Here is a 133631-nt window from a genome sequence, read left to right on the forward strand (position 1 = left end):
TGCGGTGGACATGTGCTCTCACAGGTCACCAGAGGATGGGGCCTCCTCTCCTTGAGTCCTGGGACAACACTCATCCCTCAGTCACAAAGGTCCCCAGCGCAGGAGACAATGCTCGTTCTCGAAGCCTCCACTCTCCTGCTCCTCGTGACCGGCTGTGCTTTTCCAGCGCCACACTCTTCGATTTTGACCTATCCAGCCCGTGCCAGTCAAAACCAAGCCTCTAACTATCCCCATCCCAATTTTCCAGCGCTTGGTCCACAGCTTTGGCCTCGCAAGTGGGTATCGAAACGACATGAGCACTTCCACCGTAACTATCCCAGCAGAGAGTGACTTTTCAGATTCCTACTACCCTGAGTGACTTTCTACATCATCATGTCCCCTCCAAACCTCCTGCCCCTTGACCTTCAATCCACAAATCCATCCCTTCCCTACCCCTGCCACTGTTCCCTCCCTCAAGGGGAATATGCTTCTCCCTGTCCTACACCCCTCAACAGCTTGATCGAACAAGCATCACAAAGTCATATTATTCTGGATCCGGTACTGCGGATCGTGGCACACAGGACATTGTCTCAGAGACAGGCAGGTGAATGCTAGGCGCTACACAAAAGCAGAACGAGCCAGCATCGCGTCATCTTCTGAAAATAAAACGGAGTTTGCAACTTGAGGTCACACGCCACCTACCCCCACCCCCACCCTCCCCCCTGCCATCGTTGAAACAGCTCAGAATCTTCAAAACCAATACCCCCCTGCCCCCCTCTTCATCCTTGGGACTTTCCCTTTCTCATCATCTTGTGATATGATGATTCATCCCAACCCAGTTCCACAACCCAGTTCCACAACCCAATTCAGTGACTTCAGCTCAGACACGTCATGGCTGTAGCCCTCACTCTCCAGAGGAGGAAGCACTGCCATCTCAAACAGCTGGAAGTCAGAGTTAGGAGGTGTTAGGATTCCGACATTGTTGAAACAGGCCAGTTGGTCTAACAAGGCCACACGGACCCTCAGAAGAGTGTTCCCACACCAACCCATTCTCCGACTCCAGTACTCGGCATTTCCCCTGACTAATGCATCTAACCTGCACATCCCTGGACACTATGGGACAATTAAGCATGAGCCCTTCTTCAGGAACGTCGATTCTCCTGATTCTTGGATGCTGCCTGACCTGCTGCGCTTTTCCAGCAACACATTTTCAGCTCTGATCTCCAGCATCTGCAGTCCTCACTTGCTCCTAGACAATTTCCCATGGCCAATCCACCCTAACCTGCACATCCCTGGACACTATGGGACAATTTCCCATGGCCAATCCACCCTAACCTGCACATCCCTGCACACGATGGGACAATTTCCCATGGCCAATCCACCCTAACCTGCACATCCCTGCACACGATGGGACAATTTCCCATAGCCAATCCACCCTAACCTGCACATCCCTGGACACTATGGGACAATTCCCCATGGCCAATCCACCCTAACCTGCACATCCCTGGGCACTATGGGACAATTTCCCACGGCCAATCCACCCTAACCTGCACATCCCTGCACACGATGGGACAATTCCCCATGGCCAATCCACCCTAACCTGCACATCCCTGGACACTATGGGACAATTCCCCATGGCCAACCCACCCTAACCTGCACATCCCTGGACACTATGGGACAATTCCCCATGGCCAATCCACCCTAACCTGCACATCCCTGCACACGATGGGACAATTCCCCATGGCCAATCCACCCTAACCTGCACATCCCTGCACACGATGGGACAATTCCCCATGGCCAATCCACCCTAACCTGCACATCCCTGCACACGATGGGACAATTCCCCATGGCCAATCCACCCTAACCTGCACATCCCTGGACACGATGGGACAATTCCCCATGGCCAACCCACCCTAACCTGCACATCCCTGGACACTATGGGACAATTTCCCATGGCCAATCCACCCTAACCTGCACATCCCTGCACACGATGGGACAATTCCTCATGGCCAATCCACCCTAACCTGCACATCCCTGCACACGATGGGACAATTCCCCATGGCCAATCCACCCTAACCTGCACATCCCTGCACACGATGGGACAATTCCCCATGGCCAATCCACCCTAACCTGCACATCCCTGGATACTATGGGACAATTTCCCATGGCCAATCCACCCTAACCTATACATCCCTGGATACTATGGGACAATTTCCCATGGCCAATCCCCCCTAACCTGCACATCCCTGGACACTATGGGACAATTCCTCATGGCCAATCCACCCTAACCTGCACATCCCTGGACACTATGGGACAATTCCTCATGGCCAATCCACCCTAACCTGCACATCCCTGGACACTATGGGACAATTTCCCATGGCCAATCCACCCTAACCTGCACATCCCTGGACACTATGGGACAATTTCCCATGGCCAATCCACCCTAACCTGCACATCCCTGGGCATTATGGGACAATTTCCCATGGCCAATCCACCCTAACCTACACATCCCTGGGCACTATGGGACAATTTCCCATGGCCAATCCACCCTAACCTGCACATCCCTGGGCATTATGGGACAATTTAGCATGGCCAATCCACCCTGACCTGCACACCTTTGGACTGTGGGAGTTAACCGGAGCACCCGGAGGAAACCCACACAGACACGGGGAGAATGTGCAAACTCCACACAGACAGTCACCTGAGGGTGGGATCGAACCCAGGTCCCTGGTGCTGGGAGTCAGCAGTGCTAACCCACTGAGCGACCGATATACTGTGAACCATAATTCAAATTATTTCTGAATCTTATCCAACTGAATAAGAAGAACGGGGAGGTGAAATTGTTATGTCTTAGCAGATCATAGAGCTTTATTTATTTATTCATTTGTGGGATGTGGGTGTCACTGGCTGGGCCCAGTATTTATCACCCCATCCCCAGTTGCCCCCCTTGAGAAGGTGGGGGTGAGCTGCCTCCCTGACCCACTGCAGTCCATGTGCTGTAGGGTAGACCCACAATGTCCCTGAGGGAGGGAGTTCCAGGATTCTGACCCAGGAAGGAACGGCTGATATATTTCCAAGTCGGGAAGAGGAGGGGCTCAGAGGGGAACTTGCAGGGGGGTGGTGTTCCCATGTATCTGCTGCCCCTTGTCCTTCTAGATGGAAGTGGCCGAGGGTTTGGAAGGTGCTGCCTGAGGGTCTTTGGTGAGTTTCTGCAGGGCATCTTGTAGCTGGTACACACTGCAGTTACTGAGGGTCGGTGGGGGGGGAGGGAGGGAGGGGATGGTACACACTGCAGTTACTGAGGGTTGGTGGGGGGAGGGAGGGGATGGTACACACTGCAGTTACTGAGGGTCGGTGGGGGAGGGAGGGGATGGTACACACTGCAGTTACTGAGGGTCGGTGGGGGTGGGAGGGGATGGTACACACTGCAGTTACTGAGGGTCGGTGGGGGGAGGGAGGGGATGGTACACACTGCAGTTACTGAGGGTCGGTGGGGGGGAGGGAGGGGATGGTACACACTGCTGTTACTGAGTGTCTGTGGGGGGAGGGAGGGGATGGTACACACTGCTGTTACTGAGTGTCTGTGGGGGGAGGGAGGGGATGGTACACACTGCTGTTACTGAGCGTCGGTGGGGGGAGGGAGGGGATGGTACACACTGCTGTTACTGAGCGTCGGTGGGGGGAGGGAGGGGATGGTACACACTACTGTTACTGAGCGTCGGTGGGGGCGAGGGAGGGGATGTTTGTGGGTGTGGGGCCACTACGGCGAGGACTGCTTTGTCCCTGGATGGTGTCGAGATTCTCGAGTGTTGTTGGAGCTGCCCCCATTCAGGGGCAAGTGGGGAGTATTCCCTCACCCTCCTGCCTTGGGCCTTGTCGATGGTGGGACAGGCTTTGGGGGGAGTCAGGAGGGGAGTTACTCTTTGCAGGATTCTGAGGTTCTCTCTCATTTGAGAGAGAGGCAACTGCTGCTGGTTTTAACCTGTGGGTCACTACATCTATGACAAGGCGAGAGAATAGAATACAATAGAATGGGTTAACGATTTATTGTCTCAGGTACGTATGGAAATACAGGAAAATGGAGAATAAGGCCCCACAATTTGGTGCCACTTCAATGACAGAAATTTAAAAACGGAATAATTCGGACACAGTTAGGGGAATGTTAATCCAGAAATGAAGGGAATGTTCTGGTGAGACCGGGGTTAAAATCCCAGCACAGCAGACAAAAAAAAGTGTATTTAATCCACACCAGTCATAAAGATTCTAAAGAGGAGAGCGATCCCATTGTCAGGGAAACCCAACTCGGTCACAAATATCGATCAGGGAAGGAAACTGCCCTCCGTTCCTGGTCTGGTCCTACACATGACTCCAGAACAATAGCAAGGTGGTTAACTCTTAACTGCCCACTTGTACCACAGCTGTACATCCATCTAACCACCCTCCTGTCCCACAGCTGTAGACCCATCTAACCACCTTACTGTCCCACAGCTGTAGATCCATCTAACCACCTTCCTGTCCCACAGCTGTAGATCCATCTAACCACCTTCCTGTCCCACAGCTGTAGATCCATCTAACCACCCTCCTGTACCAAAGCTGTACATCCATCTAACCACCTTCCTGTCCCCCAGCTGTAGATCCATCTAACCACCTTCCTGTCCCACAGCTGTAGATCCATCTAACCACCTTCCTGTCCCACAGCTGTAGATCCATCTAACCACCCTCCTGTCCCACAGCTGTACATCCATCTAACCACCTTCCTGTATCACAGCTGTAGATCCATCTAACCACCCTCCTGTATCACAGCTGTACATCCATCTAACCACCTTCCTGTACCACAGCTGTACATCCATCTAACCACCCTCCTGTCCCACAGCTGTACATCCATCTAACCACCCTCCTGTCCCACAGCTGTACATCCATCTAACCACCTTCCTGTCCCACAGCTGTACATCCATCTAACCACCCTCCTGTCCCACAGCTGTACATCCATCTAACCACCTTCCTGTCCCACAGCTGTAGATCCATCTAACCACCCTCCTGTCCCACAGCTGTACATCCATCTAACCACCTTCCTGTCCCACAGCTGTAGACCCATCTAACCACCTTCCTGTCCCACAGCTGTAGACCCATCTAACCACCTTCCTGTCCCACAGCTGTAGATCCATCTAACCACGTTCCTGTCCCACAGCTGCCTATCCATCTAACCACCTTCCTGTCCCACAGCTGTAGATCCATCTAACCACCTTCCTGTCCCACAGCTGTAGACCCATCTAACCACCTTCCTGTCCCACAGCTGTAGACCCATCTAACCACCTTCCGGTCCCACAGCTGTAGATCCATCTAACCACCTTCCTGTCCCACAGCTGCCTATCCACCTAACCACCTTCCTGTCCCACAGCTGTAGACCCATCTAACCACCTTCCTGTCCCACAGCTGTAGATCCATCTAACCACCTTCCTGTCCCACAGCTGTAGATCCATCTAACCACCTTCCTGTCCCACAGCTGCCTATCCATCTAACCACCTTCCTGTCCCCCAGCTGTAGATCCATCTAACCACCTTCCTGTCCCACAGCTGTAGATCCATCTAACCACCTTCCTGTACCACAGCTGTAGATCCATCTAACCACATTCCTGTCCCACAGCTGTAGATCCATCTAACCACCTTCCTGTCCCCCAGCTGTAGATCCATCTAACCACCTTCCTGTCCCACAGCTGTAGATCCATCTAACCACCTTCCTGTCCCACAGCTGTAGATCCATCTAACCACCTTCCTGTCCCACAGCTGTAGATCCATCTAACCACCTTCCTGTACCACAGCTGTAGATCCATCTAACCACCTTCCTGTCCCACAGCTGTAGATCCATCTAACCACCTTCCTGTCCCACAGCTGTAGATCCATCTAACCACCTTCCTGTCCCACAGCTGTAGATCCATCTAACCACCTTCCTGTATCACAGCTGTAGATCCATCTAACCACCTTCCTGTCCCACAGCTGTAGATCAATCTAACCACCTTCCTGTCCCACAGCTGAAGATCCATCTAACCACCTTCCTGTCCCACAGCCGTACATCCATCTAACCACCTTCCTGTCCCACAGCTGCCTATCCATCTAACCACCTTCCTGTCCCACAGCTGTAGATCCATCTAACCACCTTCCTGTCCCACAGCTGTAGATCCATCTAACCACCTTCTTGTACCACAGCTGTAGATCCATCTAACCACCTTCCTGTATCACAGCTGTAGATCCATCTAACCACCTTCCTGTCCCACAGCTGTAGATCCATCTAACCACCTTCCTGTCCCACAGCTGTAGACCCATCTAACCACCTTCCTGTCCCACAGCTGTAGATCCATCTAACCACCTTCCTGTCCCACAGCTGTAGATCCGTCTAACCACCTTCCTGTACCACAGCTGTACATCCATCTAACCACCTTCCTGTACCATAGCTGCAGATCCATCTAACCACCTTCCTGTCCCACAGCTGTAGATCCATCTAACCACCTTCCTGTACCACAGCTGTACATCCATCTAACCACCTTCCTGTACCATAGCTGCAGATCCATCTAACCACCTTCCTGTCCCACAGCTGTAGATCCATCTAACCACCTTCCTGTACCACAGCTGTAGATCCATCTAACCACCTTCCTGTCCCACAGCTGTAGATCCATCTAACCACCTTCCTGTCTCACAGCTGTAGATCCATCTAACCACCTTCCTGTCCCACAGCTGTACATCCATCTAACCACCTTCCTGTCCCACAGCTGTAGATCCATCTAACCACCTTCCTGTCCCACAGCTGTAGATCCATCTAACCACCTTCCTGTCCCACAGCTGTACATCCATCTAACCACCTTCCTGTCCCACAGCTGTAGATCCATCTAACCACCTTCCTGTCCCCCAGCTGTAGATCCATCTAACCACCTTCCTGTACCACAGCTGTACATCCATCTAACCACCTTCCTGTATCACAGCTGTAGATCCATCTAACCACCTTCCTGTCCCCCAGCTGTAGATCCATCTAACCACCTTCCTGTCCCACAGCTGTAGATCCATCTAACCACCTTCCTGTCCCACAGCTGTAGATCCATCTAACCACCTTCCTGTACCACAGCTGTAGATCCATCTAACCACCTTCCTGTCCCACAGCTGTAGATCCATCTAACCACCTTCCTGTCCCACAGCTGTAGATCCATCTAACCACCTTCCTGTCCCACAGCTGTAGATCCATCTAACCACCTTCCTGTCCCCCAGCTGTAGATCCATCTAACCACCTTCCTGTCCCACAGCTGTAGATCCATCAAACCACCTTCCTGTCCCACAGCTGCCTACCCATCTAACCACCTTCCTGTCCCACAGCTGTAGATCCATCTAACCACCTTCCTGTACCACAGCTGTAGATCCATCTAACCACCTTCCTGTCCCACAGCTGTAGATCCATCTAACCACCTTCCTGTCCCACAGCTGTAGATCCATCTAACCACCTTCCTGTCCCACAGCTGTAGATCCATCTAACCACCTTCCTGTCCCACAGCTGTAGATCCATCTAACCACCTTCCTGTACCACAGCTGTAGATCCATCTAACCACCTTCCTGTCCCACAGCTGTAGATCCATCAAACCACCTTCCTGTCCCACAGCTGCCTACCCATCTAACCACCTTCCTCTCCCACAGCTGTAGATCCATCTAACCACCTTCCTGTACCACAGCTGTAGATCCATCTAACCACCTTCCTGTCCCACAGCTGTAGATCCATCTAACCACCTTCCTGTCCCACAGCTGTAGATCCATCTAACCACCTTCCTGACCCACAGCTGTACATCCATCTAACCACCTTCCTGTCCCACAGCTGTAGATCCATCTAACCACCTTCCTGTCCCACAGCTGTAGATCCATCTAACCACCTTCCTGTATCACAGCTGTAGATCCATCTAACCACCTTCCTGTATCACAGCTGTAGATCCATCTAACCACCTTCCTGTACCACAGCTGTAGATCCATCTAACCACCTTCCTGTCCCACAGCTGTAGATCCATCTAACCACCTTCCTGTCCCCCAGCTGTAGATCCATCTAACCACCTTCCTGTCCCCCAGCTGTAGATCCATCTAACCACCTTCCTGTATCACAGCTGTACCTCCATCAAACCACCCTCCTGTATCACAGCTGTAGATCCATCAAACCACCTTCCTGTATCACAGCTGTAGATCCATCTAACCACCTTCCTGTCCCACAGCTGTAGATCCATCTAACCATCTTCCTGTACCACAGCTGTAGATCCATCTAACCACCTTCCTGTCCCACAGCTGTAGATCCATCTAACCACCTTCCTGTACCACAGCTGTAGATCCATCTAACCACCTTCCTGTCCCACAGCTGTAGATCCATCTAACCACCTTCCTGTCCCACAGCTGTAGATCCATCTAACCACCTTCCTGTATCACAGCTGTACATCCATCTAACCACCTTCCTGTCCCACAGCTGTAGATCCATCTAACCACCTTCCTGTCCCCCAGCTGTAGATCCATCAAACCACCTTCCTGTATCACAGCTGTAGATCCATCTAACCACCTTCCTGTCCCCCAGCTGTAGATCCATCTAACCACCTTCCTGTATCACAGCTGTAGATCCATCTAACCACCTTCCTGTCCCACAGCTGTAGATCCATCTAACCACCTTCCTGTATCACAGCTGTACATCCATCTAACCACCTTCCTGTCCCACAGCTGTAGATCCATCTAACCACCTTCCTGTCCCACAGCTGTAGATCCATCTAACCACCTTCCTGTCCCACAGCTGTAGATCCATCAAACCACCTTCCTGTATCACAGCTGTAGATCCATCTAACCACCTTCCTGTCCCACAGCTGTAGATCCATCTAACCACCTTCCTGTACCACAGCTGTAGATCCATCTAACCACCTTCCTGTCCCACAGCTGTAGATCCATCTAACCACCTTCCTGTCCCACAGCTGTACATCCATCTAACCACCTTCCTGTATCACAGCTGTAGGTCCATCTAACCACTTTCCTGTATCACAGCTGTAGATCCATCTAACCACCTTCCTGTCCCACAGCTGTAGATCCATCTAACCACCTTCCTGTCCCACAGCTGTAGATCCATCTAACCACCTTCCTGTCCCACAGCTGTAGATCCATCTAACCACCTTCCTGTCCCACAGCTGTAGACCCATCTAACCACCTTCCTGTCCCACAGCTGTAGATCCATCTAACCACCTTCCTGTCCCACAGCTGTACATCCATCTAACCACCTTCCTGTCCCCCAGCTGTAGATCCATCTAACCACCTTCCTGTCCCACACCTCTAGATCCATCTAACCACCTTCCTGTCCCACACCTCTAGATCCATCTAACCACCTTCCTGTCCCACAGCTGTAGACCCATCTAACCACCTTCCTGTCCCACAGCTGTAGATCCATCTAACCACCTTCCTGTCCCACAGCTGTAGACCCATCTAACCACCTTCCTGTACCACAGCTGTAGATCCATCTAACCACCTTCCTGTCCCACAGCTGTAAACCCATCTAACCACCTTCCTGTACCACAGCTGTAGATCCATCTAACCACCTTCCTGTCCCACAGCTGTAGATTCATCTAACCACCTTCCTGTCCCACAGCTGTAGATCCATCTAACCACCTTCCTGTCCCACAGCTGTAGATCCATCTAAACACCTTCCTGTCCCACAGCTGTAGATCCATCTAACCACCTTCCTGTCCCACAGCTGCCTATCCATCTAACCACCTTCCTGTACCACAGCTGTAGATCCATCTAACCACCTTCCTGTCCCACAGCTGTAGATCCATCTAACCACCTTCCTGTACCACAGCTGTAGACCCATCTAACCACATTCCTGTATCACAGCTGTAGATCCATCTAACCACCTTCCTGTACCACAGCTGTAGATCCATATAACCACCTTCCTGTCCCACAGCTGTAGATCCATCTAACCACCTTGCTGTCCCACAGCTGTAGATCCATCTAACCACCTTCCTGTATCACAGCTGTAGATCCATCTAACCACCTTCCTGTCCCACAGCTGCCTATCCATCTAACCACCTTCCTGTATCACAGCTGTAGATCCATCTAACCACCTTCCTGTCCCAGAGCTGTAGATCCATCTAACCACCTTCCTGTCCCACAGCTGTAGATCCATCTAACCACCTTCCTGTATCACACCTGTAGATCCATCTAACCACCTTCCTGTCCCACAGCTGCCGATCCATCTAACCACCTTCCTGTATCACAGCTGTAGATCCATCTAACCACCTTCCTGTACCACAGCTGTAGATCCATCTAACCACCTTCCTGTCCCACAGCTGTAGATCCATCTAACCACCTTCCTGTCCCACAGCTGTAGATCCATCTAACCACCTTCCTGTCCCACAGCTGCCTATCCATCTAACCACCTTCCTGTCCCACAGCTGTACATCCATCTATCCGCCTTCCTGTCCCACAGCTGTAGATCCATCTAACCACCTTCCTGTCCAACAGCTGTAGATCCATCTAACCACCTTCCTGTCCCACAGCTGTAGATCCATCTAACCACCTTCCTGTCCCACAGCTGTAGATCCATCTAACCACCTTCCTGTCCCACAGCTGTAGATCCATCTAACCACCTTCCTGTCCCACAGCTGTAGATCCATCTAACCACCTTCCTGTCCCACAGCTGTAGATCCATCTAACCACCTTCCTGTCCCACAGCTGTAGATCCATCTAACCACCTTCCTGTCCCACAGCTGTAGATCCATCTAACCACCTTCCTGTATCACAGCTGTAGATCCATCTAACCACCTTCCTGTCACACAGCTGCCTATCCATCTAACCACCTTCCTGTCCCACAGCTGTAGATCCATCTAACCACCTTCCTGTCCCACAGCTGTAGATCCATCTAACCACCTTCCTGTCCCACAGCTGTAGATCCATCTAACCACCTTCCTGTCCCACAGCTGTAGATCCATCTAACCACCTTCCTGTCCCACAGCTGTAGATCCATCTAACCACCTTCCTGTACCACAGCTGTAGATCCATCTAACCACCTTCCTGTCCCACAGCTGTACATCCATCTAACCACCTTCCTGTCCCCCAGCTGTAGATCCATCTAACCACCTTCCTGTCCCTCAGCTGCCTATCCATCTAACCACCTTCCTGTCCCACAGCTGTAGATCCATCTAACCGCCTTCCTGTCCCACAGCTGTAGATCCATCTAACCACCTTCCTGTCCCACAGCTGTAGATCCATCTAACCACCTTCCTGTCCCACAGCTGTAGATCCATCTAACCACCTTCCTGTCCCACAGCTGTAGATCCATCTAACCACCTTCCTGTATCACAGCTGTAGATCCATCTAACCGCCTTCCTGTCCCACAGCTGTAGATCCATCTAACCACCTTCCTGTCCCACAGCTGTAGATCCATCTAACCACCTTCCTGTACCACAGCTGTAGATCCATCTAACCACCTTCCTGTCCCACAGCTGTAGATCCATCTAACCACCTTCCTGTACCACAGCTGTAGATCCATCTAACCACCTTCCTGTACCACAGCTGTAGATCCATCTAACCACCTTCCTGTCCCACAGCTGTAGATCCATCTAACCACCTTCCTGTCCCACAGCTGTAGATCCATCTAACCACCTTCCTGTCCCCCAGCTGTAGATCCATCTAACCACCTTCCTGTACCACAGCTGTAGATCCATCTAACCACCTTCCTGTCCCACAGCTGTAGATCCATCTAACCACCTTCCTGTCCCACAGCTGTAGATCCATCTAACCACCTTCCTGTCCCACAGCTGTAGATCCATCTAACCACCTTCCTGTACCACAGCTGTAGATCCATCTAACCACTCTCCTTTCCCACAGCTGTAGATCCATCTAACCACCTTCCTGTCCCACAGCTGTAGATCCATCTAACCACCTTCCTATCCCACAGCTGTAGATCCATCTAACCACCTTCCTGTATCACAGCTGTAGATCCATCTAACCACCTTCCTGTCCCACAGCTGTAGATCCATCTAACCACCTTCCTGTCCCACAGCTGTACATCCATCTAACCACCTTCCTGTCCCACAGCTGTACATCCATCTAACCACCTTCCTGTCCCACAGCTGTAGATCCATCTAACCACCTTCCTGTCCCACAGCTGTAGATCCATCAAACCACCTTCCTGTCCCACAGCTGTAGATCCATCTAACCACCTTCCTGTCCCACAGCTGTACATCCATCTAACCACCTTCCTGTCCCACAGCTGTAGATCCATCTAACCACCTTCCTGTCCCACAGCTGTAGATCCATCTAACCACCTTCCTGTCCCACAGCTGTACATCCATCTAATCACCTTCCTGTCCCACAGCTGTAGATCCATCTAACCACCTTCCTGTCCCACAGCTGTACATCCATCTAACCACCTTCCTGTCCCACAGCTGTACATCCATCTAACCACCTTCCTGTCCCACAGCTGTAGATCCATCTAACCACCCTCCTGTCCCACAGCTGTAGATCCATCTAACCACCTTCCTGTCAACCAGCTGTAGATCCATCTAACCACCATCCTGTCCCACAGCTGTAGATCCATCTAACCACCTTCCTGTCCCACAGCTGTAGATCCATCTAACCACCTTCCTGTCCCCCAGCTGTAGATCCACCTAACCACCTTCCTGTATCACAGCTGTAGATCCATCTAACCACCTTCCTGTCCCCCAGCTGTAGACCCATCTAACCACCTTCCTGTCCCCCAGCTGTAGATCCATCTAACCACCTTCCTGTATCACAGCTGTAGATCCATCTAACCACCTTCCTGTATCACAGCTGTAGATCCATCTAACCACCTTCCTGTATCACAGCTGTAGACCCATCTAACCACCTTCCTGTCCCCCAGCTGTAGATCCATCTAACCACCTTCCTGTCCCACAGCTGTAGATCCATCTAACCACTTCCTGTCCCACAGCTGTAGATCCATCAAACCACCTTCCTGTCCCACAGCTGTAGATCCATCTAACAACCTTCCTGTCCCACAGCTGTAGATCCATCTAACCACCTTCCTGTCCCACACCTCTAGATCCATCTAACCACCTTCCTGTCCCACAGCTGTAGATCCATCTAACCACCTTCCTGTCCCACAGCAGTAGATCCATCTAACCACCTTCCTGTCCCACAGCTGTACATCCATCTAACCACCTTCCTGTACCACAGCTGTAGATCCATCTAACCACCTTCCTGTACCACAGCTGTAGATCCATCTAACCACCTTCCTGTCCCACAGCTGTACATCCATCTAACCACCTTCCTGTCCCACAGCTGCCTATCCATCTAACCACCTTCCTGTCCCACAGCTGAAGATCCATCTAACCACCTTCCTGTCCCACAGCTGTAGATCCATCTAACCACCTTCCTGTCCCACAGCTGTAGATCCATCTAACCACCTTCCTGTCCCACAGCTGTAGATCCATCTAACCACCTTCCTGTACCACAGCTGTAGATCCATCTAACCACCTTCCTGTCCCACAGCTGCCTATCCATCTAACCACCTTCCTGTCCCACAGCTGTAGATCCATCTAACCGCCTTCCTGTCCCACAGCTGTAGATCCATCTAACCACCTTCCTGTCCCACAGCTGTAGATCCATCTAACCACCTTCCTGTCCCACAGCTGTAGATCCATCTAACCACCTTCCTGTATCACAGCTGTAGATCCATCTAACCACCTTCCTGTATCACAGCTGTAGATCAATCTAACCACCTTCCTGTATCACAGCTGTAGATCCATCTAACCACCTTCCTGTCCCACAGCTGTAGATCCATCTAACCACCTTCCTGTCAACCAGCTGTAGATCCATCTAACCACCATCCTGTCCCACAGCTGTAGATCCATCTAACCACCTTCCTGTCCCACAGCTGTAGATCCATCTAACCACCTTCCTGTCCCCCAGCTGTAGATCCATCTAACCACCTTCCTGTATCACAGCTGTAGATCCATCTAACCACCTTCCTGTCCCCCAGCTGTAGACCCATCTAACCACCTTCCTGTCCCCCAGCTGTAGATCCAATAACCACCTTCCTGTATCACAGCTGTAGATCCATCTAACCACCTTCCTGTATCACAGCTGTAGATCCATCTAACCACCTTCCTGTATCACAGCTGTAGACCCATCTAACCACCATCCTGTCCCCCAGCTGTAGATCCATCTAACCACCTTCCTGTCCCACAGCTGTAGATCCATCTAACCACTTCCTGTCCCACAGCTGTAGATCCATCAAACCACCTTCCTGTCCCACAGCTGTAGATCCATCTAACCACCTTCCTGTCCCACAGCTGTAGATCCATCTAACCACCTTCCTGTCCCACAGCTGTAGATCCATCTAACCACCTTCCTGTCCCACAGCTGTACATCCATCTAACCACCTTCCTGTCCCACAGCAGTAGATCCATCTAACCACCTTCCTGTCCCACAGCTGTACATCCATCTAACCACCTTCCTGTACCACAGCTGTAGATCCATCTAACCACCTTCCTGTACCACAGCTGTAGATCCATCTAACCACCTTCCTGTCCCACAGCTGTACATCCATCTAACCACCTTCCTGTCCCACAGCTGTAGATCCATCTAACCACCTTCCTGTACCACAGCTGTAGATCCATCTAACCACCTTCCTGTCCCACAGCTGTAGATCCATCTAACCACCTTCCTGTCCCACAGCTGCCTATCCATCTAACCACCTTCCTGTCCCACAGCTGTAGATCCATCTAACCAACCTCCTGTCCCACAGCTGTAGATCCATCTAACCACCTTCCTGTCCCACAGCTGTAGATCCATCTAACCACCTTCCTGTATCACAGCTGTAGATCCATCTAACCACCTTCCTGTCCCACAGCTGCCTATCCATCTAACCACCTTCCTGTCCCACAGCTGTAGATCCATCTAACCACCTTCCTGTCCCACAGCTGTAGATCCATCTAACCACCTTCCTGTCCCACAGCTGTAGATCCATCTAACCACCTTCCTGTCCCACAGCTGTAGATCCATCTAACCACCTTCCTGTCCCACAGCTGTAGATCCATCTAACCACCTTTCTGTCCCACAGCTGTAGATCCATCTAACCACCTTCCTGTCCCACAGCTGTAGATCCATCTAACCACCTTCCTGTATCACAGCTGTAGATCCATCTAACCACCTTCCTGTCCCCCAGCTGTAGATCCATCTAACCACCTTCCTGTCCCACAGCTGTAGATCCATCTAACCACCTTCCTGTCCCCCAGCTGTAGATCCATCTAACCACCTTCCTGTCCCACAGCTGTAGATCCATCTAACCACCTTCCTGTCCCACAGCTGTAGATCCATCTAACCACCCTCCTGTCCCCCAGCTGTAGATCCATCTAACCACCTTCCTGTCCCACAGCTGTAGATCCATCTAACCACCTTCCTGTCCCCCAGCTGTAGATCCATCTAACCACCTTCCTGTCGCACAGCTGTAGATCCATCTAACCACCTTCCTGTCCAACAGCTGTAGATCCATCTAACCACCTTCCTGTCCCACAGCTGTAGATCCATCTAACCACCTTCCTGTCGCACAGCTGTAGATCCATCTAACCACCTTCCTGTCCCACAGCTGTAGATCCATCTAACCACCTTCCTGTCCCACAGCTGTACATCCATCTAACCACCTTCCTGTCCCACAGCTGTAGATCCATCTAACCACCTTCCTGTCCCACAGCTGTACATCCATCTAACCACCTTCCTGTCCCACAGCTGTAGATCCATCTAACCACCTTCCTGTCCCACAGCTGTAGATCCATCTAACCACCTTCCTGTCCCACAGCTGTAGATCCATCTAACCACCTTCCTGTATCACAGCTGTAGATCCATCTAACCACCTTCCTGTCCCACAGCTGTACATCCATCTAACCACCTTCCTGTCCCACAGCTGTAGATCCATCTAACCACCTTCCTGTCCCACAGCTGTAGATCCATCTAACCACCTTCCTGTCCCACAGCTGTAGACCCATCTAACCACCTTCCTGTCCCACAGCTGTAGATCCATCTAACCACCTTTCTGTCCCACAGCTGTAGATCCATCTAACCACCTTCCTGTCCCACAGCTGTAGATCCATCTAACCACCTTCCTGTATCACAGCTGTAGATCCATCTAACCACCTTCCTGTCCCACAGCTGTAGATCCATCTAACCACCTTCCTGTCCCACAGCTGTAGATCCATCTAACCACCTTCCTGTCCCACAGCTGTAGATCCATCTAACCACCTTCCTGTCCCACAGCTACAGATCCATCTAACCACCTTCCTGTCCCACAGCTGTAGATCCATCTAACCACCTTCCTGTCCCAAAGCTGTAGATCCATCTAACCACCTTCCTGTCCCACAGCTGTAGATCCATCTAACCACCTTCCTGTCCCACAGCTGCAGATCCATCTAACCACCTTCCTGTCCCACAGCTGTAGACACTTCGTTATAAGAGCGAATTGAAGAAACAAAATCACCCTGAACATAGGCAGATTGGGGAGGCCAAGAGAACGTAATAGCACGGCCACCCGAACATTTGCTCCCTGCCACATCTCTTCAAGGTAACCTCAGTCAACAGCTCAGTGTTTCTCACTGCTGCTTCACAGTGCCAGGGAGCCGGGTTCAAATCCAGCCTCGGGCGACTGTCTCCGTGGAGTTTGTATTTTCTCCCCGTGTCTCCGTGGGTTTCCTCCAGGTGCTCCACTTTCCTCCCACAATCCATAAATGTGTAGAGTAGGGTGGATTGACCATGAGAAATTGCCCCATAGTGTCCAGGGATGTGCAGGTTAGGGTGGATTGGCCATGGGAAATTGTCCCATAGTGCCCAGGGATGTGCAGGTTCGGGTGGATTGGCCATGGGAAATTGTCCCATAGTGCCCAGGGATGTGCAGGTTAGGGTGGATTGGGCATGGGAAATTGTCCCATAGTGCCCAGGGATGTGCAGGTTAAGGTGGATTGGGCATGGGAAATTGTCCCATAGTGTCCAGGGATGTGCAGGTTAAGGTGGATTGGGCATGGGAAATTGTCCCATAGTACCCGGTGGCACAGTGGTTAGCACTGCTGCCTCACAGCACCAGAGACCCGGGTTCCATTCCCACCTCAGGCGACTGACTGTGTGGAGTTTGCACGTTCTCCCCGTGTCTGCGTGGGTTTCCTCCGGGTGCTCCGGTTTCTTCCCACAGTCCAAAGATGTGCAGGCCAGGTGAATTGGCCATGAGAAATTGCCCGTAGTGTTAGGTAAGGGGTAGATGTAGATGTAGGGGTATGGGTGGGTTACGCTTCGGTGGGGCAGTGTGGACTTGTTGGGCCGAAGGGCCTGTTTCCACACTGTAAGTAATCTAATCTAAAGTACCCAGGGATGTGCAGGTAAGGGTGGATTGGCCATGGGAAATTGTCCCATAGTGTCCAGGGATGTGCAGGTTAGGGTGGATTGACCATGGGAAATTGTCCGATAGTGCCCAGGGATGTGCAGGTTCAGGTGGATTAGCCATGGGAAATTGTCCCATAGTGTCCAGGGATGTGCAGGTTAGGGTGGATTAGCCATGGGAAATTGTCCCATAGTGTCCAGGGATGTGCAGGTTAGGGTGGATTAGCCATGGGAAATTGTCCCATAGTGTCCAGGGATGTGCAGGTTAGGGTGGATTAGTGAAGGGAAATGTAGTGTTCTGAGCTGTGACTGGGATGCTGTTTGGAGGCTTGTTGTGGACACGATGGGCTGAATGGCCTACTTTCACATTGTCGGGAATCTTGAAACAACTGAACCCACTTGCAATTCAGGCAATGGAGGCTAACTGACCCCCTCGATTGGAACGTAACCACATCTGAAGGAAAAGTTCATTATTCTTTGATCTTTGTCTGACAAAATTATCGTTTGCTTTATTCATTCAGGGGATGAGGGTATCTCCAGCTGGGCCTGTATTTATTGCCCATCCCTAATTGCCCAGGGGGCAGTTCAGAGTCAACCACATTGCTGTGGGTCTAGAGTCACGTGTAGGCCGAGACCAGGTATGAAAGGCAGTTTCCTTCCCTGAAGGACATTGCCGACCCCGATGGCGTTTCTTGACTGTCAGCAATGGATTCAAGATCATTAAACTTTTAATTCCCGCTTTTTATTGAATTCAGCTTCCACCATCTGCCGCGGCAGGATTCGAACCTGGGTCCCGGAACATTACCTATGTCTCACCCCGGCTGGAAAGGACTTTCAGACGCAGCCACAAAAGGCTCTAGAGAAATGCAATGGTCCCTTTCGCTGACTGATGAGTGAATTGAAATGCGACCAAAGAGGACTACAGGCAGTCGGAACGTAAGAACGAGACAGGATCAAGTGGTTACACACAGTGTTTAAAATCTGTTACAGCAATGTAAGAATCCAGTTCCAGAATGTTTGGAGTCATTGTGAGCGTGTTTTCGTATTTTAATTGGACCCAGTTACTGAGCAGTTACAGTAATGAATCAGACCCAGCATTTAGCTTCTGATCCGCAAAGGAAGACTGCCTCTAATTAACATGAACATCTGCATCTACTGTTGCTCCAGTTTCATCCACGTCAGTCTTTGAAGAGTTAGCGCCATCGAGCACGTTCAGGTTGAGAGTTGCAAACACTGTGATGTGGCTCCGCTGTTGGTGGGATAGGATCAAGTTTGAATTGATTCACCTTGGGATGCAGACAGACTCTAACCCCACACCTTTAATGGCATTGTCTGAGCTGAGATATCACCCTTTTCTTAAAAAAAAAACCTTCAAATATCCTGGGGCTGTGACTTGAAAGAAATTCTGGGAGTTACATATTCATAAATCGAAACCTGTGACCCATTTTAAGTGATTAGAGACTGAATCTCGGTTTGTTCAATACGCCACACCAGTTGTATGACACTTTGATCTTTTACGATAAATTCAATGTCTGATGATACCTGATCCTTTAGTCCTGATGAAGGGCTTTTGCCCGAAACGTCGATTTTCCTGCTCCTCGGATGCTGCCTGACCTGCTGTGCTTTTCCAGCACCACTCTGATCTAAACTCTGGTTTCCAGCATCTGCCGTCCTCACTTTTGCCTAGTCTTATGATACCGCCCCACTAGCCACTTGGTGAAGGAGCAGCGCTCCGAAAACTAATGCTTCCAAATAAACCTGTTGGACTATAACCTGGTGTTGTGTGATTTTTAACTTAGTGACACTTAATGGACACTTGCCAAACAAAGAGATCTTGGAGTGCAGGTTCATAGCTCCTTGAAAGTGGAGTCACAGGTAGATAGGATAGTGAAGGCAGCGTTTGGTATGCTTTCCTTTATTGGTCAGAGTATTGAGTACAGGAGTTGGGAGGTCATGTTGCGGCTGTACAGGACATTGGTTAGGCCACTGTTGGAATATTGTGTGCAATTCTGGTCTCCTTCCTATCGGAAAGATGTTGTGAAACTTGAAAGGGTTCAGAAAAGATTTACAAGGATGTTGCCAGGGTTGGAGGATCTGAGCTACAGGGAGAGGCTGAACAGGCTGGGGCTGTTTTCCCTGGAGCATCGGAGGCTGAGGGGTGACCTTATAGAGGTTTATAAAATCATGAGGGGCATGGATAGGATAAATAGACAAGGTCTTTTTCCCAGCATAAAGGAGTCCAGAACTAGAGGGGCATGGGTGAGAGGGGAAATATTTAAAAGGGACCTGAGGGGCAACCTTTTAACGCAGGGAGTGGTACGTGTATGGAATGAGCTGCCAGAGGAAATGGTGGAGGCTGGTACAATGACAACATTTAAAAGGTATCTGGATGGGTATAGGAATAGGAAGGGTTTGGAGGGATATGGGTCAAGTGCTGGCAAATGGAACTAGATTAGGTTAGGATATCTGATTGGCATGGCAAAAAGGATGTTGGAGATCAGAGTGGTGCTGGAAAAGCACAGCAGGTCCTTCCTGATGAAGGGCTTTTGCCTGAAACGTCGATTTTCCTGCTTCTCGGATGCTGCCTGACCTGTCTGATCGGCATAGACTGGTTTGTGGATTAGTGGTGCTGGAAGAGCACAGCAGTTCAGGCAGCATCCAAGGAGCTTCGAAATCGACTTTTCGGGCAAAAGCCCTTCATCAGGAATCTGGTTTCCAGCATCTGCAGCCATTGTTTTTACCTCATAGACTGGTTTGGCCGAAGGGTCTGTTTCCATGTCACCTCTCAGAAGATGGAACTTGAACCCAAGTCCCCTGTCTCGGAGGGTAGGGTTGCTACTCACTGCACCACTAGACCATCATGGCTTAGTGCGCAACCGAGGTCGAACTGCGTTCCATCCTTGGCTAACAAGTCAGTTGGGCAAAGTGATATTTTCAATCTCATTTCCCACTTTTCCCAGGCAATGCTAACTCCTCCAGAGATTCCAGCTTTGAAATAGTGAAGGGCTGAGGGGAGACATTATGAGGCATGTACGTTACCTCGCTGATGATCGTGACTCACCTTTCTGGTAAAAGGCTGGGCATCAGACTTGCCGTCTGTGTGAACAAAGACAATGGAAGAGAGTGAGAAACGGTTCCTCCGCTTCGACAGTGGATATTCACCTGAACCTCAGCGTCCAAGCTCAAACCAACTGTGTACTGTACGCCAACTGATCTGAAACTAATGGGAAATGGACCGCGCCTTTGTCCTGATTTCCCGACACGCTTTTGGAAGGAGGAGGCCATTCAGCCCCAGAAATCCGCTCCACCTTTAGGTAAGGTCGTGGCCTCTCAACTCTACTTTTCCGCCTCCCCGCCCCACTCTCTGAGTCCCCGGTTGAGCCAAAGTTGGCCTGATGCGCGTGTGCTGTTCTTCAGAAAGGGAATTCCAAGCCCATTTGAGAGCAGAAACTCCCCCCTCGCCTCCGCCTTCAATTGAACACCCCCTTATTCTGAAACCGTTCCCCCGGTTCTAGACTCCCCCAGGAGGGAGGGAATTATCCGCAGAGTCCAGTCTGTTAAGTCAGCTCAGTATCTTATGGGTTTCGCCCCCTCATTCATTGTAAACTCTGACGATATCAGACTTATAAGGGCTAGGAACAGGAGCCCCTCGAGCCAGCTCTACCATTCAACAGGATCATGGCTGATCTGACACATCTATCACGTCCACTGTCCTCCCTTGCCCCGTGAATCCTAACTGATCAAGGATCTATCTACCGCATCCTTAAACATACACAAGGACTCTGCCCCGCGGCCCTCTGTGGTAGGGGGCTCCAAAGACTCACAACCCTTTGAGGAAGAAATTCCTCCTCAGCTCAGTCTGAAATTGGTGCCCCTTTGTTCTGAGATGGTGCCCTGTCCTCCTAGACTCTCCCGGGGGGGGGGAGGGCCTCCCTTTCAGCATTGACCCTGCCCAGCCCCTTCAGAATCTGATATGTTTCAATGAGATCACCGCTCATTCTAAACACCAGCGAGTAGAGTCCCAACCTGTGTAACCTTTACTCATAAGACACTCCCTCTATATTGGGATCATCCAAATGAGCCTTATCTGTCCAATTTCTCCCCCCAAGACAAACCCATCGTCCCAGGCTCACACTAGTGAACCTTCTTTAAGGCTGTTTCCAATGCTGACCAAGCTCTATATTCCCCAGAGTGGGAGATGTTAAAAGAATCCATGAGAATATTAAACTGCTTACCCTCTATTGTCTTCTGTTTCTTCACAATCACAATGGCGCATGAGACAATTATGATCAAGATCCCTATGATGGTCCCTGTGACAATGAACACGATGGTGGATCCATAAAACTTGCCTATAAAGTTCCACACGGAGAAGAAGTCATTAATTTTCTTCCATAAACAGCTCATGAACAAAATTATCCCATTGCGAGCCTTGTTTATTCCAGACGTTACTCTGAGTGGCTCAGTGTTAGCAAATATGCCTCACAGCATCAAGGACCCAGATTCGATTCCACCCTCAGGCAACTCTCTGTGTGGAGTTTGCACATTCTCCCAGTGTCTGCGTGGGTTTCCTCCGGGTGCTCCGGTTTCCTCCCACAGTCCAAAGGTGTGCAGGTTAGGGTGGATTGGCCATGCTAAATTGTCCCATAGTGTCCAGGGATGAGCAGGTCAGGCTGGATTGGCCATGGGAAATTGTCCCATAGTGCCCAGGGATGTGCATGTTAAGGTGGATTGGCCATGGGAAATTGTCCCATAGTGTCCAGGGATGTGCAGGTTAGGGTGGATTGGCCATGGGAAATTGTCCCATAGTGTCCAGGGATGAGCAGGTCAGGCTGGATTGGCCATGGGAAATTGTCCCATAGTGCCCAGGGATGTGCATGTTAAGGTGGATTGGCCATGCTAAATTGTCCCATAATGTCCAGGGATGAGCAGGTTAGGGTGGATTGGCCATGGGAAATTGTCCCATAGTGCCCAGGGATGTGCAGGTTAGGGTGGATTGGCCACGGGAAATTGTCCCATAGTGTCCAGGGATGTGCAGGTTAGGGTGGATTGGCCATGGGAAATTGTCCCATAGTGTCCAGGGATGTGCAGGTTAGGGTGGATTGGCCATGGGAAAATGTCCCATAGTGCCCAGTGATGTGCAGGTTAGGGTGGATTGGCCACGGGAAATTGTCCCATAGTGCCCAGGGATGTGCAGGTTAGGGTGGATTGGCCACGGGAAATTGTCCCATAGTGTCCAGGGATGTGCAGGTTAGGGTGGATTGGCCATGGGAAATTGTCCCATAGTGTCCAGGGATGTGCAGGTTAGGGTGGATTGGCCATGGGAAAATGTCCCATAGTGCCCAGTGATGTGCAGGTTAGGGTGGATTGGCCACGGGAAATTGTCCCATAGTGTCCAGGGATGTGCAGGTTAGGGTGGATTGGCCATGGGAAATTGTCCCATAGTGCCCAGGGATGTGCAGGTTAGGGTGGATTGGCCATGGGAAATTGTCCCATAGTGCCCAGGGATGTGCAGGTTAGGGTGGATTGGCCATGGGAAATTGTCCCATAGTGCCCAGGGATATGCAGGTTAGGGTGGATTGGCCATGGGAAATTGTCCCATAGTGTCCAGAGATGTGCAGGTTAGGGTGGATTGGCCATGGGAAATTGTCCCATACTGCCCAGGGATGGGCAGGTTAGGGTGGATTGACCATGGGAAATTGTCCCATAGTGCCCAGGGATGTGCAGGTTAGGGTGGATTGGCCATGGGAAATTGTCCCATAGTGTCCAGGGATGTGTTGGTGAGGTGGTTGAGCCATGGGAAATGTGGGGATTACATTGGTAGGTTGGGGGTTGGGTTGGGATGCTCTTTGGCGAGTTGGTGCAGCCTCAATGGGCTGAAAGGCCTCCATCTGCACTCTGTGGATTCCACGATCGTCACATGCATCTGGCATTAGTTAAGACAAAAAGAAATCTTCCCACCCCCAAAAGCCCTTTAATTTTATAGTTGAAGATTACCTGCACGGAGCGAGTCTGGTTCTCTCACAACAATTACAATTCCTCCTTTCCCCTTTCCAAGTTCATTTGTAGCTTCACAAATCCATGTTCCGTTCACAGAATAATCCACTCGGTCAATGATCAGCTGATTCCCCGCTATGCGGGCACGTTCAGGCACAACCCCTGAGCTCCTGGGAATAACACACCCAACTCTCAGTTATCTCTGCTCTGGTGAGGCGTGGTCGGTGTCCTTCAACACTACATTAAGATCGATTTCACTCTGATCTCGATAGCTATCCCCTTCCTGAACAGAATGCAAGACTGATTCTGGGAAGGGATACAGAAGGAGAGCGATAAGTTGGGAGTTGGATTGGAGGCCAGCATTGGTCAGATGGACGTAAAGCCATTTGGCCAAGCCAGCCTGTATGAGGATTTATTGCCTCCAATCTTCCACCAGCCTTCTCCATCGGGATTGATCACCCTAATGTCCCAGTCACATCTCTCTCCCATTCTTGTCTGGTTGTCCCGAGCGGACATTGTTCTCGTTAGGTCCTACTCTCTCCAAAATCTGGTGGGCTCCACAATCATATCGAGTCATACAGCATGGAGAGAGTTCACACCGAACACAGTCCCAAACTAAACTAGTCCCTCCTGGCCCATCTCCCTCCAACTCTTTCCTGTCCATGTCCTTATCAAAATGTCTTTTAAACGTTGGATCTATCCCCCCCCCCCACTTCCTTAGGAAGGTCATTCTACACATCGAACCACCCTCTGGGTAAAATAATTGCCCCCTCCCCTGCCGTGTCTTTTTAAAATCTCTCTCCTTAAAAATGTGCTACCTAAATAGATTAGATTCCCTACAGTGTGGAAACAGGCCCTTCGGCCCAACAAGTCCACACTGCCCCACCGAAGCGTAACCCACCCATACCCCTACATCTACATCTACCCCTTAACTAACACTACGGGCAATTTAGCATGGCCAATCCACCCTGACCTGCACATCTTTGGACTGTGGGAGGAAACCGGAGCACCCGGAGGAAACCCACGCAGACACGGGGAGAATGTGCAAACTCCACACAGTCAGTCACCCGAGGGTGGGATCGAACCCGGTGTCCCTGGCGCCATGAGGCAGCAGTGCGAACCATTGAGCCACCATGCCAACCACTTGATGTTCCCTAACCTTAATGTTGCCCATCTAAGGGAAGGGAGAACTACCAATAACTCCAACCATACCCCTCACTATTTTATAAGCTTCTATAGGGTCACCTTTTGGGGAAGTGATAGATTAATGGTGTTAGCACTGGACTGTTAATCCGGAGACCCCGATTATGTTCTGGGGACCCGGGTTCGAATCCCACCACGGCAGATGGTGGAATCTGAATTCAATAAACATCTGGCATTAAGAGTCTAATGATGACCATGAATCCATTGTCGGAAAAAACCTCATCTGGGTCACTAATGTCCTTCCGGGAAGGAAACTGCCATCCTCACCTGGTCTGGGCCTATACGTGACTCCAGACCCCACACCGATGCAGTTCACTCTTAACTGCCCTCTGGGCAATTAGGGCTGTGCAAAAAAAGGTGACTCCCTGATTGAATAAATGCATTAAAAAAAATTCTCTCAGCCTCCGACGCTCCGGGGAAAACAGCCCCAGCCTCTCCAGCCTTTCTGAATAACTCCAACCCTCCCATTCCCGGCAACATCCCGGGAAATCTCTCCGGAACCCTCTCCAGTTTAATAATATCCTTCCTATAACAGGGCGACTGGACAGAGTACTCTCCCGGAAGGAAAAATTTGAACTTTACGGTAACGCAGCCCTTAACTTTTTTTCTTACAATTCACCTTAACGAGTGAATAAATACGTGGAAGCTAACTTTTCTGGTGATTACAAACATTGGTAAGGAGGCAAGTTGTGAGGGTGAGGTGAATGGCCTACAGAGGGATATTAATAAGAGGAACGAGTGGGTAAAAATTAAGCGAATGCTGTATAAAATGAGACAATGTGAACTTTACACTTTACACACGAGGGAAGTTGAACATTACTTCAAGAGAGAAAGTTAGCAATGGTGCAGAGGGGTCCAGGTAACCTGATACATAGAACCTTACAGGACAGTGGAGGCCATTTGACTACTTGAGTCTCTCCTGCCAAAAAATACCCTGCTACCTCCACAGGTCCCACTATCTAGCACCAGACCTTCAATATGGTGCTATGTCAAGTGTTCTTTGAAGGACGTTTGGAAAGGTTGTGAGGTTTCCTGCCTCAGCTCGCCTCCCAGGCAGCGCATTCCAGTCCCGAAACCTTCCAGAAAAGACAAAATATTCAGGAAGGAGCTGAGGGGGAACTTCCTCACACAGAGCATGGTTGAGGCAGGTACACCAGTAACATCCAAAAAGCATTTGGATAGGTACATGCACAGTGAGGTTTCAGAGGGATATGGACCAAATGCCGGCAACTGGAACCAGCAGAGTGGACGTTATGGTCAGCATGGACCAGTTTGGGCAAAAGGGCCTGTTTCCACGCGGTATGACTCTGACTCCATAATCGAAGAGATTTTTCTCAAATTCCCTCTAAACCTTGTGCCTGTCAAGTCAAATTGATGTCCTCTTATTGTTAACCCTTTGACTAAGGGGAGCAACTGCTTCCTACCCACCCTGTCCATGCCCCTCATAATCTTATATCCCACTATCACGTCACCCTTAACCCTCTCTGCTCCAGGGCAACTTCCTGGTGAATCTCCCTCTGTATTCACTTCCAGTGTAATCCCATCCTTCCTGGAGAGGGAAGAGTTAGAGAGAGAGAGCAATTGAATTGTTTTTATGGGAGAATGTTCAGTATTTTTATGAAATATTAGAACTAATGTGGGAGGCAGCACAGTGGCTCAGTGGTTAACACAGTGCTTCCCAGCAGCAGGGACCTGGGTTCGATTCCACCTTCAGGACAGTGGCTCAGTGGTTAACACAGTGCTTCCCAGCAGCAGGGACCTGGGTTCGATTCCACCTTCAGGACAGTGGCTCAGTGGTTAACACAGTGCTTCCCAGCAGCAGGGACCTGGGTTCGATTCCACCTTCAGGACTGTGGCTCAGTGGTTAACACAGTGCTTCCCAGCAGCAGGGACCTGGGTTCGATTCCACCTTCAGGACAGTGGCTCAGTGGTTAACACAGTGCTTCCCAGCAGCAGGGACCTGGGTTCGATTCCACCTTCAGGACAGTGGCTCAGTGGTTAACACAGTGCTTCCCAGCAGCAGGGACCTGGGTTCGATTCCACCTTCAGGACTGTCTGTGTGGAGTTTGTACATTCTCACCGTATCTGCGTGAGTTTCCTCCAGGTGCTCTGGTTTCCTCCCATAGTCTAAAGATGTATAGGTTTGGGTAGATTGGCCACGGGAAATTGACCCATAGTGCCCAGGGATGTGCAGGTTAGGGTGGATTGGCCAGGGGGAATTGTCCCATCGTGCCCAGGGATGTGCAGGTTAGGGTGGGTTGGCCATGGAAAATTGTCCCATAGTGTCCAGGGATGTGCAGGTTAGGGGTGGATTGACCATGGGAAATTGTCCCATAGTGTCCAGGGATGTGCAGGCTAGGGTGGATTGGCCATGAGAAATTGTCCCATAGTGTCCAGGGATGTGCAGGTTAGGGTGGATTGGCCATGGGAAATTGTCCCATAGTGTCCAGGGATCTGCAGGTTAGGGTGGATTGGCCATGCTAAATTGTCCCATAGTGCCCAGGGATGTGCAGGTTAGGGTGGATTGGCCATGCTAAATTGTCCCATAGTGTCCAGGGATGTGCAGGTTTGGGTGGATTGGCCATGGGAAATTGTCCCATCGTGTCCAGGAATGTGCAGATTAGGGTGAATTGGTCATGCTAAATTGTCCCAAAGTGTCCAGGGATATGCAGATTAGGGTGGATTGGCCATGCTAAATTGTCCCATAGTGTCCAGGGATGTGCAGGTTAGGGTGGATTGGCCATGGGAAATTGTCCCATAGTGTCCAGGGATGTGCAGACTCGGGTGGATTAGCGAAGGGAAGTACAACGATAAGGTGGGAAGCCCTTCGGAGGGTCATTGCAGATTCGATGGCCTGAATGGCCTTTCTGCACTTGTGGGGATTCGGTGATTCCAAAGAGTTGCTGGATTTTAAGCATGCCGTCTATCCCAGATCAGGTTGACCTAATAATGCTTGATTAGCCAAAGTGACGTACATTGTCCAGCGGTAACTTGTTGCTGGTGGGTTTGCCTCAGCAAGACAACTGAGGCTAACGTTGTGTTGATTTACTTGCCAGTTGCCGTCGTACCCAATAATTCTCACTTCCGGAGAGTCTAACCGGAGAAAGAAAACAAAATATCAAAGCAGAAATAGAAAATCAGTCAGCACTTTCTCATCGTTTACAAATGGGGTCTTTCACACAGGAGAAATCTGAACAAGTGCAAGAGAATACGATTCAAAATAGATTGCATCGATCTACTTGAGTTCCCAACTCGTTAGTTCGGGTGCATGTGTGTAGTATTTGTGCGTGTGGATCAGGAACCCTGTTTCAAATCCCACTTCATCACCGTATGTTCACAATGGGAACAAACTCATTGCTGACTTGTTCTTCCTCCTGACAGACACCCATGGTCAGACACCAGGAGTGAAGAGGTTCCTGCCTGGCTATGTCCAGGAGGACCAGTCCCACCACCGAACACACCAGATGGCCTCCTTCTTTAAAGACCGCAATCTCCCCTCCCATGTGGGTTGATGATGCCCTCCAACGCATCTCGTCCACATCCCGCGCCTCCGCCCTCATTCCCCACCACTCCAACCGCAACAAGGACAGAACCCCCCCCCCCCCCCCCCCCCCAGTCCTCACCTTCCACCCCACCAACGTCTGTCAACATTGCATCATCCTCTGCCATTTCCAAACGGGTCCCAGAGATATATTTCCCTGTCCAGCCCTATCTGCAATCCGTAAAGACCGTTCCCTCCGTGACTCTCTCGTCAGGTCCACGCCCGCCCCCCCCTACAACCCACCTTCCCGCCCTGGCACCTTCCCCTGCCACCGCAGGAATTGCAAAACCTGTGCCCACACCTCCTCCCTCACCTCCATCCAAGGCCCTAAAGGAGCCTTCCACATCCATCAAAGTTTCACCTGCACTTTCACACATGTCATTTACTGCATCCGTTGCTCCCGATGCGGTCTCCTTGATATTGGGGAGACTGGATGCCTACTTGCAGAGCGCTTCAGAGAACATCTCTGGGACACCCGCACCAATCAATCCCACGGCCCTGTGGCCAAACACTTTAACTCTCCCTCCCACTCTGCCGAGGACATGGAGGTCCTGGGCCTCCTTCACCGCCGCTCCCTCACCACCAGACGCCTGGAGGAAGAACGCCTCATCTTCCACCTCGGGACCCTCCAACCCCAGGGCATCAATGTGGACTTCAACAGTTTTCCCCCCACCTTACCCAAGTTCCAACCTTCCAGCTCAGCACTGTCCCCATGACCTGTCCTACCTGCCAATCTCCCTTCCCAGCAATCCACTCCACCCTCCCCTCTGACCTATCACCTTTACCCCCACCTCCATCCACCTATCCCACTCTCAACCACCTGCTCCCCATCCCCACCCCCCCCTCCCATTTATCTCTCCACCTGAGGCTCCCAGCATCGTTCCTGAGGAAGGGCTTTTGCCCAAAACGTCGATTCTCCTGCTCCTCGGACGCTGCCTGACCTGCTGTGCTTTTCCAGCACCACACTCTTGGCAATGTCTCGGTAAAAGCACAGCAGCCTTGACCATACCTCCAGGGTTACAATGAAAGAAGCAAGTGAGGGTGCCCCAAATATAGCATGGAACATGAGAGCAGGGTTATTGAACTTTCACTGTTAGGCCTTCTTCATTGCATTGTCTTGTATTGTACCCATGATTTAGTTAGTGATACTCAGCGATGGAGCAGTGAATGTGTGTCTAGAGCAGCGAGGGCTATCCAAAGCATGGCAGATACAGACATAGTAGACCTCCCAAAAGTGACTTCCCAACCCACGACCTGCTCTCCATCAAGCAGGTAAAGGGGGCACCCGCACTTGCTCTACATTGGGAACCCCCCCCCCCCCCCCCCCCCCCCCCCCTCCGCCCCTGCAAGTTTCCCTCCGAGCCCCTCACCGTCCTGACTTGGAAATATATTGGCCGTTTCTACAGTGTGTTTGAGTGGCCATTCAGCCTCCCTTACAGCATTGTGGGTCTACCCCCAGCACATGGACTGCAGCAGTTGAAGGGAATACTCAGCTCCTGAGGGTGGGTGTGTCCAGAACCGGGGAGTGGGGGGCAGGGGGGTGGGGTGAGTGGTCACTGTCTGAGGATTCTGGGTGGGCCATTTAGGACAGCGATGAGGAGACATTTGTGGGGAGCCTGTGGGATTCATTCCCACAGGAAGGAGCTGATGCCAAAACAGTGAACATATTCAAGAGGCAGTTGGATATTGCACTTGGGTGGGGGTGGGGGTGGCGCGGAGGGGCGATTGAGGTCAAAGGTCACGGGGAGAAAGCAGCATGAGGCTATTGAGTTGGATGATCAGCCGTGATGATGATGGATGGGGGAGTAGGCTGGAAGGGCCAAATGGCCTCCTCTGCACTGTGGGGATCTGGAGAAGCCCTTCAGCCCATGTTACTGTTCCCAAATACAAGATGTTAACATTCGAAGCTAGGGCCAAGTGTTGGAAAGTGGGAACTCATGTAGATTTAGGGGGTAGTTTTCTTTGTCAGTGAGGAATCAATGGGCCGAAGGGCCCCTGAGAATCCTTACAGCTCAGACAAGGTGAGTTGGCCCATTGTGCTCTTTGATGTTTCTATGTAATCAGTGATGCCACCAAAATCGGAGGTGTAGTGAACAGCAAAGAAGCTTACCTCAGATTATAACGGGCTCTTCATCAGACGGGCCAATGGGCTGAGAAGTGGCAGATGGAGTTTAATTTAAATAAATGCGAGGTGCTGCATTTTGGGAAAGCAAATCTTAGCAGACTTATACTTTTAATGGTTAGGTCCTAGGGAGTGTTGCTGAACAAAGAGACCTTGGAGTGCAGGTTCATAGCTCCTTGAAAGTGGAGTCGCAGGTCGATAGGATCGTGAAGGCAGCATTTGGTATGCTTTCCTTTATTGGTCAGAGTATTGAGTACAGGAATTGGGAGGTTATGTTGCGGCTGTACAGGATATTGGTTAGGCCACTGTTGGAATATTGTGTGCAATTCTGGTCTCCTTCCTATCGGAAAGATGTTGGGAAACTTGAAAGGGTTCGGAAAAGATTTACAAGGATGTTGCCAGGGTTGGAGGGTTTGAGCTACAGGGAGAGGCTAAACAGGCTGGGGCTGTTTTCCCTGGAACGTCGGAGGCTGAGGGGTGACCTTATAGAGGTTTATAAAATCATGAGGGACATGGATAGGGTAAATAGACAAGGTCTTTTCCCTGGGGTGGGGGAGTCCAGAACTAGAGGGGCATAGGTTTAGGGTGAGAGGGGAAAGATATAAAAGAGACCTAAGGGGCAACGTTTTCACCCAGAGGGTGGTACGTGTATGGAATGAGCTGCCAGAGGAAGTGGTGGAGGCTGGTACAATGACAACATTTAAAAGGAATTTGGATGGGGATATGAATAGGAAGGGGTTTGGAGGGATAGGGGCCGGGTGCTGGTAGGTGGGACTAGATTGGGTTGGGATATCTGGGTCAGCATGGACGGGTTGGACCGAAGGGTCTGTTTCCATGCTGTACATCTCTATGACTCTGCGACCATAAATGTTGGCCTTATCAGTGATCTCCATGAATTAATTTTAATCGAGTTGAGCCACTGTTGGTTAATAATGCCCCCCAATGTCATACTTACAGAGGACTGATAACGTCACTGGTAAGCTCACCGGAGCCGTTAATGCATCATGGGATACCACACATGTCACGTTCTGTCCATTGGCCTTTCTGCTGGGAATTATTCTGTACTGACTGAAGACAGTCACTGTCCCGTCCGGATTTTCCCTCCGAGTTGACGTCACCCTCCCCTGGAGTTTGGCAATCCACGTGACGTCGGCTGGGGGCTTCCCATTGGCTGCTGTGCAGTTGGCGACCAGCGCCTCGGACCACCCGATCTCCGTTGGCATGGCAATGACGCGACTGATGGGCCTGACTGGGGTAGGGGGGTGGGGGGAAAGATGGGTCGGCAGGGTGAGTGCGCACTTGGAAGGCCCGGCGTGCGGTTTTGAAGATTAACTTCAACGCGAAACGAGAAAAGAGATGTCATGGGGGCGAGGAGTAGGCCATTCGGGCCTTCGAGCCTGCACCGCGGGTTGACAAGATCACGGCCGATCGGATCAGAAACTGGAGGCAGCGGCAAATTCGCCGGAACTGTTAGTCCAGAGACAGTGAGGAGTGCAGATGCTGGAGATGCTGGAGTCGAAAGGCGTGGTGCTGGAAAACCACAGCAGGTCAGGAAGAATTCCTGATGCCCGGAACATCGAATCTCCTGCTCCTCAGATGCTGCGTGGCCTGCTCTGCTGTTCCAGTGCCAAACTTTCCAAATGTCGATCCAGAGATCCTAGTAATGTTCTGGGGACCCGGATTTGAACCCCACCACTGCAAATGTTGGAATTTGAATTCAGTAAATGTCTGGAATTAAGAGCCCAATGCTGACCGTGAATCCATTGTTGGGGGGAAGCTCCATCTGGTTCACTAATGTCCTTTAGGGAAGGAAACTGCCATCTTCACCTGGTCTGAGTCAATCCACCCTAACCTGTACATCCCTGGGCACTATGGGACAATTTCCCATGGCCAATCCACCCTAACCTGCACATCCCTGGACACAATGGGATAATTTCCCATGGCCAATCCACCCTAACCTGCACACCCCTGGGCACTATGGGGCAATTTCCCAAGGCCAATCCACCCTAACCTGCTCATCCCTGGACACTATGGGACAATTTCCCATGGCCTATCCACCCTAATCTGCACATCCCTGGACACGATGGGATAATTTCCCATGGCCAATCCACCCTAACCTGCACATCCCTGGACACTATGGGGCAATTTCCCATGGCCAATCCACCCTAACCTGCAGATCCCTGGGCACTATGGGACAATTTCCCATGGCCAATCCACCCTAACCTGCAGATCCCTGGGCACTATGGGACAATTTCCCATGGCCAATCCACCCTAACCTGCACATCCCTGGGCACTATGGGACAATTTCCCATGGCCAATCCACCCTAACCTGCAGATCCCTGGGCACTATGGGACAATTCCCCACGGCCAACCCACCCTAACCTGCACATTCCTGGACACTATGGCACAATTTCCCATGGCCAATCCACCCTAACCTGCACATCCCTGGACACTATGGGACAATTTCCCATGGCCAATCCGCCCTAACCTGCACATCCCTGGGCACTATGGGACAATTTCCCATGGTCAATCCGCCCTAACCTGTACATCCCTGGACACTATGGGACAATTTCCCATGGCCAATCCACCCTAACCTACACATCCCTGGACACTATGGGACAATTTCCCATGGCCAATCCACCCTAACCTGCACATCCCTGGACACTATGGGACAATTTCCCATGGCCAATCCACCCTAACCTGCACATCCCTGGACACTATGGGACAATTTCCCATGGCCAATCCGCCCTAACCTGCACATCCCTGGGCACTATGGGACAATTTCCCATGGTCAATCCGCCCTAACCTGTACATCCCTGGACACTATGGGACAATTTCCCATGGCCAATCCACCCTAACCTACACATCCCTGGACACTATGGGACAATTTCCCATGGCCAATCCACCCTAACCTGCACATCCCTGGACACTATGGGACAATTTCCCATGGCCAATCCACCCTAACCTGCACATCCCTGGGCACTATGGGGCAATTTCCCATGGCCAATCCACCCTAATCTACACATCCCTGGGCACGATGGGACAATTTCCCATGGCCAATCCATCCTAACCTGCACATCCCTGGGCACTATGGGACAATTTCCCATGGCCAATCCACCCTAATCTACACATCCCTGGGCACGATGGGACAATTTCCCATGGCCAATCCACCCTAATCTACACATCCCTGGGCACTATGGGACAATTTCCCATGGCCAATCCACCCTAACCTGCACATCCCTGGGCACGATGGGACAATTTCCCATGGCCAATCCACCCTAACCTACGCATATTTGGACTGTGGGAGGAAACCCACGCAGACACTGGGAGAAGGTATATGGGGTGTGTTAAGAGGAGGGTCACGCGATTGATTCCAGGAATGGAACATTTAAGATATGAGGAATATTTGAGGTCTTTGCGTCTATACTCGATGGAGTTTCGAGGGATGAGGGGGGGATCTAATTGAAACTTACAGTGTGGCCTGGACACAGTGCACACTGGGAAGATGTTTCCATTGGTAGGACAGACTAGGACCCGAGGGCACAGTCTTAGAGTAACCTAACCCTAAACCTAATCCTAACCCTGACCCTAATCCTGGCTCTAACCCATCCCTCGCCCTATCGTGGGAAGACCTTTTAGAATGGAGGTAAGGAGAGACTTCTTCAGCCAGAGGGTGGGGAATCTGTGGGATTCACTCCCACAGAAGGTTGTGGGGGCTAAGTCACTGAGTATATTTAACACAGAGATAGATAGGCTCTTGGTACGTAAGGGGAATCAAGGATTATGGGGAGAAAGTGGGAGAATGGGGTTGAGAAACTTATCAACCATGATTGAATGATGGAGTAGACCCGATGGGCCGAATGGCCTAATTTCTGCTCGGTGTTCTTAAAACCACCCTCCCAACCCCTCCATCCCCAAAGCCTGTGAAAGCAGCTCAGACAGGTCTGGATCACCTCGCTGCCTGTGGGATCCTGCTGTGCAGAGAGCACCCCCTCTGCCCCGCAGGGGGCGCAGCGCCCTCACCCCGTTTCACGCCTGCTGGGCGTGATGCGGGGGTAATCCCCTCTTCGGCTGGATTCGCCGTTCCCTCGCACGAATCCCTCGCACAGCAGCATCCCGGTGGGGGAGGGGTGGGGGGAGGGGGGGGGGAGGGGGTGGGGGGAGGGGGGGGGAGGGGGTGGGGGGAGGAAGCACGGATCGTGGCCTCACAGGACAGAGGGTGGGAGTCGGCGCGCCCGGCTCACCTAGAACCGTCAGCTCGGTCCTGGATTCGAACTTGCCCGACGGGAAAAACGTTGACTTCGCAACTGTATACGCCTTGGTCCCCCAGTTCCAGGGGGTGGATGGTCAGGGTGCAGTTGCCAGACGTGGCGTTGTGGAAGAGAACCCTCCCAGACATGGTGGGGTAACTCATCCCCAACTGCGGGTTGTACACAGCGATGTTCTCATCCGTCCCCTCTCTCCGCTTTAGCCAAGTGGCCTGGACGACCCGGAGGCTGGTCTCATCGTGGATAAAAAGGCAGGGCAGGTCAATCGCTCCCCCGCGATCCCTGTCACGGAGTCTGCAACGACAATTCTCTGAGCGATGGCGACTGTGGGATAGAGAGAAGGCAGCGAGTCAGACTCTCCCCCAGTCATCACCGCGGGCTTTATGTACATGGCAACAGTAACGCTGCTGCTTTCGGCAGTGTCCCTGGTTTCTTCCAGAGAGAGAGAGAGAGAGAGAGAGAGAGTGGGGCTGAAAGGACAGGTCAGTCTAAGAAAGGACAGACAACCTATGAGGTAAAAACAATGACTGTAGATGCTGGAAACCAGATTCTGGATTAGTGGTGCTGGAAGAGCACAGCAGTTCAGGCAGCATCCAAGGAGCAGCGAAATCGACGTTCCTCTCCTGATGAAGGGCTTTTGCCCGAAACGTCGATTTTGCTGCTCCTCGGATGCTGCCTGAACTGCTGTGCTCTTCCAGCACCACTAATCCAGACAACGTATGAGGCCTTGGGCTTTCTTTCTTAACATTGGAACAATAGAAGCAGCCTGAGCGAGTGTGGCCAGCTCTCTCACAGAACCAGGATGTTTCGGTTAGCGTATGGTAGTTGCTGTTGGGGTCTGGAAGAAGGCATTTGGCACACTCCCCTTCATTGCTCAGGCCTTTGAGTGTAGGAGTTGGGAAGGTCATGTTGAGGTTGTACAGGATATTGGTGAGGCCCCTTCTGGAATACTGTGTCCAGTTCCGGTCGCCCTGTTATAGGAAGGATATTATTAAACTGGAGAGGGTTCCGGAGAGATTTCCCAGGATGTTGCTGGGAATGGGAGGGTTGGAGTTATAAAGAAAGGCTGGATAGGCTGGGGCTGTTTTCCCCGGAACGTCGGAGGCTGAGGATAGAAATTGATAAAATAATGAGGGGTATGGATAAAGTTAGTGGAGGTGTCTGTTCCCTCAGGTGGGGGCTTGTCACGACTAGGGGGCACATTTTTAAGGTGAGGGAGAGGGATTTAAAAAGACATGAGGGGCAAGTTTTTTACACAGAGGGTGGTTCGTGTGTGGAATGACCTTCCTGTGGAAGTGGGGGGTGTGGGGACAGTTACAATGTTTAAAAGACATTTGGGCATGGACAGGAAAGATTTGGAGGAGATGGGTCAGGAGCAGGCAGGGGGGCCTAGTTTAGTTTGGTCAGCATGGACTGAGTGGGCCGAAGGGTCTGTTTCTGTGTTGCATGACTTTATGACTTCACATTGAAAGAAAAATAGCTCGCGACTGCAGTTGAATATTAAAACCTGCCTTCCCTGCTTGCTTTATGAATAGTGGGTTTTGAGTTGAAACGTAGTGGAGGGAGGTTCAGTTGAGGCATTCAGGAGGAATTTTGGATGACTATTCAGATAGAAAGGGTGTGCATTGATGTCTGGAAAAGACGGGAGATTGGCGGTGGATAGGTGCAGGCATGATGGGCCAACAGGACTCCAGAATAATCCTGCCATAATAATTGGAAATGAGGATGTCGCTGAATTATTTCGCTGTTCTCAATCCCGAAGGAATTTGGGGGCGGTTATCGAAACAATCTTGCTCAGCACTCCCGCAGTAGGAAGCCAATGTTCACTTCCAAGGTAAAGGCAGTGAGGTAATGGTTTGCTTTTCGCAATTCTCTGCTTCCTCTATTAGCAACAACAAAATGAGTCAACATGTGCACACAAATATGGTTATTCTCAGAGTTACATTTTCTCCTCAATGTCTGTGCTGTTGAGCATACGTTTCTGGATCAGATGTAATTAAATTAAACCTCACAAGTTTCTAGGTTGGCACACCGAATTGTATAGTGCCCCAGTTCTCGAAGGATAACAATCCTGTGAAAAAACACTGCAATTGGCGTGTGCAAATGTGTTCACAAAATGCAGTCTCAGCTCCCCCAGGATCTCTGTGACCCGCGATGGGTCAGTGACACTCAGAATCAAATCAGGACGTGCTGCTGAGGTTCTACAGGCTTTGAATTGAAGCTAAAAAGTTAACATGTTCGTGTCACACGGGAAACAGGGGAAATAGCAGCAGGAGTAGGCCATTCGGCCCTTCGGCCCTTCGAGTCTGCTATTCCATTCAATACAATCACGGCTGATCCTCCAACTCACTCCCCTGCTCCTGCTTTCTCCCCCATGTCTTTCGACCCCTTTCGCCCTCAGAACTGTATCTAACTCCTTCTTGAACACATTCAATGCTTTGGCCTCAGCTGCTTTCTGTAGCGGGGAATCCCACAGTTTCCCCACTCTCTGGGTGCAGACATCTCAGTGAGACCCCGTCCCCTTTAGACTGAGAGCCCTCTGGTTCTGAACTCCACCCCCCCCCCCCAGGGTCATCGGGAATATCCTTCCTGCGTTTACCTTGTTCAGTCCTGTCAGAAGTTTAAAAGTGATAATGAGATCTAAAGGTTTTCTCATGCACTCTCAATCTTATTTCACATTTCACAAGTTGCTTTAAGCACAGACTACCCATTCCCTCTGACCCTTAGCTCTCATTCCCACTTATTCTTCTCCTGGCTAATATCGTTAATCCCTTTGTATGCCTACCCCCTCTATCTCTCTCTCTCAGTCTCTCTAGGCTCTGTCTCTCTGTCTGTCTCTCTCCCTCCTCTAGGCTCTGTCTCTCTGTCTCTATCTCTCTTTCTCTCTGTTTCTCTCTCTCTCTCCATCTCGATCTGTCTCTCTGTCCCTCTCTGTCTCTTTGTCTCTCTGTCTCTCTGTCTCTGTCTCTCTCTCTCTCTCTGTCTCTCTCTGTCTCTCTATCTCTCTCTGTCTCTCTCTTGGCTCTGGCTTTTTCTTTCTCTGTCTGTCTCTCTCTCTGTCTCTCTCTCTCTCTCAGCTCTGTCTCTCTCTCTCTCTCTCTTTCACGGCTATGTCTCTCTGTCTCTCGGTCTCTCTGTCTCTTGGTCTCTCTCTCTCTCTCCGTCTCTATCTCTCTCTCTGTCTCTCTCTCTCTCTCTCTATCTCTCTCTCTCTCCGTTTCTCTCTCTCTATATCTCTCTGTGTATCTCTCTCTCTCTGTCTCTATCTCTCTCACTCTCTCTCTGTTTCTCTATCTCTCATTCTGTCTCTCTCTCTTTCTCTTTCTTGGCTGTCTCTCTCTCTCTCCGTCTCTATCTCTCTCTCTGTCTCTCTCTATCTCTCTCTCTATATATCTCTCTCTCTGTCTGTCTCTCTCTCTCTCTCTGTCTCTCTCTCTCTCTCTCTCTTTCTCGGCTCTGTCTCTCTCTCTCTCTCTCTCTCGGCTCTGTCTGACTCACTCTCTCTCCGTCTCTATCTCTGTCTCTGTCTCTCTGTCTCTGTCTCTGTCTCTGTCTCTATCTCTCTCTTTGTCTCTTTTTCTCTCTGTCTCTCTCTCTCTATCTCTCTGTCTCTCTCTGTCTCTCTGTCTCTCTGTCTCTTTCTCTCTCTCCATCTCTCTCTCTCTCTCTCTGTCTCTCTCTCTCTCTGTCTCTCTCTCTCCATCTCTATCTCTCTCTCTGTCTCTCTCTACCTCTCTCTCTCTATATCGCTCTCTCTGTCTCTTTCTCTCTCTCTCTCTCTCTGTCTCTCTCTCTCGGCTCTGTCTGTCTGTCTGTCTGTCTCTCTCTCGACTCTCTCTCTCTCTCTCTCTGTCTCTCTCTCTCTCTCTCTCTTTCTCTCTGTCTCTCTCTCTCTCTGTCTCTCTCTCTCTCTGTCTCTATCTCTCTCTCTGTCTCTCTCTACCTCTCTCTCTCTATATCACTCTCTCTGTCTCTTTCTCTCTCTCTCTCTCTCTCTGTGTCTCTCTGTCTCTCTCTCTCTCTTTCTCGGCTCTGCCTCTCTCTCTCGGCTCTGTCTGTCTGTCTCTCTCTCTCTCGGCTCTCTCTCTCTCTCCGTCTCTATCTCTCTCTCTGTCTCTCTGTCTCTCTCTCTCGGCTCTGTCTGTCTGTCTCTCTCTCTCTCTCTCTCTCTCTCTCTGTCTCTCTCTCTCTCTGTCTCTCTCTCTCTCTGTCTCTATCTCTCTCTCTGTCTCTCTCTACCTCTCTCTCTCTATATCACTCTCTCTGTCTCTTTCTCTCTCTCTCTCTCTCTCTGTGTCTCTCTGTCTCTCTCTCTCTCTTTCTCGGCTCTGCCTCTCTCTCTCGGCTCTGTCTGTCTGTCTCTCTCTCTCTCGGCTCTCTCTCTCTCTCCGTCTCTATCTCTCTCTCTGTCTCTCTGTCTCTGTCTCTCTCTCTGTCTCTATCTTTCTCTCTGTCTCTCTCTGTCTCTGTCTCTCTCTCTCTCAGCTCTGTCTCTCTCTCTCGGCTCTGTCTGTCTGTCTCTCTCTCTCTCTCGGCTCTCTCTCTTTCTCTCTCCGTCTCTTTCTCTCTCTCTCTCTCTCTCTCTGTCTCTCTGTCTCTCTCTCTCTCTTTCTCGGCTCTGCCTCTCTCTCTCGGCTCTGTCTGTCTGTCTCTCTCTCTCTCGGCTCTCTCTCTCTCTCCGTCTCTATCTCTCTCTCTGTCTCTCTGTCTCTGTCTCTCTCTCTGTCTCTATCTTTCTCTCTGTCTCTCTCTGTCTCTGTCTCTCTCTCTCTCGGCTCTGTCTCTCTCTTGGCTCTGTCTCTCTGTCTCTCTCTGTGTCTCTCTCTCTCTCTCTCGGCTCTGTCTCTCTCTCGGCTCTGTCTCTACTTATCCACCCACCTATCCCACACTCCTGAATTCGCAAGTACGGCACTTTCCCAGCTAATATGAATAGTGGACTTAAATATTTACTCAATTTCTCTCTCCACCCATAATGCCAGACCCATTGAGTTTCTCAAGCAATTCCTGCTTTTTTTTTCCAAAACAAATCACTTAACTTCTCCCTTCAAGCTTCTCTGGACAATGATGTGGAAAAGACGGGGTTGGACGGGGGTGGGTAACATCAGACGCACTTCACCTGACGAAGGGCAGCGCTCCGAGAGCTTGTGATAAGCCTGTTGGACTGGAAGCTGGTGTGCGATTTCTGACTTTGCCCCCCCGGACAACGACCGCATTTTTGTACACTTGGCACGTTATTCAGATGTCAATTCTGACTCTTCAAAACAAGGGCTGGAAGGACCAAAGATTATTATTGGGAGGATGGAGGAAGAATGTTATTAGACCGCAAAAATAATTTGCAAAGGAGCTAGTGAGACTGGAGGGCTTGGCTTATAGGGAGAGGCGGAACAGGCTGGGGCTGTTTTCCCTGGAGCGTCGGAGGCTGAGGGGTGACCTTATTGAGGTTTATAAAATCATGAGGGACATGGATAGGGTAAATAGGCAAAGTCTTTTCCCTGGGGGTGGGGGAGTCCAGAACTAGAGGGGCATAGGTTTAGGGTGAGAGGGGAAAGATATAAAAGGGACCTAAGGGGCAACTTTTTCACCCAGAGGGTGGTACGTGTATGGAATGAGCTGCCAGAGGAAGTGGTGGAGGCTGGTACAATGACAGCATTTAAAAGGCATCTGGATGGGGACATGAAGAGGAAGGGGTTTGGAGGGGGGAGAGAAAAAGAAAATGGTTGCTGGAAATCAGAAGCAAAAGCAGGAATTGCTGGAGAACTTGAGCAGTTCCGCGGAGAGAGAGCAGAGTTAACATTTGGGGTCCGGTGACCCTTCCTCAGCATCAATTTCGAGGGATAGGGTCCAAACAGGATGAGTTAGGGTTAGGACAACTGGCTAGCATGGACGGGAGGGGCCAAAGGGCCTGTTTCCGTGTTGTGTGACTCTATGCTGCTCCTTTTGGGAATGGTTCAATCCCCCCACGGGTTATGGGAACCAGTTCAGTGCGAGCGAAGGAGTGAGGGAGTTGACCTACCTGTAGATATAGCCAGCTGGATAAACAGGACCTGACATATTAGACTCATCGCCAGTGCTTCATTTGCGGTAGCCCAGAACCTATTCTTGAAGGTGCAGAAGGTGGATAGTGTTTTTTGCCCAGCGCTCTGACATCTGCTGGTTTTCACTTCTGTGAGACGCAGCCAGCATCGGGAAGCGAAAATGACTCAGAACGGCGCGGGGTCAACCTGCTGCAGGGACGAAACTCTCGTCCAGATTTGATTCGGAACCCTCGCTAATGTACCGGCCAGCCAGGGTCCACTGGGAATGCCTGGCCCAGCTGCATTGAAGTAGCGCCTGACGTTCCTGGCCTGTCCCTTCAGGTTCGCTTAAAGAAGCATCCGAGCGCCCTTCGAGATTTGGATCAGTCTGCGGGAGGCGTGGGTTACAGTGCAAACCCTCCCCTCTGCCTTGAGCCACGGAAATGATTCAGGAAGTGGTAGAGAGAGGGGAAGGGGGCAGCGGGGGGTGGTTGCCGGGGGGATGGGAATTGCTTTAATCTGACTGACTCAGACGGGGCAGCAACTGACAAGGGAGCTGACGATGTTCCTGCATTTCTATAGCCGCCGATAGATCCGTGTCGACTGGGGATTGGCACTGAGATTCGGATTTGTTTCCTCTCCCATTCGTTCACGGGCATAGCTTTTATTTATTTATTGGGCATCCCAGTAGGGCCCGATAAGGGTCAGCCACTCGTTGCTGAGGGACTGGAGTCATGTGTCAGCCAAATGCCTGGATAGGAAAGGTTTAGAAGGATAGGGGTCAGGCGCAGGGAAATGGGGAATAGTGTGGACAGACACTTTGGCTGGCATGGACCAGTTTGAGACGAAGAGGATGTCTCCGTGCTGTGGGACTTTAGGACCAGGTCAGGGCGACAATTACCCTCCCTAAAAGACATCAGTGAACCAGGTGGGCTTCCCTCCCCACCCCCACCCCCCAACAATGAATTGGCCGTGCTAAATTGCTCGTAGTGTTAGGTGAAGGGGTAAATGTAGGAGAATGGGTCTGGGTGGGTGTGCTTCGGAGGGTCGGTGTGGACTTGTTGGGCCGAAGGGCCTGTCTCCACGCTTTTAAGTAATCTAAGTTAAAAAAAATCTAATCTAAGCAACAATGGCTCTTAATCCCACATTTTTATTGAAATCAAATTCCTTAATCCACCATAGCAGGATTTGAACCTGGGTCCCCAGTATGTTACCAGAGTCTCTGGATTAACAAGCCAGTGAGAATTGCACAAGCCATCACTTTACAAGGAAGTGCGCATGCTGTACTTGACCAGGGATCATTGTAGGAGAAAGTGGGGACTGCAGACGCTGGAAATCAGAGCTGATAACGTGTTGCTGGAAAAGCGCAGCAGGTCAGGCAGCATCCACGGAGCAGGAGAATTGACGTTTCGGGCATCAGCCCTTCTTCAGGAATGAGGAAAGTGTGTCCAGCAGGCTAAGATAAAAGGTAGGGAGGAGGGACTTGGGGGAGGGGCGTTGGGAATGCGATAGGTGGAAGGAGGTCAAGGTGAGGGTGATAGGCCGGAGTGGGGGTGAGCCTATCACCCTCACCTTGACCTCCTTCCACCTATCGCATTCCCAACGCCCCTCCCCCAAGTCCCTCCTCCCTACCTTTTTACCCCACTCCAGCCTATCACGCTCACCTTGACCTCCTTCCACCTATCGCATTTCCAACGCCCCTCCCTCAAGTCCCTCCTCCCTACCTTTTACCAACCACCCCAACCACCCCATGGCTCAAACCCGGACCAACCAACCCAACCACCCCGTGGCTCAACACTTCAACTCCCCCTCCCACTCCACCAAGGACATGCAGGTCCTTGGACTCCTCCATCGCCAGACCATAGCAACACGACGGTTGGAGGAAGAACGCCTCATCTTCCGCCTAGGAACCCTCCAACCACAAGGGATGAACTCAGATTTCTCCAGTTTCATTTCCCTCCCCCCACCTTGTCTCAGTCCCAACCCTTGAACTCAGCACCGCCTTCCTAACCTGCAATCTTCTTCCTGACCTCTCCGCCCCCACCCCACTCCGGCCTATCACCCTCACCTTGACCTCCTTCCATCTATCGCATTCCCAACGCCCCTCCCCCAAGTCCCTCCTCCCTACCTTTTATCTTAGCCTGCTGGACACACTTTCTTCATTCCTGAAGAAGGGCTGATGCCCGAAATGTCGATTCTCCTGCTCCTTGGATACTGCCTGATGTGCTGCGCTTTTCCAGCAACACGTTATCAGCAGGAATCATTGTACCTCTGCCTACGTAGGGGTATTGAGTGGCAGCAATCTCAAACCTGGGAGTTGGTTCCTGTGTGTATTAGCTTTGAGTTATTGACAACCAGAGAGGGGTGCCAATCAGCCCATCTTTCCCTCCCATTTAATTAACTAAATGCAGATAAGCTACCTATTACCAAATAGTGATTTACCCCAGACAAAGGAGACCAGGTCGAGGTGATCTATTAGGATTTCCAGGAGGTCTTTGACCAGGAGCTGCACAGGAGGCTGTTAATGAAGATAAGAGCCCGTGGTGTTCGGGGAAAGGTCCTGGCCTGGATAGAGGGTTGGCAGGAGGCAGAGAGTGGGGACAAAGGGCTCGTTCTCAGGATGGCAACTGGTGACTAGTGGAGATCCGCAGGGGTCAGTGTTGGGACCGCAACGATTCACGTTACACATTAATGATCTGGACACAGGAACCGAGGACATTGTTGCTAAGTTTGTCGATGACACAAAGATAGGGTGGAGGGAGGGTGGTACTGAGGGAGCAGGGAGGGCGCAGAAGGAATTGGACAGGTTCGGGAGTGGGCAAAGAAGTGGCAGGTGGAGTACAGTGTGGGAAAGTGTGAGGTCATGACCTTTGGTTAGGGTGGATTGGCCATGCTAAATTGCCCCATAGTGTCCAGGGATGTGCAGGTTAGGGTGGATTGGCCATGGGAAATTGTCCCATAGTGTCCAGGGATGTGCAGGTTAGGGTGGATTGGCCATGGGAAATTGTCCCATAGTGTCCAGGGATAGAACATAGAACATAGAACATTGAACATAGAACATAGAACATAGAAAAATACAGTGCAGTACAGGCCCTTCGGCCCTCGATGTTGCACCGACCCAAGCCCACCTAACCTACACTAGCCCAATAACCTCCATATGCCTATCCAATGCCCGCTTAAATGCCCATAAAGAGGGAGAGTCCACCACTGCTACTGGCAGGGCATTCCATGAACTCACGACTCGCTGAGTAAAGAATCTACCCCTAACATCTGTCCTATACCTACCCCCCCTTAATTTAAAGCTATGCCCCCTCGTAACAGCTGACTCCATACGCGGAAAAAGATTCTCACTGTCAACCCTATCTAAACCCCTAATCATCTTGTACACCTCTATCAAGTCACCCCTAAACCTTCTTTTCTCCAATGAGAACAGCCCCAAGTGCCTCAGCCTTTCCTCATACAATCTTCCTACCATACCAGGCAACATCCTGGTAAACCTCCTCTGCACCCGTTCCAGTGCCTCCACATCCTTCCTATAGTATGGCGACCAAGACTGCACACAATACTCCAGATGCAGCCGCACCAGAGTCTTATACAACTGCAACATGACCTCAGGACTCCGGAACTCAATTCCTCTACCAATAAAGCCCAGTACGCCATATGCCTTCTTCACTGCACTATTTACCTGGGTGGCAACTTTCAGAGATCTGTGTACATGGACACCAAGATCCCTCTGCTCATCCACACTACCAAGTAGTCTACAATTAGCCCAGTAATCCATCTTCTTGTTACTCATACCAAAGTGAATCACCTCACACTTATCCACATTGAATTCCATTTGCCACCTTACTGCCCAGCTCTACAACTTATCTATACCGCGCTGTAACCTGCCACATCCTTCTTCGCTGTCCACAACTCCACCGACTTTCGTGTCATCAGCAAACTTGCTCACCCAACCTTCTAGCCCCTCCTCCAGGTCATTTATAAAAATGACAAACAGCAATGGTCCCAAAACAGATCCTTGTGGAACACCGCTAGTAACTGCACTCCAAGATGAACCTATACCATCAACTACTACCCTCTGTCTCCTTCCAGCCAGCCAATTCCTAATCCAAACCTCGAATGCACCCTCAATGCCATACCTCCGTAGTTTTTGCATTAGCCTGCCATGGGGAACCTTATCAAACGCCTTGCTAAAATCCATTTACACCACATCTACTGCTTTACCCTCGTCCACCTCCTTGGTCACCTTCTCAAAGAATTCAATAATGTTTGTGAGGCACGATCTGCCCTTCACAAAACCATGCTGACTATCCTTGATCACATTATTCCTATCCAGATGTTCATAAATCCTATCCCTTACAATTCTCTCTAAGACTTTGCCCACAACAGAAGTGAGACTCACTGGCCTATAGTTTCTAGGGTTATCCCTGCTCCCCTTCTTGAACAAGTGAACCACATTTGCTATCCTCCAGTCTTCTGGCACTATTCCCGTAGACAACGACGACATAAAAATCAAGGCCAATGGCTCCGCTATCTCCTCCCTAGCTTCCCAGAGGATCCTAGGATAAACGCCATCAGGCCCAGGGGATTTATCTATTTTCATCCTTTCCAGTATTCCCCAGACCTCTTCCCTACATACCTCAAGGCCATCCATTCTAATTAATTGTGACTCAGTATTCACATCGGCAACGATGTCCTGTTCCTGAGTGAATACTGACAAAAAGTATTGATTTAGTGTCTCACCAATCTCCTCTGCCTCCACACACAACTTCCCACTACCATCCTTGACTGGACCGATACCTACCCTAGTCATCCTTTTATTCCTAATATACCTATAGAAAGCCTTTGGGTTTTCCCTAATCCTACCAACTAAGGACTTTTCATGTCCCCTTCTCGCTGCTCTTAGCTCTCTCTTTAGATCCTTCCTGGCTACCTTATAACTCTCAATCGTCCCAATTGAACCTTCACGCCTCATCTTTACATAGGCCGCCCTCTTCCCTTTCACAAGGGATCCCAATTCCTTATTAAACCACGGCTCCCTCACAAGACCCTTTACTCCCTGCCTGACTGGTACATACTTATCAAGGACACCCATTAGCTGTTCCATGAACAATCTCCACATATCATTTGCGCCCTTCCCTTGAAGCCTATTTTTCCAATCCACACATCCTAAGTCATGCCTCACCGCATCATAATTTCCCTGCCCCCAGCTATAACTCTTGCCCTGCAGTTCACACTTATCCCTCTCCATCACTAGAGTAAAAGTCACCAAATTGTGGTCACTGCCCCCGAAGTGTTAACCTACCTCCAAGTCTAACACCTGGCCTGGTTCATTACCCAGAACCAAATCCAGTATAGCCTCACCTCTTGTTGGCCTGTCTACATATTGTGTCAGGAAACCCTCCTGCACACATTGGACAAACACCGACCCATCTAACGAACTCGAGCTATAGCTTTCCCAGTCAATATCAGGAAAGTTAAAGTCCCCCATAACAACCACCCTATTACTTTCACTCCTCCTGAATCATCCTCGCAATCCTTTCTTCTCCGTCTCTCAGACAATTAGGAGGCCTGTAGAAAACTCCTAACAGGATGACCTCACCTTTCCTATTTCTAACCTCAGCCCAAACTACCTCAGATGGCGAGTCTTCATCCATCACCCTTTCCACCGCTGTAATACTATCTTTGACAAGCAATGCCACACCTCCCCCTCTTTTACCCCCATCTCTGACCCTACTAAAACATTTAAACCCTGGAACCTGCAACAGCCAATCCTGTCCCTGTTCTACCCACGTTTCTGTAATAACCACAACATCGAAATCCCAGGTACCAACCCATGCTGCAAGCTCACCTACCTTATTTCTTATACTTCTGGCATTGAAGTATACACACTTCAAGCCACCTTCCTGTTTACAGGCACCTTCCTTCGAAATCGATACCTTGTTCCTAACCTCCCTACACTCAAGGTCCTGTACCCTAAAGCTACACTCCAGGTTCCCATGCCCCTTAGTTTAAACCCTCCCAAAGAGCAGTAGCAAAACTCCCCCCAAGGATACTGGTGCCCCTCAGGTTCACGTGTAGACCATCCGGTTTATAGAGGACCCACCTTCCCCAGAACGAACCCCAATTATCCAAATACCGGAATCCCTCCCTCCTGCACCATCCCTGTAGGGTGTGTAGGTTAGGGTGGGTTGGCCATGCTAAATTGCCCCATAATGTCCAGGGATGTGCAGGTTAGGGTGGATTGGCCATGGGAAATTGTCCCATAGTGTCCAGGGATGTGCAGGTTAGGGTGGGTTGGCCATGGGAAATTGTCCCATAGTGTCCAGGGATGTGCAGGTTAGGGTGGATTGGCCTTGGGGAATTGTCCCATAGTGTCCAGGGATGTGCAGGTTAGGTGCATTGATCAGGTGTAAATGTAGACAATAGGGTAGGGGACTGGGTCTGGGTGGTTTCCTCTTCAGAGGGTCAGTGTAATGGTCCTGTTGAAGGGCTTACACCTGAAACGTCGACTCTCCTGCTCCTCGGATGCTGCCTGACCTGCTGCGTTTTTCCAGCGCCACTCTCTCGACTCTGATCTCCAGCATCTGCAGCCCTCACTTTCTCCTGGCGGGTCGCTGTGGGCTTGATGGGCCAAATGGCCTGTTGCCACACTGAGGGGGATTCTATTCCACCCAAAACACTGGACGACAAGGTCCACTGGACTCAAAACGTTCATTCCGCTTTCTCTCCCCGCAGACCTGCTGAGTTCCTCCAGCGTTGGCTGCCTTTTGGTTTCTGAGTTCCACAGTTCTCGTCATTATTCTGGTGAGGTGCATTCCTCAGGCGAGGTGCCTCAAGCATTCCTTTGCACTGACACTGACACACATCTCTGAAGCTGTTCAATGATTTTCCTGTCCGCACGTTCTGATGAGACACACAAACAATGGGAAAGGGAAGTTTGTCTCCGAATGAGGCAGAATTTACAAAGAGTGAAACTCTGCTGCTGGCAGACACAATCGCCCACAAGCAGAAGTGACTTCAGCGTGGGACTAAGATTCCCTGTGCGGCAGCAAGGACAGGAGGAAGGCTTTCAATAGTTTTTCCCTCGTCGGAGATTTTTAAAAAGGACACAGGGTGGTCGGTCTTTTTGAGAGCGTCCAGGAAAGGGGGAAGGAGAAACGATCCTGTCCTCTAACCCTCCTCTGTTGTGGTCAGAGCCGTACAGCACGGAACAGACCCTTCGGCCCAACCAGTCCATGCTGACCCAGATATCCTAAACTAATCGAGTCATATTTGCCCATATCACTCCAAACCCTTCCTATTCATGTCCCCATCCAGATGCCTATTAAATGTTGCAATTGTACCACCCTCCACCACTTCCTCTGGCAGCTCATTCCATACACGTACCACCCTCGGGGTGAAAAAGTTGCCCCTTAGGTCCCTTTTATATCTTTCCCGTCTCACTCTAAACCCATGCCCCTCTAGTTCTGGACTCCCCCACCCCAGGGGGAAAATACTTTGTCTATTTACCCTATCCATGCCCCTCATGATTTTATAAACCTCTATAAGGTCACCCCTCAGCCTCCGACGCTCCAGGGAAAACAGCCCCAGCCTGTTCAGCCTCTCCCTGCAGCTCAAACCCTCCAATCCTGGCAACATCCTTGTAAATCTTTTCTGAACCCTTTCAAGTTTAACAACTTTCTTTCTATAGCAGTGAGACCAGAATTGCACACAATATTCCAACAGTGGCCTAACCAATATCCTGTACATCTGCATCATGACCTCCCAACTCCTGTACTCAATACCCCAACCAATAAAGGAAAGCATATCAAACACCTTCTTCACTATCCTATCTACCTGCAACTCCACTTTCAACCCCCACCAACCCTCAGTAACAGCAGTGTGTACCATCCCCTCCCTCCCCCCACCGACCCTCAGTAACAGCAGTGTGTACCATCCCCTCCCTCCCCCCACCGACCCTCAGTAACAGCAGTGTGTACCATCCCCTCGCTCCCCCACCGACCCTCAGTAACAGCAGTGTGTACCATCCCCTCCCTGCCTCCAACGACGCTCAGTAACAGCAGTGTGTACCATCCCCTCCCTCCCCCACCGACCCTCAGTAACAGCAGTGTGTACCATCCCCCCCTCCCCCCACCGACGCTCAGTAACAGCAGTGTGTACCATCCCCTCCCTCCCCCCACCGACCCTCAGTAACAGCAGTGTGTACCATCCCCCCCTCCCCCCACCGACGCTCAGTAACTGCAGTGTGTACCATCCCCTCCCTCCCCCCACCGACCGTCAGTAACAGCAGTGTGTACCATCCCCTCCCTCCCCCCACCGACCCTCAGTAACAGCAGTGTGTACCATCCCCTCCCTCCCCCACCGACCCTCAGTAACAGCAGTGTGTACCATCCCCTCCCACCCCCCCACCGACGCTCAGTAACAGCAGTGTGTACCATCCCCTCCCTCCCCCACCGACACTTAGTAACAGCAGTGTGTACCATCCCCCCCTCCCCCCACCGACGCTCAGTAACTGCAGTGTGTACCATCCCCTCCCTCCCCCCACCGACCCTCAGTAACAGCAGTGTGTACCATCCCCTCCCTCCCCCCACCGACGCTCAGTAACAGCAGTGTGTACCATCCCCTCCCTCCCCCCACCGACCCTCAGTAACTGCAGTGTGTACCATCCCCTCCCTCCCCCCCACCGACCCTCAGTAACAGCAGTGTGTACCATCCCCTCCCTCCCCCCACCGACCCTCAGTAACAGCAGTGTGTACCATCCCCTCCCTCCCCCCACCGACCCTCAGTAACTGCAGTGTGTACCATCCCCTCCCTCCCCCCACCGACGCTCAGTAACTGCAGTGTGTACCATCCCCTCCCTCCCCCCACCGACCCTCAGTAACAGCAGTGTGTACCATCCCCTCCCACCCCCCCCCCACCGACCCTCAGTAACAGCAGTGTGTACCATCCCCTCCCTCCCCCCACCGACCCTCAGTAACTGCAGTGTGTACCATCCCCTCCCCCCCCCACCGACCCTCAGTAACTGCAGTGTGTACCATCTACAAGATGCCCTGCAGAAACTCACCAAAGACCCTCAGGCAGCACCTTCCAAACCCACGGCCACTTTCATCGAGAAGGACAAGGGGCAGCAGGTACATGGGAACCCCCCCCCCCGTGCAAGTTCCCCTCCACTCCCCATCCCGACTTGGAAATATATCGGCCGTTCCTTCCTGGGTCAGAATCCTGGGATTCCCTCCCTCAGGGACATTGTGGGTCTACCCTACAGCACATGGACTGCAGCGGGTCAGGGAGACAGCTCACCCCCACCTTCCCAAGGGGGGCAACTAGGGATGGGCTATCAACGCTGGCCAGTCAGTGACTCCAAAGTCCCAGAAATGAATTTTAAAAAGCAGCATGGGTTCACTTTCTGTGAGTACTGACAAATCCTCCTTCTCAGTGTGTCCCCTCCTCTGAGGTGTGTGGATCCCTCCATGACACCACCAACAGTTATTTCCCTGTGTAATGAGAGAGCATCTCCAACCATCCGTTAAGATCACAGCTGAGCTGACTTTAATGTCCCTGCACCTTCACTCCCCCCACCCCGAATAAACTTCCAACCCCTTGGTCATCAAGAATCTATTCCTGCCTTGAATATGTTTGAAGATTCTCTCCTCTGAGGAAAGGAATTCAGCAACTCCAAATCTCCCAACTGAGAGAAAAGTTGCATCTGTGTTTGAAATGAGTGACCCCTTCATTTTGAAACAATAACCCCTCTCTAGTTCTAGATTCTCCAATCTCAGTAACAGCAGTGTGTACCATCCCCTCCCTCCCCCCACCGACCCTCAGTAACAGCAGTGTGTACCATCCCCTCCCTCCCCCCACCGACCCTCAGTAACAGCAGTGTGTACCATCCCCTCCCTCCCCCCACCGACCCTCAGTAACAGCAGTGTGTACCATCCCCTCCATCCCCCCACCAACGCTCAGTAACAGCAGTGTGTATCATCCCCTCCCTCCCCCCACCGACCCTCAGTAACAGCAGTGTGTACCATCCCCTCCCTCCCCCCACCGACGCTCAGTAACAGCAGTGTGTACCATCCCCTCCCTCCCCCCCCACCACCGACCCTCAGTAACAGCAGTGTGTACCATCCCCTCCCTCCCCCCACCGACCCTCAGTAACAGCAGTGTGTACCATCCCCTCCCTCCCCCACCGACCCTCAGTAACAGCAGTGTGTACCATCCCCTCCTTCCCCCACCGACCCTCAGTAACAGCAGTGAAACATCCTTCCCACATCCAGGTCCACCTCAGGAACATACCTGTTCCAATAAAGTTACCTCTGACCCCTCTAAACTCCAGGGGATACAGTCCCAGTCTGTCCGGCCTTTCCCCATTAGGCTACCCACTCATCCCAGCCCATTAAACCTTCCCTGAGCTGCATCCAGTGCATTAATGCCCTGCTGTCAGTGCACTGTCCAGTCTTGTATACTGTACTCCACACACACTCTCACCAATGCCCTGTCTCACTGTCGTGTGACCTCCCTGCAATCCCCCTCATGATAAACCATCACGTTTAACCAACTTTCCCGATTACACACGATACCTGCATCATGACCTTCTGCAATTCATGGATTTGGACACCCAGATCCCTCTGCATCTTAGAGTTCTCTCACCAGTTAGATAGTATACTTCCACATTGGCTGGCCCCCAAAGACAGAGGCTAGTGGTAGATGGAAAGTATTCAGCCTGGAGCTCGGTGACCAGTGGTGTTCCGCAGGGATCGGTTCTGGGACCTCTGCTCTTTGTGATTTGTATAAATGACTTGGATGAGGAAGTGGAAGGGTGGGTTAGTAAGTTTGCCGATGACACAAAGGTTGGTGGAGTCGTGGATAGTGTGGAGGGCTGTTGTAGTTTGCAACGGGACATTGGCAGGATGCAGAGCTGGGCTGAGATGTGGCAGATGAAGTTCAACCTGGAAAAGTGGGAAGTGATTCATTTTGGAAGGTGGAATTTGAATGCAGATTACAGAGTTGAGACAGGGTTCTTGGCAGGGTGGAAGAATAGAGGGATTTTGGGGTCCATGTTGAGAGATCCTTCAAAGTTGCCACCCAGTTTGATACAGTTTTTAAGAAGGCGTGTTGGCTTTCGTTAGCGGGGGATTGAGTTTAAGAGCCGTGAGGTTATGCTGCAGCTCGATAGAGCCCTGGTTAGACCACACTTGGAATATTGTGCTCTGTTCTGGTCACCTCATTATATGGAAAGATGTGGAAGCTTTAGAGAGGGTGCAGAGGAGATTTCCCAGGATGCTGCTGGGACTGGAGGGAATGCCTTATGAGGAAAGGTTGGGGGAGCTAGGACTTTTCCCATTGGAGTGAAGAAGGATGAGAGGTGACTTGGGAGAGGTGTACAAGATGACGAGAGGCAGAGACAGAGTGGGTAGCCAGAGACTTTTCCCCAGGGCGGAAATGGCTATCACGAAGGGGGCAGATTCATGATGAAGCGCTTATACCCAAAACATCGACTCTCCTGGTCCTCGGACGCTGCCTGACCTGCTGCGCTTTCCCAGCACCACACTCTCGACTCTGATCCCCAACATCCTCAGACCTCACTTTCTCCAGTCACGAGGGACCAAAATTTCAAGGTGATTGGCGGAAGTTTTAGGGGAGATATCAGAGGTAGGTGCTTTACTCAGAGAGTGGTGGGTGTGTGGAATGCACTGCCCGCGGTGGGAGTCGAGTCAGAGACATTGGAGATATTCAAGCGGCTCTTGGATTGCCACATGGATGATGAACATTGGTATGTTGGTTAGTCTGATCTTCAAGGGGGATAGAAGGTCAGTACAACATCAAGGGCTGAAGGGCCTGTACTGTTCAATGTTCCTTTGTCACTCTTCATGTCAAAATGGACAATTTCCCACTCTCCCACTCCATTTGCCAGACCTTTCCAGAACCTATTAATCCCTTGGGATGCTCCCAATGTGGTTCTCACGTTCTGACTTAGCTTTGTGTCATCAGTGAACATCGTGGCCATTCCCTTCATCCACACCTTTGTATCCTCGCTGGTCATTGGACAGGTCCCAGAGGACAGGCAACTAGCTAAGGCTGTTCCTCTGTTCAAGAAGGGAAATAGGGATAATCCCGGATGCTATACACCGGTGAGTTGGCTGGGAAGCTATTGGAGTTATTGTGCTGAGGAAGGGTCACTTGCCCTGAAATGTGAACTCTGATTTCTCTCGACAGACCTGCTGAGCTTTTCCAGCAATCCCTGTTTTTGTTTCATTGTCAATGGCTTCTGGAATACCGCGTCCAGTTCCGGTCACCCTGATATAGGAAGGTTTTTATTAAACTGGAGAGGATTCCGGACAGATTTCCCAGGATATTGTCGGGAACGGGAGGGTTGGAGTTATAAAGAAAGGCTGGATCGGCTGGGAGGTTTGTCACTGGAGCGTAGGGGTGACCTCATAGAGGTTTATAAAATCATGAGGGGGATAAGACAAGATTAATGGTGGGTACCTTTTCCCTAGGGTCGGGGGATTTCAAGACTAGGGGCATATTTTTAAGGTGAGGGAGGAAAGATTTAAAAAAGACACGAGGGGCAACGTTTTCCCCCAGAGGGTGGTCCATGTGTGGTCCACTGCCTGAGGAAGTGGGGGTGGGGGAACAGTTACAACATTTAAAAGAGATTTGGATAAGGACATGGACAGGAAAGGGTTGGAGAGAGATGGGCCAGGAGCAGGCAGGGGGGACTAGTTGAGTTTGGGGATTAGGGTCGGAACGGAGCAGATGGGCCGAAGGGTCTGTTTCCGTGCTGTGGGACTCTATGACTCCCCGTGTGTAAATAAAGGATGACTTGGTGACGGGATAACTAAGCTCTGTGGAGTTATTTCAAACATTTCTAAGCCTGGATTTAAAACAAAAGCTTTGCGACAAATGAATGGAACTAATGGTATTATCAGCAGAATAATAATCCAGAGAGCCAGGTAATTTCCCAGGGATCTGAGATCAATCATATTCTGGCAGATTGGTGGAATTTGAATTCAATACAAAGTCTGGAATGAAGAATCTTTTGATGGTGAAGGTAAAACAGAGGAATCTTGGAATGTTTGCCCACAGATCCCTGTAGGTGACAGTACAGGTACATACGCTGGTTAAGAAGGCTTCAGGGATACTTGCCTTTATCAATCCAGTTTCTAAGCGAGGGAGGGGATGTTGGAGCTGTACAGGGCATTGGTGAGACCACAGCTGGAGTATTGTGTGCAGTTCTGCTCCCTGAGCCACATGGAGGATGGGATTGCACAGGAGGGGGGGGGGGGGGGGGGGGGGGGGGGAGGGGTACAGAGGAAGATTCACCAGGTTGTTGTCCTGGGATGGAGCAGTTCAGCAACGGAGAGAGGCTGGATAAGCTTGGGTTGGAGTATAACATTATGAGGGGCATGGGCAGGGTGGGTAGGAAGCAGCTGTTCCCCTTAGTCAAAGCGTCAGTAACAAAGGAGGGGGCATAACATTAAGTGAAGGTCAGGATTTTTAGAGGGAATTTGAGGAAATGTTTTCACCCAGAAAGTGGCGGGGTGTCTGAGATGTAGTACCTGGGATGGGAGTTGAAATGGGAAACCTGAGAACCTTCGGAAAGCACTTGGAAAGGCACAACATTCAAGGTTCTGGGACAGGTGAGGGAGAGTAGGATGATTGCAGATAGTCAGGCATGTTTGACAGTACAGATTAGATGGGCCAAACAGTCCATGCTTCTGTGATGTCCTGATCACGAAATTACCATCAACTGTCGGAAAGCCTCATCTGGTTGACCAATGTCCTTCAGGGAAGGGAATCTGCCATCTTTGCCTAGTCTGGCCTGTATGTCACTCGGGAGAGAGATCGGGGTAATTGGAGCGGGACTCTCAATGTTGATCTTCTCCTGAATGTCACATCCCATGAATAAATGCTTTAAAAATGCTCTTTTTGCCAGGGACCACTATAGACACAGAATGCACAAGGGAATTTCAACATCTCATTGTATGAGCTGGACAAAGCCCATTGTGTTTCTCTGAGCTTGTGTTCAACCTGAAAGCAAGGCTAACAGCATGAGGACCACCTCTCAGTATCCGATAGGAGTGACAGTGAGGTGATCTCCTTGGGAACGAGGAGCTGGTTGGGAGCTGGACTGTCAGACTCTGCTCTTTCTGCACCTGCTGAAGCTCTGAAACCTTCCGATCACACGGGGGCCTGGTGTAGAGACTGGGGAGGATGCTCACTGCACCACATTGAAAGTTCATTAACAAACACACTCACATACTCACACACACACTCACTCACACACATGCACACACACACACACGCGCACACACACACGCACACACTCACTCACACACACACATGCACAGACACACACGCACACACACACTCACACACACTCACTCACACACATGCACACACACACACGCATGCACACACACACACACACACATACACTCACACACACACTCACTCACACACACACACTTTCACACACACACATACACACACACATACACACACTCCCACACACACATACACACACTCACACTCACACATACACACACTCACACTCATACACACACACACCCACACACACATACACACACACACACACACACACACACTCACACACAAACAGTCACACACACTCACACACACACTCACAGACAGTCACACACGCACACTCACACGCACACACACTCACACACATATACACACACTCACACACACATTCACAGTCACACACACACACACTCACACATACACTCGCACACACACTCTCACTCACACTCACATACACACACTCTCTCTCTCACACACACACTCACACACACACTCACCCTCACACACATACACACTCACACACAACACTCACAGACACACAAGCACACACATATGCACTCACACACTCACACACACTCTCACTCACATACACACTCACACACTCCCACTCACACACACACTCACACACTCCCACACACAGAGTCTCTGTCTCTCTCACTCACACTCTCACTCACATACACACTCACACACTCCCACTCACACACACACTCATACACTCTCACACACACACACACTCACACACACACAGTCTCTGTCTCTCTCTCACTGGAACGTGATCATTTCCCATCAGTTGAAGACTCATTCTTTCATTTCTGGTTTGTGGTGAGGCATTCAGGAAGGTCATACATCCTGGAGTATTCGTTGTGTTCTCATTACTCTGCAGGATGCTGAGAAATCATTAAGAAGCAGAACGAGGTGATTGTAATTGACTGGAGATTTATATCAGTTGGAAGTAACTGTGACCCCTTGTGTCTGGGTGATGAGTTACAGGTTACCATTCTACACACATTCACACCAGCTTTGGAGAGAGTCGGTGGACATTTCCAATGGATCTGACAAACACACTGTCTTGCTGTTCTATGAAACGTGGCTTGGCTTTAATGGAGTGAAGGAATTGCTTTTAGAAGCACAATTGTAAAGTTTGTATTGTCTTCAGAGCAGGGTTTCACACAGAAATGGTGCAATAGCAACACCTGGTGTCTCACTATTAAATTACAAAGACAGTCCGACAGCACAGAAACAGACCCTTCAATCCATGCCAAACATAATCCCCAAACTAACCCAGTCCCCCCCCCCGCCTGCTCCTGGCCCATCTCCCTCCAACCCTTTCCTGTCCATGTCCTTATCCAAATCCCTTTTAAATGTTGTAACTGTCCCCCCCCCACTTCCTCAGGAAGGTCATTCCACACACGGACCACCCTCTGGGGAAAACAGTTGTCCCTCGTGTCTTTTTTAAATCTCTCTCCTCTCCCCTTAAACATGTGCCCCCCCCCGGTCTTCAAATCCCCCCCACCCTGGGGGAATAGACACCCACCATTCACCCTCTCTGTCCCCCTCATGGTTTTATAAACCTCTATAAGGTCACCCCTCAGCCTCCTACGCTCCAGGGAAAAAACTCCCAGCCTATCCAGCCTTTCGGTATAACTCCAACCCTCCCATTCCCGGCAACATCCTGGGAAATCTCTCCGGAACCCTCTCCAGTTTAATAATATCCTTCCTATAACAGGGTGACCAGAACTGGACGCAGTATTCCAGAAGGGGCCTCCCCAATGTCCTGTACAACCTCAACATGACCTTCCCAACTCCTACACTCAAAGGGCTGAGCAATGAAGGGGAGTGTGTGAAACCCCTTCGTAACCCCCCTGTCTGTATGTGACACAAACTCCAAAGGATTATGTCCCTGAACTCCTCAGTCCTTCAGTTCGACAACACTATGCAAGGCCCCCTTTTTGATTAGATTAGATTCCCTACAGTGTGGAAACAGGCCCTTCGGCCCAACAAGTCCACACCGACCCTCCGAAGAGCAACCCACCCAAACCCATTCCCCTACCCTATATTTACTCCTGACTAACGCACCTAACACTGTGGGCAATTTAGCATGGCCAATTCCCAGAGGAAACCCAAGCAGACACAGGGAGAATACGCAAACTCCACACAGCCAGTCGCCTGAGGCGGGAATCGAACCCAGACCCCTAGTGCTGTGAGGCAGCAGTGCTAACCACTGAGCCACTGTGCCGCCCTGTGAATCGCATCAGTCCTGTTCTTGTCTGTTTTACTGAAACACAATGTCTCACATTCCTGTTTTCCTTGTTAATATCTTGAAGATTTTGATCACCTCACACATTAACCTTTTAAACTCGAGAGAAAACATGCCTTGTTGGTGTAATCTCGCCTCATAACTAAGGAAGAAGCGTTTGGAGAAAGGTTAGATAATGGCATCATGGGAGCCCACAAACCTACCACCACATTGAAACAGCTCCTGATTAACCTAAAGGACCCTGTACCAACAACCACCAGAACAAACATCATTTTACAAAATACCCTGCAAGGATTGGAACAAGCACTACATTGGATGGATGGGCAGGAAACTAGCCACCAGGATACACGAATACCTACTCACCACCAAAAGACATGACCAGCTATGACTAGTAACCTTACATACAGACAAAGAAGGACACCAGTTCAACAACACATCCACCCTGGGACAGGCTAAACAGAGACACGCACAGGAATTCATCGAAGCGTGGCATTCCAACGGGAACTCTATCAATAAACACTTCGATTTGGACCCCATTTACCACCCTCCGAGAGAAAGAACAGAAAACTCTCTCACCCACTGGAACACACCCAGACACAGTAACAGGAAGTGGGTCAATCACACCAGCGCTTCACCAGAGGCTCACTGATGAGCACGGTGACGAAACGTCTGAGAACGAACCTTCCAGCTCCGCGAGCTAACCTACAAGCTAAAGATGGATGCGCTTTGTTTGTTTTTGCTTGGGGGGGATGGTGGGTGGGTGAAGTACCTGGCAGAGGTGTGTCAGACTATGAGGGGCATGGATAAGGTGGAGCTTAATAACAATGTGGTTGGGGTGGGGGGGGGAGGGTTGGGGGGGGCATAACTTTAACATCAAAGGCAGGAGGTGCAGAGGAGATTTAAGGAAAGTGTGTTTCACCCAGACTTTTTTTGGGGGGGGGGGAGGTCTGGAATGCGTGGGAGGGGTGTCACAGAAAGAACCCTCACAACCTTCACAAAGCACTTGCATGTGCACTTGAGCATGTCACGATATTCATTGCTATGGGTCTGGAAGGTGGGACTGGTGTGCAATGTCAGACAAAGCAGATCTACCGCAGCTTTCGAAGACAACCCAAAGGGCCAAAGGCCATCTTCTGTCCTGTGTGACTCGATCATTCCATTACAAAGTACTTTTGGGTCAGCTTTCAAAGCGTTATAACATTCAGGGCTGACACAGAAGGGTGGGGACGGACTCGCAATCTTCGATCGGTTGCCCTTGGCATTGCTCAGTGAGCGTTGACTTCAGTTGCTGCTTGCGCGTTCCTGAATTTTGCCAGCGCCTGCTGGAGGGGTGGAGACATTGCGCTGCTGATTGAGATGCGCTGTTTCATTTCAGTCCAGGGACCAAGGCAACCAGCGAAACAGCCAACGCAGTGTGTCTCGTTACTTCCAGTTATCACCCATTCAATCTGACATTGTCTCTCTGAGCATTTTCTTGCGGGAAGGGGAGGGCCGTGTGAATTCGATGGAAAGGGGCGTTGGGAAAATCGCTGCTGTATCACGACTAACCCCAGAGCGTTGTCGTGCAGAGGGACCTTGGGATTCAAGTCCATAGCTCCCGGGAAGTGGCCACACAAGTTGCTTGGTTAGGCCACTGTTGGAATATTGTGTGTAATTCTGGTCTCCCCCCTGTCGGAAAAATGTTGTGAAAGGGTTCAGAAAAGATTTACAAGGATGTTGCCGGGGTTGGAGGGTTTGAGCTACAGGGAGAGGCTGAACAGGCTGTGGCTGTTTTCCCCGGAGCGTCGGAGGCTGAGGGGTGACCTTATAGAGGTTTATAAAATCATGAGGGGCATGGATAGGGTAAATAGACAAGGTCTTTTCCGTGGGGGTGGGGGAGTCCAGAACTAGAGGGGCATAGGTTTAGGGTGAGAGGGGAAAGATATAAAAGGCAACTTTTTCACCCCGAGGGTGGTACGTGTATGGAATGAGCTGCCAGAGGAAGTGGTGGAGGCTGGTACAATTACAACATTTAAAAGGCATCTGGATGGGGACATGAATAGGAAGGGGTTTGGAGGGATATGGGTCAAGTGCTGGCAAATGGGACTAGATTAGGTTGGGATATCTGGGTCAGCATTGATGAGTTCGGCCGAAGGGTCTGTTTCCATGTATCTACGACACTAAGTAGATAGGGTGGGGTAGAAGGTGTATGGCGTGCTTGCCTTTTATTGCTCGGGTAACTGAGTACGTGAGTCAGGATGTCAGGCTGCAGCTTTATCAGATTTTAGTTAGGCCGCACTGAGAGAACCGCGTTCAGTTCTGCTCGGCACATTCCGGGAAGGATGGGGAGGCTCGGGAGAGGGTGCAGAAGGGGTTTGCCAGGACGCTGCCGGGATTAGAGGGTAGGAGCTATAAGGGGAGGCTGGAAAAACTCAGGCTGTTTTCCCTGGAGGCTGAGGGGAGACTTGACAGAAGCCAATAACATTATGAGATGCTGAGATCGGGTTTGACAGTTAGAATCTTTATCCCTGAGTGAAAATGTGTAATACAAGGGGGATTTAAGGTGAGAGGGGAAAGTTCAAAGGGGATGTGAGGGGTAGGTTTTTTACCCAGAGAGGGGTAGGAGTGCGGGACACACTGCCGGGGGGTGGGGGTGGGTGGAGGCAGGGGCTTTTAAGGAGCTTTTGGATAAACACATGGACATACAAGGAATGGAGGGGTATGGGCCAAGGGCAGGCAGAAGGGGATTAGTTTAATATAGCATCATGTTTGGCACAGCCCTGATGGGCCGAAGGGCCTGATCCTGTCCTACATTCTCAGACCCATGAGGAAGACGACAGCTCAGGTTTGACTACTGACAGGGTACGGTGGGGGTGAGAGGAGGTTGAGGTGAGACACTAGGTCCTGGGACTGTTTCAACACTGGGTAAACAGTGGAAGGGTAAAGGTGGGTGGGGGAAGGCGGTGCGCAGAGCTAACGGCGACCATTCTAGTCTCCAATTTCTCCCACATTTCCGGGGTGGTTGGGGAGGGGCTCAACAAGAAACAGAACGCAAGAACCAAGTTGAGCCAATCAGTATTCAGGATGGGAGAGGATGGAAATCCTCACGGGGAGTACTGATTGCACTGTGTGTATTCACGAACGCCAATGGTGTTTAATATCTGCGTACACAGTCGACTCCTCAGCTTGACGATGCTGTCTGTGTGCAGATGCTTCGTTCAGGGCGTGTAGATCCAGCGAGGCGTAGACGATCGTTTCATCGTCCTGTTAACGCAGAGAGGAATATTAAAAAAAGACTCTCTCTCAACGTGCCATTCCCATCGAGGACAGAGATGACACAATAAAACACATGGCGCCTCCGAACCACAACAACAGCAGAATTGACAGCTCTCCTCATCCGGGGAAAGATGGAGGGGGCATGGAGAAGGGTTACCAGACCGACTCATGCAGCGTGGACCCAGGACATTCAGCCCAACCCGTCCACCCCGACCCTCCGAAGAGCATAAGAGTCCAGTCCACTACTGTAACTCTGTAGTTCTCATCGCCAATCGACCCTAACCTACTCATCCCTGGACAATATGGGGACAATTTAGCATGACATATCTACCCTAACCTGCACATCCCTGTGCATTATGGGACAATTTCCCATGGCCAATCCACCCGAACGTGCACATCCCTGGGCTCTATGGGAGAGAAGAGCATGGCCAATCCACCCTAACCTACACATCCCTGGGCACAATGAGACAATTTAGCATGGCCAATCCACCATAACCTACACATCCCTGGACACTATGGGACTATTTAGGATGGCTAATCCACCCTAACCTGCACATCCCTGGACACTACAGGACAAATTAGCATGGCCAATCTAACCTAACCTGCAAATCTCAGGGCACTATGGGACAATTTCCCATGGCCAATCCACCCTAACCTGCACATCCCCGGGCACTATGGGACAATTTCCCATGACCAATCCACCCTAACCTACACATCCCTGGGCACTATGGGACAATTTCCCATGGCCAATCCACCCTAACCTATACATCCCTGGACACTATGGGACAATTTCCCCTGGCCAATCCACCCTAACCTACACATCCCTGGACACTATGGGACAATTTCCCCTGGCCAATCCACCCTAACCTACACATCCCTGGACACTATGGGACAATTTCCCATGGCCAATCCACTCTAACCTATACATCCCTGGGCACTATGGGACAATTTCCCATGGCCAATCCACCCTAACCTACAGATCCCTGGGCACTATGGGACATTTTCCCATGGCCAATTCACCCTCGTGTGCACATCCTTGGACCTTTGGAGATAACTGGAGTAAATCCATGCAGACACAGGGAGAATGTGCACTGTCCACACTGAGGGTGGAATCGAACCCTGGGTCCGTCGTGCTGTGAGGAAGCAGTGCTAACCACTCAGCCACCATGCTGCTCATTGGGTTGGCAAGACTAACATATCAAAGAGATTGGATGTGTTAAGCCTACATTCACTGACGTTAAAGAGAATTGGTAAGGGTGGAATTTCACAGAATCCTATAAAACTCTGACAGAGACTAGACAGGTATACACAGGGAGGAAGTGTCTCATGACTAGGGGAGTCCAGGACTGCGGGAAGAGGGGGGGGGGGGGGGGGGATGTAAGAGATGGGACAGGACTGAGATACTGAGATGAGGATAAATGTCTTCAGTCAGAAAGTGGGAAAGCCTGTGGCATTCTCTGACACAGAATGCAGTTGAGGGCAAAACTTTGAGTGTTTTCAAAACAGAGTTAGTTGTAATTCTTCAGGCTGAAAGGATCGATGGAAGGAGAAAGTGGAAACAGGAGAACAAGTTGGACCATTAGCCATGATCGTGTTGAATGTGTGGCGCTGGTTTGAAGGGCCAAATGGCCTACTCCTGCTCCTGTTCCCAACGGGTCTACATTTCTGAAAGGCAGTGTCCGAAAGAGATTAAAACCCACCAGAAAGAAGGTGCGCTCTTTCATTCGCGTGGCTCAAGCAAGGACAAACGCTCCTGCTCATCCCTCATTGCCCCTTGAGGAGGCGATGGTGAGCAACCCTTCACAAACCACTGCCCGGGGTATGCGGTGAGTCCAACCGGGCTTGTTCCTTATGTCCTGGACTTGGCCAAATCCTCGGAACGCCGTGGGCCAATTCGGAGGACGGTTCCAAACCAGAAAGTGGAGCTGGAGTCACGTGTGGGTCAGGATGGCAGATTTCCGTCCCTCAATTGGACAATGTCGCAGCCAATCCTGTACTTTGCTGGCTGTTACAAGAGGAATCGATCATTTCTCAGTCACTCGGTAGACTGGAGGTACTAATGAGCAGATGTTTCGGGAATTGAACTCATGGCATTGATCCGAGCCTCTGGATCATTACTCTGGGTGATCGGGCATCCCCCAACGAGTAGGACAGTACACTCTAATTCTTCACCAAATTTGGAGAGGGATGAACCCGTTGAATTCTTCACCCAGAGAGCTGTCCACGCTGGGTCATTCGGTCTATTCAAAGCTGGGCTAGTCGGAATTCTAATCACGAAGGGAACCGAGGGTTATGGGCAAAGTAGAGCCACAGATTGTCGGATCATTGAATTACAGAGTCGTCACATAGAGGTCTACAGCAGGGAAACAGGCCCTTCGGCCCAACCTGCCCGTGCTAGCCCGTTTCCACCATTAATCTAGTCCCGTTTCCCTATGATTGTTCCATACCCTTCCATTCCTATCCCACCCATGTTTCGCAAATTACAGAATTGTACCAGCCTTCCCCGCTCTCCCTGACAGCACGTTCTAGAAGCTCACCGCCCTCTGTGTGAAAACATTGCCCCTCTGGACACTTTTGTATCTCTGCCCTCTCACTTACACCCTCTAGTCTTCGACTCCCCTACCCTGGGAATGCTGATTATCAATGCCCCCCCCCATGATTTTATAACCCTCAATAAGATTATCCCTCTGCCTCCGAAGCTCCAGGGAAAAATGTCCCAGCCTGTTCAACCTGACCTTACAAGGCAAACAATCCAGCTCAGGTTTCTTCCTTGTAACTCTTTTCTGAACTCTTTCCAGTTTAATAATGTTCTTTCTATACCAGAACTGCCCACAGTATGTGGCATCACCAACATCTTGTAGCAAGATATCCCAACTCCTAATCCGTAATTGTGGAGCTGAAGGGAGAGGCTGAACAGGTTGGGGCTGTTTTCCCTGGAGCGTCGGAGGCCGAGGGGTGACCTTATAGAGGTTTATAAAATCATGAGGGGCATGGATAGGATAAATAGACAAGGTCTTTTCCCCCTGGGGTGGGGGAGTCCAGAACTAGAGGGGCATAGGTTTAGGGTGAGAGGGGAAAGATATAAAAGAGACCTCAGGGGCAACTTTTTCACCCAGAGGGTGGTACGTGTATGGAATGAGCTGCCAGAGGAAGTGGTGGAGGCTGGTACAATGACAACATTTAATAGGCATCTGGATGGGGACATGAATAGGAAGGGTTCGGAGGGATATGGGCCAAGTGCTGGCAAATGGGACTAGATTAGGTTAGGATATCTGGGTCAGCATGGTCGGGTTGGACCGAAGGGTCTGTTTCCATGCTGTACATCTCCATGACTCGATGACTGAACGGTCTACTTCTGCTGCTACAGCTTTTGGATTAAACTATGCTCATCTTTCTTCAATGCAAGCATGAATCATCAGCACCAAACCACCTTTTATCGCTTAACTAATTTCAAAAGTCACATTCTGACACCATAGTCTGTCGTTGATGGAGCGTGGTTTCAGTTCTGATCCTCTCGGATCTTGCACGTGATGCGTTTTGCAGTGGAGGTCTGCCTGCCCTCCGGAAAATATTCAGCTCGCGGCCCTCCCTCTCACTGAAATAAGGCAGGGGAAGATCCCGCAATCTTCACGTCCGGTTTCCCTTCCTGCACCCAAAAGTATTCCAGCAACGATCCACGCTGAGGTGTTGACCAGTCTCACTAGACAAGGTGGTGGTAGGGGAGTGGGGGGAGTGGGGGGAGGGGATACTGCCGTTAGATTTAAAACGTACCTGAGTCTGGAAGGTGGTGCATCGAGAGTGAGCCTCCGTTTCTGCAAAATTGGAAGCAAAGCTGAATAAACAGTCTTTAATGAAGCTTAGTTAACAGCCCTCTGCCTCCCAACCTTCCCCTCCACTTTCCAAATCACCGTTCAAGGTCCACTCGGGAAAGGCACCCTTCCCTCTCCTCACTGTCTAACGCCCAAATCCCTCCTTCCGAGTTAAGCGCTGATATCCGTGAGTTTTGGGGTACCTCATGACAAAGTGGTCAGCCATCCACAGCAGAGCTAAGAGGGGACTGCAGATGCCGGAGATCAGAGTCAAGATCAGAGGGTGGTGCTGGAAAAGCACAGCAGGTCAGGCAGCATCCGAGGAGCAGGGAAATCGACGTTTCGGGCAGGGGCCCTTCATCAGGAATGAGGCTGGGAGCCTCCGGGATGGGAGAGCTAAATGGGAGAGGGCTGGGGCTGGGGAGAAGGTATCTGAGAGCGCGAGAGGTGGATGGAGGTGGGGGGCAGGGGTATGACTGAATCCCTGTTTGTTAGAACAGCAGCTTCAGACCCTGAGCACCCCTCCCCCAGTGTATACCATCGTTTTAACTCCCCACTTCCCAACACCTCCTGCTGCTGGTCTCCGAGGGAGCTCGGGATTTTCCAAGCGGGACGATTTACTGCTCTCCGCACGCGGTAGCAAGTTGAACAGTTGCGGCCTGCAGTCTCAACTCCCCCCCCTGCCCCTCCTGACTCCTCCCGACGTCATTCACACTCTTATCTAGACCCATCTTCAATTTGCTTTCTTTTGCAAATAAACCCTCCCTTCCCATCTGAGGATGGGGTCACGGGAGCCGGAATATTAACCCGGATTTCTGTCTCCACAGATGCTGCCGGACCTGTTGAGGTCTTCCAAAAGTTCCCTTTTTGTTTCGTCACGGCATCTTTCGCCTTGACACCACCAAGGATTTTGTGATTGAATCTTTTCCTTCTTTCACCCCACGGGGAATCGGTTTAGCTCAGTTGGCTGGAATGCTGGTTTCAAGAGTGCAGCGGTGCAGGAAAAGCACAGTTTCGAAGGAGCAGGAAAAATCGACGTTTCGGGCAAAAGCTCTTCATCAGGAATTGTTGGCTTGCAGAGCAGTGTGATGCCAATAGTGTGGGTTCAATCCCCATCACTGGTTGGAGGTTACAATGAAGGACTCTCATTGTCAATTTCTTGCCTCCCCTGAGGTCTGGTGGCCCTGAGGTTAAATCACCACCAGTCACTTCTCTCTAATGAGAGGGCAGCCCTGTAATCTGATAAGACGATTGCAACATGACAACAAAAGTCTCTTTCAACTCATTGGCAATCCTGTCCGTCCTCTGTTCTGCCTAGATTTGCAGGGACCCAATACAATTTCTCACTAGTATCTTTACATTCAGATAAGGAAGGACACCACTTTGACTGGGACAACGCATTCATCCGAGGACAAGCCAAACAGAGACACGCACGAGAATTCCTAGAAGCATGGCATTCCAACCGGAATGCTATCAGCAAACACATTGACCTGGATCCCATTTACCAACCCCTGAGAAAATGAAGAGGAAGTGACATGACCATAGGAAATGACGTCACCACCGCAAATGACATCACTGACCCGAGGAAACCCAAACATGTAAATAGAAAGCAGGAAACACCAGCAGTGCTTCGACCGGAGGCTCACTGAAGATGTTACCCAGTGTGGTGACGAAACGTCTGAAAATGAACGTTCCAGCTCAGCGAGCAAACCTACATCCACAATTTCTCACTTCTGATGAAGGGTCACTGACCCAAGTAAGTCAAAAACCGAGGGAAGAAAAAACTGTGCATGCTGCAAGTGAGAAACAAAATCAGAAATTGCTGGAAAAGCTCAGCAGCTCTGTCAGCACCTGTGGAGAGAAATGGGAGTTAACATTTCAGGTCCAGTGACTCTTCCTGCCCCGTTAAGTTAACGCGGTCTCTCACTCCACACCTGCAGGAACATCCAGCAGCTTTGGCACTAATTAACTGAACAACTGGGGCTTTAGTGAAGAAATACCATTTATGTCCCGTTAAACTCAACCTGGCTGCTTCCAATCCGGCAAATATACTCGTTATAAATCCAGCTCAGGAAGTGAGTAAATGAGGTAATTATCCTGCAGACAGGAACCTAATACTCACTGGGTTAGTCAAAGCAAATTTGCTTAAAATGAGAAGGAAAATTAAATGGAATCCCCTAATGGTTAGAAAGATCTTAATGTATGTGTGTGTGTGTGAGAGTGTGTGTGAGAGTGTGTGCCTGTGTGTATGTATGTGTGTTTGTGTGTGTGTGTCTGAGAGAGAGAGAAAGAGAGAGTGTGTCTGTGTGTGAGATTGTGTTTTTGTGAATGTGTGTGTGAGTGTGAGAGTGTGTATGAGTGTGAGAGCATGTTTTTGTGAATGTGTGTGTGTGTTTTTGTGAGTGAGTGTGTGTGTGAGAGAGAGTGTGTGAGTGTGCGTGTGGGAGTGTGTGAGATTGTGTTTTTGTGAGTGTGCGTGTGTGTGAGAGTGAGAGTGTGTTTTTGTGAGTGTGTGTGAGTGCGTTTTTGTGAGTGTGTGTGTGAGTTTGTATGTGCGTGTGAGTGTGTGTGTGAGATTGTGTTTTTGTGAGTGTGTGTGAGTGCGTGTGAGTGTGTGCGTGAGGGTGTGTGAGTGTGTGTGAGTGTGTGTGTGAGGGTGTGTGAGTGTGCGTGTGTGAGTGTGTGTGTGTGAGATTGTGTTTTTGTGAGTGTGTGTGTTTTTGTGGTCAAGAGTTTGTTTTTGTGAGTGAGTGAGTGTGTGTGAGAGAGTGTGTGAGTGTGAGTGAGAGTGTGTGTGAGAGAGTGTGTGAGTGTGAGTGGGTGTGTGTGTGAGATTATGTTTTTGTGAGTGTGTGTGCGTTTTTGTGAGTATGTGAGTGTGTGTTTTTGTGAGTGTGTGTGAGATTGTGTTTTTGTAAGTGTGTGTGTGTGAGAGAGAGTGTGTGTGAGATTGTGTTTTTGTGAGTGTGTGTGTGCGTTTTTGTGGGTGAGAGTGCATTTTTGTGAGTGTGTGAGAGTGTGTTTTTGTGAGTATGTGAGTGTGAGTGTGTTTTTGTGAGTGTGTGTGAGTGTGAGATTGTGCTTTTGTGAGTGCGAGTGTGTTTTTGTGAGTGTGTGTGAGAGAGTGTGTGTGAGATTGTGTTTTTGTGAGTGTGTGTGAGGGTGTGTGTGACAGAGTGTGTGTGTGAGAGAGAGTGTGTGTGAGATTGTACTTTTGTGAGTGTGTGTGTGTGTTTTCGTGTGTGTGAGTGTGTGTGAGAGAGTGTGTGAGATTGTGTTTTTGTGAGTGTGTGAGTGTATTTTTTGAGTGTGTGTCTGAGTGTGTATGTGTGTTTTTGTGAGTGTGTGTGAGTGTGTGTGTATGAGATTGTGTTTTTGTGAGTGTGTGTGTTTTTGTGGTCGAGAGTTTGTTTTTGTGAGTGAGTGTGTGTGAGAGAGTGTGTGAGTGTGAGTGAGAGTGTGTGTGAGTGAGTGAGTGTGTGTGAGTGTGAGTGGGTGGTGTGTGTGAGATTGTGTTTTTATGAGTGTGTGTGCGTTTTTGTGAGTGTGTGTGTGAGAGAGTGTGTGCGAGATTGTGTTTTTGTGAGTGTGTGTGAGTGTGTGTGTGTGTGAGAGTGTGTGTGAGATTGTACTTTTGTAAGTGTGTGTGTGTGTGTGTTTTTGTGAGTGTGTGTGAGTGTGTGTGTGTGAGATTGTGTTTTTGTGAGTGTGTGTGTTTTTGTGAGTGTGTGTGTGTGTTTTTGTGTGGGTGAGTGTGTGTAAGTGTGTGTGTGAGTGTGTTTTTGTGTGGGTGAGTGTGTGTGAGTGTGTGTGGGTGTGTATGTGTGAGTGTGTATGTGTGTTTTTGTGAGTGTATGTGAGTATGTATGTGTGTGAGTGTGTGTGTGAGTGAGTGTATGCGAGATTGTGTTTTTGTGAGTGTGTGTGTGTGTGAGAGAGTATGTGTGAGTGTGTATGAGTGTGTGTGAGATTATGTTTTTGTGAGTGTGTGTGTGAGTATTTTTGTGAGTGTGTGTGAGAGGGTGTGTGAGTGTGTGTGAGAAAGAGTGTGTGTGTGAGAGAGAGTGTGTGTGAGATTGTGTTTTTGTGAGTGTGTGTGTGTGTTTTTGTGAGTGTGAGTGTGTGCGTGAGTGTGTGAGTGTGTTTTTGTGTGTGTGTGTGAGTGTGTGTGTGAGTGTGTGTGTGTTTTTGTGTGTGTGAGTGTGTGTGTTTTTGTGAGTGTGTGTGAGTGGGTGTGTGTGTGTGAGAGTGTGTGTGATTGTGTGTGTGAGAGAGTGTGTGTGAGATTGTGTTTTTGTGAGTGTGTGTGTGTGTTTTTGTGAGTTTGTGTGTGAGTGGGTTTGTGTGTGTGAGTGTGTGTGTTTTTGTGAGTGGGTGTGTGTGTGTGAGTGTGTGTGAGATTGTGTTTTTGTGAGTGTGTGAGTGTGTGTGTGTGTTTTTGTGAGTTTGTGTGTGAGTGTGTGTGTTTTTGTGAGTGTGTGTGTGTGTTTTTGTGAGTTTGTGTGTGAGTGAGTGTGTGTGTGTGTTTTTGTGAGTTTGTGTGTGAGTGTGTGTGAGTGTGTGTGTGAGTGTTACATTGATTGCTGTGACTCAGCAGTAATGGACTACACTATCACAGTAATTCTGGAAAAGCTGAAGTTTTTGTCTCAATCAGACTGGATAAGCTGGACTGTTTACCAGCTGGATTTGTGATTGAAATTGCCCTGAAACTGTGCTGAAAAATAACCTGCAATTGATCGACGATGTACAAGTGGTGACGAATGAGAAAGCTGAGGTCAAGGGTCAGTGAAAAGATAAGCCTCCGACATCAACAGGTCTGAGTGAGTGAATTCATGACACCGCCCATGGGAACCATGACATATTTGTGATCAGTACTCAGATTGGTGACTTGCTCAAGGCCAGGGAGGGTCAGAGTTTGAAGACACAGTCAATCTTTACTGTGGGTGGGGGGAGACAGGAAACAGTAACGTTTGTCTCACAGTGCAGCAGCTACCCAGCTGAGGGAAATAAGTCAGTTGCTTGCCTTGCCCTTGTGGGATATGGGGATCTCTGGCTGGGCCAGCTTTATTGGCCATCCCTCGCGGACTTTCGTGAAAGTGCAATAGGGCTCCTGATCTGGTCCGCTGCCCGTGGGAGTGGTAGAGTCAGAATCATTGGCGACCTTTAAGCGGCATTTGGATAGGTACATGGATGGGTGCTTAATCTAGGATAGAAGTTCGGCACAACATCGTGGGCCAAAGGGCCTGTTCTGTGCTGTATTGTTCTATGTTCTATGTTCTATGTTCTATGGGGTAATCATTCTGCAGGCAGATTGCAGTGCACTTTAACACCCCCAGAATAAACCTGACAGACCAGACCGAGAAGGTTACAATGGCCACCAACTCTCGGTTATATAATTCACCTGTCAGTCATTTCTCTTCTGTGAATATGTCACTTACCCTGTCTTCTTCTCTTCAGCCAGATCAGCACCAGAATGAACACCAAGACAAGGACTCCCGCAATCACAGCGATTATTATAATCAGCTTCAGATTGTCAGAAGGGACTGGGGAATGGATTGGAAATGAACAAGAACACCATGATTTAAAACAACAGGCAAACTGGGTGACATAGGCTGTGCTGTAAGCTCGTTCGGTTGGTTTGGGTCAGTACTTATTGACCCAGACTTCCAAAGGACAAATATCAGCAACTCTCCCTCTCCCTCTATCTATCTCTATCTCTCCCTCTATCTCTATCTTTCCCTCTACCTGCATCTCAATCTCTCCCTCTATCTTCATCTCTGTCTCTCCTTCTATCCCTCCCTCTCCCTCTATCTCTATCTCTCCCTCAATCTTCATCTCTGTCTCTCTCTCTCTCTATCTCTCCCTCTCCCTCTATCTGCATATCTATTTCTCCCTCTATCTCTATCTCTCCCTTTATCTCTATCTCTCTCTCTATCTCTCCCTCTATCTCTCCCACTGTCTCTATCTCTCCCTCCATCTCTCTCTCTCTATCTGTTCCTCTTCGTCTCCCTCTATCTCTATCTCTCCCTCAATCTCTATCTCTCCCTCTACCTCTCCCTTCATCTTTCCCTCTATCTCTCCCTCGACCTCTCATTTCATCTTTCCCTCTTTCTGTCTCTCTTTCTCTCCCTCTATCACTCCTTCTAACTCTAGTTCTCTCTCAATCTCTATCTCTTCTTCTAACTCTATGTCTGCCTCCACTTCTATCTCTTTCACTATCTCACTCTGTTTCTATCTTTCCTTCTGACTCTCCCTCTATTGCTATCACTCCTTCTACTTCTCCTTCTATCTCTCCTTCTATCTCTATTTCTCCCTTTCCCTCTATCTCTATCCTTATCTCTAACTCTATCTGTCCCGCTATCCTTATCTCTCCCTCTATCTCTCTACCTCTACATGAATCTCTCCTTCTATCTCTCCCTCTATCCCCCTCTCTCTCTCCCTCTACCTGTATCTCTCCTTCTATCTCTAACCCTCCGGCTCCCTCCCTCTCCTATGCGGGGACCATTTATATTAGGGATTGGAATTTGCAATGAACTTCCATAAAATCAGTGAAAATGCAACTAATTCACAATTTAATTCCCAATTGAATTCCTAGCAGGCAGGTAGAACTGTGTGAGTGAAGAGAGGGTCGTATAATGATAGAGTCAGCAGCTTAATAATTCTGTAAACTCAGGATCTAGGTTCAAATCCCACCATAATGGATGGTGACATCTAGTTGAAAGTTAAAAATTAGCCAGAAGGTAACTATTGCTGAAGAAAAAACTCCCATCTGGTTCACTAACGTCTCTCAGGGAAGGAAATCTAGCTTATATGTCACTCAGGACCCACAGTTATGTGGTTCTCTCTGAAATGGCCTGCCTAACCTCAGTGGTGGGAAAGTTGTTGGAGAGAATCCTGAGGGACAGGATGTACATGTATTTGGAAAGGCAAGGACTGATTCGGGATAGTCAACATGGCTTTGTGCGTGGGAAATCATGTCTCACAAACTTGATTGAGTTTTTTGAAGAAGTAACAAAGACGATTGATGAGGGCAGAGCAGTGGATGTGATCTATATGGACTTCAGTAAGGTGTTCGACAAGGTTCCCCATGGGAGACTGGTTAGCAAGGTTAGATCTCATGGAATAGAGGGAGAACTAGCCTTTTGGATACAGAACTGGCTCAAAGGTAGAAGACAGAGGATGGGGGTGGAGGGTTGTTTTTCAGACTGGAGGCCTGTGACTAGTGGAGTGACACAAGGATCGGTGCTGGGCCCTCTACTTTTTGTCATTTACATAAATGATTTGGATGCGAGCATAAGAGGTACAGTTAGTAAGTTTACAGATGACACCAAAATTGGAGGTGTAGTGGACAGCGAAGAGGGTTACCTCAGATTACAACAGGATCTGGACCAGATGGGCCAATGGGCTGAGAAGTGGCAGATGGAGTTTAATTCAGATAAATGCGATGTGCTGCATTTTGGGAAAGCAAATCTTAGCAGGACTTATACACTTAATGGTAAGGTCCTAGGGAGTGTTGCTGAACAAAGAGACCTTGGAGCCGCAGATAGATGGGATAGTGAAGAAGGCGTTTGGTATGCTTTCCTTTATTGGTCAGAGTATTGAGTACAGGAGTTGGGAGGTCATGTTGCGGCTGTACAGGACATTGGTTAGTCCACTGTTGGAATATTGCGTGTAATTCTGGTCTCCTTCCTATCGGAAAGATGTTGTGAAATTTGAAAGGGTTCGGAAAAGATTTACAAGGATGTTGCCAGGGTTGGAGGATTTGAGCTACAGGGAGAGGCTGAACAGGCTGGGGCTGTTTTCCCTGGAGCATCGGAGGCTGAGGGGTGACCTTATAGAGGGGTGACCTTATAGAGGTTTATAACATCATGAGAGGCATGGATAGGGTAAATAGACAAGGTCTTCTCCCTGGGGTCGGGGAGTCCAGAACTAGAGGGGCATAGGTTTAGAGTGAGAGGGGAAAGATATAAAAGAGACCTAAGGGGCAACTTTTTCATGCAGAGGGTGGTACGTGTATGGAATGAGCTGCCAGAGGATGTGGTGGAGGCTGGTAAAATTGCAACAATTAAGAGGCATTTGGATGGGTATATGAATTGGGTGGGTTTGGAGGGATATGGGCCGGGTGCTGGCAGGTGGGACTAGATTGGGTTGGGATATCTGGTTGGCATGGACAGGTTGGACCGAAGGGTCTGTTTCCGTGCTGTACATCTCTATGACTCGATGACTCTATAAAAGAGAAAGCTATTTTCTTTATGGATCTGACAACTGGGAGCAGAAGGATCAGGAGGATGTAACAGACTCATTTGGTCTTTTCTGAATCCTTTGGCTGTTCTCTAAAGGATGTTCCAACGCCCTGCACATGCACAATGGTGATTCTGCAGTGTTGGGTATCTGTGCAGGAACAGCTACATAATATGTCCCTTTCGAAGAGATAGATAGACAGAGAGAGAGAGAGAGAGAGAGAGAGACAGAGAGAGAGAGAGGGAGAGGGTGAGTTGAAATATTCGTTCATTTTATCATGCATTCTTCTCAATACAGAACAACATCTTTTTCCGAATGGAGTATTTTTTGGATAACTGATTATTCGGCTAACTGATTGTTGAGACAACTGATTGTTCAGACAACTGATTGTTCGGATAACTGATTGTTCGGACAACTGATTGTTCAGGTAACTGATCTGATCGTAAGCAAAGGAAGCGTTCTCAAGTGTAAATGGAACTCCATAACACACAGCCCCAGCCAGAAGCACTGACTCGTGTGTTACACCAACCAACTTGATCAAATTGAATCGAAAGACACTCCTGGGCCCCTTTGCTGCAGTATTATGTGGGTTCTCAAACATCTTCCTGGGTTTCTGTCAGTACCTCGGCTCAGAGCCGCAGTGTCTCATTCGTTTGGGTCATTGAGCGAGGTACCCGAGTCTAAAACTGATTATCTTAAATAATTAAACCCAAACTTTGGATTGTAATTAAACCACAAGGGAATAAAAAAGCTGCATACAAGTCTGTAAATATACCTCCTGAAAGGAGAGTGGTCAGAAACATTCTGCTGTGTGTGACAGAGAGAGAAGGAGACAGAGAAAGGGGTAGAGACAATGTGAGAGAGATAGAATGAGGCAGAAAGGCAGGGAAGAAAGAAAAAAATAAATAGTAGATGAAGAGTGGGAGAGAAGTTGCTGAGTTCAATGGTGGTCAGTCTGTCTCAGAAAGAGAGTCTCTGCAGATAGTGACAGAATCTGGCTTCCGAAATCAAATGTCCGGACCTTAAAATCTTGTTCGGACAATCGGAAATTCAGATCATGAAATGTTTGGATAACCGGGGTTGTTCTGTGTACACAATTCACAAGGCAGGAGGGTGTCCCAGTTTCCTCCCACAGTCCAAAGATGTGCAGGTCAGGTGAATTGGCCATGCTAAATTGCCCGTAGTGTTAGGTCAGGGGTAAATGTAGATGTAGGGGTATGGGTGGGTTACGCTTCGGCGGGGCGGTGTGGACTTGTTGGGCCGAAGGGCCTGTTTCCACACTGTAAGTAATCTAATCTAATCTAATCTAATCTACTCCCCACTTGCCCCTGGATGGGGGCAGCTTCAACAACACTCCAGAAACTCGACACCATCCAGGGACAAAGCAGCCCCCACACCCACAAACAGCCCCTCACTCACCCACCGACCCTCAGTAACAGCAGTGTGTACCATGCCCTCCCTCCCCGCACCGACGCTCAGTAACTGCAGTGTGTACCATCCCCTCCCTCCCCCACCGACCCTCAGTAACTGCAGTGTGTACCATCCCCTCCCTCCCCCCACCGACCCTCAGTAACAGCAGTGTGTACCATCCCCTCCCTCCCCCACCGACCCTCAGTAACAGCAGTGTGTACCATCCCCTCCCCCCCACCGACCCTCAGTAACAGCAGTGTGTACCATCCCCTCCCCCCCCACCCACCGACCCTCAGTAACAGCAGTGTGTACCATCCCCTCCCTCCCCCCCACCGACCCTCAGTAACAGCAGTGTGTACCATCCCCTCCCTCCCCCCCACCGACCCTCAGTAACTGCAGTGTGTACCATCCCCTCCCCCCCACCGACCCTCAGTAACTGCAGTGTGTACCATCCCCTCCCTCCCCCCACCGACCCTCAGTAACTGCAGTGTGTACCATCCCCTCCCCCCCACCGACCCTCAGTAACAGCAGTGTGTACCATCCCCTCCCTCCCCCCACTGACCCTCAGTAACTGCAGTGTGTACCATCCCCTCCCTCCCCCCCACCGACCCTCAGTAACTGCAGTGTGTACCATCCCCTCCCTCCCCCCCACCGACCCTCAGTAACTGCAGTGTGTACCATCCCCTCCCTCCCCCCCACCGACCCTCAGTAACTGCAGTGTGTACCATCCCCTCCCTCCCCCACCGACCCTCAGTAACAGCAGTGTGTACCATCCCCTCCCTCCCCCAACCGACGCTCAGTAACAGCAGTGTGTACCATCCCCTCCCTCCCCCACCGACCCTCAGTAACAGCAGTGTGTACCATCCCCTCCCTCCCCCACCGACCCTCAGTAACAGCAGTGTGTACCATCCACTCCCTCCCCCCCCACTGACCCTCAGTAACAGCAGTGTGTACCATCCCCTCCCTCTCCCCACCGACCCTTAGTAACAGCAGTGTGTACCATTCCCTCCCTCTCCCACCGACGCTCAGTAATAGCAGTGTGTACCATCCCCTCCCTCCCCCCCACCAATGCTCAGTAACAACAGTGTGTACCATCCCCTCCCTCCCCCCCACCGACCCTCAGTAACAGCAGTGTGTACCATCCCCTCCCTCTCCCACTGACCCTCAGGAACAGCAGTGTGTACCATCCCCTCCCTCCCCCCACCCTCAGTAACAGCAGTGTGTACCATCCCCTCCCTCTCCCACCGACCCTCAGTAACAGCAGTGTGTACCATCCCCTCCCTCCCCCCACCGACGCTCAGTAACAGCAGTGTGTACCATCCCCTCCCTCCCCCACCGACGTTCAGTAACAGCAGTGTGTACCATCCCCTCCCTCCCCCCACCGACCCTCAGTAACAGCAGTGTGTACCATCCCCTCCCTCCCCCCACCGACCCTCAGTAACTGCAGTGTGTACCATCCCCTCCCCCACCGGCCCTCAGTAACAGCAGTGTGTACCATCCCCTCCCTCCCCCCACCGACCCTCAGTAACAGCAGTGTGTACCATCCCCTCCCTCCCCCCACCGACCCTCAGTAACAGCAGTGTGTACCATCCCCTCCCTCCCCCCACCGACCCTCAGTAACAGCAGTGTGTACCATCCCCTCCCTCCCCCCACCGACCCTCAGTAACTGCAGTGTGTACCATCCCCTCCCTCCCCCCCCGACCCTCAGTAACTGCAGTGTGTACCATCCCCTCCCTCCCCCCCCACCGACCCTCAGTAACAGCAGTGTGTACCATCCCGTCCCTCCCCCCACCGACCCTCAGTAACAGCAGTGTGTACCATCCCCTCCCTCCCCCCACCGACCCTCAGTAACTGCAGTGTGTATCATCCCCTCCCTCCCCCCCACCGACGCTCAGTAACAGCAGTGTGTACCATCCCATCCCTCCCCCCCACCGACCCTCAGTAACAGCAGTGTGTACCATCCCCTCCCCCCACCGACCCTCAGTAACAGCAGTGTGTACCATCCCCTTCCTCCCCCCACCGACCCTCAGTAACAGCAGTGTGTACCATCCCCTCCCCCCACCGACCCTCAGTAACAGCAGTGTGTACCATCCCCTTCCTCCCCCCACCGACCCGCAGTAACAGCAGTGTGTACCATCCCCTCCCCCAACCGACCCTCAGTAACAGCAGTGTGTACCATCCCCTCCCTCCCCCCACCGACCCTCAGTAACTGCAGTGTGTACCATCCCCTCCCTCCCCCCCACCGACCCTCAGTAACAGCAGTGTGTACCATCCCATCCCTCCCCCCCACCGACCCTCAGTAACAGCAGTGTGTACCATCCCCTCCCTCCCCCCCACCGACCCTCAGTAACAGCAGTGTGTACCATCCCATCCCTCCCCCCCACTGACCCTCAGTAACTGCAGTGTGTACCATCCCCTCCCTCCCCCCACCGACCCTCAGTAACTGCAGTGTGTACCATCCCCTCCCTCCCCCCCACCGACCCTCAGTAACTGCAGTGTGTACCATCCCCTCCCTCCCCCCACCGACCCTCAGTAACAGCAGTGTGTACCATCCCCTCCCTCCCCCCCACCGACCCTCAGTAACAGCAGTGTGTACCATCCCATCCCTCCCCCCCACTGACCCTCAGTAACTGCAGTGTGTACCATCCCCTCCCTCCCCCCACCGACCCTCAGTAACAGCAGTGTGTACCATCCCCTCCCTCCCCCCACCGACCCTCAGTAACTGCAGTGTGTACCAGCTACAAGATGCTCTGCAGAAACTCACCAAAGACCTTCAGGCAGCACCTTCCAAACCCGTGACCTCTACCAGTCACACAAGGGCAGGAGATGTATGGGAACAGCTCTCCCTCCAGGTTCCAACAGCCAATGTATCGCTGTTCCGTCGTTCTCGCTGCTCCAACAGCCTGGATGTGAGCATGTCCCCATGACTTGTCCAGCAATCATACAGACAGCCAACCAACCCTCACCTTCTCCAGGAATACATAGGGAAGGGGAATAAATGCTGGGTCATAAAGATGCATCAACATTCATGTGAACAGAAAGACATAGCTTCTTCAGACTGGCCAGGAGGTTCCAAAGCAACTGAAACAGCCACAGCAAGACACCCCCCTCAGAGAAAATTCAGGAGAAATACGAAACTGTGAAACAAGCCTTTATGTCACACCCTTCATGATCTTATTGACAACGCAGGGTGACATAAAATGAAATGAAGGACAAGGGAGGGCGATGGTAGGGGGTTGTTTTTCAGACTAGAGGCCTGTGACCAGTGGAGTGCCACAAGGATCGGTGCTGGGTCCTCTACTTTCCATCATTTATACAAAGGATTTGGATGTGAACATGGGAGGAATGGTTAGTAAGTTTGCAGATGACACCAAAATTGGAGGTGTAGTGGACAGCGAAGAAGGTTACCTCAGAGTACAACGGGAGTTTGGTCAGATGGGCCAATGGGCTGAGGAGTGGCAGATGGAGATTAACTTACATAAGTGCAGGGTGTTGTATTTTGAAAAGGCAGATCAGGGCAGGACTTGTACATTTAATGAGAAGGTCCTGGGGAGTGTTGCTGAACACAGACACCTTAGAGTGCAGGTTCATAACTCCTTGAAAATGGAGTCTCAGGTCGATAGGATAGTGAAGAAGGCGTTTGGTGTGCTTTCCTTTATTGGTCAGAGCATTGGACATTAGACGTTGGGAGGTCATGTTGCGACTGTACAGGACATTGGTTAGGCCACTGTTGGAATATCGCGTGCAATTCTGGTCTCCCTGATACAGGAAGGATGTTGTGAAACTTGAAAGGGTTCAGAAAAGATTTACAAGGATGTTGCCAGGGTTGGAGGGTTTGAGCTACAGGTAGAGGCTGAACAGGCTGGGGCTGTTTTCCCTGGAGCGTCAGAGGCTGAGGGGTGACCTTATAGAGGTTTATAAAATCATGAGGGGCATGGATAGGGTAAATAGACAAAGTCTTTTCCCTGGTGTGGGGGAGTCCAGAACTAGAGGGGCATAGGTTTAGGGTGAGGGGGGAAAGATATAAAAGAGACCTAAGGGACAATTTTTTCACACAGAGGGTGGTACGTGTATGGAATGAGCTGCCAGAGGATGTGGTGGAGGCTGGTACAATGACAACATTTAAGAGGCATCTGGATGGGGACATGAATAGGAAGGGTTTGGAGGGATATGGGCCAAGTGCTGGCAAATGGGACTATATTAGGTTAGGATATCTGGGTCAGCATGGACAGGTTGGACCGAAGGGTCTGTTTCCATGCTGAACATCTCTCAGACTCTGTGAACAGCCCAGTATTATTCGGCATGGTGAGGGTTAATGTCACAGGGTGAAGGATCACTGAGAGAAGTGTGTGCACCTGCCAGAGGGATATCGGAGAGACGGAAATGGAAGACACAAAGAATAACCTTTCTCCCCAGCTTTGATAAACAAATGAGGGAAACAGGAGACCCTGAGTCTGGATGTGTTTGAGATAAACCACAGTTAGGTCACGGGGAGTCACCGCACAGTTTCAGGTCATAACTCAAAGCCCTGTCAGTGCAAGTCCATAAACCTTTTTAACAGAAGTCCCGGACACTCACTGGGATAACTTTCGATCAAATTCCACAGGTCAGTGGTCAGGTTTGTAGCTTCTAACCCATCAGGTTACTAAATGCCACTTAGTGACAGCTAATTAGACAGTGAAGTCTTTAATCCACAGTGTAATCCTGTGGGAAAATACAGTCACTTTCAAATGCTTTCAACTTGGACAGATTTACCTTCAAATACATGTGTCTGCTGAACTGTAGTAAGGTTATATTTTGGAAGTTGTTTGGTCTCCTGAACAGTCAGATTTAAAGATTGACTGGTTAGTGATAGATCAGTTACCCTCTGGGAACGGGGGCGGGTGTTTGTGAATAAAAGTCACCGCTATTTAGTGACTCAGCTTTGAGCTATTCCCCGCAGTCATGTGAACAGACCACAGCTACCTGGGACCCACCCTGCTAAGTGTCAGACGCTGGATTTTTTCACTCTGTTCTCTCCACCTTTTGGCCAAAATGCGCCAACCTCTTTGATTGGTCTATTCTCACTGTTGACCACCCCCCTTTTGGTGATGCAGAATGAAAGCCCAGTGATACGCTCCGAGAGACTGCGGTGCGGTGTACCTGTATCGCTCGGTCTCAGCAAAACCTCCAATCGGCCCACTCCTGTCCCAATTACGTTGCTAGCTTCACACGTCCAGTTGCCATTTGCCTGAGCGCTCATTTCCCCAATGAAGACCACTCCACCTTTGAGCACCGCTCCTTCTGGTAACCTTGTGAATTACAAAGGAAGATAATCACAGTGAATCCACATTTAAAGTCACAGGGACACACAGACCCTTCGGCCCAACCCGTCCATGCCAACCCAGACATCCTAATCTCATCTCGTCCCACTTGCCAACACTTGACCCATATCCCTCCAAACCCTTCCTATTCATGTCCCCATCCAGATGCCTTTTAAATGTTGCAATTGTACCAGCCTCCACCACTTCCTCTGGCAGCTCATTCCATACACGTACCACCCTCTGGGTGAAAACGTTACCCCTTAGGTCCCTTTTATATCTTTCCCCTCTCAACCTAAACTTATGCCCCTCTAATTCTGGACTCACCCCCCCCCAGGGAATAGACTTTGTCTATTTATCCTGTCCATGCCCCTGATGATTTTATAAGCCTCTATAAGGTCACCCCTCAGCCTCCGACGCTCCAGAGAAAACACCCCCAGCTGATTCAGCCTCTCCCTGTAGCTCCAACCCCCCCAACACCCTTGTAAATCTTTTATGAACCCTTTCAGGTTTCACATCTTTTCGGTCGGAGGGAGACCCGAGTTGAATGTTGTATTCCAAAAGTGGCCTCACCAATGTCCTATACAGCCACAATGTGGCCTCCCAACTCCTGTTAGAATTTTGAAGAATGAAGGGAAATCTTCCAGAAACATATAAAATGATGAAGGGAGTGGATAAGGTCGAAGCAGGGAGGATGTTTCCACTGGTAGGTGAATCTAGAACCCGTGGGGCATAGACTCAAACTCAGAGGGAGGAGGTGGGAGCCGACTGAGTTCAGGAGGATCTGCTTCACCCAGAGGGTTGTCAATCTGTGGGATTCCCCGCCCAGGGAAGCAGCTGGAGCCACCTCATTGGCTGGTTTCTCGGTCAAGATAAATAGATGTTTGGAACAGGGAAGGAATGAAGGGTTTAGGGTGAGAGCGCGGGCAGGGAAACGGAGGAGGAGAAAGTGAGGACGGCAGATTCTGGAGGTCAAAGTGTGGTGCTGGAAAAGCACAGCAGGTCAGGCAGCGTCCAAGGAGCTGGAGAATCGACTTTTCCTGATGAAGGGCTTTTTCCGAAACGTCGATATTCCTGCTCCTCGGATGTTGTCTGGCCTGCTGCGCTTTTCGAACACCATTCTAATCTTGACTCTAATCTCCAGAATCTGTGGTCCTCGCTTTCGCCCGTCAGGAATACGGAGCTCAGTCCATGAAAAGATCAGAGCTAAAAAAGTGTTGCTGGAAAAGCGCAGCAGGTCAGGCAGCATCCGAGGAGCAGGAGAGTCGACGTTTCGGGCATGAGCCCTTCTTCAGGAATGAGGAAAGTGTGTCCAGCAGGCTAAGATAAAAGGTAGGGAGGAGGGACTTGGGGGAGGGGCGTTGGGAATGCGATAGGTGGAGGGAGGTCAAGGTGAGGGTGATAGGCTGGAGTGGGGGTGGGGGCGGAGCAGTCAGGAAGAAGATTGCAGGTTAGGAAGGCAGTGCTGAGTTCGAGGGTTGGGACTGAGACAAGGTGGGGAGAGGGGAAATGGGGAAACTGGAGAAATCTGAGTTCATCCCTTGTGGTTGGAGGGTTCCTAGGCGGAAGATGAGGCACTCTTCCTCCAACCGTCGTGTTGCTATGGTCTGGCGATGGAGGAGTCCAAGGACCTGCATGTCCTTGGTGGAGTGGGAGGGGGAATTGAAGTGTTGAGCCACGGGGTGGTTGGGTTGGTTGGTCCGGGTGTCCCAGAGGTGTTCTCTGAAGCGTTCCACAAGTAAGCGGCCTGTTTCCCCAATATAGAGGAGGCCACATCGGGTGCAGCGGATGCAATAAATGATGTGTGTGGAGGTGCAGGTGAATTTGTGGCGGATATGGAAGGATCCATTGGGGCCTTGGAGGGAAGTAAAGGGGGAGGTGTGGGTGCAAGTTTTGCATTTCTTGCGGTTGCAGGGGAAGGTGCCGGGAGTGGAGGTTGGGTTGGTGGGGGGTGTGGACCTGACAAGGGAGTCACGGAGGGAGTGGTCTTTCCAGAACGCTGATAGGGGAGGGGAGGGAAATATATCCTTGGTGGAGGGGTCTGTTTGGAGGTGGCGGAAATGACGGCGGATGATATGTTGGACATAGAGGTTGGTGGGGTGGTAGGTGAGGACCAGTGGGGTTCTGTCCTGGTGGCGGTTGGAGGGGTGGGGCTCAAGGGCGGAGGAGCAGGAAGTGGAGGAGATGCGGTGGAGGGCATCGTCGATCATGTCTGAGGGGAAATTGCAGTCCTTGAAGAAGGAGGCCATCTGGGTTGTACGGTATTGGAATTGGTCTTCCTGGGAGCAGATGCGGCGGAGACGAAGGAATTGGGAATATGGGATGGCGTTTTTACAGGGGGCAGGGTGGGAGGAGGCGTAATCTAGGGAGCTGTGGGAGTCGGTCGGTTTATAGTAAATGTCCGTGTCGATTTGGTCGCCCGAGATAGAAATGGAGAGGTCTAGGAAGGGGAGGGAGGAGTCTGAGACAGTCCTGGTAAATTTGAGGTCGGGGTGGAAGGTGTTGGTAAAGTGGATGAACTGTTCAACCTCCTCGTGGGAGCACCCACACCTTGCGCCCACAGCCCCCCCCCCCCCCCCCCCCCCCCCCCCCTCCTCACTTCCCTCCAAGGCCCCAAGGGATCCTTCCATATCCGCCACAAATTCACCTGCACCTCCATACACATCATTTACTGCATCCGCTGCACCCGATGTGGCCTCCTCTACATTGGGGAGACAGGCCGCTTACTTGTGGAACGCTTCAGAGAACACCTCTGGGACACCTGGACCAACCAACCCAACCACCCCGTAGCTCAACACTTCAACTCCCCCTCCCACTCCACCAAGGACATGCAGGTCCTTGGACTCCTCCATCGCCAGACCATAGCAACACGACGGTTGGAGGAAGAGCGCCTCATCTTCCAACTAGGAACCCTCCAACCACAAGGGATGAACTCAGACTTCTCCAGTTTCCTCATTTCCCCTCCCCCTACCTTGTCTCAGTCCCAACCCTCGAACTCAGCACTGCCTTCCTAACCTGCAATCTTCTTCCTGACCTCTCCGCCCCCACCCCCACTCCGGCCTATCACCCTCACCTTGACCTCCTTCCATCTATCGCATTCCCAACGCCCCTCCCCCAAGTCCCTCCTCCCTACCTTTTATCTTAGCCTGCTGGACACACTTTCCTCATTCCTGAAGAAGGGCTCATGCCCGAAACGTCGACTCTCCTGCTCCTTGGATGCTGCCTGACCTGCTGCGCTTTTCCAGCAACACTTTTTCAGCTCTGATCTCCAGCATCTGCAGTCCTCACTTTCTCCATGAAAAGATCAGCCATGATCCTACTGAATGGTGGAACAGTCTCAGTGGGCCACTCCTGCTCCATCTTCTTATGTTCTCCTAGTCAATGCACTGATCGTGCGTGCCAAAAAATCGCCTACACTCCCCTGTCTACCCGTGACTCCACTTTCGAGGAACTGTGAACTCCCAGGTCTACTTATTTAAGGGAAAGTCCGGTATCTCCAAAAACATAGAGTAACTTAAATGTTGGACCCTAGAGAGAGGCCAGCTCTTCAGAGAGATCTGTGGATTCCACCAAATGCCTGATGACACTGTTGAAGAATTCCAGGTCAAGTACCCACTGGGTCTATCACATGGTACGCTGCATCGGCCAATGGCGAAACTCATCCCAGGATTTCTGATGCAGACCTTGGTTCACCAATCCAGCTCTATGTCTGAATCACTGATCGACAGGGGCTGGTTTGAGGAGACAGCAGCCTATTGGGGACCACACCTTTATCTTAGGGCTCAATGGATCAAATGGTAATGGAGACTTTGGGAGTCTGAGCTCAGGATTCCCTGAAACCTGACAGGAAGGTTCAGATGGCAGTTAGGAAGGTAAATACATTGTTAGCATTCATTACGAGAGGGCGAGAATACAAGAACAGGCAGGTACTGCTGAGGCTGGGTAAGGCACTGGTCAGACTGCATTTGGAATATTGTGAGCAGTATTTTGGTCCTCTGTACCTTCACCATTTTGACACAGAGGCTCAGTGGTTAGCACTGCTGTGTCCCAGCATCAAGGACCCAGGTTCGATTCCACCCTCAGACCACTGTCTGTGGGGAGTTTCTATGTTCTCCCCGTGTCTGCCTGGGTTTCCAACAGGTCCTCCGGTTTCCTCCCACAGTCCAAAATGTGCAGGTTAGTGTGGGTTATCCATTGGAAAGTACTCCATAGTGTCCAGGGATGTGCAGGTTAGGGTGGATTGGCCATGGGAAATTGTCCCATAGTGCCCAGGGATGTGCAGGTTAGGGTGGATTGGCCATGGGAAATTGTCCCATAGTGCCCAGGGATGTGCAGGTTAGGGTGGATTGGCCATGGGAAATTGTCCCATAGTGTCCCAGGATGTGCAGGTTAGGGTGGATTGGCCATGGGAAATTGTCCCATAGTGTCCAGGAATGTGCAGGTTAGGGTGGATTGGCCATGGGGAATTGTCCCATAGTGCTCAGGATGTGCAGGTTAGGGTGGATTGGCCATGGGAAATTGTCCCATAGTGCCCAGGGATGTGCAGGTTAGGGTGGGTTGGACATGGGAAATTGTCCCATAGTGCCCAGGGATAGAACATAGAACATAGAACAATACAGCGCAGTACAGGCCCTTCGGCCCTCGATGTTGTGCCGATCCAAGCCCACCTAACCTACACTAGCCCACTATCCTCCATATGCCTATCCAATGCCCGTTTAAATGCCCATAAAGAGGGAGAGTCCACCACTGCTACTGGCAGGGCATTCCATGAACTCACGACTCGCTGAGTGAAGAATCTACCCCCAACATCTGTCCTATACCAACCACCCCTTAATTTAAAGCTATGCCCCCTCGTAATAGCTGACTCCATACGTGGAAAAAGGTTCTCATGGTCAACCCTATCTAAACCCCTAATCATCTTGTACACCTCTATCGAGTCACCCCTAAACCTTCTTTTTTCCAATGAAAACAAACCCAAGTGCCTCAGCCTTTCCTCATACGATCTTCCTACCATACCAGGCAACATCCTGGTAAACCTCTTCTGCACCCGTTCCAGTGCCTCCACATCCTTCCTATAGTATGGCGACCAAAACTGCACACAATACTCCAGATGCGGCCGCACCAGAGTCTTATACAACTTCAACATGACCTCAGGACTCCGGAACTCAATTCCTCTACCAATAAAGCCCAGTACGCCATATGCCTTCTTCACTGCACTATTTACCTGGGTGGCAACTTTCAGAGATCTGTGTACATGGGCACCAAGATCTCTCTGCTCATCCACACTACCCCAAGTATCCGACCATTAGCCAGTACCCCATCTTCTTGTTACTCTTACGAAAGTGATTCACTTCACACTTACCTACATTGAACTCCATTTGCCACCTTTCTGCCCAGCTCTGCAGCTTCTCTATATCCCGCTGTAACCTGACACATCCTTCCTCACTGTCAACAACTCCACCGACTTTCGTATCATCCGCAAACGTGATCACCCAACCTTCTAGCCCCTCCTCCAGGTCATTTATAAAAATGACAAACAGCAATGGTCCCAAAACAGATCCTTGCGGAGCACCGCTAGTAACTGCACTCCAAGATGAACCTTTACCATTAACTACTACCCTCTGTCTTCTTCCAGAGAGCCAATTCCTAATTCAAACCTCCAACTCACCCTCAATGCCATAACAAGGGATTCCAATTCCTTATTAAACCACGGGTCCCTCACACGACCCTTTCCTCCCTGCCTGACAGGTACATACTTATCAAGGACAATCAATAGTTGCTCCTTGAACAAGCTCCACATATCAATTACGCCCTTCCCTTGAAGCCTACTTTTCCAGCCACGCATCCTAAGTCGTGCCTCACCGCATCATAATTTCCCTGTCCCCAGCTATAACTCTTGCCCTGCAGTTCACACTTATCCCTCTCCATCACTAGAGTAAAAGTCACCAAATTGTGGTCACTGTCCCCAAAGTGCTCACCTACCTCTAATTCTCTCACCTGGCCTGGTTCGTTACCTAGAACCAAATCCAGTATGGCCTCACCTCTTGTTGGCCTGTCTACATATTGTGTCAGGAAACCCTCCTGCACACATTGGACAAACACCGACCCATCTAACGTACTCGAGCTATAGCTTTCCCAGTCAATATCAGGAAAGTTAAAGTCCCCCCATAACAACCACCCTATAACTTTCACTCTTCTCCTGAATCATCCTCGCAATCCTTTCCTCTACTTCTCTAGGACTATTAGGAGGCCTGTAGAAAACTCCTAACAGGGTGACCTCACCTTTCCTATTTCTAACCTCCGCCCAAACTACCTCAGATGGCGAGTCTTCATCCATTGTCCTTTCCACCGCTGTAATACTATCTTTGACAAGCAATGCCACACCTCCCCCTCTTTTACCCCCACCTCTGACCCTACTAAAACATTAAACCCTGGAACGTGCAACAGCCAATCCTGTCCCTGCTCTACCCATGTCTCCGTAATAGCCACAACATCGAAATCCCAGGTACCAACCCACGCTGCGAGTTCACCTACCTTATTTCGTATACTCCTTGCATTGAAGTATACACACTTCAAGCCACCTTCCTGTTTACAGACACCCTCCTTTGAGATTGATGCATGTTCCTAACCTCCCTAATTCCAGGTCCTGCACCCTAAAGCTACATTCCCATGGTTCCCATGCCCCTGCAGAGTTAGATTAAACCCACCCCCCAAAGAGCACTAGCAAACTTTCCCCCAAGGATACTGGTGCCCCTCAGGTTCAGATGTAGACCATCCTGTTTATAGAGGTCCCACCTTCCCCAGAACGAACCCCAGTTATCCAAATACCGGAATCCCACCCTCCTGCACCATCCCTGTAGCCACACATTTAACTGTTCTCTCTCCCTATTCCTCGACTCTCTATCACGTGGCACGGGTAACAAACCAGAGACAACAACTCTGTTTGTTCTAACTCTGAGCTTCCAACCTACTCCCTAAAAGCCTGCCTAATATCCTCAGCCCTCCTCCTACCTATGTCGTTGGTGCCAACGTGGACCACGACCTGGGGCTGCTCCCCCTCCCCCTTAAGGACCCGGAAAACACGATCAGAGACATCACGTACCCTTGCACCTGGGAGGCAACATACCAAACGTGAGTCTCTCTCGTTCCCACAAAACCGCCTATCTGTGCCCCAAACTATCAAGTCCCCAATAACTATTGCTCTGCTCTTCTCCACCCTTCCCTTCTGAGTAGCGGGGACAGGCTCCGTGCCAGAGGCCTGAGCCCCGTTACTTACCCCTGGTAAGTCCCCCTCCCCCACAAGTATCCAAAACGGTATACTTGTTCTTGAGGGGAACGGCCGCAGGGGGTCCCTGCACTGGCTGCTTCCTCCCAGTCCCCCTCACTGTCACCCATCTGTCTGTAATCTTTGGAGTTACTACTCCCCTAAAGCTCCGATCTATGACCCCCTCTGCCTCCCGAATGATCCTAAGTTCATCCCACTCCAGTTCCAGTTCCCTAACACGGTCTTGGAGGAGCTGGAGATGGATCACTTCCTGCAAGTGTAATCAGCAGGGACGAGTATGGCATCCCTCACCTCAAACATGTTGCAAGAGGAACATTGCACTGCCTTCACTGCCATCCCTCTAAAAGTAACCTTTAAAATAAAACTAGGTCTCAACAATAGAACAAGCAAAATGCAGCACTTACCTACTTACCCGACGGGTCTTATTATTAGGTTAGAGGAAGAGGGTGGGTGGGAGGCACTACCTCTGTAGTGCCTCGGGTTCCTCTCCTGCACGCTTTTATAGGAACAAAAACCTACCCAGGTCAGCTTGGGCTACACCAGCTTCCGGGTCCGCACCGCGCTTTTATATAAAAAAAATCTTTCAAATTTAAACCATTAAACAAATGTCACTGAGCCTTCAAACAGCCACTGCCAAACAGCCCCTACCTGCTCCACTGAGAGAGTGCAGGTCAGGGTGGGTTGGCCATGGAAATTGTCCCATAGTGTCCAGGGATGTGCAGGTTAGGGTGTGTTGGACATGGGGAATTGTCCCATAGTGCCCAGGGATAGAACATAGAACATAGAACAATACAGCGCAGTACAGGCCCTTCGGCCCTCGATGTTGCGCCGATCCAAGCCCACCTAACCTACACAAGCCCACTATCCTCCATATGCCTATCCAATGCCCGTTTAAATACCCATAAAGAGGGAGAGTCCCCCACTGCTACTGGCAGGGCATTCCATGAACTCACAACTCGCTGAGTAAAGAATCTACCCCTAACATCTGTCCTATACCTACCACCCCTTAATTTAAAGCTATGCCCCCTCGTAATAGTTGACTCCATACGTGGAAAAAGATTCTCATGGTCAACACTATCAAAACCCCTAATCATCTTGTACACCTCTATCAAGTCACCCCCAAACCTTCTTTTCTCCAATGAAAACAGCCCCAAGTGCCTCAGCCTTTCCTCATACGATCTTCCTACCATACCAGGCAACATCCTGGTAAACCTCCTCTGCACCCGTTCCAGTGCCTCCACATCCTTCCTATAGTATGGTGACCAAAACTGCACACAATACTCCAGATGCAGCCGCACCAGAGTCTTATACAACTGCAACATGACCTCAGGACTCCGGAACTCAATTCCTCGACCAATAAAAGCCAGTACTTCTTCACCGCACTATTTACCTGGGTGGCAACTTTCAGAGAGCTGTGTACATGGACACCAAGATCTCTCTGCTCATCCACACTACCAAGTATCCGACCATTAGCCAGGACCCCATCTTCTTGTTACTCTTACGAAAGTGATTCACTTCACACTTACCTACATTGAACTCCATTTGCCACCTTTCTGCCCAGCTCTGCAGCTTATCGATATCCTGCTGTAACCTGCCACATCCTTCCTCACTGTCAACAACTCCACCGACTTTCGTATCATCCGCAAACTTGCTCACCCAACCTTCTAGCCCCTCCTCCAGGTCATTTATAAAAATGACAAACAGCAATGGTCCCAAAACAGATCCTTGCGGAACACCGCTAGTAACTGCACTCCAAGATGAACCTTTACCATGAACTACTACCCTCTGTCTTCTTCCAGACAGCCAATTCCTAATCCAAACCTCCAACTCACCCTCAAAGCCATACCTCTGTATTTATTGCAGTAGACTACCATGGGGAACCTTACTAAAACCCATATACACCACATCTACTGCTTTACCCCCGTCCACCTCCTTGGTCACCTTCTCAAAGAATTCAATAAGGTTTGTGAGGCACGACCTGCCCTTCACAAAACCATGCTGACTATCCTTGATCACATTATTCCTATCCAGATGTTCATAAATCCTATCCCTTACAATTCTCTCTAAGACTTTGCCCACAACAGAAGTGAGACTCACCGGCCTATAGTTACTAGGGTTACCCCTACTCCCCTTCTTGAACAAGGGAACCACATTTGCTATCCTCCAGTCTTCTGGCACTATTCCTGTAGACAACGAGGACATAAAAATCAAGGCCAATGGCTCTGCAATCTCCTCCCTTGCTTCCCAGAGAATCCTAGGATAAATGCCATCAGGCCCAGGGGACTTATCTATTTTCACCCTTTCCAGAATTTCCAACACCTCTTCCTTACATACCTCAAAGCCATCCATTCTAATTAATTGTGACTCAGTATTCACATCGGCAACAATGTCCTGTTCCTGAGTGAATACTGATGAAAAGTATTCATTCAGTGTCTCCCCAATCTCTTCAGCCTCCACACGCAACTTCCCATTACTATCCTTGACTAGACCTATTCCTACCCTAGTCATTCTTTTATTCCTGACATACCTATAGAAAGCCTTTGGGTTTTCCCTAATCCTACCAACTAAGGACTTTTCATGTTCCCTCCTTGCTGCTCTTAGCTGTCTCTTCAGATCCTTCCTGGCTATCTTATAACTCTCAATCGTCCCAATTGAACCTTCACGCCTCATCTTTACATAGGCCGCCCTCTTCCCTTTAACAAGGGATTCCAATTCCTTATTCAACCACGGCTCCCTCACACGACCCTTTCCTCCCTGCCTGACAGGTACATACTTATCAAGGACACTCAATAGTTGCTCCTTGAACAAGCTCCACATATCAATTACGCCCTTCCCTTGAAGCCTACTTTTTCAAGCCACGCATACTAAGTTGTGCCTCACTGCATCATAATTTCCCTGCCCCCAGTATTAACTGTTGCCCTGCAGCGCACACTTATCCCTCTCCATCACAAGATTAAAAGTCACCGAGTTGTGGTCACTGTCCCCAAAGTGCTCACCTACCTCTAATTCTATCACCTGGCCTGGTTCATTACCTGGAACCAAATCCAGTATGGCCTCACCTCTTGTTGGCCTCTACATATTGTGTCAGGAAACACTCCTGCATACATTGGACAAACACCGACCCATCTAACGTACTCGAGCTATAGCTTTCCCAGTCAATATCAGGAAAGTTAAAGTCCCCCCATAACAACCACCCTATTACTTTCACTCTTCTCCTGAATCATCCTCACAATCCTTTCATCTCCGTCTCTCAGACGATTAGGAGGCCTGTAGAAAACTCCTAACAGGGTGACCTCACCTTTCCTATTCCTAACCTCAGCCCAAACTACCTCAGATGATGAGTCTTCATCCATCGTCCTTTCCACCGCTGTAATACTATCTTTGACAAGCAATGCCACCTCCCCCTCTTTTACCCCCACCTCTGACCCTACTAAAACATTTAAACCCTGGAACCTGCAACAGCCATTCCTGTCCCTGTTCTACCCATGTCTCCATAATAGCCACAACAATCGAAATCCCAGGTACCAACCCACGCTGTAAGTTGATCTACCTTATTTCGTATACTCCTTGCATTGAAGTATACACACTTCAAGCCACTTTCCTATTTACAGGCACCCTCCTTTGAGATTGATGCCATGTTCCTAACCTCCCTACATTCCAGGTCCTGCACCCTAAAGCTACAGTCTAGGTTCCCATGCCCCTGCAGAGTTAGATTAAACCCCCCCCCAAAGAGCACTAGCAAACTTCCCCCCAAGGATACTAGTGCCCCTCAGGTTCAGATGTAGACCATCCTGTTTATAGAGGTCCCACCTTCCCCAGAAAGAACCCCAGTTGTCCAGATATCGGAATCCCACCCTCCTGCACCATCCCTGTAGCCACACATTTAACTGCTCTCTCTCCCTATTCCTCGACTCTCTATCACGTGGCACGGGTAACAAACCAGAGACAACAACTCTGTTTGTTCTAACTCTGAGCTTCCAACCTAGCTCCCTGAAAGCCTGCCTAACATCCTCACCCCTCTTCCTACCTATGTCGTTGGTGCCAATGTGGACCACGACTTTGGGGTGCTCCAACTCCCCCTTAAGGACCCGGAAAACACAATCAGATACGTCACATACCCTTGCTCCTGGGAGGCAACATACCAAACGTGAGTCTCTCTCGCACCCACAAAACCGCCTATCTGTGCCCCGAACTATCGAGTCCCCAATAACTATTGCTCTGCTCTTCTCCACCCTTCCCTTCTGAGTAACGGGGACAGGCTCCGTGCCAGAGGCCTGAACCTCGTTGCTTACCCCTGGTAAGTCCCCCTCCCCCACAGGTATCCAAAACGGTATACTTGTTCTTGAGGGGAACGGCCGCAAGGGGTCCCTGCACTGGCTGCTTCCTCCCAGTCCCCCTCACTGTCACCCATCTGTCTGCAATCTTTGGAGTTACTACTTCCCTAAAGCTCCGATCTATGACCCCCTCTGCCTCCCGAATGATCCGAAGTTCATCCAACTCCAGCTCCAGTTCCCTAACACGGTCCTGGAGGAGCTGGAGATGGGTGCACTTCCTGCCAGTGTAATCAGCAGGGACAACCATGGCATCCCTCACCTCAAACATGTTGCAAGAGGAACATTGCACTGCCTTCACTGCCATCCCTCTAAAAGTAACCTTTTAAAAAAAAACTAGGTCTCAACAATAGAACAAGCAAAATGCAGCACTTACCGACTTACCCGACGGGTCTTATTATTAGGTTAGAGGAAGAGGGTGGGTGGGAGGCACTACCTCTGTAGTGCCTCGGGTTCCTCTCCTGCACGCTTTTATAGGAACAAAAACCTACCCAGGTCAGCTTGGGCTACACCAGCTTCTGGGTCCACTCCGCGCTTTTATATAAAAAAAATCTTTCAAATTTATACCATTAAACAAATGTCACCGAGCCTTCAATCAGCCACTGCCAAACAGCCCTGACCTGCTCCACTGAGAGAGTGCAGGCTAGGGTGGGTTGGCCATGGAAATTGTCCCATAGTGCCCAGGGATGTGCAGGTTAGGGTGGATTGGCCATGGAAATTGTCCCATAGTGTCCAGGGATGTGCAGGCTAGGGTGGATTGGCCATGGGAAATTGTCCCGTAGTGCCCAGGGATGTGCAGGCTAGGGTGGATTGACCATGGGAAATTGTCCCATAGTGCCCAGGGATGTGCAGGTTAGGGTGGATTGGCCATGGGAAATTGTCCCATAGTGCCCAGGGATGTGCAGGTTAGGGTGGATTGGCCATGGGAAATTGTCCCATAGTGCCCAGGGATGTTCAGGTTAGGGTGGATTGGCCATGGAAATTGTCCCATAGTGTACAGGCGTGTGCAGGTTAGGGTGGGTTGGCCATGGAAATTGTCCCATAGTGCCCAGGGATGTGCAGGTTAGGGTGGATTGGCCATGGAAATTGTCCCGTAGTGCCCAGGGATGTGCAGGCTAGGGTGGATTGACCATGGGAAATTGTCCCATAGTGCCCAGGGATGTACAGGTTAGGGTGGATTGGCCATGGGAAATTGTCCCATAGTGCCCAGGGATGTGCAGGTTAGGGTGGGTTGGCCATGGGAAATTGTCCCATAGTGCCCAGGGATGTGCAGGTTAGGGTGGATTGGCCAGGGGAAATTGTCCCATAGTGCCCAGGGATGTTCAGGTTAGGGTGGGTTGGCCATGGAAATTGTCCCATAGTGCCCAGGGATGTTCAGGTTAGGGTGGATTGGCCATGGGAAATTGTCCCATAGTGCCCAGGGGTGTTCAGGTTAGGGTGGGTTGGCCATGGAAATTGTCCCATAGCGTACAGGGATGTGCAGGTTAGGGTGGGTTGGCCAGGGGAAATTGTCCCATAGTGTCCAGGGATGTGAAGGTTAGGGTGGGTTGGCCAGGGGAAATTGTCCCATAGTGTCCAGGGATGTGCAGGTTAGGGTGGGTTGGCCATGGAAATTGTCCCATAGTGTCCAGGGATGTGCAGGTTAGGGTGGATTGGCCATGGGAAATTGTCCCATAGTGTCCAGGGATGTGCAGGTTCGGGTGGATTGGCCATGGGAAATTGTCCCATTGTGCCCAGGGATGTGCAGTTTAGGGTGGGTTGGCCATGGAAATTGTCCCATAGTGTCCAGTGATGTGCAGGTTAGGGTGGATTGGCCATGGGAAATTGTCCCATCATACCCAGGGATGTGCAGGTTAGGGTGGATTGGCCATGGGAAATGTGGGGTTATAGGGACATAGATAGGACTCGGGGTGGGATGCCCTTCAGAGAGTTAGTGCAGGCTTGATGGGCCAAACGGCCTGTTTCTTCTCTTTAGAGATTCTAATCTAAGGAAGGATGCGCTGTCTGTGGAGGGGACCTGGAGTAGGTTTACTAGAACAATCCCAGGGATGAAGGGTGTGTCTTCCGAGGAGAGGTTGAGGACTCTGGGCCTTGATGGAGTTGTGAAGGGTGAGTGGGGATCTGATTGACCCTTACAGAACACTGAGAGGGTCTGGATAGAGTCGACACGGACAAGATGTTCCCACCAGTAGGAGAGACCAGGGCCCGAGGACACAGCCTCAGGGCGAAGGGACAGCCCTTTGGAACTGAGGTGGGGACGAATTTCTTCAGCAGGAGTATGGGGAATCTATGGGACTCGTTGCTGCAGAGGGTTGTGGGGGACGCGTCACTGAGTGTGTTTAAGACAGAAATAGATAGGTTTCTGATTAGAGGGGGGGTCAAAGGTTATGGAGAGAAGTCAGGAGAATGGGGTTGAGAAACATGTCAGCCAGGATTGAATGGTGGAGTATCCTCAATCTGCCAAATGGACTCATTCTGATCATTTACCTTTGGGTCGAATGGGAAAGCAGCAACTGGGTTGGGTGATCAACCATGATCACAATGAAGGGACAGGACAGGCACGATGGGCAGAGTGGCCTACTCCGATATTCCATGTTCCCATAACACAAATAGTTTATGAACATACAATTACCAATACTTGACCGAAAACCTGTCACCTAACTTTCTGAATGAATCACACCTGCTGTAACTTACCCTCGCCATGTGTATGTTGTCACTGGAGGATTGGCATCTGCGTTACATGTCACAACAACATTGCGGCTGTTTAAACTCCAGGTCTGATCAAAACCTGTTATGGTCACCTCTGGTGGATCTACAAAGAGAAAGACTCACAGGCTCAGTATATCTCAGCCTGTTCGTTAGGAAGGAGCCAAAGCTACGATTCAACTGGATGGTGTCACCGTGGAAGAAAATAGTTAGACTTGTGTCTTTGTGACAATTGACAGAGTCGTAGATTCCCAAAGCAAGGAAACAGACCCTTCGGCCCATCCAGTCCATGTTGACCCTAACCCCAAACTAACCTAATCCCCCTCCTGCCTGCTCCTGACCCATCTCCCTCCAAACCTTTCCTGTTCAGGTCCTTATCCAAATGTCTCTTAAACAATCCACTACACGGTGATTCCACAAACAAACCACTCTCTGTGTTTAAAGAAAATTGCCCCCCTTCACATTTTTGCAAAAATCTCTCTGCTCTCACCTTAAAAATGTGCCCCCTGTCCGAGGGAAAAGACAACTCCCATTAACCCTATGTATACCCGAAGGATGGAGATGGAGGCAGCCAGGGGGACTCAATGGGCTGAATGGCCTGCTTTCCCACTGCAGGGATTCTGTGAACAACTAAAACCGAAGACCGTGAGGGGTGACCGATGTGTTCACAACGGGGAAGCACGGTTTTGGAACCAAAGGATGTTTCACTCTATCCACTTTCTTGTCTGCTTCGGAAACATGGAACTGTACCGCTTGGAAGTGGAAGAACGATGGAAATGCCCCCCATTTCCTTAAGACAAAGCAAGGTGTGTTTGAAATTCACTTTAAAATGATGCCCTACTTTGTTACTGACCCTTCAACTAAGCTGCTTTATCAATCTGCCCATACCCCTCAGAATAGTCATCGAGTCATAGGGATGTACAGCACAGAAACAGACCCTTCAGTGCAACCCGCCCATGCCAACCAGATATCCCAACCTAATCTAGGCTCATTTGCCAGCACTTGGTCCATAACCCTCCAAACCTCATCTCCCCACCCAGACGCCTTTTAAATGCTGTCATTGTACCAGCCTCCACCACTTCCTCTGGCAGCTCATTCCATACACGTACCACCCTCTGGGTGAAAAAGTTGCCCCTCAGGTCCCTTTTATATCTTTCCCCTCTCACCCTAAACCTATGCCCCTCTGGTTCTGGACTCCCCGACCCCAGGGAGAAGACTTTGCCTATTTACCCTATCCATGCCCCTGATGATTTTATAAACCTCTATAAGGTCACCCCTCAGCCTCCGACGCTCCAGGGAAAACAGCCCCAGCCTGTTCAGCCTCTCCCTGTAGCTCAGATCCTCCAACCCTGGCAACATCCTTGTAAATCTTTTCTGAACACTTTCAAGTTTCACAACCTCCATCCGGTCGGAGTGAGACCAGAACTGCAGACACTCAAAATCCAGAAGAATAAGGTTTTTGTTTTGGATTTTCAAACATATTCAGCTGGAGTTTATAAATAGATGGATTCAATCCAATCAAATCAATTTTACCCACATTCAAAAACACAAGTAGCCTGTTACACAGGGACCTGGAAGAAACCGGTTCTTCTCCAATTTAGGAAGAGTTTGTTCCATATTTCCCGGTGGGACAATCCAGAATGAGGGATCATAGCTTTAGGATGACAGAGGGAGGGAGATTTACATCCGAGATGAGGTGGAATTACTGCTCTCAAAAGGTCATCATTCTGTGAAATTCACTCCCCTCAGAGTGTGGTCGACTGGATAGGTTTGAGGAGGATTTGATATTTTACTGAATACGGTGTTGAAGGAAATGGGTGGGAAGGTGGGTTGAGTTTGAGATTAGATCAACCGCAATGAAGGCAGCACAGCGGCTCAGTGGTTAGCACTGTTGCCTCCCAGCACCAGGGACACAGGTTTGATTCCACCAGCTATTCCTGCCTGTGAGGAGTTTGCACATTCTCCCCATGTCTGTGCGGGTTTTCTCTCACAATCCCAAGACATACAGGTCAGGATGGATTGGCCATGCTAAATGTTTCACTGGGGTCCATGGATGTGCAGGTTAGGGTGGATTGGCCATGGGAAATTGTCCCATTGAGCTCAGGGATGTGCAGGTTAGGGTGGATTGGCCATGGGAAATTGTCCCATAGTGCCCAGGGATATACAGGTTAGGGTGGATTGGCCATGGGAAATTGTCCCATAGTGCCCAGGGATGTGCAGGTTAGGGTGGATTGGCCATGGGAAATTGTCCCATAGTGCCCAGAGATGTGGAGGTTAGGGTGGATTGGCCATGGGAAATTGTCCCATAGTGCCCAGGGATGTGCAGGTTAGGGTGGATTGGCCATGGGAAATTGTCCCATAGTGCCCAGGGATGTGTAGGTGAGGGTGGATTGGCCATGGGAAATTGTCCCATAGTGCCCAGGGATGTGCAGGTTAGGGTGGTCTGGCCATGGGAAATTGTCCCATAGTGTCCAGGGATGTGCAGGTTAGGGTGGATTGGCCATGGGAAATTGTCCCATAGTGTTCAGGGATGTGCAGGTTAGGGTGGATTGGCCATGGGAAGTTGTCCCATAGTGTTCAGGGATGTGCAGGTTAGGGTGGATTGGCCATGGGAAATTGTCCCATAGTGTCCAGGGATGTGCAGGTTAGGGTGGATTGGCCATGGGAAATTGTCCCATAGTGTTCAGGGATGTGCAGGTTAGGGTGGATTGGCCATGGGAAGTTGTCCCATAGTGTTCAGGGATGTGCAGGTTAGGGTGGATTGGCCATGGGAAATTGTCCCATAGTGCCCAGGGACGTGCAGGTTAGGATGGATTGCCCATGGGAAATTGTCCCATCGTGCCCAGGGATGTGCAGGTTAGGGTGGATTGGCCATGGGAAATTGTCCCATAGTGCCCAGGGATGTGCAGGTTAGCATGGATTGGCCATGGGAAATTGTCCCATAGTGCCCAGGGATGTGCAGGTTAGGGTGGATTGACCATGGGAAATTGTCCCATAGTGCCCAGGGATGTGCAGATTAGGGTGGATTGGCCATGGGAAATTGTCCCATAGTATCCGGGGATATCTCGGCAATGTGGGTTATCCATGGGGAATGCAGGGTTATCGGGATAAAGTAGGGGAATGACTCCAGTTGGGATGCTCTTCGGAGGGTTGCAGTACAGTTGATGGGCCAAATGGCCAGCTCTCACACTGTAGGGATTCTACGATTGAATTGACTGGCTTATCAAGGAGCTGATGGTGCCCCCTGCTCATCCTCTTCCCTACAGTCTGTCTTTCCATGTGGGACTTACAGTGGATCTCCAGTTGTAGGCGGTATGTATTGCTGCTGTCTGTAGCTGAGTGAGTGATTAAACACTCCACTGTTTGACCATTGTCTGAACGACGTGGTTTCATCTTGTAAAGGCTGCTAACATTCACTGTCCCGTCGCTGTTGGCCGTCTGGATGGTGGTGTGGTTCCCACGGAGACTGGATTTCCAGGTGATATCTGCCGCTGGGTTCCCAAAGGCTGCAATACACTGAGCCACGGGGACCTCTGAGAGTCCAGCCTTTACTGGGACCGATGTCGCTATGTTGGTGGGAACCGCTGTCAGAGATAAACAGGTAAATTAGTTCAATGTCTGCTTCCAACAAAGAGTGACCCTTCACATTAAAACAGCAACAGGAACCTGCTACAATTCCATTTAAAGGCCGATCCAATCGTGGGTGAGTGTTTCCTCATCACCCTGATTCAGAAATGGTACTGCACACCACTGGAGCATGCTGGGACTTGAACCTTCGACTCTTGGCCAAGAGCTGGCGATGTTACCCCCAAAGTGCTGAAGAGTAAGCAAGGTGGCTTGGCTCACTCACAGATGTTTATAAATCAGCCCAGTTCAGCACAGCTCCCACCTGTAGTTTCCAATTAATTCACAGGATGTGGTTGTCACAGACTGGGTCAGTGTTTATTCACCATCTCTGATTACCCAGGAGGCAACAAAGCCCGACTCACACACCATCGGGTGGCACAGAAGTTAAAGGTAATATATTTGTTCATCAGTTTCTCCATATATGTTTAAAGTGGATTAAGATTCTAAATTAGCTATATATTAAAGTGTATTAATTTTGCGTGATGGCTCAGAGATGAGCAATTCTGCCTCATGGCACCAGGGAACCAGGTCCAAGCCCAGCCTCGGGTGTCTGCCTGTTTGCACATTCTCCCCGTGTCTGTGTGGGTTTCCTCCGGGTGCTCCGGTTTCCTCCCACAGTCCAAACATGTGCAGGTTAGGGTGGATTGGCCATGGGAAATTGTCCCATAGTGCGCAGGGATGTGCAGGTTAGGGTGGATTGGCCATGGGAAATTGTCCCATAGTGTCCAGGGATGTGCAGGTTAGGGTGGATTGGCCATGGAAAAGTGTCCCATAGTGTTCAGGGATGTGCAGGTTAGGATGGATTGGTCATGGGAAATTGTCCCATAGTGTCCAGGGATGTGTAGGTTAGGGTGAATTGGCCATGGGAAATTGTCCCATAGTGTCCAGGGATGTGTAGGTTAGGATGGATTGGCCTTGGGAAATTGTCCCCATATTTTCCAGGGATGTGCAGGTTAGGATGGATTGGCCATGGGAAATTGTCCCATAGTGCCCAGGGATGTGCAGGTTAGGGTGGATTGGCCATGGGAAATTGTCCCATAGTGTCCAGGGATGTGCAGGTTACGGTGGATTGGCCTTGGGAAAGTGTCCCATAGTGTCCAGGGATGTGCCAGATAGGGTGGATTGGCCATGGGGAATTGTCCCATAGTGTCCAGGGATGTGCAGGTTAGGGTGGATTGGCCATGGGAAATTATCCCATAGTGTCCAGGGATGTGCGGGTTAGGGTGGATTGGCCATGGGAAATTATCCCATAGTGTCCAGGGATGTGCGGGTTAGGGTGGATTGGCCATGGGAAATTGTCCCATAGTGTCCAGGGATGTGCAGGTTAGGGTGGATTGGCCATGGGAAATTGTCCCATAGTGTCCAGGGATGTGCGGGTCAGGGTGGATTGGCCATGGGAAATTGTCCCATAGTGTCCAGGGATGTGCAGGTTAGAGTGGATTGGCCATTGGAAATTGTCCCATAGTGTGCAGGGATGTTCAGGTTAGGGTGGATTGGCCATGGGAAATTGTCCCATAGTGTCCAGGGATGTGCGGGTTAGGGTGGATTGGCCATGGGAAATTACCCATAGTGCCCAGGGATGTACAGGTTAGGGTGGATTGGCCATGGGAAATTGTCCCATAGTGTCCAGGGATGTGCAGGTTAGGGTGGATTGGCCATGGGAAATTGTCCCATAGTGTCCAGGGATGTGCGGGTCAGGGTGGATTGGCCATGGGAAATTGTCCCATAGTGTCCAGGGATGTGCAGGTTAGAGTGGATTGGCCATGGGAAATTGTCCCATAGTGTGCAGGGATGTTCAGGTTAGGGTGGATTGGCCATGGGAAATTGTCCCATAGTGTCCAGGGATGTGCGGGTTAGGGTGGATTGGCCATGGGAAATTACCCATAGTGCCCAGGGATGTACAGGTTAGGGTGGATTGGCCATGGGAAATTGTCCCATAGTGCCCAGGGATGTACAGGTTAGGGTGGATTGGCCTTGGGAAATTGTCCCATAGTGTCCAGGGATGTGCAGGTTACGGTGGATTGGCCTTGGGAAAGTGTCCCATAGTGTCCAGGGATGTGCCAGATAGGGTGGATTGGCCATGGGGAATTGTCCCATAGTGTCCAGGGATGTGCAGGTTAGGGTGGATTGGCCATGGGAAATTATCCCATAGTGTCCAGGGATGTGCGGGTTAGGGTGGATTGGCCATGGGAAATTGTCCCATAGTGTCCAGGGATGTGCAGGTTAGGGTGGATTGGCCATGGGAAATTGTCCCATAGTGTCCAGGGATGTGCGGGTCAGGGTGGATTGGCCATGGGAAATTGTCCCATAGTGCCCAGGGATGTACAGGTTAGGGTGGATTGGCCATGGGAAATTGTCCCATAGTGTCCAGGGATGTGCAGGTTAGGGTGGATTAGTCAGGTGTGAATGTAGGGAAATGGATCTGGGTGGGATACTCTTAGGAGAGTCAGTTTGGACTTACTGGACCTTCTAGATTGTTTATGTGCTACAGGATTCTAAGTTCTGGCAGGAGTCTGGGCGAACACAGCAAGGCAGGCAGCATCAGGAGGGACAGGCAGGAGGCTGGGAGAACACAGCAAGGCAGGCAGCATCAGGAGGGACAGGCAGGAGGCTGGGAGAACACAGCAAGGCAGGCAGCATCAGGAGGGACAGGCAGGAGGCTGGGAGAACACAGCAAGGCAGGCAGCATCAGGAGGGACAGGCAGGAGGCTGGGAGAACACAGCAAGGCAGGCAGCGTCAGGAGGGACAGGCAGGAGGATGGGCGAACACAGCAAGGCAGGCAGCATCAGGAGGGACAGGCAGGAGGCTGGGAGAACACAGCAAGGCAGGCAGCGTCAGGAGGGACAGGCAGGAGGATGGGCGAACACAGCAAGGCAGGCAGCATCAGGAGGGACAGGCAGGAGGCTGGGAGAACACAGCAAGGCAGGCAGCGTCAGGAGGGACAGGCAGGAGGCAGGGAGAACACAGCAAGGCAGGCAGCATCAGGAGGGACAGGCAGGAGGCTGGGAGAACACAGCAAGGCAGGCAGCATCAGGAGGGACAGGCAGGAGGCAGGGAGAACACAGCAAGGCAGGCAGCATCAGGAGGGACAGGCAGGAGGCAGGGAGAACACAGCAAGGCAGGCAGCGTCGGGGGGGACAGGCAGGAGGCTGGGAGAACACAGCAAGGCAGGCAGTGTCGGGGGGGACAGGCAGGAGGCTGGAAGAACACAGCAAGGCAGGCAGCATCAGGAGGGACAGGCAGGAGGATGGGAGAACACAGCAAGGCAGGCAGCATCAGGAGGGACAGGCAGGAGGCTGTAAGAACACAGCAAGGCAGGCAGCATCAGGAGGGACAGGCAGGAGGATGGGAGAACACAGCAAGGCAGGCAGTGTCGGGGGGGACAGGCAGGAGGCTGGGAGAACACAGCAAGGCAGGCAGCATCAGGAGGGACAGGCAGGAGGATGGGAGAACACAGCAAGGCAGGCAGTGTCGGGGGGGACAGGCAGGAGGCTGGGAGAACACAGCAAGGCAGGCAGTGTCAGGAGGGACAGGCAGGAGGCTGTAAGAACACAGCAAGGCAGGCAGCATCAGGAGGGACAGGTAGGAGGCTGGAGGGACACAGCAAGGCAGGCAACATCAGGGGGGACAGGCAGGAGGCTGGGAGAGCACAGCAAGGCAGGCAGCATCAGGAGGGACAGGCAGGAGGCTGGGGGAACACAGCAAGGCAGGCAGCGTCAGGAGGGACAGGCAGGAGGCTGGGGGAACACAGGAAGTCAGGCAGCATCAGGAAGTGGTGAAGTTACACTCGAAATGTTGACCTTGTTTGAAGTTGAAGGTACAGACATTATACATAAGAAAGAAACGACAGGCAAAAGTAGACATTGGGCCACTTCAAACTGATGCTGGAAGCCTAGTGATGGGAGATAAGGAAATAGCAGGAGAACTTAACAAGTACTTTGCGTCAGTTATCATAGTGGAAGACATGAGTAATATCCCAACAATTAAAGGGAGTCAAGGGGCTGGGTTGAGTATGGTTGCCATTACAAAAGAGAAAGTGCCAGAAAAACTAAAAGGCCTTAAAATTGATAAATCTCCTGGCCCCGATGGGCTACATCCTAGAGTTCTGAGGGAGTTGGCTGAGGAAATAGCGGAGGCATTGGTTGAGATCTTTCAAAAGTCACTGGAGTCAGGGAAAGTCCCGGATGATTGGAAGATCGCACTTGTAACCCCCTTGTTCAAGAAAGGATCAAGACAAAAGATGGACAATTATAGGCCAATTAGCCTAACCTCGGTTGTTGGTAAAATTCTAGAATCCATCATTAAGGATGAGGTTTCTAAATTCTTGGAAGTGCAGAGTCTGATTAGAACAAGTCAACATGGATTTAGTAAAGGGAGGTCATGCCTGACAAACCTGTTGGAATTCTTTGAGGAGGTGACAAGTAGGTTAGACCAGGGAAACCCAGTGGATGTGGTCTATCTAGACTTCCAAAAGGCCTTTGATAAGGTGCCACATGGGAGGCTGCTGAGCAAGGTGAGGGCCCATGGTGTTCGAGGTGAGCGACTGGGATGGATTGAGGATTGGCTGTCTGACAGAAGGCAGAGAGTTGGGATAAAAGGTTCTTTTTCAGAATGGCAGCCGGTGACGAGCAGTGTCCCGCAGGGTTCGGTGCTGGGGCCACAGCTGTTCGCATTATATATTAATGATCTGGATGAAGGGACTGGGGAAATTCTAGCGAAGTTTGCTGATGATACAAAGTTAGGTGGACAGGCAGGTAGTACTGAGGAAGTGGGGAGGCTGCAGAAGGATCTAGACAGTTTGGGAGAGTGGTCCAGGAAATGGCTGATGGAATTCAATGTGAGCAAATGCGAGGTCTTGCACTTTGGCAAAAAGAATAAAAGCACAGACTACTTTCTAAACGGTGAGAAAATTCATAAAGCCAAAGTACAAAGGGATCTGGGAATGCTAGTCGAAGATTCTCTAAAGGTCAACATGCAGGTTGAGTCTGTGATTAAGAAAGCGAATGCAATGTTGTCATTTATCTCAAGAGGGTTGGAATATAAAAGCACCGTTGTGCTACTGAGACTTTATAAAGCTCTGGTTAGGCCCCATTTGGAGTACTGTGTCCAGTTTTGGTCCCCACACCTCAGGAAGGACATACTGGCACTGGAACGTGTCCAGCGGAGATTCACACGGATGATCCCTGGAATGGTAGGTCTAACATATGAGGAACGGTTGAGGATCCTGGGATTGTATTCATTGGAGTTTAGAAGATTAAGGGGAGATCTAATAGAAACTTACAAGATAATACCTGGCTTGGAAAGGGTGGACGCTCGGAAATTGTTTCCGTTAGGTGAGGAGACTAGGACCCATGGACACAGCCTTAAAATTAGAGGGGGTAAATTCAGAACAGAAATGCGGAGACATTTCTTCAGCCAGAGAGTGGTGGGCCTGTGGAATTCATTGCCACGGAGTGCAGTGGAGGCCGGGACGCTAAATGTCTTCAAGGCCGAGATTGATAAATTCTTGATGTCACAAGGAATTAAAGGCTACGGGGAGAATGCGGGTAAGTGGAGTTGAAATGCCCATCAGCCATGATTGAATAATGGAGTGGACTCGATGGGCCGAATGGCCTTAATTCCACTCCTATGTTTTATGGTCTTATGGTCTTCTGTTATGTACTGTAGCTTTAAGACAGAGTGTATGATGTTTTGCACTGCGCGATTACAAGCACCTATCAAATGACTAGCTAGCAGTCTCAGAGGGTAGTGGAAAATTGAAAATATGTAACATTTGGCTGAGAAATGAGGACCTGAGTTGGTTGCTATTTTGACATCAATTCAAATTTAACCCACCAGTTTAAATTATGCCCCAAGAAAGTAAAACCCAATTTAGTTTGAATTTATTGTTTTGCCAACATTGAACCAATGAGATGATCTGATGTTAGGGGGATAATAAGGCAGGCAGTTTGAAAGTTAGACAGAGTTACTATAATTGAGAGAGTTACTATCATCAACAGCGCAAATGCCATTGACAGAGCAACTACATCTGGAGCGTACTCTATCAAGGTACCTTATCATATGAAACATCTTCACAGAAAAAAGAAAGAAGATGACCCAGGGAGATCTCAGCTGGGAGAAGATAGACACCGAGGCCGACAGCTACTGTGTGGTTTTGAAATTAAGTTGTTGTAATTTTAGTAAGTGTTTTATTGGAACAGCATATTGTTAGGGAGTTGGAGGGAGGTAACAAGCAGTTAAGAGAAAGGGGGGTTTAGAGTTGTAAACAGTTGTTGTTTAATGTTCACTTTTAGAGTTCAAGAATAAATTGATTTTTCTTCTCTAAATAGTGGAATTTGGGAGTTTTCTGTCTCTCTTATGTTAACAGGTTACGAGGTGAGGTGAGCTTTTCTGGGTGTTTGGTTTCATTAACAGAAGGGTTCACCGCTGCATCATAACAATTTCTCCAGTTCCCTGATGCTGCCTGGCTTGCTGTGTTCTTCCTGCCTGTCTACCTGGGAAAAACTGCAGCATCTGTAGAGGCAAAGCAGAGTTAACGCTTGGGGTCCAGTGACCCTTCTTCAGGCACAAGTGGGCTTGCATTGGGCAGGAGAAAGAGTGTTGTTGTAGACCAGAGGTTACCATGCAGGCAAGTGGAGTGTATTCAGTGTGTGGGAGTAGAAAGGAGTTTCAGGGGAGTTAAACTCTGTCAGAGTGATAATATGTGTTTTGAAGATATAGGTGTACCTTTAAGAGAGTTAAAAGCAGCAGACTACTGGATACAACAGCAAGCATTCTCAACAAGGCAACAATATAATACTGGGGTTGAACAACTCAATTAGTTCATTGCCTGGACTCAAAAAAAAACAAATTCAAATTCGGCCAATCGGTTTAAATTATATCCCGAAAAGAATACCAATGTCCAATCACGTTTGAACTGAGTATATTGAAAATCTTAAAAGCCAATGTCACATTCAAATGCCCTGGGGTATAAGACTGGGGCAAAATTGAACAGTTGAGAGGGGAACTGCCAAGCCCTAGCATGTAACAGGCTGCTTAAAAAAATTCTCTTAAATATCTCCCTTTCGATCAGTAACCTGTGATGCAGGAATTCCTAACAAGGAGAAGAGAAGACACGGGAAGATCCGAAGACAAAAACCTACAGCTGCCTGGTTTTGAGATAAGAAATGTTGTTTTGTAAATCTTAATTGGGAGTTTTATCAATTTAATATGATAGGAGGGAAGGTAAAAGATAGGTTAGAGTAAAGACAGTTGTAGAAGACAGAGGGTGGTGGTGGAGGGTTGTTTTTCAGACTAGAGGCCTGTGACCAGTGGAGTGCCACAAGGATCGGTGCTGGGCCCTCTACTTTTTGTCATTTACATAAATGATTTGGATGCGAGCATAAGAGGTACAGTTATTAAGGTTGCAGATGACGCCAAAATTGGAGATACAGTGGACAACGAAGAGGGTTACCTCAGATTACAACAGGATCTGGACCAGATGGGCCAATGGGCTGAGAAGTGGCAGATGGAGTTTAATTCAGATAAATGCGAGGTGCTGCATTTTGGGAAAGCAAATCTTAGCAGGACTTATACACTTAACGGTAAGGTCCTCGGGAGTGTTGTTGAACAAAGAGACCTTGGAGTGCAGATTCATAGCTCCTTGAAAGTGGAGTCGCAGGTAGATAGGATAGTGAAGGCAGCGTTTGGTATGCTTTCCTTTATTGGTCAGAGTATTGAGTACAGGAGTTGGGAGGTCATGTTGCAGCTGTACAGGACATTGGTGAGGCCACTGTTGGAATATTGTGTGTAATTCTGGTCTCCTTCCTATCGGAAAGATGTTGTGAAACTTGAAAGGGTTCAGAAAAGATTTACAAGGATGTTGCCAGGGTTGGAGGGTTTGAGCTACAGGGAGAGGTTGAACAGGCTGGGACTGTTTTCCCTGGAGCGTCGGAGGCTGAGGGGTGACCTTATAGAGATTTACAAAATTATGAGGGACATGGATAGGATAAATAGACAAAGTTTTTTCCCTGGGGTCAGGGAGTCCAGAACTAGAGGGGCATAGGTTTCGGACGAGAGGGGAAAGATATAAAAGAGACCTAAGGGGCAACTTTTTCACCCAGAGGGTGGTACGTGTATGGAATGAGCTGCCAGAGGAAGTGGTGGAGGCTGGTACAATGACAGCATTTAAAAGGCATCTGGATGGGTATATGAATAGGAAGGGTTTGGAGGGATATGGGCCGGGTGCTGGCAGGTGGGACTGGGTTGGGTTGGGATATCTGGTCAGCATGGACGGGTTGGACCGAAGGTTCTGTTTCCTTGCTGTACATCTCTATGACTATTCTCTGTTATGCTTTAAGAAATAAAGTTGTTAATTTTTACTTTACACCATTCTCAAATCACTCATATTTTTACTGGTTACTGCATGGGGTAAATTGTTTCTATGTTGTTGGGTTTAAGTTATGCAGGAGGGTGTAACCTGTGTTGCAACAATTGGGGCGCAGGTCTGTGATTTGAACTTGTTTAAACAGATTTGAATAGATTTGGGTGTACGAAAAATCCCAGCAGGTTTACACACTTGCAGGTTAGTGTCACAGATTAGGTTAGATTACTTTATAGATTAGATTAGATTACCTTCAGTGTGGAAACAGGCCCTTCGGCCCAACAAGTCCACACCGACCCGCCGAAGAGCGACCCACCCAGACCCATTCCCCTACATTTACCCTTTCACCTAACACTACGGGCAATTTAGCATGGCCAGTTCACCTAATTTGCACATATTTGGACTGTGGCAGGAAACCGGAGCACCCGGAGGAAACCCACGCAGACACGGGGAGAATGTGCAAACTCCACACAGATCTTTAAATGAAACGTAGGTGAGACAATTTGTTTAAGCTCAGTGACTTGTGGTTGATTAAATTAAATGTGAGAGAAATGGCTCTTAGAATTGCAAAAGCGGTTCTGGGATTTGAAGATCATTCTCAAATTTGCCAAGAAAGTTTAGAAGGAAAGAAAAAGACCATTATTTTAGAATTAGCAAAGAATTTAGTTTTGGGGATTAACCAAGGACAAACGTAAAACTGATTTGTAAGGGAATTACTCAAACACTTAGGTGTGCTAGAGAAACAGTCAAGTGCAGTAGAGATAGAAAAATTGAAATTACAATTGAGGATAATGGAGTTAGAAGATAAACAAAGAGAGAGGAAAGGGAGAGAAAGAGAGAAAGGGAAGGAAAGACAGAAGAGAGAGAGAAGAGCGAGAGAGGAAAGAGAGAGAGAGGAGGTTGTTGGCTGAGCAAAGAGAGAAATAGAGAAGAAGGGGAGAGAGAAAGAGAGAGAGAGAGAGAGAGGAAAGAGAGTGAAAGGAAGAGAGAATTTGAAATTAAGAAGTTATGACTTAGCAAAGTCAAGTTAACAGGAAGGAGATTAAAATAGAAGATAGTGATATATCTAAATATGTCAAAACTCTGCCACATTTTGATGAGAAAGATGTTGAAGTCTTCTTTATTTCATGTGAAAAATTGGCCGGGCAGATGGAGTGGTCCGAGGATTTATGGGTAATGCTAGTTCAGACTAAACTGGTAGGCAGAGCTAGTGAGATATTTGCCACATTGTCAGATGAGGAATCAAGAGATTATGAAGAGGTTAAACAGGTTATTTTAAGTGCTTATGAATTGGTACCAGAAGCGTATAGACAGCGGTTCAGAAACATAAAGAAGGCACTAAGTCAGACTTATATTGAGTTCAAAAGAAATAAACATAGTCATTTTGATCGATAGGTGCTTGCTTTGAAAATAGATAGGACCTTTGAGGCTCTCGGAGAGATTATTCTGCAGGAGGAGTTTAAAAACTCACTTCCAAAGATGGTAAGAATTATTGTGGAGGAACAGAAAGTTCAGGAAGTGAGAAGGACAGCAGAATTAGCAGATGAATAAATATTGGTGCAGGAGACAAGCTTCCAGCCAGAATTTCCCTCGTCCTGTGAGGGATAGAAGTGGGGAGAAGGGGAGATCCTACTCTACCAAACCCAAGAGTAGAAAGCACTGGTAAGAATTTACCACAGGATAAAAAAGAAGCCTAAGAGGGTGGACAGGAGGTGAAAGGTCTCAGGAGTTTTCACTGTAATGGAGTGGGACACAGAAAATGACAGTCCTGGTGGTTTCAGAAGGGCACTGGGAAAAGGTGTTTTCACTGCCCGAAGGTGGGACACATAAAGACACTGTGCTGGTCCTTAAAGAAAGGTACTGTGGGAAAAGATGTGGTAAAAGGAGCATTAGGAAAGGATACCCCAAGAGGAGCTGAGGAGCTGCAGGAGAGAGCACCGCCTAGGCAGAGGCTGGGTATGGAGTTAGTACCTGATCTCTATAAAGGATTCATCTCTGTAGGTAAAGTTTGCTCAGAAAGAACAGGGGGAGAAGGACAAGAAGTTAGAATTTTGAGAGATACAGGTTCCAACCAGTCACTGAAAGTAAGGGACGAGCAAATATGCACTCGTCCTGTTCTGTTACCCGAGAGTGTGGTAATTTGTGGGATAGATGGACAGAAATTTAGCGTTCCCCTGTGTAAGATCAGGTTGGAGTGCCAGCTCTAGACCGAGGAAGTTACAACGGGAGTGATTGACCGAGTGTCAGTTCCAGGAATCCAGTTTGCTATTGGGAATGATTTGGCAGGATCCAAGGTGGGAGTGACACCCCTTGTTGTGAAGAAGCCTAGGGAAGACCAAGAAACTGAGGAGTTAAAACAGAAATATCCTGGTATGTTCCCAGACTGTGTTGTAACCAGATCCCTCGATCGTACTTGACAGTACGAAGCAAAAAGTGACGAGAAAGATGAAGGAGTTGAGGTTCAGTTTGCAGACACCCTGTTTGATGTAATGGTGCAGGAAAACCCCTGAACAGGCAGAGGGTCAGACAGAAGTGTTCAGACCTGAAAGGCTAAGGGATTTGCAACAGCAAGGCAAGATGATAAAAAATTGATGTGTACTCCATAAAGGAGGCAGAGAACATTCTGGAGGGTTATTATCTGAAAGATAGAATCCTCAGATGGAAATGGAGACCAGGGCAGGTTAGTGCAGAGGGGACATGGGCTGAAGGGCACCAGATTGTGTTTCCGGTAGCATACAGACAGGAGGTGTTATGGGTAGCACATGAACTACCTGTAGGAGGTAGGAGGTACGAGCAGAGGCTGATAGCTAAGTTCGGTACCCATAAGGACGGCCTCAATCGGGACCTTGGGTTCATGTCACATTACACACACACACTTTCTCACACTCACAACCCCCAGCCCAGACACACACACACAGACAGACAAAGACCCACATGCACACATATATTTTGTGGGGTGAATTTGTACTTGCAGAGTTACATTGCACTTTACTCAAAAACTGCATACATTCATGTAGAACTCTGAGCTCAAAAACTGCATGAATTTATGTAAAACTCTGTTATCTCACTTTTTAGATTAGAATCAATCTAAACATCAGGTCAGAGACAGAGAACACAGGGGGCTAACACCTTCAACGTATTGTCTAGCTATCACCATTGTTAACAGCTAACCTGAGAATGCAACTTTAAAAAGAAGGGTTTTGTGATTTACACATGAAAGAAGTGAAACTATCACTGTATTCTAACAGATGAAAGGCTTAACAGACAATCAACTTTTCAATGTATAATTTCAGTTACATCACACTGTAAATTTTTGCTATAAATTCTGTGTTATGATCGAGCCCTCTACTATCACCTGATGAAGGAGCGACGCCCCGAAAGCTAGTGTGCTTCCAATTAAACCTGTTGGACTATAACCTGGTGTTGTGTGATGTTTAACTGTGTACACCCCAGTCCAACACCGGCATCTCCAAATCATACCTGTAGGAGGTCACCTCGGGGTACGAAAGGCTCAGGCTAAGGTAAAAAACATTTTTATTGGCCTGGAAAACACAAGGGTGTGGTTAACTTTTGCCGTATGTGTCATACATACCAAACGGTAGGTAAGCAATGGGCGATAATAAAACCAGCCCCTTTGTTGCCAATTCCCACATTTGAAGAACCTTTCACATGGGTTATAATTGATTGTGTAGGACCCCTCCCGAGAACTAAAAGTGGGAACCAGCACTTGTTAACCATAATGGATGTTTCTACCTGATTTCCGGAGGCAATTCCATTACGGAGTATCATGGCAAAAAGGGTAGTAGAGGAGTTAGTAGCTTTCTTCACACAGTACGGATGACCCAGTCAGACCAAGGGTCAAATTCTACTGCTAGGATGTTTCAGGAGGTCATGGATACCTTAGTTTACAGTAGTTTAAATCCAATATGATTCACCCTGATCCCAGGGAGTTTTAGAAAGATGGCATCGGACCTTGAATTCCATGTTGAGAGCACACTTTCAGGATTACCCGAATTATTGGGATAAAGGTATCCCATTCGTATTGTTTTCCATTAGAGACGACCCGAATAAATCTACTCTGTTCACTCCCTTCAAGTTAATATTCAGGCATGAAGTGAGAGGCTCTTTGAAATTAATTAAAGAAAAATTGACAGGACTAAAGTCGGAGATCTCACACCTAGATTATGTATCAGAGGTGAGAGAGAGATTAAATTGAGTAGGTGAGTTAGCTAAACAGCACCTAAAGAGGGCACAGTGTAGAATAAAGCAGGTGGCAGATAAAAACTCTGAGACTCGGACATTTTCCCGAGGGGATTACATGTTAGTACTGTATCTTTTCAAAGCCAGGTTTAGTGGCCCCTGACAAATTGAGAAAAAGTTGAGTCAGGTGAAGGCTTTTGCCCGAAACGTCGATTTCGCTGCTCGTTGGATGCTGCCTGAACTGCTGTGCTCTTCCAGCACCACTAATCCAGTATTTAGAAAAGACGCCAGGCAGGAAAAAAGATATCAAGTATGTCATGTGAACATGTTGAAACTGTATTACACAACAGAGAAGGAACTGGAGAAACAGGTGTTAGTTCCTGCCCCGCAGAGTGAGGAATCCGATCCAGATGATGTGGATTTTGATGTGCCTCAAAATAGATTAAAAAATGAAGAAGTCCTTGCAGAGTGGGATAGATTAGTAAACTATCTGTCTCAGGAGCAGAGAACACAGTTGAAAGATTTGTTAGTGCAGTATAAGGGCATGTGTAAGAATTAGATGGAGAGGACTAATGCTATTGTACATGAAGTAGACATAGGGAATACTGCTCCGATAAAACAACACCCCTATCGGCTAAATCCTTTCAAACCCAGACTGGTCCTGGATAGAGGCTATGCTTGACGAGAACACCATCGAACCACGCTAAAGCAAGTGGAGTTAACCAATTGTCATGGTTCCCAATCCAGATGGGACTCAACAATTCTGCGTGGATTATTGGAAGGTCAATGCTGTTACAAAATTGGATTCATATCCAATTCCTAGATTGGAGGACTGTATCAAGAAATTCGGACAAGCCAGTTATAGCACCAATTTGGACTTAATGTGTGGTTACTGACAGATACCTTTATCAGAGACGGCAAAAGAGATTTCTGTGTTTGTAACCCCAAATGGGTGATATCAGTTTAAAGTGATGCCCTTTGGAATGAAGAACACACCCACCACATTCCAAAGACTCATGGACAGAGTTGTGGCTGGGTTAACAAACTCCACAGTCTGTTTGGACGATGTAGTGATCTTCAGTAAGTCCTGGAAAGATCATATGGTACAGTTGGCAGAGCTCTTTGAATGACTACAAGAAGCAAAATTGGTGATAAACTTAAATAAAACGGAATTCATGAGAGTAGAACATAACATCCTGGGACATAACATCGGTCATGGAAGATTGACCCCACAGAACACAAAGAGGAAGGCCATCGAGGAATTTCCACAACCAATCTCAAAGAAAGAGGTGCTTCAATTCTGAGGACTCCGCGGATCCTATGGAAGTTTGTTCCAAATTTCAGCAGAATAGTGACACCGTTAACTGATTTGCTGAAGAAGAACACAAAGTTTCGGTGGATAGAACAATGCCAGGAGACATTCGAGCATTTGAAATCAATATTAATCACCAAACCAATTTTAGCTACAACAAACTTTTCAAAGCCTTTTAAAGTCCCCACCGATGCTCATGACATTGGAGTTGGAGCTGTACTCCTACAGGAAGACGAGGATGGGATTGAACTGGCAGTTGGTTACTTTTCAAAGAAACTCAACATCCACCAGAGAAAATACTCCACAATCAAAAAGGAACGATTGAGTTTGGTATGGGCCTTACAACATTTTAATGGTGTATATCAGGAACAATGTGTCAGAGACTGTTGTATTCACTGACCACAATCTGCTTACATTTTAAAGATAAGAATATGAGACTATTTCGTTGGAGTCTTATGTTACAGACTTTTAATTTAAAAATCATACATGCTGCAGGTCAGAAAGATGTAATCGCAGATGCATTATCGTGAATTTAACTGATAGAGTTTAGATGACATTTGTCTTCATTTAATATTTTATGTATATATATTTCTATAAATAGATATAGATATATAGATATAAGTAGATGGGCAGAGGTTAAGGTGAACTTACATGAAAGTTGTCAGTATATTAGGGTAATGTGCTTAAAAGGTAGAAAAAAAGAAGCCATCCTTTTATTATGATGGTTCATTTTTTTTTTAAGGGGTGAGGTGTTATGAAGATGTGGATGTACCTTTAAGAAAGTTAAAAACAGCAGAACTACTGGACACAGCACCAAGTGTTCTCAAAAGTCAACACTGGGTCGAACAACTCGAGTAGTTCGCTGCCTAGAGACAAAAAAAAATTCAAATTCGGCCAATCAGTTCAAATTATACCCCGAAAAAACACCAACTTCTAATCAAGTTTGAACTGAGTGCATTGACAATCTTAAAAGCCCATGACACAATCTGTGAATAAGACCAGGAGAAAATTGAACAGTTGAGAGGAGAGCTTCCGAGTCCTAGCATGTAACAAAGACTGCTTAAAAAAAACTCTCTTAAAAGTACTTTTTCGACCAGTAACCTGTGATGCAGGAATTCCTAACAAGGAGAAAAGAAGACACAGGAAGATCCAAAGACAAGAACTTACAGCTGCCTGGATTTGAGATAAGAAATGTTAATTTGTAAATATTAATTGAGAGTTTTATCAGACTAGTATTATAGAAGGGAAGGTAAACATAGGTTAAAGTAAGGACTTGTACATAGTTGTTAACTAATTATTCTCTGTCATACTTTAAGGAATAAAGTTGCTAATTTTTACTTTAAATCTTTATTGGCCACTCCAAACTTTACAGATTATTGTATGGGATAAATATGTTCTGTGTGGCTGGTTTTAAATTAAGCAGGAGGGTTTACCCCATGTCAGAACACGTGGGATGGTGTTAAAGAGGCACATCTTTTCAAAGAACCCAGCTGATTGGAGAAGGCATGAGACAGAGTCAAGGGGTAATTTGGAAATTGAGAAATGTAGCCATTGTTGGGCTGTGGAAGGAGGCCTTTCTCAATACTCTCCAGCACTGGGGCTTCTGAAATAACTCCACTGAATCCAGTATCCGGTCACCAAGCCCCCCATTACTGACATGGGGAGAGTGCATGACACTGATCCAGCTCCCACAGAGTCAGCACTCAGAGTGAACAGAACCCCCCCGGACACTGCCAGACGGTGCTCCCCAATTGAACCCAGGTTGGCAGCCCCAGTCAGGGAACTCAGATTCTCTGAGGTATCCCTGGCTAAGCTCATTCCAATCACCACAAGAACCATCCAGTGTTACAGTCGATAAGAGTGCAGTGTGGATGTTACCCGAGCCAAGCAGAGAGACTGTGCAACACAGCCATGAAGTGGTAGGACTGGACCCTGGGTCTCCCAGCTCAGATGGAGGGGTAGGAGAAACTGTCTACTCTTCTTGTAATATTTGGGGGGGGTGGATACAGTGCATCTTAACCCGATTCAAGACAAGGTGCCCAACGTTTCTACCAATGAAGCCTCATTCAAAGCATCAAGTAATCACTAACCAAGAATTTCACCAGTAACCACAGTGCGGAGCTAAAATGTAGCTGGAATGCTCACTCAGCTATTCACAAGAGCTCACTTCTGATTGCAATTCTACTGTAATACTGCTTACTCCTCAGGACACCTTAAACCTCACCCCCTGCAGACCCACATGCAGGCGCGCACACACACACACTCACACACATATGCACATATACTCCTGCACAGAAACACACACATGCACACATGCTTACATACACACACATATGCTCTCACACACACACAGTCACATATACACACACACTCAGACATGCACTCACACACAAACACATGCTCACACCTGTACACACATTCTCATGCACTCACATATTCACATTCACATGCACATTCACACACATGTATGCACACAAGCACATGGACACACACAAATGCATACACTTGTGCACACATACATATGTGCACACACAAGCATGCACACACATTCTTACACACTCAGACACATGCACAGACACACATACACACGCACACACAAACACACGCTCATGTGTACCATTTTCTTCCCAAGGATATATTGTCAACGTGGACCATGACCGGGTGTAGGACCTTTCAGAACAGGCAATTTGGCGCAGCCCGGTTTGGCGCAGACCAATTCAGACGCGGAACTGTTTCGGCACAGTTCATATTCCTTTTCAGGCTTAGTTACAAGCATTAATGAAAGCAATAAAAAGAAAAATAATGTTTATCCAAATCAGTAAAAATGCTAAAAAGTAAATAAAAATGAAAGAAATAAGGTAAATACACAAAAATCTGAAATATGACATTTATTCACATGGGTAATCCCTCGTAAATACTCAATGTCATTTCACTCACTAAATCTTCTTACAACTGTCTGTATTCCAGTGTCTGCCTCCCTGAATTTCAATGGAATATCATTTCAATGGGTTATATTTTATTTTAATAAGAACTACAAACCAGTTCTGAGCCTAAATGGGTCTGCACCAAGCCGGCCGCATTGAATGGTCCTACTCTGACCATGACCTTATGTAGGGTACGTACCTAGAATCGTTAAATGGACTGCTTTTCTCAGTTTTCCCTGAGGGAATATCGTAAGATCACATGTATAATTCCCCTCATCCTGCATTTCCAACGCTTTTATTCGGATTGATCCATCCAGGAGAGATTGGTTTCTCAACTCTATCCGTCCGGAATAGTTTTCATTTGGGACATTAAACCCAAACCTCGGGTTGTACACAGCGATGGGCTTCTCCTGATGGTCTTTTATCCAGGAAAGTTGTGTTAACCTCCCGCTGTCTGTTGTCAGCTGGCACGGGATCAGTACCTCGGTCCCAACAAGAGCCGTAAGGAAGACCTTCTCTCCAATGACACAAGTTGGAACTAGGAAAGGCAACAGGGAATGTCACATTTGGGAAAGACATTGGAAGAGGGCATATACTCAAAGTGAATCAGAGGTACAGAGTCCGAACAAAACACAATTGCAACGTTTAAAAGGTATTTGGATAAGGACATGAACAGGGCAGGTTTGGAGGGAGATGGGTCAGGAGGAGGCGGGTGGGACTGGTTTAGTTTGGGGTGGACTGGAGGGAGCAAGGGGACTGTTTCCTATGCAGTGTAGCTCTATGACTCTATGATACATAAGATCATAAGAAATAGGTACAGGAGTAGCCCATTCTATCCCTGAGGCTGTTCCCCCATTCAATAAGATCATGGCTCATCTGACACACTCCTAATGACAACTCTCCTGCCCCTTCTCTTGATTCCCCGACTGAGCAAGAATCGATCGATCTCAGCCCCAGATATCCACAAGGACTCTACACCCCCACAGCAATTTGGGCCAAGGGGTTCCAAAGACTCTCAACTCTCTGAGAGAAGAAATTCCTCTTCATCTCCCCTTGATTCTGAGCTGATCCTGCGTATATTGTACCAGAATTAAAGATTTCGGTCGGAAGGTGAGGCAAAATTGCAAAGAGAGCCCTTTTCTCATTAGAGAGAGAGAGAGAGGGGGGGGGATGACTGGTGGTGGTGATCTAACCTTACCAGGCATCAGATCAGGGAGGGACGTTCAGAGGTAGGACCTTCTTGAGAATCTCAGCCGCTGTAGGAATCGAACCCATGCTGTTGATATCAATTCATTCACCAGGTGTCTTGCAGGCTGAGCTAACCAGGTAGTGCGTTCCCAGGCCTGACACTAATGGAAAACATTTTCCTTATCCTTGTTTCATTTGCACATCACTTGAATGTCATGTACTTCTTGTCCCTTTAATGAGTGGGGACAGCTTCTCTCTATCTACTCTGTCCATTGTTTCAAAAACCTCTATCCAATCTCCCTCCGCAATGAGAAAGTATGGCAGTGTTAGACTAGTGGACACTATTGAATGGTGTAACATACTTGAAGAGCTGACTGACCTCCTCCTGTCTCTATGTTCTCCTTTGCCATGTTTCTTCCTGTTACTATTCCTGTTCAGATCAAGATGATAGATTTTCCGAAGTCAGGAGTTTTTCCCAATTTATACAAATGTCTTTGAGTGTAGGAGTTGGGAACACCATGTTGAGGTTGTACAGGACATTGGTGAGGCCCCTTCAGGAATATTGTGTCCAGTTCCCGTCTCCCTGTTATAGGAAGGGTATTATTAAACTGGAGAGGGTTCTGGAGAGATTTCCCAGGATGTGGCCGGGAATGGGAGGGTTGGAGTTATAAAGAAAGGCTGGATAGGCTGGGGTTGTTTTCCCCGGAGCGTAGGAGGCTGAGGGGTGACCTTATAGAAGTTTATAAAATCATGACAAGCATAGACAGAGTTAATGGCAGTTGTCTTTTCTATTTGAAAATGGTAAGAGGCAAATATTTTACAACGAGGGTGATCCTTGTGTGGAATGGCCTTCCTGAGGAAGTGGGGGGTGTAGGGACAGTTCCAACGTTTAAAAGGGATTTGGATAAGGACATGGACAGGAAGGGGTTGGAGGGAGATGGGCCAGGAGCAGGCAGGGGGGACTAGTTTAGCTTGAGGTTAGGGTCGGCACAGATTGCTTGGATTCTGTGCTGTAGGACTCGATGACTCTCCGACTTCTTTTGGGAGTAGATTTGATAAATGTACTGTTTTAGTTACTTGATTTAGGTTCCTTGATGTGAACCTAAAATAAACTTCAGTTTTGCTTCCTCTTTCCAAATAAAGCATGTTCTTTTTCTGGAACGAATGATAAAATCCTCAGGGGCTAGAAGTGTAAATTCAAAAGTGTTCAGCTCAATGCAATTCAATGGCAATCAAAGTGTATGGGAAGGGTCACTGGACAAAGAGATCTCAAAGTGACCAGTCCAAGTGAAAGATAGGAGGGGTATGAGAATAGAGGTGAAAGATACAGCAAAGCCTATGACAATTTACTGTTTTTCTTCTTTCAGAGTACAGGACGAGGGTTTCTGAAGAGGAAGTGAGCGCGATGACCATAGCAAACAGAATATGCAGTGAAAAGTGACTGTGCAACGGATGAGCAAGGACACCTCGTTCTGTTCGAATGCACATTTCGTCCGTACAAATTGGCTACAACAAATTGTGGAAGCTGTTTGGATAATGCAAGCTTTCTCCTGGGTGTAGTGATTTTCTATTGGAGATCCTATCCAGCGTGATTTTCTGTAGTGCCAGGTGACAGAGAAACACAGCCATCGTGTTATACCAGAATGACCGAGACCTGAGTCAATAATGAGGCTGTGAAAGCGGGATGGGATATGGGAGCTGTGATTCACCACAATGATACAAACCGCCACAGATCTGAGAGCTCGATCCAACAATACACATATATAGAAAGGTAGGTAGATAGACAGGTAGACAGTCAGATAGATAGATAGATAGACCGATAGATAGACAGACAGACAGACAGATAGATAGACAGATAGATAGATAGATAGATAGATAGATAGATAGATAAATAGATAGATAGATAGATAGATAGATAGATAGATAGATAGATAGACCGATAGATAGATAGATAGACCGATAGATAGACAGACAGACAGACAGATAGATAGACAGACAGATAGATAGATAGATAGATAGATAAATAGATAGATAGATAGATAGATAGATAGATAGATAGATAGATAGATAGACAGACAGACAGATAGATAGACAGATAGATAGAGAGATAGACAGACAGACAGACAGATAGATAGACAGATAGATAGATAGATAGACCGATAGATAGACAGACAGACAGACAGACAGATAGATAGACAGATAGACCGATAGATAGACAGACAGACAGACAGATAGATAGACAGATAGATAGATAGACAGTCAGATAGATAGACAGATAGATAGACAGACAGATAGATAGATAGACAGACAGACAGATAGATAGATAGACAGACAGATAGAAAGACAGATAGATAGACAGACAGATAGATAGACAGATAGATAAACAGACAGATAGATAGATAGATAGATAGATAGATAGATAGATAGATAGATAGATAGATAGATAGACAGACAGATAGATAGACAGATAGATAGATAGACAGACAGATAGATAGATAGATAGATAGATAGATAGATAGATAGATAGATAGACAGACCGATAGATAGACAGACAGATAGACAGACAGATAGATAGATAGATAGATAGATAGATAGATAGATAGATAGATAGATAGATAGATAGATAGATAGATAGAAAAAAAGACAACAAAATTAACTCAAAATCACAGTGGTTCAGGCAGTGTCCGTGGAGTGAGAGCAAGCTAACGTTTTGAGTCTAGATGACTCTTCATCAAAGCACTATCAGAAAGGAATGTTTTGTTTTCAATACAGACCCCTACATCTGCAATAATTTGAAAAGAAAGGTAAAGGGGAATAGCGGTAGATAGATAGATACACGCAAAGATACATATGCCTACATTCAGGGAGATGTGGAAAGGGAGAGAGTGATGAATAGATAAAACGACAGATACTTAGATTGACAGATAGACCCACAGATAGATGGATACATAGACAGACCGACAGACACACACAGACACATGGACAGCAGGATACATGGATTGATAGATAGATAGGCAGACAACAGACAAAGAAGCAACCCGACAATAAGTGACATTAATTGGCCTGAAAAGATTTGGCTATTTTGGCTTATAAACCTTCCTGACTATAAATAAGTGAATGACAGTCATCTGCAATCTTCCCTCAGGTCATCAAACGTAAACAGTCAGTCATTATTCCTCACTGCTTCACGGTCACATTAACCAGCTCCAGTGGACAGGACAGGACAGGACGCTGTGGGCAATAGTGTTTCTTCAGAATGTCTTGTGCAGGGCGTGGACTGCTCAATTTCTGACAAATTCCCTTAGCTTCGGTGAAGAGAGAGGAAGGATGCAGAAAAGGGTGTTTTTTAAAAAAAATACAATGTGGTTCTTGAATTAACTGATCAAAGAGAAAACAGAAGCAGAATAGGGGGAAGTAGACTGTGGCAATTGTTAATGGACAGCAGTTCGTTTTGATTTGTACCAATAAGAATCCAGAGAAACCCTACGGTGTGGAACAGGCCCTTCGGCCCAACACACACACACCGGCCCAGCGGAGTAACCCACTCAGACCCATTCCCCTACCTTTAACTCCACATTTACCCACAGCCAATCCACCCTAACCTACACATCCCTGGGCACTATAGGACAATTTCCCATGGCCAATCCACCCTAACCTGCTCATCCCTGGGCACTATGGGACAATTTCCCATGACCAATCCACCCTAACCTCCACATCCCTGGACACTATGGGACAATTTCCCATGACCAATCCACCCTAACCTCCACATCCCTGGACACTATGGGACAATTTCCCATGACTAATCCACCCTAACCTCCACATCCCTGGACACTATGGGACAATTTCCCATGACCAATCCACCCTAACCTCCACATCCCTGGACACTATGGGACAATTTCCCATGACCAATCCACCCTAACCTGCACATCCCTGGACACTATGGGACAATTTCCCATGGCCAATCCACCCTAACCTCCACATCCCTGGACACTATGGGACAATTTCCCATGACCAATCCACCCTAACCTGCACATCCCTGGACACTATGGGACAATTTCCCATGGCCAATCCACCCTAACCTACACATCCCTGGACACTATGGGACAATTTCCCATGGCCAATCCACCCTAACCTGCACATCCCTGGACACTATGGGACAATTTCCCATGACCAATCCACCCTAACCTGCACATCCCTGGGTACTATGGGACAATTTCCCATGGCCAATCCACCCCAACCTGCACATCTTTGGATTGTGGGAGGAAATCGGAGCACACCCACGCAGACACGGGGAGAATGTGGAAACTCCACACAGACAGTCGCCTGAGGGTGGAATCGAACCCGGGTCTCTGGCGCTGGGAGGCAGCAGTGCTAACCAATGAGCCACCATGTCGCCCCAGGCTTCCATGGGTAGGCAAGCTATTAAAGTTTGTACATGAACCAAACTCCAGATGACAGGGCAAACCAATGGGATGGGACTGATATACAGATTGATTTTAATGCAGCGAAGTCGGAGATGGTGAATTTCGGAAAAGGGGGAAGTAATATTGAGTCAAATAGAGCCCCAGTAGCCTCAACCATTGCTGCGGTTGCATGAACATACCCCCAGAGTACGGGGGCGGTGCGAGCATAAGGACTGGTCACTCAAGGGACTCAAATTTGAGCAGATCAGGAAAAGCTGCAGGGGGTTGAGGCAAGAGAAGAGGAGGAGACATAACGAGCTGTTGTGTTCTGAAAGAATACCGTTCAGGAAAGAGTTGAAGTATTTGCAGAAGGACTTGAATGGGGTAGTGTTATGAGAAGGGAACAGTGGGCAGTGGGAAGAATCAGAAAATTCTTCCAGGGACTGGCACAGACCTGATGGATTGAGTGGCCTCCGTTTTGCGCTGAATCACCCACTGAGTTGACTATTCCCTCACTGGATGGAGTCAGATAAACCACTTGGTGAAGCGCATCTGGTTCAGAAAAGATTTTACAAGAATGTTGCCAGGGTGAGTGGGCTTGAACTGGAGGGAGAGGCTGAACAGGCTGGGGCTGTTTTCCCTGGAGCGTCGGAGGCTGAGGGGTGACCTTGTCGAGGTTTATAAAATCATGAGGGGCATGGATAGGGTAAATAGACAAAGTCTTTTCTCTAGGGTGGGGGAGTCCAGAACTAAAGGGGCATAGGTTTAGGGTGAGAGGGGAAAGATAGAAAAGAGACCTAAGGGGCAACGTTTTCACGCAGAGGGTGGTACGTGTATGGAATGAGCTGCCAGAGGATGTGGTGGAGGCTGGTACAATGACAGCATTTAAAAGGCATCTGGAGGGGGACATGAATAGGAAGGGGTTTGGAGGGATATGGGCCAAGTGCTGGCAGATGAGACTGATTAGGTTGGGATATCTGTTCAGTATGGATGAATTGAACCGAATGGTCTGTTTCGTGCTGTACATCTCTATGATTCTATCCCTCTGTTTGATCTCTCATTGCCAGCCCACACTTAGCCATTGCATTGGAATTATGCAATGTGGAACAACATTGGCCAAGAACTGAGTGCAAACATATTGGTGCAATCCACTCACAGACATTGTATCAATCTGGGAGGAGGAACGAAGTAAATTAATTCCTTTACAGAAAAACTTAGCAGCCAACACCTCCCGATGAACTTGTCCACTTACCAGAGAGGAGCAGAACACTTGGAAGAAGGGCATTCCACATCATGTAGGTCATTTTCCACTGAGCCAATTCCCAATTCAACATGCCTCCTCAATATCTACAAGGAACAAGTACCTCCAGAAGCTCACTACCACCTTCAGAAAAATGAAATGGACGCGTTTTGCAATTTTCAAAGAGGAAGGAACAAATTCAGAAAATGTGAGGCAGATGTCATGCGCATGTGGTTTTCGCTCTCTCTCACACACACACACACACATTGTCGCTCCATGAGTCTTGTAATTAAGTTCCATGCAAGAGGGTAGTCTCTGAGAGAAACAGTCACTGCGTCTCCCCTAGTGAAGAACGTACATACCCTCTGGACCGCGACGCCATTGGACTAACTCCGATACTCCGTGGTGGTGAGGGATGAGCATTGAATAACGGAGTTGGGATGTCTTGGTGCAGGCTGCTGGTTAAGGTCACTGTTGGGGTATCGTGTGAAGTTCTGGTCACCCGACTCTCGAAAGGATATTATTGAAACCAGAAAGAGTTCAGAAAAGATTTACTGGGATGCTCCCAAGACTGAGAGGTTTGAGTGAAAGGGAGAGGCTGGATAGGTCAGGGGATATGTATCCTGGAGCATCGGAGGCTGAGGGGTGACCCTGTCGAAGTTTATAAAATCATGGGGGACATGGATAATGTGACAGCTTTTCCCTGTGGTGATGGGGGTTGGGGGGGGGAGGGTGGGGGAAGCAGAGGTTGGGGGGAATCTAAAACCAGATGGAAGAGGTTTAAGGTGAGAGGGAAAAGGGTCCAGAGGGAAAATGTTTTCACACAGAGGATTGTGAGTGTTTGGATTGGGTGTCCAGAGTTAGTAGAGAAGACTGGTAGAATTTGAGAAACGTTTAGACAGGGACTTGGAAGGGATGGGTATGAAGGAGTAAGGACCCAGTGCAGGCAAATGGGATGAGACTGATTGTGAAAGATGGGTCACATGGGCAGGTTGGGCCGAAGGGCCTGTTTTCATGCACAGGCGGCGTGCCCCTTTAACAATCCCAGCCGACATCTTGACTTGCCTGAATCTGTCAAAATCCAGATCTCTGACAGCTCGGGAAGGATACCCGCAAAGCAATTCAGAGCAGGAACAGGGCACTTAACACCATCCTTCAACACCATTGTAACCTTTAAGAGAGTAACAGTAGCAGTAACAGCACCAGGTGTTCTCAATAAGACACAATGTCACGTGTGCTCCAGCTACTTGGGTAGCTGGTAATCTGGAGATGACAAAACAGATTCAAATTAGGCCGATCAGTTTAAATTATACCCCAAAAAAATGCCAAGTCAAGTACTGAGTATATTGGCAATCTTAAAAGCCAATGACACAATCCGATGCTTTGGGGTATAAGACCGGGGAAAATTGAACAGTTGGGAGGAGAACTGCCACCAGACTAACAGTTGTAGACTGCTAGTCAGAACTCTCTGAGAGGTGCCTGTCTAGAGAAGGAGTTTGCACAGAGAAAAAAACTTCAACACTGACCTGGCGAGCCAATCTACCGATAACGATAAAGAGAAGATTCAACCGTTGGCTGGTTTTAAAATTTGAATTTTCTTGTAAATTTTAATTGGGAGTTTTATCGGACTAGTATTCTGGAAGGGTAGATAAAGATAGGTTAGAGAAAGGAGGTATAAATAGTTGTGAGTTAATTATTCTCTGTTAAGCTTTAAGAAATAAAGTTGTTAATCTTTTCCTTAAGTAATGCTTGGCCTTCCGAATTTTCACAGATTACTGCGCAGGATAAATCCTTTCTGTGTTGCTGGTTTAAATTAAGCAGGAGGGTTTCGCCTGTGCTGGAACAACAGCTAATCTAATGGTGGACCTCTGCAGGACAATCCCATGTAGGCCCTGATGTTTAATAGGGAGTCAAAAATCGGTCTCCCTTTGAGGACTTTTGCAGGGTGGTGTTTCTGAGATGCACCTTTTTTTGTTCCTCATCCACAGGTCGCAAGCATTGCTGGTCAGCAATTGTCCATACTGCTGTGGGGTCTGGAGTCACGTGTAGGCCCAGACCAGGTAAGGATGGCAGTGTCCTTCCCTGAAGGATATTAGTGAGCCTAGATGGGTTTTTCCAGCAATTGAGAACACTTTGATACTCAGCCTTAGACACTTCCTTCCAGTTCCCCATTTTAACACAAAATAGAGCTCATCTCCCCACATGGAATTCAACCCCGCCTTCCCTAGGATGTCATGAATCCTGAAATGCTAACCCTGCTTTCTTCCCATGGATGATGTCAGACTCGTTGAGTTTCTCTCCGATTTTCTGGTTTTGTTCCCCAGAACATTATATAGATTGCTGCATTATCAATCCGGCGATAGTATGACTGGACCACTACCTCCCTGCTTCAGGGACCTAACATTGGGACACAGACAGACTTTAACCTCACACCTTCAACGCATTATCTGCGTTGAGATGGCACCTATTCTTAAAGCTATCGTGAGAAGGTAACTTTAAAAATGCTCTGGGATTTGCATAGGAAGGAACCGAAACTAACATAGTCATTCGAAACGATGAAAAACTTAAGCTAAATGGGCGGCACGGTGGCACAGTGGTTAGCACTGCTGCCTCACAGTGCCAAAGACCCGGGTTCAATTCCCGCCTCAGACTGTGTGGAGTTTGCACATTCTCCCCGTGTCTGCGTGGGTTTCCTCCGGGTGTTCCAGTTTCCTCCCACAGTCCAATGGCACGTAGGATAGGTGAATTGGCCATGATAAATTGCCCCATAGTGTTCAGGGATACATAGGTTAGGAGCATCAGTCAAGTAAATATAGGATAATAGGGGAATGGGTCTGGGTGGGTTTCTCTTCGGAAGATCACTGTGGACTTGTTGTGCTTCAGTTTCCTCCCACAATTCCAAAAAGAAATGTGCAGGTTAGGTGAATTGGCCATGCTAAATTACCCGTAGTGTTAGCTGAAGGGATAAATGTAGGGGAGTGGATATGAGTGGGTTGCTCTTTGGAGGGTCGGTGTGGAGTTGTTGGGCCGAAGGGCCTGTTTCCACACTGTAAGCAATCTAATCTAAATTTGTTAAATATTACATTCCATGACTCTGCTACCCTGTTGCTATAAATTCTGTGTCTTATGATTCTTCTCCACAATCACCTGATGAAGGAGCAGCGCTTTGATAGCTAGTGCTTCCAAATAAACCTGTTGGACGATAGTCGAGTGTTGTGTGATTTTTAATCTTCTCCCGGCTTCAAAGGCTTCATTAAAACAATCTCAACTGCCCTCTGCCTTAAGAGTATTCCATGACCCCTAAACCCCATTATACTGTTCTCTGGGGAAGAGGTATTTTGGAGTGTCAAATCTCTGCTGTTAAAGGTTGGTCATGTCCTTATTTCCACCCACACAGATGTTGGCTCATTGAGTTTAAATCGCTAGGATTACACTAAACCTCTACAGGTCCCATTCATAGCCTTGAACATTCTGAATCTCCAAGTGCTCATCCACACATCTTTTCAAGGTTGCGAAGTTTCCCACCTCAACTACCCGCCCAGGCAGTACATCTCAGACTCCTCCCACCCTGTGGATAAATTTCCTCAAATCCCCTCTCAACCTCCTGACCTTTATTTTAAAATGATGCCCCTTCCCCTTGTTGTTGACCCTTTGACTAAGGGGAGCAGCTGCTTCCTACCCACCCTGTCCATGCCCCTCATAATCTTATATCCCTCTGTCAGGTTCCCCCTCAACCTTACCTGCTCCAAACAAAACACCTGAGTGTATCCATCCTCTCTCTCTCTCCGTCGTTGAAGTGCTCCATCCCAGGGCAACATCCTGGGGAATCTCCTTTGTACCCCCTCCAGTGCAATCCCATCCTTCCTGTGCACAGTACTCCAGCTGTGGTCTCATCTAAGTCTTGTACAACTCCCACATCACCTCCTCACTCTCACCTTTCCCCACAGATCCACCTTTCTCCCTGTATTTAACTTGCGGCCCCCTTCCCCTCCCCACTCCTAATGAAAGGTTCCGACCTGAAGCGTCAAATCCCCCTCCTCCTCTGATGCTGCGTTTTCCCAGCTCCACTCTCTATCCCCGCGACAAGCGTCCCGTATGTGTTATGACCTACCCTGCCTCACGCAGAGGGTCTGTGGACACACAGCCCACAATCCCTCTACTCCTCTGAGTTTCCTAGTCTCCTGACGTTCATTGAGTACTCCCTTGTGTTGTTCCTTCTTTCAAAGTGCATCACCTCACACTTATCAGGATTAAGTTTGAGTTGTCATCAATCAGCTATGAGGTCATAAGGTACAGGAGCAGAATTAGGCCATTCGGCCCATCCAGTCTGCTCTGCCATTTGACCATGGCTGGTATGCCCCTCACCTTCCACTTCCCTGCCTTCTCCTCATACCTCTCCAACCCTTTACCAATTAAAACTCTGTCTCACTCTTCCTTAAATTTACTCACTGTCCCAGCATCCACTGTACCTTGACGAAGCGAATTCCACAGATTCACAACCCTCCTCAATTCTGTTTTAAATTTGCTCCCCTTTATCCGAGGACTGTGACCTCTCGTCCCAGAATGCCCCACAAGAGGAAGCATCCATTCCACGTCTAGTTTATCCAGAGTTTTTATCACCTTCAATACATCAATGTGATAATCCCTTTATTGTTCTAAATTCCAGAGAGTATAAGATTAAACTGTTCAATCTCTCTTCATATGACAAACCCCTCCTCTCTGGGAACGATCTAGTGAACCTCCTCTGAACTGCCTCCAGTGCCACGACATCTTTCCTTAAATAAGGGGAATCAAAGCTGTGCCCAATACTCCAGGTGTGGTCTCCCCAACACCTTGTATAGTTGCAACAATATTTCCTAAACTGATCATCCACTTACACCCTCCTCTCTCAATACCCTACGATCTTCTTGTCAATTTGCTCAGAGGTGTAACTGCACACCCTGGAGCAGTTGGGACTTGAACGCGGGGTCTCCTGCGCAAGAGGGTGGGACACTACCATTGCACCACAGCAGCCCCCTCACTACATGGTATAATACTTCCTCACTGGTTTACCTTTAGTTCCAGTAAACTGCTGTGTTAATTTAATAACAGCTTTTTAAAAAAATTAAATTGGTGATTTATTTTAAAGCACAGTTTGTAATTATATATTGGGGTTCCTTTGTGACTCAGTCTCGCATTTTTCCATTCCCTCTGACTACCTGGTCAGGTCCACACCCCCCTACGACCCACCCTCCCATTCTGGCACTTTCCCCTGCCACTGCAGGAACTGTAAAACCTGTGCCCACACCTCCTCTCTCACCTCCATCCAAGGCCTTAAAGGAGCCTTCCACATCCATCAAAGTTTCACCTGCACATCCACTAATATCATTTATTGTATCCGTTGCTCCCGATGCGGTCTCTTCTTCATTGGGGAGACTGGGCGCCTCCTAGTAGAGCGCTTTAGGGAACATCTCCGAGACACCCGCACCAATCAACCAAACCGCCCCGTGGCCCAACATTTCAACTCCCCCTCCCACTCTGCCGAGGACATGGAGGTCCTGGGCCTCCTTCACCGCCACTCCCTCACCACCAGACGCCTGGAGGAAGAACGCCTCATCTTCCGCCTCGGAACACTTCAACCCCAGGGCATCAATGTGGACTTCAACAGTTTCCTCATTTCCCCTTCCCCCACCTCACCCCAGTTCCAAACTTCCAGCTCAGCACTGTCCCCATGACCTGTCCTACCTGCCTATCTTCTTTTCCACTTATCCACTCCACCCTCCTCCCTGACCTATCACCTCCATCCCCTCCCCCACTCACCTCTTGTACTCTATGTTACCTTCCCCCACCCTCCTCCCTGACCTATCACCTCCATCCCCTCCCCCACTCACCTATTGTACTCTATGCTACGTTCTCCCCAACCCTACCCTCCTTTCATTTATCTCTCCACCCTTCAGGCTCTCTGCTTCTATTCCTGATGAAGGGCTTTTGCCCGAAACGTCGATGTTCCTGCTCCTCGGATGCTGCCTGACCTGCTGTGCTTTTCCAGCAGCACTCTCATCTCGAATCTGGTTTCCAGCATCTGCAGTCCTTGTTTTTACCTCGCATTTTTCAGTCTGATGCATGGTATGATTGATCCACCCTTGCTAAAGTCGATGTAAGACCTCAGACAGGACTGTTAGCTTTGCTTCTCCTTCAAATCTCTTGCAGTTCGCCATTAATTAACTGAAGGTAAAGATTCGGACAAAACATTGAACCAAACAACACGGGGGAGTAAAGCGCAATGGGCCATCTGTTTTATCCCTTTTCAAACGAAAGATATGACTCCTCCCCAACACATCAACAACGACAGAGTGATGGCATATACACTCCCTTTTCCTTACTGTGCATCTGAAGAAGGTTAACTTAAGACTTGGCAAGTGATCTGTATCATTGCCCCATTCCCCTGTCACAGTGATGCACGGTTTACAGTGAACAGAGCAGAAATGGTGTTAATAGGTCCTACTCCTCCAACGAGGTAATGCACCAATTAATCACAACCCAAAGCCTCATGATCCTTCAGCTGGCCTTCTTAGTGAGCAACTCTTGCTGCACGTCCCTCCCAAATCGATCAGTTCCCTTTTCCCATCCTGTATGAAGTGTTGCTCCCATACCGGGTTTGGTTTCTTGCCTCTCCGTCCTGATGCACACAAGACGTCTTGTCTCATCTCAACTCTGCGTCTCCTGAAAAACAACGTGTGAGCTCTGAAATGCCACTGATGACTGCTCTCGTCAGTTCAGGCTTCAGAGTGCAGGGCTTTCCAAGTTGAACTTCTATCGCGAAAAAAAAAGGACACATCTTAACAGAGCTTTTCAGGACACTTTGCAAGAATCACGGGAATAAAGAAATATATTGTACAAGAGGAGAGTGCCAATTGGGTGCCACCTGCAATTGAATGTGATTGGACTCTACTTGGGAGAATCACCTGGGTGTCTCGGTGGAACAGTCCCTGAAGGTTGGGAGGCAGGGGGAGCAAGCAGTGAGGGGGAGCTGATGACGTGCTGGCCTTCCGAGCGAGAGGATTGGAGTATCGCAGTGAGGGCGTCCTGCTGCAGTTACCCAGGGCCTCGCTGAGGCCACGCCTTGAGGACTGTGTGCAGTTTCGGTCTCCTGGTCTTGAGGGAGGGACATTCCCGCTATTGAGGGATCCCAGCGAAGGTTCAGCAGACTGATTCCCGGGAATGACACATGAGGGAAGGCTGGATCGACTGGGCTTGGACTCACTGGAATTTCGGGGAATGAGGGGGTGGATTCTCATAGAAACATATACAATCCTGATGGGACTGGACAGGCTGGACGTGGGAGAAATGTTGGGAAAATCCAGAACGAGGGGGTCACAGTCGAAGACTAAAGGGGGAAGCCATTCCGGACTGAGATGAGGGAGAATTTCTTCACTCAGGGAGTTGGGAACCTGTGGAATTCTCTCCCACAGGAAGCTGTTGGGGTCAGTTTATTAGATTTGTCCAAGAGGGAGCTGGATGTGGATCATGGGGCTAAAGGGATCAAGGGGAGAGGGTGGGAATGGGATCCTGAGATTGTACAGTCAGCCATGATCATAGTGGATGGTGGAGCAGGCTGGAAGGGCCGAATGGCCGACTCCTGCATCTATTGTCTATGTTTCTATCACCATGTCAATCACACCAATTAATGACTGGCAGTTATAATTGTGAATTTATGTTGAATAATCCAGAGTATGCAAGAAACAGACGGGCAGTCACGTTGCTAATTGGGCTTGGGGTTACAGATATTAAGGGACAGTGCACTGTCATTTGCTGACAGAAACCAGGTGAGAGTCATTTGCTGGTTCATTTCTCGGTGTCTTGAGCAATCAGAATCCAGCTGCTTCGTGTAAAACCTGGCTTGGCAGTTAACTGTCAGTCACCGTCAACTGGTGCATTTCCCAAAGAAATCAGAGTCCACTGGCCAGCCAATCAGTGCTCTCCCCTTGTACAGTACAAACGTACCCTCCACCTTGTTATTTCTTGTGATTTTAAAAACCCATCTGGTTCACTAATGTCCTTCGGGGAAGGAAATCTTCCATCCTCACCTGGTCTGGCCTACACGTGACTCCAGACCCACAGCAATGGGGTTGACTCAGAATTGCCCTCTGAAATGGCCGAGCAAGCCACTCAGTTTTACTAATCGCTACAAAGTCTCAAAGAAATTAAACCAGATGGATCACTGAGGCACTGGGAAAGACAACAGTCGAAGGAGCCCTGCCCAACCCTACAAAGTCTTCCTCATTAATATCTGGGAGCCTAGTGCCTACATTGGGGGAGCTGTCCCACAGACTGGCCAAGCAACAGCCTGACACAGTCACACTGGAGGAACCATACCATACAGACAATGTCCCAGACCCCCACCGTCACCATCCCTGGATATGTCCTGTCCCACCGGCAGAGGGGGTGGCACAGAGGGGGATACAGACAGGAGCGAGTTGGCCTGGGAGTCCCCAACATTGACTCTGGACCCCATGAAGTCTCAGGGTAAACACCGGAAAGGAAACCTCCTGCTGATTACCACGTAACATCCTCCCTCAGCTGATGTTTCAGTACTGCTCCGTGTTGACCAACACTTGCAGGAAGCACTGAGGATGAAAAAGGATGTAAAATGGACACTGGGTTGGGGGTTTCAACGCTCACCCCAAGAGTGGCTCGGCTGCAGGACTATTGATCAGATCTGAAAGGCCAGACTGGGTCTGTGGGAGACGGGGAGGGAACCAACAATAGGGAGAAACATCCCTGACCCCATCCTTACCAATGTGCTGGCTGCAGATGTATCTGTCCATGGCAGCATTGGTAAGAGTAACCCCCTCACAGTCCTTGTGGGGACAAAGTCCCACCTTCGCATTGAGAATCCTCTCCATCGTGTTGTGTGGCACCATCACTGTGCTAAAGGGGACAGACCTCAAACCGATCCAGCTACCCCAGACTGGGCATCCATGAGGTGCTGTGGGACATCAACAGCAGCAGAACTGTGCTCCAGCACAGTCTGTAACCCCATGGCCCAGTATATCCCCCACCCAACCATGACCAACAAGCCAGGGGATCGACCCTGGTTCAATGGAGAGTGCAGGAGGGCATGCTAGGGACAGCACCAGGCAGACCTGAGGATCAGGTGTTTACATGGTGAACGGCGATCTATGAGATATCAAAAGGGTTGGAAGGCATGAAGATTGTAAAGGCGATGGGCCCGTCGTTCCGACAATAGTACTGAAGATGTATGCTCCAGAACTGGCCGCTCCCCAAGCCAAGCTGTTCCAACTCTGACAACAACTTGACAATGTGAGAAATTGCCCTGGTATGTCCTGGACATAAAAAAGGAGGACAAATCCAACCCGGCCAATTGCGACACCATCGGTCTACTCTCATCATCAGTGTCGTGATGGAAAGGGTCTTCAACAGGGCCATCAAGCAGCACCCACACAGCAATAACCGGCTTAGTGACACCCAGGTTGGGTCCCCCTAGGGTCACTCAGCTCCTAATCTCGTTCCAGCCTTGGATACAAACATAAACCCCCCACCCTCCCCCACCGATGCTCAGTAACAGCAGTGTGTACCATCCCCTCCCTCCCCCACCGACCCTCAGTAACAGCAGTGTGTACAATCCCCTCCCTCCCCCCACCGACCCTCAGTAACAGCAGTGTGTACCATCCCCTCCCTCCCCCAACGACCCTCAGTAACAGCAGTGTGTACCATCCCCTCCCTCCCCCCACCGACCCTCAGTAACAGCAGTGTGTACCATCCCCTCCCTCCCCCCACCGACCCTCAGTAACAGCAGTGTGTACCATCCCCTCCCTCCCCCCCACCGACCCTCAGTAACTGCAGTGTGTACCATCCCCTCCCTCCACCCCCACCGACCCTCAGTAACTGCAGTGTGTACCATCCCCTCACTCTCCCCACCGACCCTCAGTAACAGCAGTGTGTACCATCCCCTCCCTCCCCCCACCGACCCTCAGTAACAGCAGTGTGTACCATCCCCTCCCTCGCCCCCACCGACCCTCAGTAACAGCAGTGTGTTCCATCCCCTCCCTCCCCCCACCGACACTCAGTAACAGCAGTGTGTACCATCCCCTCCCCCACCGAACCTCAGTAACTGCAGTGTGTACCATCCCCTCCCTCCCCCATCGACCCTCAGTAACAGCAGTGTGTACCATCCCCTCCCTCCCCCCACCGACCCTCAGTAACAGCAGTGTGTACCATCCTCTCCCTCCCCCCACCGACCCTCAGTAACAGCAGTGTGTACCATCCCCTCCCTCCCCCACCGACCCTCAGTAACTGCAGTGTGTACCATCCCCTCCCTCCCCCCACCGACCCTCAGTAACTGCAGTGTGTACCATCCCCTCCCTCCCCCCCCCGACCCTCAGTAACAGCAGTGTGTACCATCCCCTCCCTCCCCCACCGACCCTCAGTAACTGCAGTGTGTACCAGCTACAAGATGCCCTGCAGAAACTCACCAAAGAGCCTCAGGCAGCACCTTCCAAACCTGCGGCCACTTCCATCTAGAAGGACAAGGGGCAGCAGGTACATGGGAACACCACCCCCCCTGCAAGATCCCCTCCACTCCCCATCCCGACTTGGAAATCTGGGTCGGAATCCTGGGATTCCCTCCCTCAGGGACATTGGGGGTCTACCCTACAGCACATGGACTGCAGCGGGTCAAGAAGGCAGCTCACCCCCACCTTCTCAAGGGGGTGGGGGGCAATTAGGGATGGGGCAATAAATACTGGGCCCAGCCAGTACATGACACCCCCTACTTATGAGTGAATAAGAATAATTGCTAACCTTGTGTCTCGTACGCTCTTTTCCAACTTGAAAGCAAGATCTCCCCCGTTCTGTGTGAATGGAAGCTTATTGTGTCGTTGAGGGTTAGTTCAGGTTGACAGACTCTCTTCCTATTTTCTCTTGTCTGTCGACAGCACAGCCACGCAGCGTGGGAGAGACACTTCGGCCCATTGGATTTGTACTGACCCATCAACAGCAATGCCACTTGCCTGCTCTCGCCCCATCACCCTGAATGTTATGACTTTCCCAAGTGGTCATCCGTGCGCTTTTTAAATGTTGTGAAGTTTCCCACCTCAACTCACTCCCCCCATCCCCCACCCCCAGGCAGTTCATTCCCAACCCATACACCCCAACCCCCTGAGTGAAAATGTCCCTCCTCAAATCCCCTCTCAATCTCCTGCCCTTCAGTTTTAAGTGATGCATCACCACCACAACCCCCCCCGCCCAACCTTGTCATTGACCCTTTGACTAAGAGGCTCAGCTACTTCATTTTCCCCCACCCCCTCCTCCCTAGGCAGGCATGGTGGCTCAGAGGTTTGCACTGCCGTCACACAGCGCCTGGGACCCTGGTTCGATTCCCGTTTCGGGGTAATTCTCTGTGTGGAGTTTGCACATTCTCCCTGTGTCTGCGTGGGTTTCCTCCGGGTGCTCCGGCTTCCTCCCACAGTCCAAAGATGTGCAGGTCAGGGTGTATTGGCCGTGCTAAATTGCCCGTCGTGTTAGGTGAAGGGGTAAATGTAGGGGAATGGGTCTGGGTGGGTTGCTCTTCGGAGGGTCAGTGTGGACTGGTTGGGCTGAAGGGCCTGTTTCCACACTGTAAGTAATCTAATCTAAACTAGATTGCCCATGGTGTTAGGTGCATTAGTTAGAGGGGAATGGGTCTGTGTCGGTTACTCTTCGGAGGTTTGGTGTGCGTTTTTGGGCCAAATAGTCCATTTACACACTGTAGAGAATCTAATCTAATCTGTCCATGCCCTGCATAACCTCCTACACCTCCGTCAGGTCTCCCCTCAACCTCCTCTTCCCAGATCTTTTCCCCTGGGATGGGGGAGTCCAGAACTAGAGGGGCATAGGTTTAGGGTGAGAGGGGAAAGATACAAAAGAGACCTAAGGGGTAACTTTTTCACACAGAGGGTGGTACGTGTATGGAATGAGCTGCCAGAGGAAGTGGTGGAGGGTGGTACAACTGCAACATTTAAAATTCATCTGGATGGGTATATGAATTAGGAAGGGTTTGGTGGGATATGGGCCAAGTGCTGGCGAATGGGACTGGATTAATTTAGGATCACCTGGGCAGCATGGACGAGTTGGGCCGAATGGTCTGTGCATCTCTGTGACTCTATTCTCTGTTCCAAAGGAAACAGCCTGATCTTCCCCAGACTCCCTCTCCATCGCTGAACTGCTCCATCCCAGGGCAACATCCTGGTCTGTCTCCCTCTGTACTAGTGCAGTCCTGTCCTTCTCGTAGCGCGGGGCCCAGAACTGCACACATCAGGATTGTAAGTGTCCCTGAGGACCAAAGTAATGCTATCTCGTCAGAGAGAGAGAGAGAGAGAGAGAGAGAGAGAGGACTGCTGGTGTTTTGACCTGACAGTGACCATTCCTCAGGCCAGGGTGAGGTTGAGACTGTGAGACTGTTGTGGTAAGCCTCAGATCCTTTGCCCTACAAAGTCCAGTCCAGCTCCAACCTCTGCTCCCTGCTCTCAGGATCTACGCTCCGACTGATAAAGGCAAGCTTCCTGAACCACCCTATTAACCTGCGCTACCACCTTTCAGAATCTATGGACAAACCCCCCCAGCATCCCTCGGAGCTTCCTCGCGTCCTGTCATTCATTGAGCATTCCCTTGTCTTGAGGCCTCTCAGAGTGACAGAGGTGTACAACACAAAAACAGACCCTCCGGACTAACCCGTCGGTGCGGAGGAGGGAGGGGATGTTTGTGGGTGTGGGGGCTGCTTTGTCCCTGGATGGTGTCGAGCTTCTCGAGTGTTGTTGGAGCTGCCCCCATCCAGGGGCAAGTGGGGAGTATTCCCTCACCCGCTTGACTCGTGTCTTGTAGATGGTGGGACAGGCTTTGGGGAGTCAGGATATCTCACCTAATCTAGTCCCACTTGCCAGCACCCGGCCCATATC

At 49.5% G+C, this 133631-nt stretch overlaps 1 protein-coding gene and 1 pseudogene across 1 annotated transcript; both read right to left on the bottom strand.

Moving 5' to 3' along the window:
• Positions 1 to 17877: 17877 nt before the first annotated feature.
• Positions 17878 to 40898, bottom strand: LOC140458839 (nectin-1-like; annotated as a pseudogene).
• A 19313-nt stretch (positions 40899 to 60211) lies between these two features.
• Positions 60212 to 120828, bottom strand: LOC140458840 (nectin-1-like). The gene is made up of 8 exons (XM_072553521.1): positions 120709 to 120828; positions 114065 to 114403; positions 96730 to 97023; positions 93428 to 93545; positions 78960 to 79108; positions 69605 to 69709; positions 64129 to 64169; positions 60212 to 60345 (listed from the first exon to the last, which is right to left on the bottom strand). Exons 1-8 carry the CDS (start codon positions 120788 to 120790, stop codon positions 60217 to 60219), a joined length of 1257 nt encoding a protein of 418 aa, XP_072409622.1. The 5' UTR covers positions 120791 to 120828; the 3' UTR covers positions 60212 to 60216.
• Between the last annotated feature and the right edge of the window lie 12803 nt (positions 120829 to 133631).

The sequence above is a fragment of the Chiloscyllium punctatum genome, chromosome 34 (assembly GCF_047496795.1).
Source record: "Chiloscyllium punctatum isolate Juve2018m chromosome 34, sChiPun1.3, whole genome shotgun sequence".
Lineage (NCBI taxonomy): Eukaryota > Metazoa > Chordata > Chondrichthyes > Orectolobiformes > Hemiscylliidae > Chiloscyllium > Chiloscyllium punctatum.

What these genes read in the sequence shown, in the direction of transcription:
- LOC140458840 (XM_072553521.1), bottom strand. Translation starts at nt 120,790, where the DNA reads ATGTTGAATTGGGAATTGGCTCAGTGGAAAATGACCTACATGATGTGG. An exon ending in AGTCCATTTAACGATTCTAG is followed by an intron (nt 97,024 to 114,064) that starts GTACGTACCCTA and finishes TATCTCTGACAG; the next exon opens with CGGTTCCCACCAACATAGCG. An exon ending in GCTGAGACCGAGCGATACAG is followed by an intron (nt 69,710 to 78,959) that starts GTACACCGCACC and finishes TCCATTCCCCAG; the next exon opens with TCCCTTCTGACAATCTGAAG.